The sequence below is a fragment of the Amphibalanus amphitrite genome, unplaced genomic scaffold, assembly GCF_019059575.1.
Source record: "Amphibalanus amphitrite isolate SeventyFive unplaced genomic scaffold, NRLGWU_Aamphi_draft 000407F_arrow, whole genome shotgun sequence".
NCBI classification, from domain to species: domain Eukaryota; kingdom Metazoa; phylum Arthropoda; class Thecostraca; order Balanomorpha; family Balanidae; genus Amphibalanus; species Amphibalanus amphitrite.
The window spans coordinates 462,553-573,222 of NW_024881901.1; the positions used below are offsets into that span (position 1 = coordinate 462,553).

Here is a 110,670-nt window from a genome sequence, read left to right on the forward strand (position 1 = left end):
AGTCCCCCCGCTCACAAACCCAACCTCGGGGCCCACACAACGCCCACGAGCGATGGCTCAGGCTTTTGGATCGGAAGGACCACCAGGGGTTATGGAACGCCATTAACTGGAAAGGAGGACTCGTTTATAGATCTTCTCAGCCGTCGGCCACCCCCTCAGAGCGTGATTTTGTTGTACACTACAGGGCGCTTCTGAACAGCGATTTCACGGAGAGTGACGAACTAGTCTGCCCCGATGAGGGAACTTACTGTCCCGTCCTGGATGACCAGATCACTGAGACCGAAGTCTGTCGGAGCATCAGTAGACTGCGCACAGATAAAGCTCCGGGTCCGGACGGGATCCCTCCGGGCATCCTGAAGTTCGTCCCCCCTGCCTGGGTACCCCTGTTGGTTTGCCTCTTCAACGTGATCTTCAGTGGCTCCTACCCGGCTCAGTGGCACCTGGCCAAGCTGTGTAATATCTTCAAAAAGGGAGACTCTCGCAACCCAGCCAATTACAGAGGCATATCAATTCTTGATGTGGTGTCGCGAGCTGCTCCCCCCCTGCCCCGGGGCCTGGCGACGCCAGTTGCTCCCCCCTGCCCGGGGGCCTGGCGACGCCATTGGCGGCGCCGGCGCGCAGACGCGGGGTTCGAGACGCATATTTACGTCTGGACAACGAGTTGCGTTGGAGAGGCCGGAAATAGTGGCGATTTCAGGACCGCAAGAATGGACCGTCATTGGAATGATTCTTTTTTAAACCGTGCACTGTTTTCGGCCGGAATGTAATAGCTACTACAAAATATTTTGTAATTACGTTTCCACCAAGAATGAATGCCATCAGGGCTAAATCTTTAATACTATTGCATTTTGTCAAGAAGCATATAGTGCTGTTATATTGCAGTTTTAGCGCGTTTGTTACAAAATATGAAGCGAATAAGCGTCAGTGTAATTTTCATCAACAGTGCCAGAAGTTAACTTGAGGGAAAGCTATGCTAATTGCTCTTGTCCATCCACTAAAATTTATTAAATATTTTGCTTAGTGTATTCGAAAAGGAGAGGGAACTATTTCATTTGTGCCTTCATGTCAGAATTGAAGGTGGATCATTAAATTTTCAACGCAGTTTACAAACAAGCATTTGGTCTTTCTCGTTTATAAGCAGTGGCTAAGAAAAGGTTGATCAATCCTGAAATTCAGTCATCGTACCTCAACTTGGCAGCAAGATCCCCCAAGGACAGAGGATATATTGTATACATGTCCTGTAAATCAAAACAAGCATTTAGTCCTTCTCGTATATAGGCAGTGGCTAAGAAAATGTTGATCAATCCTGAAGTTCAGTCATCATACCTCAACTTGGCAGCAAGATCCCCCAAGGACAGAGGATATATTGTAAACCTGTCCTGTTAATCAAAACATTTTTGTGCCTTTAAAGGCTTAAGTTATCTGTGGTGTGTTCGGAGTTAGGCTATATGGCCGTTTTTGTTGTATGTTTATGTGGAGATTGAATATAACTGTGACCCTGTGCTTGTTTGTATACTTACGGTCAAACAGGGAACAGCACATTCACATAACATACTCACCTAGCACCTAACTCATAGCTGTACCCTGCAGGATCTGTACTTGTTCATGTCTCGAACATTAACAAAGCTCTAAAGTAGCTTAGTAATCATTTCCCACATTTTCTGAGCATCTAACATGACATACAGCAGTGCAGAGCAGCTTCAGAGAAGAAACACTTTACATGCAGACTCACACCAGCCACCCAATGAGCCAGTTCCTCAGTGGACTGTTTCCCTGGACACAGCTTGGCAATGTGAGCTAACTTTTGGCAAGTTGAAGGTTAGCAGGTAAGATTGAGTTAGGGTGAGTACCTACCTATAACTGGGTGCTACTGCCATGCAGGTCTTGGGTAGGCTGCAAATATGTGTGATGATTGAGGTTAGGTCAGCTGTCAGGTTAGTCAGGTTCAGGTATGCTCATTGCTCAGGTCACATTTTTATGGACATTTGGCAAATTAAAAAACTAACAATCTGATCTAAGCTAACCTGACTAAACATACACAACTACTGACTATAGGAACTGAGCACCTACCTACTTGTGCCTACATCTCATACCATGTCAAAGTAGAGTTCCTTGGTGGAAGATTACCCTCAGTACTTTTTATCCCAGCCCTGTGAAGAAAACTAATACTTCTAACTAGCTCTGAGTCACTGCTGGCCATCCACAGGAAGAAACACTGAGACTGAGAGCTTTGCCATTGTATATTGGACCAATAATGACTATCACGAATGACTATGAACACATAGTCATACAGTGATGATGATTAACATCAAAATCAACATAAAGTGGATTTAGTGATCCAAGCATTCTCCTCCAGTAGCAATGGAATGATCGCATGTTTCATTTGCCAGACACTGAGTACCTGATGCACATTACAATCTGCATAGCATCTAAGCATAGTAAAACTGCCCAAGTCCATTCATTCTAGATTTTAACTTGATAGTTAGCACTAATTTATTTTGCTGTTGTAAGTTATCATTCAATATTCATACCAATACATCAATATGCGCTCATCAGTCAACATTTTCTGGCATGATCCTGCTCAGCGTGCTCTTCAGTATTGCTCCAAGTCCAAGGTCTGCAATATTATAGCTTGTTTTTGGACAATAAGCTCTTTTAATTTTACTTTTTCTTGCTGATATATGAGCCCGATCAACTTGCGTTTATCAACCAAAATTTCATAACTTGTTCAACTTGATATTGATATTGCTCAGTAGTCAGGACCTCTGTCAGCCTCCTGGATACTTCAGATTGTTTTCAGTCAACATGCTCCTTAAATATGATATAAGTCAATCTTAAGGGATTCAAAACATCCAACAAAACGACGTACAAGAGCAAGAAAACCACCAGATAAACTAAAAAATGGCCTTGGAACAGAGCCAAGTGGTGCTTCATTTGTTTGTTTACAATTATTGTAGTGCTGATGTATTTTTAGGACTCTGAACGTCGGCTTATAAAAAAATGAAACGTTTTTACAAAAGTTGTAAGGCAAGTAATATTTATCTGAAAGAACTAAAATATTCAAAAGCCAAACACTATGAAATACATGAATCGGAACGAAAAAGTAACCCAAAAATCCAGCCTAATAACCGGCTCCTAAAACTGCAACACAATCAGCACTTTTCCCCGCAACTCGTTGTCCAGACGTAAATATGCGTTCGAGACAGGGTATATTGACTTACAGGGTATGGTCATTTGGCAGCCCGGGATTTGTGATGGATAAAGCGCAGCAAAGACATCTCTGGCGCATTATTTTCAGCATGAGAAATCTTTTTGGAATATATGACGTTTTAATAATATTTATTTTGTATTACATTTGTTTTTGTTGTTTTTCAAAAGTTATTTTACCTTAAAGTGATAAAAAATCTGTTTAATTGATTATTCATGTCTTTTATGGGTGAATAAGCTAAAAAACACAAAAATAGGATGAATTGACGTCATCAATGGTTGAGGTGTAACATTTTACAAGTTTTACGGCTTCTTGAGTTTGTTTGGAACGGTTTTCTGCTGCGCAACGGCTCGCAAATTTAATTCCGGAGAGTTCAGTGGTTTCGGAGATACTGAATGTCGATATTTTACATGCGTTAGGCAAGGCATTTGATCTTTTTTACTATCTGATAATTTTTTATACTCTGGTTGTGTTCTAAAGTGTATGATGGGCTACTGTGCCGTGCCATTATGTCGCAATGGCACGGGCAAGGGTAACAAGTTGCCTGCAGGTGTCAGAATGCACCGATTTCCAAATGAAGAGAACCGAGCTAGGCTTTGGTGGCAAAAGATAAAGCGAGGTGAAAGTTTCCCGAAAAATTTCTCATCCCATTATGTGTGCTCTATCCACTTTTCTGATGGTGATTACAAGAGGGATCTCCAGCATGAGCTGCTGAGTGCGGCTTCCTCAACATCCGAGACAGAGACTGGATCCAGGCAGCTGGTGCCCAAGAAACTTATCCTTCTGCCCGATGCCGTCCCCTCCTGTCACCTGAGTCGTCCTGTGAGGTTAGAAATCCACACATTGTCTATTTGATATTCCTGGTCCTAAAGTCCTGATAGGTATAAGGTAACGGGAAAATGTAATGTAAAGGTACATATTCAGTCTGATAGTCTCTTTGCTAATGTTGATTTGCAATAAAAGCTAGTTATTTCATTGAATTGTAGTTGAGTTTCTGATTCAGCATGATATATATTAATCCTTAGTTCATGATAAAATTAATATTTACTCTTTGGATTGGAGAAAGCAACAACACCTCCGATTTGACACCATTCTTCATGTGTATTCTTCCACCTGGTTAAAAAAAGATGCTAAGATTTTTCATAGGTATTGTTTTGCTCCAGTAACCATACACCACGGACTGGAGCTGCTACAAAAAGAGGGTGTGCGTCCCAGCCAGAGCAGCTCTGCGCACCAAGGTCCTGTGCCTGCGGTGAGCAACTTGCCTCACCAGAGGCAGACTCTGGCGTTGGACGCCAAGATGCCAGCTCTCAAACACCAGGTCCCAGAACCAACGAGTAAGTATGTGTATGTGCAGTTACCTTGCCAGTTGCCAGACTTAGCTCAGCCTCAATAATGCTGTGGTTTTGGCTGGAAGACCAATAAGTCATCAACATCAACAACTGGTGGCTGGTGCCATGTGTTTATACAAACTGGGTCATTAGGCAGACCAGACACACATATATATTTCTTTGCCTATCCCAGACATTTTGTTACAAGATTTTTAAAAACAATATTGCTAAAAATAGCTTTATTAAAAATGGCTGCTAAATCACCAAATTTCATATCATTGTCCCATCATATTTTCTGTTATTATATTGATGTAGCATCAATCACTGTTCTCATTGCCAGATGTTACACTACCATTGAAAACATCTTCCTGGATACACAATTAGTTCTTACTTTCTATGCTATATGTTCCTGGGATTATCCTTGTTAGTTCTATGATTGTTCTATTGCTCCTTAATCAGAGTAGTTCCTATAAAAGTTCATTTCATTATTTGTTGACAGTGAATTGGTAGATCTATCTTTATAAATATCCCTTTCCCAGGTGTGCAAACTGCAGCCTTCTGGAGGTGGAGGTGGCTACCCTGAAGCAGCAGATGCTGGAGCTTCAGAAGCACTGTGTTCATGGTGTGTCGTTTCGGGAACTAGCGAATGAAGTTTAGTACCGCCGTTCACCGGTGGATGGCGCTAGCTGGTAGTTTCGGCGAAAACTCCGTCTGAGATGTTTGAAGGCTTCCCTTAATCCTTTGTTCAAACATGTACCCCGTCAGCCCCGGCAGAGGTATTTGTCCAGTGTACACCGCACCTGAGGATGGGTCAGCTGAGGGAGGGGAGTCACTATTGTGGCCTGAGGAATGCCGCACCGGTCGGGGGACGGGGTCGGGAGGAGGGGGGGGGGGAGGCAGCGCCGTTCTTGCGGTGACGGGCTGGCTTGTCGCCTGGCTACGCTCAGCCGGCGAGCGCTGCGCATGACCCGGGAGCAGCTGAGAGTCCATATAGACAATTGGCCCGTTTGTAAGCACGAACACTTGGAATATTGCTGGTGCAGAATTTCAGCATAGGTACGTTTTTTTGTGCTAAATTTTGTGTAGGTAGGTACATGTAGGGAATTGATAGAAGTTTATTGTGACAAAGTTTCCAAAAAAATCGGTCCAATTTTCTTAGATATCGAGGTTTTAGTGACGTCATGATTTGAGTTTTCGACAAAAAACGACACGTTAAAAAAAATCATAGGTGTAAAATCACAGAATAGACATACAGACATGCCGTAAACATCATTGGACTGCCAATAGGTACCATGAACAATCAAATTGCCATCTTCGATTTCTGATTACCTATCGCTCTACGGTTTCCAAACTATTGAACGGAATCTTGGCAATTTCTCGTGACTACTTCACGAGTTCACGACGCATGATGCATGCATTTCATATTATTATCATTTTTCGTTATGTTTATCAATGCTGCGGCATTTGTGTTGTGCTCACTATGTATGATGTGATGACGCCACTGTTTTTCGCTGTTACCGACCTTTTGGAACTGTAATAGCCCCAAGTCGATTGGGGAAAGTTCCGAAACAATGTGAATACAATGAATACAATGTGAATACAACCTGCACCCCGCTGGGGGTCCTGGAATTACACGCCCTGCTGGTGGGCGGGGGTGTTTGAACACCCCCTTTGAACTCGGCTCCTGGGCCATGTAGCGATACGGGGAAAGCGACGTTCGAAAAAGCGTAAGGAATAATGGCGAAATTACTTAGGTCACTTTTCGGTCAGGTCAAAGGTCAGGTCCTGGTCACCAGAGGTGTTTTGGACCTATGCTGCTGAAAGCCCAATTTCATGTGGTTGACCTGACCTTGACCCGACCTGTGACCTTGAAATTCAACTTTCATGTACTCATCGGAAGTGTCTCGTCGCGTTCTTCGTTTGCCTCTCGTCCGTTTTGCTGCGTCTATTGGTTTTTGAGTTATCGGCTGGGTAGCTGTATTGGTTCCCGAGTTGTGCGCCGCTTTTTGAAGAAAAAACGTTGACCTAGGCAAAATTTGACCTTTGGCGACCTGACCTTTCACCTGACTTAACCCGCGCCCCACTGGGGTCTGTGTATAACACGCCCTACTGGGGGGGGCTATTCATAGCCCCCCCTCCTAACTCCGAAACTACTGGGCCGATCGTCAAAATTCAAACGGCGTCTGATAGCCCCGGAAAAAACTGTCGAGCGAAACCTAATTTCATTGACCTCGAGGTCACCGATGACGTCACAGGTTAGGTCAAAGTAAAAATTATTACATTTTGGCTTGTACACATTTTCGGCTCTGGCCGCCGTCTTACAAGTCAGATCAGGCTCATTTTTGGTTTCCACACTCGTGAACAGATGCTCTAGATACCTTGAGGGTACCAAACTTGTACTTTGATTTTCAGGTCAGGGTCAGGTCATCACAGGTCACGAAAATATTATATCATGCGTCGGTCACGTGACACATGTTTTATGGTCCATTTAGGCCATAGATTTCGAATTTGATGTCGTCTGTGTCATTCGAGGTCATTTTGAGTCGAATTTAGCTTAGGTCAGGTCACTTTCAGGTCAAAAAAGGTCAAATTTTGAAGTTAAAATTTTTCAATAAAAAAGGTGTCTATTGGATGCAGTTTGAGCTCAGGAACACGATGGTGCCATTTATATTGGTGTACGATGTCAAATACGTACTAAAAATTTGATTTGAAAAATTAATAATTGTGAATTTTTTGCAATAATGCGTATAACTTGGCCATTTTTGAAGATATTTAGCTAAAACTTGCTAGAGATAGTCATAATCATGCGTTCTGTCACATATATTCCGGTTTTTTCGAAAAGTCAAAAACTTTTTGAAAAAAAATATAAAAATATAAATTTTGAATATTATTATATAAAATTTTCGAAATTTTCAAAATTTTGAAAATCCGAGATAGCAGTTTGATAGCGCGGTCAATTCTGAGTCCTTTCATGCAAAGAAATTGGATCTAGCTTAAAAACTGAGCTCTTGGGAGTGATTGCCGTGGTTCAATGTTTTGCGTCGAAATCGGACGAACATGACGTCACTCTGACGTCATTTCCGGCCGATCTATGGTAGCTACGAAGTTCAAATTTTGACACAAGGTGTCAAATTGATGCAGCCGAAGGTACTGAAAGTTTGGCGTCGATCCGTCAAGCGGTTTGGAAGTTATTGCAGAAAAACGGGAGGGGGGCTATAAATAGCCCCCCCCCCAGTGGGGCGCGGGTTAAAAAACGATTAACTATTTTCTTCATTATTTTGACGCTGTTTTGAATGCCACTTACCGCGTGTCACCACGTGGCCCAGGAGCCGAGTTAGACGTGTGAAAAAGCCCCCTCCCCCTCAGCACGACACGGAAAACTATGACCATCAGCACGGCGCGGGTTAACTTGACAGTTGAGCTTATCCGCCCCCTTCTAGCCAAACGCTCATCCACTGTTTTAGCCTACGTCAAGGGAGCTGAGGACGCCGAGACCCCGGACCTGGTGGCTGCCCTGGCCCCTGAGGCAGATTGATGCCAAGTTGCATGCTATCGAGTAGAGATGTCAATCGGATACCAACTTTTTGGTATACCGATACCAAACCGATACCAACTTAGTATTTGGTATTTCAATCCTAATGTGTTTGGTATTTTGTTGGTATCATGAATCCTCACTAATGCATAAGAGGCTAAGAAATCGGTAAAAAGTTGGTATTTCTCTCATGTTCCCAAGCTGGTTTGGTTTCGGTATTTCCCCATGGTTTTGGTTGGTATTTGGTTTGGTATCGGTATTCCGATTTTCTGTAATTGACATCACTACTATCGAGGACATCAACGATGTACCGGGTCAATTTTATTTCGCCGCCGACCTGAATATTACATGGATGGTGTTGGTCTGGAAGGGGGTTTCAGTGACTTTCTCTGTGGCCATACTGTACTGTTCGCCCGAGAGCTACAGTGGCGTCACAGAGGGCAATATTTTTATTATTACCCCTTCCCACACAGTATTCATTTTATTACATTGCCGGTGATGGCCCACCCCAACACGCTGATAAATATCGTTAAATATGTCGACGCTCAGAAGAAAAATGACCAAAGATTCAGACGCGCGGATTGCTATTGGCAGTTGTCATGGACTAACAAAAATATGGTAATCCCTCAGAATGAATAATATATTGATGAGAAACCGTCAAGTGCCCCAAGGCACGGTTCCCTTTTTGGTGAATAACTTCGCAAAAAACGGCCGCAGAGCCGCGATGTTGGCACTTAGCAGCATCGTGTTTGCCTCGCTCAGGCGCGTCGAATGGTATACTTTTTGTTTGGATTGTACGGAACTAGATAATATTGCTCTTGGAACCGTTGATCACCCCCAGGAATGGCGCTATAATGTCGGAATTCGTTTACAGCCCAACTACTACATGAAATACAACTTTTTAAACGGAAATAAAGTTTACCATTTTCTAATGAAATCCGGCCACGTTTTATAAACCTTTGCCCGAGTGGCGGGGGCGGAGGGAGGAGGCGTTTTGGCCATACCTGCCAGTTTTTTTTGCGCGTGCAACGAAACTTTGTATAGCTTATCATACATCAATTCCTCATCGTGTGTGAAGATGTTGACCCCAAGCCACGTAAGGTCAGGTCACCAGGTCAACTTAAGTAACCATACCTCTAAAAAGCTTCGTGGTTCTGTCATTCCTATACAGTGTACATCCCAGAGGTTTAAAACTCGTTTCAAACTTTCAAACCTTTACATGAGGAAATCAGTATGAACAATTCGTATATCTCGGAAGTTTCATATCGGTGACCTAAGGTCAGCTAAATTTTGCGACCTCTCCATTATAAGTCAATGGGGAAAATTGAAATGTTCTTTGTTTGGCCGAAAACAACCTCTAAAGGCCGCCCCACACTAGAACTCGCATGCGGGTTGCGAGTTTTTGGATTTTCGGGTTTCTTCAAAATCAAATAATACAATCTAAGCTGAGTGACCCACACTATCATCTAACAAGCGAGTCTGCATGTTTTTAGCTTGCGAGCGACCTTGCATTGCATTCCAAAAGTTGATTTTGAGTCAACTTTCGATTTTCCTCGCTGCGAGGTCTGCGAGTTCTGCGAGGCTTGCGGGTTTTTCGTTGGAGTCGAATTTTGGTTCGTTGCGCTGGTATTGCGACTATATGCAATTTTCTGAAGGTGTACCGGCTTCACTGCATTCATGATGTTACCATAAGGGAACGGTCTAATCATTCTATGAATTGGTATTATGCCCGCAAACTCAAAACCCGCAAACCCGCAACCCGCATGCGAGTTCCAGTGTGGGGCGGCCTTAACATCGTGACATAGGTAAGCATGACACACTGAACCGGAACATTGTACCTGTGACCACTTTTATGCCCGTGAGGTCATCTCAGATCATGAAACGTTACTAACAGCTTTTTGCCGAAGCGTCATTATTCTTTTCCTCAGGTTAATAGATCTCTAAAAGTTAATTGTTTTCAAAACGGGCTTCGCTGAGTAAAACTAATTATTACCTATAACCAAATATTTCGGCTTTATTGATCAGCCTTGTTCACTGGTTTGAAATACATTTTTCTAAAAAAACATGACCTAAAAATTCAAATATTCATATCGTGCCGTCAGTGATGACGATCCTCTAGCTTACGAAAAACCGAACAAATGAATCGTGGTGAAACACATTTCAAGGCACACTGTAACAGGCAAACGCACACATGTTCCTATCTCAACTCAATGTCCCAAATAGGGCTGATGGTGACCTTTCCGACCCCCTGTTCATTGACGAATTGTGCACCTTAATCTCCAGTGCCTCACGGATTGTCCTACGCTTTTTTAACAGCTTTTTGACAATAACTTTAGATAGAAACATGCTAGAGCGCTGAAAACACCAAAAATGTGTTCAGTTCAGCAATAGAAGTCGAATGACATGCAAACATGACCTTTTCAGTGATTTGACCTGAGATCAAATTTTCAAGTTGACCTTTTCAGGTCAAGTTATAGTTCATTCGACGCGTCTCGACGAGAAAAAACGCGATGCCGGTAAAATCAGCGTCATGCAAGCTTGGAGTTAAAAGTTATGACACGAAAACCTTTTTCGAAAAACGTCCTATTTTGATAGTTTTTGCTCTCTGGAGGCAAAACCGTTGACCTTAGGTCAAATCCGAGGGATTAATCAGAACGGCTTTTGAAAGAGCTATCTAATGCGTTCTTCCTTAGCTCCCGACTTATGCGCCGATTTGTGAGAAGTTGTCAAGATCGGGTGCAACAATCGTGAAAATTTTATCTTTAGTGACCTCCAGTGACTTCAGCGATAACCTGATCAAAAAATGACCTAAGTGATTCTGAAAGATCTTGTAGCGAGCTATCTATTGCTTTTACTGTGTCTTTCTAGCTTGCTTACTTTCGAGGTAATCTGGTGCGGCCAAAAAGGCCATGGTGCGGCCCCACCCCCACCATGGCAAAGTTGGCATGAGAGACCCACCCGGGCGCGGGTTAATAGTGAATAAAGCTACCAGGGGGAAAAATTTTGACATTTGTCCTCGAGTTAATTCTACCCATGACGAATGAATACAGACTAGAGTTATTTCATTCACTTTTATCAGATATCCAGTTGGGGGCGGCCAATTTACACCACCAGCCAAATTACCCCATTCTCCCCTACTCAGTATTTTATTTTATAATAACACGGAACAAAAATGATAGACGAACGCGTTTCGGCTAAATCGCCGTCATCAGCGTCTTAAAGGAGAACAAGAGGCACACATCAAGCAAATATCACAGTTCAATCGTTTTGATTTTTACATACGCTTTTAAACAAGCATGTGACAATGTGGCTACATTTCCTTTGGTAAAGACAAAGCATCCTAAACGAATAGCCACATTGTACAGTGTACACAGGTGTTGCATAAATCATATGTGCGGAAGTTTAAAATGCTTAACGACGCCGCTGCTTTTGCCCACTTCATGAAACCAACCCTTACATTAATGGTATCACTCGTAGCAATAAACGCCGCTTCAGTAGCTTTTCTGTTGTCACGATTACTGCATGACGTGAGGACCCTTGCCCCGTCCCAGTATGAGAGATGATTTGAGTTCTGATTGCATGTGATTTGTGCAACACCTGTGTAAACTGTATACAATGTGGCTATTCTTTTAGGATGTTTTTTTTTGTCTTAACCAAAGGAAATGTAACCACATTGTCACATGCTTGTTTAAAAGCGTATGTAAAAATCAAAACGATTGAACTGTGATTGTGATATTTGCTCGATGTGTGCCCCCAGGGTATGTGTGCCCCTTGTTCTCCTTTTAGACCCTGATGACGGCGATTTAGCCGAAACGCGTTCGTCTATCATTTTTGTTCCGTGTTATTATACTTGTCTCAACTGAAATACAACTTTATTTGATGTTACGCTGTTTCTCCATTTACTGATTTTAAGCCCGACTTCGCCTGTACCTAAGTGGAGATAGCTTTGTTGGCGATTATGCAAATAAATAAGTGAACAAATGAATAAATGAATAAATAAATAAAACAGATTGTAGTAAACTAAATTGGTGCAAAAGCATAAATTCGGGACCTGCTAGAAATTCATAAAGTGGAGCTGTTATGGAGTTTTTGGGGTGCCGATCACGTATTTCATGTTAGTTTTGATCACAGATTATGAGTTCATGCATTTAGGCTAGCTCGGGTCAGTTCAGGTCAGGTCAACCAGTAGGCGTCCTGCCCGCTATCCATAGTAGGTGTCAACTACCACTGACGGCGTCGTAACATGTTACGAAGGCTCTAAAACTACTTAGTAAATGTTCAAACGGATGCCAGTAACATCATGCGAGGGTTAAAACACTAAAATAAAGTCATGATATGAACATGTTTGCTGCAAAAGAGATTTTTTGTAGATTTAGTCCATATAACAGTGTTCGCCACGGGCCGCAAAATCCCAGTCCAGCCCGGCCCAGGCCCATGGGTTGACAGCCCGGCCCAGCGCGAACACATGCAATAGTAAAATTGTTAAAGCTCAGCCCGGTCTAGCCCGTCCAGCCCGGACCAGCCCGTCAAAAATGAATGGATTAAAAGTCATGGACACCAAACAGGTATTACATACGCGGGGTGAATGAAAAGTTTTGAGCCTAACACAGTTACAGGTGACGCAGGTTAATGAAAATTTGGTCACACATTTTGCAATTATTTTTAGGTGTGTACACCAAGTTTTGAAGTACTAGTCCTTTTCGTTTCGTTTTTAGAGCCCGTTAAAGTGAAGAAGATTACGCGTTCGGTGAAAAGGGAGAAAATCGAGAACCGAACTTTTATAAAGTATTGCGATTTCAAAGCCATGCCTTCATCTGAAATTAAAAAGGACCTGAAATTAAACTTGTTGGTTGTGGCCCATCATATGTCACTGTTAAGGTTTGAGCTGCTAATTTCAAGCAGGGCAGGAACAGCGTCCAAAATGAACAAATATCAAAAACTCCGTAGAATGTGACAAAATCCGAAAACATTGACCCTGCTCTAGGGGTGTGGATGCTGGATCCAAGACTGTGAGCTCATCAGATAGCGGTAAGAATGGACATCTCCCAGGAGCAAGCTGGCGACATCCTTACCAATGGGCATGACATAAGAAAGGTCTCTGCTCATTGGGCCTCTCGGCTTTTTGCTGCAGAGCACGACGAGAGATGTGTAATGACATTTGGAGCTAGTTGAAGCAGATTCTGACGATTCAAAGTCACTTTTCGCTACCGATGATTAACTGTGGGTGTTTCACTTCAATCCAGCATGGGAAGAACAGTGGAGTCAGTGAAAGAACGTCTCTACTCTAATCTGAAAAATTAAATGTCAGAGTCACAACAAGGAGGAAAGTGTTCCGTAATTCGGAAAATAAATGAGATGTCTTGCAAGTGTACTTTTTCAAAGGGTCTTACTGTAATTGAGCATTACTAGGATGAACCACTGATACACCTTTGTTAGAAAATCAGGAAGATCAGAAGGGCAATCCTGACAAAATTGGTCGTGTTTCACCAGGACAATAAATCAGGGTATTTTTCACTGGTCGCAGTGTAAACAATCAATTACTGAGCCTTCCAAAGTATCCCAAATTTAATCTTTTAAACAGCATTGGCATCCTTAGGGTGTCTTTTTCTGTCTAAACTTAAAGAAAAAACTGACTGGATGACGCTTCACAAAAAAATAATGACGTCATTGACAGTTGACACCGCGAGCACTTACCCAAAATAGCATGATTCAAGGCGCTATAAAAGTGAGGAAAAAAGTGCTAGGACTTCACAATTTTGTGTCAATTCATATCAATAGTGGCAAAATGTGTGACCAAAGTTTCATTGATCTGCGTCACCTGTAACTATGTTAGGCTCAAAACTTTTCATTCACCCTACGTATGTCACCCATAGGTGCAAAGAAACAATCTTTCGGGAGCAGCATGCTGCATGCACAATGCACATTGCATATATATATGCTTTCATTCGTTTTTTTAGTCTCGCACAGTAATAAGCTAGTTGTGGTTTTTAGCTCAGTCGCGAACCTCTGAGTCCACTTTACAGTCATTGGCCCAGCCCATCCACAGCCCATCGATTATTTATATTTGAGGGCCCAGCCCAGCCCGTGACCCAGCCCAGCCCATGACCCATTGGGCTGGCCCGGCCCATGGCGAACACTGCCATATAAGTCCACTCGCCAAAAAGCCCGTCGTGAAAAAGGCTATTTTTCGGCAGACTGGCTTCCGCCTCGGGTATGATTTTTAACCCATTCAGTTAGCGATGTCGATTCTACTCCGGAGTCGGAGTTAGTAAGATTTTGGTGACTCTGGGTCCAACTCCGATTCTACTGTCCTGACTCAGACCCATTCTAATCTTGCTCCACCCCATCATTCAGATCGCAAATTCTAAGATCGATGGAGATCCTATATCGATAAAAACACGCATCGATCTAATGCGAAAAGGCTCCAGACCGGTCACACGTGGAAGAAATTATATCATGGAGCAGAATGTTTTTCCCTGACGGCGTTTCAAGCTAACAGTCCGGTTACCTTAGTGTTCGCGCAAGTATCTCTAGGGGACGGATTGTTGACGACACGTGCGAAACGTCAGAAATTAGTGGAAAAGCCTGTGTGAATACCACCGTCACTTATTTTCCTTCTCAGTAGCAGTAACATTGGCAGTAACAGCGGGAGGTCTGGGAGACGGTCAAAGCGTCCAACCCTTCCGGCGCCTGTGTCTTCGCTATCGCTTCCAGGAACACGCGCTCGGCCGCTATTGTGCGCCCGTCAAACCCAGCCCGCCCTTTGACAGCGGGCGGGTCATCAGCGGTCCGCCCGCGTCCCTTCCTGTGACGTCACTATGGTCCTGGAACGCAAGCTTAGCGAAGCGTAGCCCAGCGCCAGCGGTGCATTGTTGTCATTGTTGTGGGTACATAGGCATTAAAAACAATCAGTTCTGCTAGCATCATGTCTCTCTCGTCCAATGGTGTAGAATGGTGTGTAATTTGACCTCCAAAGATGAACATTTTTTAAGGTCGAGCTCATGACCTGACCGGTAAAAATCATGTTGCATCCCAATCGATTGCCTATTGTAAAACTGAACGCATTGCAGCTGTTTTTACTGCTCTTCCACGTCTCATCACATGTCAATTGTCCAAAAGTGTTTTTTTTTCGACTGCTTAACCCTCGCCGGCACGGGGGAGGATGGGGGGGTATCCATTTCCAACCATCCCCTAAGGTTTTTCGCGAATAACTCGCGTAAAAAGCGGCCGATCGCGACGAAACTTTCAGTCCCTCGCATTGATCAATTTTACACCTACCCTGAAAATTTCATGACCTTGACCCAAATGACCTTTGACCTGTGACCTACTTTCCGAGACCATGTTTGGCCGGGATCGCGATTCGGCGTATGTCGGCTCGCATAAGCCGCGCGTTTGCAAGCTTTTTGTGGTTTCAAGTGCTCAAAAATGTGATTTGATGTTGCTCCCATGCATTTGGGTGGATGTGAAGGTCACCTCAAGGTCAGGTCAGGTCATTTACCTTTGGTGACCTCGGACCACTTTTTCGAGTTTTACATGTTTCTAGGCTAGTTTTGGAGCTGAATTCGAATTTAGCAACCATTTGAACATTTACGAAGTAGTGTTAGTGCCTTCGTAACACGTTACAAAGCTGTTAGAGGCGGTTGACACGTATTACGAATACCCGTCACAACCCCTACTGGTTGACCTGACCTGACCTGACCTGACCTGGTCTAAATGCTCAATGACATCATCTGTGATCAAAACTAACACGATATTCGTGATCGGCACCCCGGGAAAACCCCATAGCAGCCACACTTCACGACTTTCTAACAGGTCCCGATTTTTCCGACTTCTGGGTCATTGACCTGACCTAGAAGGTCAATCGATGACCTAGGACCTTAACATTGGGCATCATCGGCTTCCTCTCGTGACGGGCAACATCGTGACGAGCTCGTTTTTTCCGCGAAACTCTAGCTCTCAGAGGAGTGCAAGATAGAAATATCCCTGCACTGCAGACCCGTTGGCTAAAACCTCTACTAGAAAGGTTTAGGTCTTTCAAAAGTGTTACTTCAACAAAACAGCTTTCGCGTGACACGTGCCACCATGGGTGGAGCTTTTCAGAGGAAGTTGGTGGGGCAAAAAGGCATCAAACCTACAGTCTACACTGTCCGACTGTGAAGTTGATTAAAAATGAACACTGAATCAATTCCTGTCGTTGCAAATGTAACATTTTGTATAGCACAGACATTCCAAAGCTCCTCAATGATTGATTTGAAAAGCAACAAAGTCCTGCAAATCAGCTTAATTCGGTGGGGCAAAACACTTATTGGTGGGGCAAAATGGCAAGTTGGTGGGGCAGCCGCCCCACCAACTGTACAGGAAGCTCCACCCCTGCGTGCCACGACGATCACCTATATGTATGTAGATGTATTAAGAGCAATTAATCACATGGTAGAAGAAATAGGCTTCCCAACAAAAAGGGTGGCAGGTCGATCAGCCCAACCACTGCAACGGATACTGACTACTGAGGCATGAAATATATGCCTCTCAAAAGCGTTACAGGCTGGGCCGGGCCGTTAGGTATATGTAAATGCTGATAACTTTCCGTTATCTTAAAAATATTTCGCCGTTCGCTTGCGCGGTCCGTTCGCTCGTAATAATATTTCTCCTGCGTTTTAACCCTCGCCCGTATTCGTGTTTGCCAGCGTCTAACGTATGGGGGGGGGGGGGTCCGTTGGACCCACCTTGCCGTTTGGCCTCTGATGGAGCTAGAGCTTCGCAGAAAAAACGAGCGTGTTGCCCGCGACGAGAGTAAGCCGATGATACCCAATTTTATGGTCTTATTTATGTCATTGGTTGACCTTCCAGGTCAGGTCAATGACCCAAAAATCGGAAAAATCGGGACTTGCTGGATGCTCGTAAAGTGATGTTGAAAAAGGAATTTTGCGGGGTGCTGAACACGTAGTTCATGTTAGTTTTGATCACATACTTATGATGTCTTAATGTATTTAGGCCAGGTCGGGTCAGGTCAGGTCAGGTCAACCAGTAGGAGACCTGCCGGCCATCCATAGCAGGTGTTGACCCCCACTGACAGCTTCGTAGCGTGTTACGATAGCACCAAAACTACTTCATAAATCTTCAAATGGGAATTCGAAATCAGCTCCAGAAACTGCCCTAGAAATATGTAAAACTCGAAAAAGTGAAGCAAGGTCATCAAAGGTCAATGACCTTGACCTGACCTTCACGTGACCTTGAAACCCACACCACAAAAAGATTGGAAATTACGCGGATAATGTGAGCCGACATACGCCAATTCGCGATTCCGGTCGAACATGGTCTCGAGAATCAGACCACGGGTCAAAGGTCATTGGGGTCAGGGTCAATGATTTTAAAAATATGTGTAAAATTGATTAACTTGAGGGTACTGAAAGTTTCGTCTGGATCGGCCGCTTTTTGCGCGAATTATTCGCGAAACCCAGGAGGGGGGTCCGTTCGACCCCGCTGTAAGTGCGAGTGCTAAGTCACTAACAATCTGTCGTTAAAGTAAAAAAAAAAAGGTTATGCCTCGGGCTGAGAGGGCAAAGTTGTACAGTTGGGGTACTTAAGCACATCATGCAGGAAAGACCAGGGAGGTATGGACGGTTTTGTGAAAGGGCAATTTTCTTCCAGTGGGAAGTGGCTAGACCCGGTTTTTCACTCTGTGTACGTGAAATTGCCCTTCGCCTGCAAAGTGTGCCTGATATTAGGCATCTGGGGTCAACTATTTTGTCTCGAGATAACTTTCAATAAATCATGCGCTTTTTCAATCCATCAAAAAAACACCGGGAGGTACGGGCCATGGCCCGGGAGGTATGGGCCGGTGCCATGTTTCATATTCTTTTCTCGATAATGAGAACATACTCGTAGCTGGTATCTACCTTGATCTCTCTTAGAGCTCAGGAACCGTACAAGCGGCCAACAGCTTACTTCATGGGGGTCACGTGGGCACATATGTATTTTGGTAAACTCAATCATGCTCCATGAAAGAAGATAAATAATATTTTTCTGTTCGAATGAAATTTGTAGTTAAATTTTCGACCTTACGCGACAACAATAAAACTAATTGAAAATGAAGAGGACATTCAATGAAGGCATCATTTTATTGATTTAGGATCAACGGGGGTGGGTGGCCCGAACCTCTCGGTTTATAGGACGCCAGAATGTGCGTAGCACCTCAGCTCATAATCTTGCAAGAAAGCTTCATATTGTCTATCCAGTCTTAATTTGCATGCTTTAAACTTTATATCACCGATGGTCTGACATCATAAAACGAGCCTGGTTCAAATTTATCGCGAATTTTCTATAGGAATGTACCGTATTTTACTCGAAGAGAGCAAAACACTATTTATGGCCTTGGCAAAAACGCTTTATCACCCCACCGCTCATTGCAAAAGAAGATTGAGGAAAATTTTGGAAATCACGTGGGTTGTATAGGGGAATGGCTGCTACCAGTTTACGCGATCAAATGTGTAAAAATACGCAACACTTCTTCAAAACTGCGATGGCCCATACCTCCAGGGGGCCCATACCTCCCGGTCCCGGGTCTCCTCTAGGTATGTACTTACATGCATACCTACATTCTCGAATTAAACATCAATAATACCTACCTACTAGGTATACGCATATTGCTCTTTGGAACGTCGCTTTCGGTATGGGGACAGGGGAAATCATGGGTCTGAGCCAGCTGACACGGGTGACACCCCTTCAGTGGGGTTCTGGCATGGTCTGCGTTGGATCACCCACTACCACAATGAGCGGTTCCTCAAAACCAGCGTAATTGACCGGTGTGAGGCGGCGACGTGAGGCACGCGAGTGCGGGATCGTCCCCACGCCGTGGCGGTCCGGGTCAGGGGAGCAGCCCCCTCCCCGCGCGGCGGGCGGTCGCCCATTCATCCGCGACCCCAGCCCCATGACTGAGGGGTTGACAGAGGGCAAACATCACGTATTTAAACTAGGCACACAGACGGTGTTCTACGCTAGGGACATCTCGCGGCTGTGATTCACGATACTGCTTCGCCAAACTGCCTTTAGATGGTGGGTCAGTCGGTGTCCGTCTGCTGCTGTGCGCCGAGAATTAGCACTATAAATTACGATGAATTACACATTCTAGTGTGACGATACCGTCACATTATCATAAAGGTCGCGTTAAGATGCAAATGAAGAAACGACTGCGTTGAAAAAAATATGTCATTTCATCGAACGCTGAAATGCTCGAAGTGCTCGCTAAAAAATAAACTCGCTAACTGAGCCCTGAAGGTCGGCTGCCGTGTTGCATTGCAGTTAAGCCAAAAACGCGGGCTGGGTGTAAGTTGTCGAGAAACAATTTTTGGCCTGAAGTGTTCTCTAAAGTATTATCTACATAGATCCAGGGAACATATTTGCTATCTATGATGGCTTAGGAGATATTGAATCTTAAGTCCTCCGGTGTACCCTGTTTTGCGGCGGCCCACGTGTTAAAAGCTGCTGAACATTTTTACTTTGACCAAAAAACGCGGGCACAGTTTTGTCTGTACGAAAATGACTCTTGCCCTATCGCATTCCACGTGAACTGAAAATTCAGAAACCAGGGAACATATTTGCTACGACCAGTACTTCTCGCGATTCAGACCGAAACGTGAAAAAATAGCCCCAAAACCCTATGGTGGGCACCTCTTCGCGGCGCCCGGCCGCGGGTCGCTAGTTCCCCAAACGACACACCATGTCCTGGAGGTGGGCTCAAGCTTGGCTTCTTCACCAACCAGCAGGTATGCTTCAATAAAACCTAGTATCTTAAATTCTGCCTCTTTGTCAATTTATCCGCGGGTCACTGGGTTATTTTTCCCTAATGTGAGTACCTGGGATGGGGCAATATATATTGTATTCACCCCACTTATATGAATTGTCTTCCAGGCATTGTGTTGAAAACTGAAAGCGGTATATAGAAAGAGCACAACAAATATATCACAAAAGTATTTCAAATAATAGTTTCTTTAGGTAAAAAATATTCTCACTAATTGCTTTAAAATGTAATTTGTGGACAATTTCTTGGTTTCTACTTCTCTGTGTAACGGATGAAGTATAATCAATAGAACCGATCCTCTAATAAAGTTTTGATGGCTCTGAAACTCCTATTCTGCAAATATGCTCATAATAGGCCTCAGGAACGGAAAGAGTTGTTGGCACATGAGCATTATATTAGTCCTCTGTCCGTCTCACTGTCATCTGGTATCAACATCTACTAATATTATTTCTTCCCTTGCCCCAGGCGGCCTACCTCGCGTCCGGCAAGAAGCCATATCCCTGGGACGACGAGTCAATGCACAAGGCGCTGCAGGTGCGGCTGAAGACGTCCAGGGCGCAGTACGACTGGCTTCGAGACAACTGCATCCCGCTGCCCAGCCTTTCGACTCTTCGGAGGTGGCTCTCGGAGTTCGTCATCGCTCCTGGATCAGCAGAGGTCCCGTGCTCACTGCTTCGGAAACTGCTGGCCCCGATGAGCGAGAGGGATCGGTGCTGCGTTCTGATGCTGGACGAAATGGACATAATGGGGATCGCGACCTACGACAACCAACTAGACCAAGTGCTCGGGCCCTTCAAGCACCTCCAACTGTTCCTTCTCGGCGGCATCTTTAAGGCGTGGAAATTCCCCGTCTACTACGCGTTCAACGAGACTGCCACTAAAGACATCCTATGCGGAGTGATCAAGGCGGTGGAGGCGGCTGGAGGTCAGGTGCTTTGCACAGTCAACGACATGGGCTCCGGCAACCTCGGCCTCTGGAGGAGCCTCGGCGTCGGCTACGATGGGCCAATCTTCCGCGGAGCCTCTTTCACAAATCCGGCAGATCCTTCCAGGTATGGCATCAAAACACTCTTGGGCTGTGACTTCAAAACTTTTCGATAGAACAGCCAACCTATTTTTAGGTATCCTCAGCCTTAATAGTTAAGGAATTCGCATTATCTAATGCGGGGGTGGTGGTTAAGACCAATAAATTGTAAAACATGATAAGAGCAGTAATCAAGTAAACACATTTTATCACAACATCACACACGGTGAACAGTACGTGTAAATGGCTGACGGAAAGGGTTAGAAATCCCCTAGAACTGTTCATATCATAATTCTGAAGGACGGGGCTAGCATTAATTATTCTTCTTGCAATAGTAAATATTGCTATTTTTGCAGCAACATGTTTTTTGTTTATCTTTATCGTTTTATCGAACTCCAATCAAACCGACCTACCATTAAAATTAGCCACACAACCTGGGGAAGAATGGCTTGATGTATTTTTCTAACTTTTGCAGTTTGTCTGAAGAATATTTTGGTTTTCTGCAATCATTATCGACGATGGTTGATATCCTAGAACGTCGCTTGTAAATATCGGCCTGGGATGTTACGTTTTACCTAGCATGTCCGTCGTCATTTGCGTTTTGGTACAAATTTACATCACATACATTTTTCAATTGTTTCAGGAAGATCTGGACGCTGGCTGACCCACCACACGTGATGAAACGTCTCCGAAACCATATCCTGGACAGGACGGTGCACACCAGGCTGGGCGGCCGCCTCAACCGCGCTCTGATGGAGGACATCGTCAAGATCGATGGAGGCGCGGAGCTGAAGCTGCTCTTCAAGCTGCAGCTTCCATCCCACGTGATGGTGAGTACCTCGAATCATCATCGTGGTCAGACTAAGCATCATCTTCAGAATTCAGTGTATGCTGCTTAACGTTATTCATGTTTCGCCAATTGTTTTTTTTTGTCCTTGCGATCATTTTATACCTGGTATTGAATGTGAACTTTGTTTGCACATTAAGCATATTAAGTTACCACTCGTTGACCACCTTGTTGTCTTTCCGTCGAGCCATGCCTTATCAGGTTAAACGCTGTTAATTACCGTACGCTACAGAGAGTACATTGACGTACATGTTTTATTCATAGTGCTCTTGCTTAAAATTAAGTGTGGTGATTCCTGTATAATCCGCAATCGCTTGGTCTTCGCGGCACGACACGACATGACACGCTCCATCACATGCGCGATCGCAGAATATGCCTGTGCGGCATATTCTGCGTGGCTATCGCACAGGTGATTAGTGCAGATGTTACGCGGCTGAAACTCGACTGCGCGGAGTGTGCCCTGTCGTGCCGCGCCGCATAAAAACGCATTAGTGTGATGCCGTCCTAATTGTCTCGCAACGTATCCTTTAAAGACAGTATGTAATGTAAGTGTGAATGGAAAGTGAAAGGCCACGAAATCGAGAAAATCCAACACATTGTTTCCCTATTTGTTGTCAGGTCTCCGGGATGGCGCGACAGAAAGTCCGGCCCGCCTACGAGCTGCTGTCTGCTTCGTGCGGTCTGGCTGTGCAGAGGTACATACCCGGAAAGGAGAAGGAGGCAGCCTTTCTCTTCACCATTGACAGCGGCATGGACGTCCTCAACAGCGGCCATCCGAGGGACGCCAAGCCACTGCGGAGAGGATACTCAGGCACTCCCGAGCAGGAGGACGCCCTCTCTAAGCTGGTGGAAGAGGTGGAGGGACTGCGCGTCGGCTCAGCTGGTCACCTCCTCCCGTTCCAGAAGGGCCTGGTAGTGACAGTGAAGGCGGTGCGGGGTCTGCTCGCTGACGTGCAGCAGCGTTTTGGCCCTGACTGCTACCTGCTGCTCCGCCACGTCACCCAAGACCGGCTGGAGGGCTCGTTCAGCCACATCCGCGGCTCTGGCGGCGGGAGCCTCAACCCCACACCGACAGAGGTGAAGGCGCGCCTCCGCCTGTTCCTTCTGATCCAGCTGGCGCGTCACGGCGTGCAGATCAAGAGTCGCTACCCCGCGGCGCTCCCGGTATCAGCAGGGGAGGCGGAGGCGGGGGCAGAGCCGGAGGCAGATGAGGACCAAGCCGACCAGGCGCAGATGGAGGTGCTGGAGGCGGTATGCCCTGAGCCGCCCCAAGAAGTTCCTGAGGGGACGGAGAGCCTGGAGCCCGTCCCTGAAGAGCCAGATCCGGACGCAGAGGAGGAGGCGGAGCAGGAGGAGATGGCGCAGCTGCTGCGGGAGGCCGAGACAGCGCATATACCGCCTGCGCCCTCAGCGGCGCTGGACGTTGAGACTGGTGTGCCGGCCACCGACAGTGCAGTGGCGCATCTGGCCGGCTACATCGCCAGAAAGCGCGGCCCCAGCTTCGGCGTGCTGGCGATGGCATCTGAGGACGCGCCGGTTCAGACGCTTTGGACTCGGCTGCGCAGCGCGACCGGCGGACTCACGATCCCCTCCCAGTCCTGCTTAGACCTGTTTAACCAGCTCGATACGGCGTTCTGCACCTACCACGCCTTTCACGGAGACGGACTTAGCAGGGAGAGAGGTGTGATCGCGAAAGTGACGGGGCTGCTACTGTCAAAGCATGGTGGGAGGGCGGAGACGGAGCAGTTTATCAAAACGTTCGTTCGCGTCAGAACATTCATTCGCCTCCGCGCCCTCAACGCCGCCCGCCGTGCTGAGTCCGCTCAGAAGCGGAAGGTGCGGAAACTGCGGGCACACGCTCAGTGAGGCTCAGAGTGTACTCCATCGTATCACTGATATTCAAATGTAAGGCTGTGCTCTTGCCTGATGCTGCTTTCATCCATTCAGTCAGTTTGGAACGGTAATTGAGCAAACCAGATTCATAGATGCCTTTATTTAAAAGGGATTGTTTACGTATGTAAAGCATGGGAAATACAAACAAAATAGAATTACTTGATGATCGGCTATGCAATCGCAAATCAGCTGCATCGAATCTATGTATAGCATTGTTCGCACTTCTACAGCCGGTGACCCGACGAAACACCAGCGACCATCAGCTGCACAATATAAGTTATATGTTCTGAAACCATATATGTTTGCTAATTCGCTGCACTTGAATACCGCGACTTTTCATGGAAATCAACAGCTATTATCAACGGTAACCAAGAACGATATTGTCAGACATTCATTTCAATGATAGCAACACAGTAACCCTAGTCAATGGGAGGTAGACCTTCTTTCGGTGGCATAATTTGCATACTTCTCTACTTTTCTTCTGTAAAACTGACCCGGGATGCACAAGGTAATCGATTTAGCTTTCAAATGCTACCAAAAGTTTTATTTTGGGTTTTATAGTTCCGGAGATAATGCGGCTAGAAAAAATGGGTAAAATAAGGAATTTTCCCATAGCTTAACATTAGTGAAGGAAAAACTTCAAGCTCTGGTGACGTCACGTGAGGAGGAAGCTGCCAATGACAATGACCGGGGGCCGGTTCGAGACAGTGCTGCCAGATTTGGAGGATTTCCGCAAATCTGGAGGATTTTGAACTCTATTTGCGGACAAATTTCGCGTTTGGAGGATTTTTGATTCTGGAGGAAAATCTGGAGGATTTGTCACCCGATTAATATATTCAATTTCATGAAAAAATACAACGCGTTCAAGACTCAAAAGACATTTTCCTGCCCAGCTTCACCCTACCCGTTAGGATATATCACTGCCCTTTATCACCGTGAGACTGGAATGTCTCAGTCTGTAGCTATATCCACGAATATCATGGTGACTATTTGTTCCTATTTCGTGTACGATTGTACCATATGTTTTTGAAGGTACCGAACTACTGGCGGATCAAAGGGGGATATTTGGCGCAAATTCCCCCCCCCCCTCCTGCAGCGTCCAAAATCGAAGAAAATTTTCGTTTTTTTTTTTCAAGGATAAAACGAAAACTAAACAACTTTTATTATAAAAAAGCATCTTTTAAACTACACAGCAGTGCGAAAGGAATCGAAATCCGATGAGTTTTTAGAATTTGGAGAAACCTTTTCGGAGATATGCCCTCCCGCAGCGTCCAAGACCGCCTATCTGGATCCGCCAATGGGATTTGGAGGAATCTGGAGGATTTTTGTAACTGATCTGGAGGATTACAGCCTTCTCCATCTGGCAGCACTGGTTCGAGAGCAGTCGGCCGCCGGCCCGCGCGGAGCGCGGTTGTGGTAGTAGCGATCGGTGTTTGGCGCTCTAGGAGGTTTAACGCAATGCGGCTTTGGTTGTGAATAAAGAGCTCACGTTATAACATCCTGGCGACGAGGATCAGATCAAGGTGAAGCCTTGGAGCTGTGATTGCGAGTGATGGCGAAACGGGCCAGTGATCAGTGCGCGGTGGTCAGCGAGGGCGGACAGGCCACGGACGGTGAGGGCGCAAACGTTGCTTAGTACGAATGCTTAGTGCTTAGTATTGCTTAGTATTTTTATTTTCGCGCTGCTGCTGGTAGTGTGCCTGTCGCGCGGCGGCCGTTGTCCTGGCAGGGTTTCCCATGTGATCGCCGAAATTCGTGGCGGCCATGATGCCTCGGCAGTGTGGTGTGCGTGGCGCATGCGTCGGCGTCCTGCACGCTGATTGGTCGGCCGGGGGTGACGCGCAGCTGTGGTAGCGCGTGTGATTGGCCGATCGGTGCGGCGGAGAGGGCCTCAATGCGGTTTGAGGCGCCTGGTCCCCGAAGCGGGTAATTTCGGCGGGAAGCTGGCGCGCGGCCGGGCGGTGTGGGGCGAGTGCGCATGCGCGCGCGGTGACGTGCGTGTGACGTCACTACCACGTGACGCCCCCGTCGAGAAAAGCGCGGGAAACCGCAGCTGCAGCGCCAAGTACAGGCGCAGGGCGGCGCGGTGAGCGGTGACCGGTCGGCGTGAGCGGTGGCCGACCGGCGTGTGCGGTGACCGACCGGCGTGTGCGGTGACCGGCCGGTGTGAGCGGTGACCGGCCGGTGTGAGCGGTGACGCCCGGCTGCGGGCCGACCGGTGGAGCGGCTGCGGGCCGCCGGTGGAGCGGCTGCGGGCCGACGGTGGAGCGGCCGCGGGCCGACGGTGGAGCGGCTGCGGGCCGACGGTGGAGCGGCGGCGAGCCGACCGGAGAAACGACGTGCTGGTGAGAGGGCGGCGGCACGATGGATCCAACGGGGATGCAGATAGTGTCTGCGGTGCCGTACCGTCCAGGCACGGACTTTGAAAAGTGGCTCCGGGCATTGGAGCGGTATATGATCGCTGTTGACATTCAAGGGCCTGCGAGACGGTGTGCAGTCCTGTTGCACCTGGTGGGCCCGGACCTCGCCGATGTCAGCGATTCACTGCCTGAGGAGGACGCCGAGAGACAGGGAGAAGACGAGTTTGCTCGCCTGAAAAGGAAGCTAACACGGTATCTGGTGCCGAAGAATAATGTGGTGGCGGAAAGAGGAAAGTTTCAAGGGATGAAAATGGAGCAGGAAGAGAGTCTGGAGGAGTTCCTGGGCAGACTACGGACGCAAATCCTGCGCTGCGGCTACGAGCCGGCGCAGGTGGACCGTGAGTTGAGAGACCGATGCGTCCTGGGCAGCCGAGGTGAGCTACAGAGGAAGCTGGTCCGGGAGGCGGCGCTAAAGGGTGACGACCTCTCTCTGGAGGACGTCCGGCGGACGGCACGGGCGCACAGGGACGTGATGGATCTGACGACGCGGCTGTCAGGGGCGCCGGCGCCGGCCGAGACGGACGGGGAGGCAGTTCACCTGGTGCGACGCCCGCAGCGGACGGAGAGGGTCAGGCCGACCGAGCCCCCGGGGCCAGGCACGTGCTTCCGCTGTGGCGGCCGGGGCCACTGGCGGCGCCACTGTCCCAGCGCGCAGTCGCGGCAGGCCGGCGCGCGGCCCCGGCAGGACGGTGCGCAGCCGCGGCAGGACAGCGGGCAGCCACGGCAGGACAGCGGGCAGCCGCGGCAGGCCGGCGCGCGGCCATGGCGGGCCGGCGCGCCGCGCTGCTATCGGTGCGGAGAGCGTGGGCATCTGCAGCGTGACTGCGGCAAACAGCGAACTGGCGTGAAGCTGGTTCAGGACGGCGACCAGGCTGACTGGCAAGTCAGCGCCGTGCAGCCAGCCGCAGCTGAGTGGGCGACGGTCAGGGTGAACGGCCAGGAGTTCACCATGCTGATCGACACTGGCTCACCGGTGACGATAATCAGCGCGGAGACTCACATCCCCGGTCTGACGCTGCGGCCGAGTGAGCTGCACCTCACGTCATTCACCGGCCAGCAAATCCGTCTGCGAGGCGAGGCCGACGTCAACGTGGAGACGGACGGCCGAGCGACACGGCTGCGACTCGTCGTGTCCGACATGGGCTCTCACCGACCTCTCATGGGACGAGAGTGGATCAAGGCGCTGAGGACGGCGTCGGGTCTGGAGACGCTGAACGTGTGCCCGGTGGCGACTCAGCCGACGCTGAAGGAGGTGATGGACAAACACCGTGAGGTGTTCAAAGAAGAACTGGGCAGAATCCCGGTGAAGGTGGCGCTCAGACTGAAGGAAGGCGCCAAACCGGTCTATCGACGCGCCAGACCGGTGCCGTTTGCGCTACAGCAAGATATCGAGCGGGAGCTCGACAAGTGGCTGGATCAAGGGATCGCCGAGAAGGTGCCTCCTGGACACTTCTCCGGATGGGGTACGCCGCTCGTACCCATCCCCAAGAAGGACGGCGTGCGGCTGTGCGCGGACTATCGGATCACGGTGAACCCGCAGCTGCAGCCTCTGAAGTATCCGATGCGCACGCCGGAGGAGCTATTCGCCAGCATACGAGGGAAAAAGTTCTGCAAGCTGGACTGCAGGAACGCCTATCTCCAGTGTGAGCTGGACGAAGAGAGCCGAGAGATGACCACCGTGACCACACACCGTGGTGCGATGCGGATGAACCGTCTCCCGTACGGGATCAGCACCTGTGGAGCGCAGTTCCAGGCGATCATGGACCAGGTGCTGGATGGTCTTCCAGGAGTCGTCTGTTACCTGGACGACGTGCTGATCGGCGCCGACAGTGACCGTGAGCTGATGGACAGGCTGGACCGGGTGCTGGAGCGGCTGAAGGACAACGGCGTCCGCCTCAAGAAAGAGAAGTGCCAGTTCGGAGTCCGAGAAGTGGTGTATCTCGGTTGGCGACTGTCTGAGGCGGGTCTGCGCCCGGTGCAAGAGAAGACGGCGGCCGTCACAGCAGCACCTGACCCTCGGAACGTGCAGGAGCTGCGATCTCTGATCGGGTCAGTCAGCTATTATCAGCGGCTGCTGCCCAACCTGTCTACCGTGCTAGCGCCGCTCTACGCGCTACTGAAGACGGGCGTCAAATGGGCATGGACGGCGGAGTGCGCCGCGGCAGTGCGCCGTGTGAAGGACATGCTGTCCACGGCGCCGGTCCTGATGCGGTACGACCCCGTGCTGCCGCTGCGGCTCGTCACGGACGCCAGTGCGACAGGAGTCGGAGCGGCTCTGATGCAAGTGACGCCCGAGGGGCTCGAGAGGCCGGTACAGTACGCCTCCCGAACGCTCACTCCGACGGAGAGGAAGTACGCCCAAGTGGAGAGGGAAGCCGCAGCCGTCTCGTTCGGAGTGCGGCGGTTCCACCAGTTCCTGTTTGGTCGGCCGTTCACCCTGGTGGTCGACAACAGGACGCTCTCCAGGATCCTAAACCCGGACCGTGAGCTGCCATCTCTGGCGGCGGCTCGCATGCAAAGGTATGCGCTGCAGCTCGCGGCGTATCAGTACAAGATCGAGCTGCGCCGGACGGAGGACATGAGGCTGGCGGACACGATGTCCCGTCTGTCGGTGCCGGACGAGGCGGAGAACCGGCTGTCGGCAGAAGAGGAGGCGGCGTACGGCGGAGGCGGCGTAATGTTCATCGCCGAGCAGGGGCCGTGTCTGACCGCGCAGCAGATAGCAGTGGCCACGCGCCGAGACCCGGCGCTCGCCCGCGCTCTGGCGGCGGTGCGATCGGGCTGGCCGGCGGTGGTGGACCCGGACCTGGCTCCCTTCAAGAATCGCCGAGAGGAGCTGACGACTGAGGCCGACTGTCTGCTCTGGGGCGGCCGAGTCGTCATCCCGAGCAGCCTGCGCGACACCGTCAAGCGGGAGCTGCATGAGGGTCACTTCGGCTGCACTCGCATGAAGCAGCTGGCGAGGCGCTTTGTGTGGTGGCCGGGACTCGATGCTGAGCTGGAGGCGCTGGCTCGCGGGTGTCAGGCGTGCGTCTCAAAGCGAGCTGAGCCGCCGCAGGCGACACGGCACCCGTGGGAGCCGACGGACGGCCCGTGGCAGCGGGTGCATGCCGATTTTGCCGGACCTCTGAAGGGCACCTGGTTCCTGGTGATGGTGGATAGTTTCTCCAAGTGGGCTGAAATGATCCCAATGAAGACGACCACGTCCGAGCGGACCGTAGCGGTGATGAGGACGGTTTTTGCTCGTCTCGGACTACCACTGGTGCTGGTAACGGACAATGGCCCACAGTTCACGAGCCAGGAATTCGCCCAGTTCGCCAGCTCTAACGGGATCCGACATGTCAGAGTGGCGCCCCATCACCCATCGTCTAATGGGATGGCGGAGCGAGCGGTCGGCTCGCTAAAAAACTCACTGAAGGCGACTCTGGCAGCAGACGACAGCGGAGGCATGGAACTGGCGCTCGCCCGAGTTCTGATGGCGTACAGAGTGACGCCCCACGCCGCGACCGCACGGACTCCCGCTGAGATGCTGTTCGGGCGGAACCTCCGCACTCGTATGAACCTCATGGTCCCGAGCGCCGAGACAGCTCTGCAGGCGGCTCGGGACCGGCAGCGTGAGACGGCCGGCGGACGGAGCAGGGAATTCGCCGTGGGAGCTACAGTGTGGGCCCGCTCGTATGACGGTCGTCAGAAGTGGGTCCGCGGCACGGTGGTCGCCCGCCCCGGTCCCGTGTCGTATGAAGTGGACGTGGGACACGTGATCTGGTCGCGCCACGTTGACCAGCTGTTGGCGGCGGCGGCGGACCCAGGGAACAGCGCCGGCGGTAACGTCAGAGCGACGACCGGCGGTGACGTCAGAGCGACGACCGGCGGTGACGTCAGAGCGACGACCGGCGGTGACGTCAGAGCGACGACCGGCGGTGACGTCAGAGCGACGACCGGCGGTGACCGGGCTGGTGGCGCCGGCGGCAGCGCCGGGCGCCCTGTCGGAGACGATCGCGCCAATGGCCTCGGTGACGGCAGCCGCGCCGGCGTCGCCGGTCAGGCCTGTGACCGGGGAGCAGTCGGCCTCGGCCGTGCCGGTGATCTCGGCGGCGGCGGGGATGCCGGTGACCCCGGTGGCTACGGCCGTGCTGGTGACCCCGGCGGCGGCGGTAGTGCCGGTGACCTCAGCGGCGGCGGTGATGCCGTCAGCAGCGGCGGTAGTGCCGGTGACCTCGGCGGCGGCGGTGATACCGGTGACCTCAGCGGCTACAGTCACACCGGCGGTGGCGGTGACGGCGGCGGCAGGGGCGGCGGGGACACTGAGGGCCCCTCGCAACGCCGTTCCGCTCGGCGCCGGAGGTGCCCGAGGCGACTGATCGCCGAGGTTTAAAATGTGTTTGTTTCCACGTTCCGACGCGTAATGTGTTTGTTTCCACGTTCCGACGCGTAATGTGTTTGTTTCCACGTTCCGACGCGTAATGTGTTTGTTTCCACGTTCCGGTTTAAAATGTGTTCCGTTTTAAGGGCGGCAGGTCAAAGTGAATGTGTTCCGTTTTAAGGGCGGCAGGGTGTGGTGTCGCGAGCTGCTCCCCCCCTGCCCCGGGGCCTGGCGACGCCAGTTGCTCCCCCCTGCCCGGGGGCCTGGCGACGCCATTGGCGGCGCCGGCGCGCAGACGCGGGGTTCGAGAGCAGTCGGCCGCCGGCCCGCGCGGAGCGCGGTTGTGGTAGTAGCGATCGGTGTTTGGCGCTCTAGGAGGTTTAACGCAATGCGGCTTTGGTTGTGAATAAAGAGCTCACGTTATAACACTTGACGCCATGTATAAAGTGTACGACGGCATTCTCTCAGAGCGTTTTAACTTATGGTTTAAACCGGATGTAGAGCAGGCGGGGGCGCAGGCGGGAAGAGGCTGCCAAGAGCAGCTTCTGACCCTTCGCCTTTTGATCGACATCGCAAGAAAATCCAAACAAACCTTGTATATTGTGTTCGTAGACTACCGCACCGCTTACGATAAGGTGAACAGACAGTTGCTGGTCGATAAACTTGCAGCGGCCGGTTGCGGTCTCAGATATCTTCGAGCAATCACACAGACTCTTAACCAGACCATAAACATGATAGGGGATGATAGTTTCCGAGCCACTACGGGTGTTAGACAGGGTGGTCTGACTAGCTGCTCCCTGTTCACGTTTTATATTAACGATTCGATCAGAAAATTGAAAGAGCTGGGTCCCGATGGATTCTTAGGAAACCTCCACTCTCTGCTACTGATGGATGACACTGTAATTTTTGCGACCTCCCGCTGCAACATGCTACGTAAATTAGACATTCTCATCAGCACTTGTAACGAGCTGAACATGCAGCTACATCCAGATAAGTCCAAATTCATGACGGTACACACTAGAGACACAGAGCCACTCGTGGTTCACAACATTGCCATCCAGCATACCAAATCATACGTGTACCTCGGCTCTCCGATTTCGAACGCCTCGATTCACAAACAGGTCAGCGAGCAGATGGAGCTAAAGCAGTGTCAGGTTAGGAAGTTCCGCAGTTTTCTCCGGAAGAACAATGAGGCCCCGTTCACCGTAAAGAAGGCCGTGTGGGACAGCGCTCTTAACGCCAGCATTCTGTACAGCTGCGAGACGTGGATGACGGACTCCCTTAAGCCGGTGGATCAGATGTACCAGCACACGCTGAAGGATCTGGTCGGGGTACGGTATCAGACCCCGTCTGATCTGATTTATGTCGAGACCGGCATCCCACCTCTCTCTGCTAGGGTAGGCCAGATGCAGCGAAACTTTCTGATGAAGCTCCAAGCCAGCACACACTTTGAGGGTAGCCCTGTGCAGAAGGCCATCGAGCTCGCGCGCGTGCATGCCTGCCCCATGGGCCAGTATATTGAGAAGCTTCTGGGCTCCCCGCACCTGAGCTCACCCGTGGCCGCTCTATCCGAGGTGAAGGCGCGCATCAGGGGTGCGACAAACTCCAGAGCAGTCGCGTACAAATCGATAAATCCCTCACTAGATGCGCAAATTATCTACCAAACAAAAACGTCTTCACACTCGCACACATTCGAACCACACCGGCTGGCGTTCTCTCGCCTCAGGCTGGGCTCACACCGCCTCCGGGTCGAGACGGGGAGATGGTCTCACACGCCGAGAGACCTACGCCTATGTTCGTGTGGTCCGTTCGTACAGGATGAGGATCATGTCATACGACAATGTAGGCTGACACGCAACGTCTCAAGCTTTAACGAGGCCGATTCCCTCCCCGACGTTCTATCAATGTGCACGAATGTTAATGCCCCGAAACTCTGTTACGACGTCCTTAGAGCCTTCAAGTAGTGTCCGCCGTTTGCCGAACGTTTCGTCTGTACTCATCGATTGCCGATTGCGCGTTATATGTTGCTTACAAATATCTAGGCCCGGAGTCGAGATGGTTCCGACTTCCGAGGTCCCACGGGCGGTTAGCCCGCGCCGCGCCGAATCGCTAGAGATCATTGATGGACTGAGGGTTGTTTTTAATGTATTTTATCCTGTCTTGCTTGCATCGTTTTAATGTGCCATGTTCGCGTTTGTGTCTCTCCCCCCCCCCCCCGATACCCAAGGTCAATAAACGAATGAATGAATGAATGGATAAAAAAATCGATTTTATGGCAGTAGCCCCATGCAAAGTGAAGTGGGTTTTGTGACGATAAAATCCAAGCCGCGTGAAACTATTTGAGTAAGATTGCGCCACTTTAGTCTCAATATAAGGAAATATTGCGTGAATAGTTTTACGAGTTTCACGTTAATTTTGCGCAATTTTTATCACTTTTCAGTGTTTAAGTTGTCAATTATTTCATTCAATTTCAATTTGTATTAGGTACCGAGGTAAGCTGTAGATCATTTGCTTGATTTTCAAGGCTCATAGTGTTGAACACAATATAGAACCTAGAACCTTTAAAACCAATAATAAATCAGATGGGAAGGTAGCAACGAATATATTGTAATGTTATAAATCTTTCGACTATTGTGGCATGTAAATCTACAACAAGTAGTGTCTAAATTGAGATGCTGATGGCACACATCAGTGACGTCAGAACTCATGCTACGACCAGGCTGGAAAAAATACACGCTGTGCTGTGCAGAGTGTTCGGCGTAGTGGCGGGTATGTGCCAAAAATTTAAGTGCTTGTCCAGCATAACTTCATATGCACCAAATTCAGCGCATGCTGGCCGCTGAATTTTTCATTGTGCGCCTGCGGCCTCACGTCAATGGCATGACAACTGGTCCGAGTCATTATTTAAGCCACTCTTCGGGAGCACGCTGCCACTCCCCATCCCTGGGGAGGACCAAGAGGACGCCATTTCGGTGCACAAGATGACAGTGGGCCACTGGGGCTGCTCGTTCCAGTGCGTGCACCGAATCCGGAATTGGCCGTCTCCCCTCCACGGCGTGCTAGCAGTGCCCAGACAAGCGGTGCCCCGCGGTGCTCTGCACTGTGTACCGAAAAGAGGCTGATGTGCTGAAACACGTGCTGCTACGCTGCCCGGCCCTCGCTGACGCCTGCTAACGCTGACGCCTGCTAGCCTCGAACACACCGCTCCGCAGATTTCTGTGGCCAGGAAACTTCCGACCTTTTCACGGTACGACTCTACAATGTGCTGCACATATTGTGGCATTGTTTTTTTCCATGGAAACATCAACTTGTTCGGATGCTCAAACATGGGAGAGCGTCCAAGACCCCAGAACACTGTCTGGATGATATAGGTCATCCATGATATAGGTATAGAGGATTCTTCATGGCTCCGAGTGGAAGATAAGGATATTTTTTCCAAGCGGGTTACTGAAGAACCGAGCGACGAAGGAGGGAGCGAGGTTTTTCTGAAACACGCGAAGAAAAGATATCCGATCTTCCACGAGTGAGTCATGAGGAATCATATATCTTTCTACGTTGAGGTTTATTATTATTATAATTCAACATTATTATTATATTTTAAATGTTCTCATCTATGGAAAAATAGATTTAGAGTACTTTGTTTTAATATTTCATAAGTTTCACACACAAACAACCGTTAAAAAATGGTTCGATTATTGACCCATCATCACTTGAACTCTTGATTTTTAGCTATGAACCCTCGAGACCTTATCTTTGCATCTCAGTGGAGTGCGAGATAGAAATATTCCTGCACTGTAGACCCAATGGCAAATAACCCTCAACTAGAAAGATAGCCGGACTCGGAGTGGGACTCGCCCGGAGTCGTGGTAACGAGCCAGAAGTTGTTCAAGCTGCTTCAACTCCAACTCCAGGAATGTGCATTGGAATATGAGCCGTAGCTACTAGCTTGCCCGTGATAGTGGTAATAGCTCAAACGCGTGCCGGACGTAAATAATTATTTTAACGTATATTTTGCGTTGGTTTGATTTGGCATTGATAAAATAAGAATGCGACCTTACCTCATAATTTGGTCCCAGTCCTAGAGACCAAGTGTAATTTGGCCCCTTCGAACCGAGCAACTTTTCTCCGCATCGAAGCTTCTGGCCTTCGATTTGTGGTCTCGGCTCAAGCAGGGTGCCGTTATTCCCATTGAAGCGACGGGGCAGCTAAAAAAAAAAAAAGAACAATAGCAAATCGTTCTAGTCTCTGACTCTCTATCTCAGATGAGCAGACTTTACCCTCAGGTCGTCATCGTCACCAATAGTTTGGATATCGGTCTTTCGCCTCGCCTTCTTTTTTTTTTTGCCGGTCTTCGAATGTCGTTTCATGCGCCGATGTCCTCACATGACCCGTTGATGTTGTCACCAGAACATATGCGAAAATGCTTAGGGAAGAACCGTGTAAAACGCCCAGGGTAGGTAAAACGCTCATCCCCTTATTTATGACACAATTGTTTCCTTCCTTTTATAAACATCACAGGTGAAACATGGTGCTGTGCCCTGTGGAGGCAAAATGCTGATGAAGTTTGGTGGGCGCCATTATCATTGGGCTGATTTTATTGCCAAAAACATGATTTTACGAGATTCCTTAAAAATATCTGTCATAAAACGACATTAATTCGCTGTTCAGTTGTCACTTTGATCTGAGATGCTTCGGTAAGCAAGACTAGTTCATTGTCTTCCAAAGGTAGTGCGAAATGACTGTTCCATGTTTGCTGCTTTATCAGATATGTCGCCACACAGAGGCAGCGCAAAACGCCCCGGCACCTGGTTTCTAAAACGCCCGCCCATACCATTTTTACATGTAAAAATGTCTTACATTCCAAAAGTGGCATTCGCAATGCATTGCGATGCATTGTTGCTGTCGCGTAAAGAGGTGACAAAAATATTGGAAACGGTGTTTTTTTTTTTGCAATGGGTCAGTTTATTGAGCGAGATAGGTAACTTTGCTTGTAAATGCTGAAGTATCGTTTGTTTTCGAAACGGTACTCCATCTAACTATATTTTCCGAAGGCCATGCTACTGACCTTAATACGATTCTACTTACATACCTAAACAGTAGAATAGTACGGTTAAAAACGAAGTATTAGGTAAATGCAATATTAAATGCAATATTAAACGCAGGTAAGTCATATGTAAACTGTGTGTAACCTCAGCAAAACACTTAGATTTATTAAACAGTACACAGTATATGCCGCCGCGCCGGTCCCGTAGCTCAGTCGGTAGAGCGTTGGACTCCGCGTGGTGAGAGCACGCGTTCCCGGTTACATCAGTACGGGTATGAAGCGCGACGGGCGCTTGACGTTTATGGGCCTCCTGACAGGTATGGTTGCGGTAGATGGCAGGCCATAGCCAGGCGAAGTCAGTGAGGGGACCGGCCGTGCGCGGCTATGTGCGCACGTTAAAATTTGGACTCCAGATTCTGCCATAGAACCGGCATTGCGCGATCGGAGGGTAGAGGGCAGGGTCAACGCAACAAGCTTCGTTTAACGTGGGCTCTGTCCTTGTGAATCCTTCCATTCAATAGGTTCGGACTAATGTATTAAAAAAATATTTGTGCAAACGAAAGTCATCAACAGGTGACAGCCAAAGTGGGGCGTTTTACAATACCTGTAATGTACAAAAAAGGCCCCGTTTGCAGAGGTCTTGCAAAAGCTCATTCTTGCCGGAATGCAACATCCGAGTGCCTTGCGCATTATTTTGCTCAATAGTCGAAAGATAAGACCTAAAATACCTGATGACGCATGGTGAAATAACCAGTGTAGCGGTGACACACAGTGTTAAGGGGGCGTTTTGGACGGTTCTCCCCTATAGAATGCTGAAATTTTAGCGGGCTCGTACAACCCGTGCGGCATTCAGCTCAGAAACGCAGAGGAAGCAGTGCATCAATTTATCCCTCTTTACCGGCGTGGTTACAAGTAACCCAGGATTGCGCCCATAGGCCATGTCAGTGCATTGACAGCTGTCGGTGTCGGAGACAGAGACCCCGACTCCGATTAATGTCAATGACTCTTTTTTGTATCACCCCTAATAAGCGTTTTTTATGATATCATAATCTATATTTTTCACGCATCAGCTTGGTACGCCGTACGCCACCTTTCTGCGTCTGCAACCTTTCTGTATGCAGCCCTCCCCTCCATTGGTCCGAGCTAGCATCCAATCGGTGTCGGCGACTGTGCGACGGTTACATAACCGGTGGCTAGTTCCAGGCCCCAGCCCCGTCCCGCTCCTCTGTCCGGTCCGCTCCAGCCGCCGCACTATGGTTGGAAACGGCCTCACGGATGGCCGGGGGTCAACGCGAAAAAATGTTTTGCCCATAACTTGTTAATGCGTAGACCGACTGCGATGAAACTTTGCATAGGTATACCAGTGTCTTTCGTGCATCATACAGTAACTCAGAAATGACGAGGTCACGTCACGTCACGCGTGTGTGACGTCATCATTGCAAGTATGTTATAAGTCGCCTATGTCTTTCGTTATGTTATCGATATCGCGAGGCATTTTGAACATGTTTTGAATACTGCTTTTACTGAATGGATATTGTTGTTATGCTTTAGGGCGAGAAATATCAACGTAGTGACGCACAGTGTCTTACTATTGGTCATAAAGGGTCAAAAATTTGGAGAAAGAGTATTTATGATTTTTTTAGATTGGGCAAAAAAGTAAGAAATAAAATGACGATCAAATGACAAAACATGCGTCAGATTAACCCGGTAGTTGCTGGGGTATTTCCCCATCCGCCGTTTGCCGGGGGGGGGGGGGCGTTCAACGCCCCCAGCCGATAACTCGCGAACAAATAGGCGCAGCGAAACGCACGAGGCGCGGCAAACGAAAGAAGAACGCGACGAGACGATTCACATGAATACTTTAAAGTTGAATTTCGAGGTCACAGGTCGGGTCAAGGTCAGGTCAAACACTTGAAATCGGGCTTTCAGTAGCATGGACTTTAGAACCTCGCAATCGGTGCCTCGCGTTTCGCGTTTCGATTACATCGTCATCAGTTGGTCCTAAATAAATTCAGTCATCAGTTGGTCCTAAACAATCTGTCACAGCTGTCACAACTGTCACAACCCTTCATATAAGTGCTAAAAGAGTGTCAGATCAATGTAGGGGTCAGTCAAACATAGGCCACTGGCCAGGGTCAAAGTCAGGTCAATCAGGTAAGCACATAACCCCGAAAATTAAAACTGGTACCTATTCGCAGCCCATGCATGACACATGTTTTATGGGTACTTTTGGGCGTAGAACACGATGGTGACATTCATTTTATCATACGAGTACGTGGCTGGTTGAAAAAAGATCAATTTCAGAAATGCATGCATCATGGTCGTGAAGTACCTAACCACGAGAAATTGCCAACATTCAGTTCAAGATTTTGGAAAATGTAGAACGATGATCAAAAACCATAGATAGCCATTTGATTTGCCATGGTATTGGCAGTGTAATGGCGTTTACAGCATGTCTGTATGTCTGCTCTGTCGGTGGATATCCATATCCATACTCCAGGATATCCATACACGTTTGCACGATATCCATACTCCAGGTGCAGGGGCGAGCAGTTACTTCTTACGAGGGGTGCGGAGTCGAAGTCAGAGTCGGAGTCAGAGTCGGAGTCGGAGTCAGAGTCGCCCAGAGTCGTGGCAACGAGCCAGGAGTCGGAGTCGGGGTCGGTCAGGAGCCCGCAGTGGAAGTCGGAGTCGGTCCGAATCGGAACAGCTCCATCACGACTCCGAAACACTGGCAGGGGTCCGGAGTCGGAGACAGAGTTGGCTGGAGTCATGGCAACGAGTCAGGAGTCGGAGTCGTAGTCGGAGTCGGATTTGGCGCCACCACGACTCCGCAACCCTGCTTCTTACCATCATTTATAAGGATAAGCGATTGCAAGACTGACGAGCCGACCTGGTGCTAACGAAGCGACGGGTAGGTACGCCTCGGGAGATGAAGCTTCACGGACGATTTTGCGCACAAGTGCGCAGTCTGCTTTTACGTTCCCCTTACGCAGAATTGAACAGAGATTTATTCTGCCAAAAAGCTCAATGGAGGTCGATGGAGAACTTTTTGTATGTCCAATGAAACATAAACGTAATTTTGCAAATATTGCTGTGGTGACACTGCAAACAGAATGCAATGCCGTTCCTGATTTTGAACACGCATGGGAAAAAGAGTCACTCCACTCGATAGCCAACATAACAAGGATTATTTTGATACATAATAATCCAGTTTTACAACGTCATGGAGGTACTCCACATGCTATCACCAGCGCGGTTGTTTAAACCTTTGACGGCGCACCAAAAAAGCCACTATCAGAAACTCCCGATTCCACGTACAATAATGGAGACTAAATGTGCAACTAAATAAATTTTTTTGCCCTATTCAAAACATTTCATCAATTTCCAACAGAATGACACCCCAAATATACATATATTCCGAAATTGCCCACGGCCATCCGTGAGGCCGTTTCCAACCATAGTGCGCCGGTCCAGTCGCCGCCGGGACCTTGGTGGCGCTGGAGCGGGCACGGCGGCAGCACCGCGCCGGCCGCCGCCGTCGGCCTCCCTGTGTGCGCCCCTGACCGCCGCCGCCATGCTGACCGCCGAGGACAGTGTTTACATGTTGGCGGCCGCCGGTGCCAGCGCCACTGTGCTGCAGCTGCCGTCGCTGCGAGCCGATCCGCCGGAGGAAGCCGTGCCCCGGGGCAGAGAGATGGGTGACGCCGCCGAGTTTCGCCACGAGCCGGCGCAGGGCGCCGACCAGAAGGCGCTCAGCCTGGCCTACCGGGATCTGCGCGACGTATCAAATTACGTGGCCGACCAGCATGGCGCCACCATCAATTACCTGGACCTCAGTCACAACAAGATCAGGTGAGTCCTGCTGCCCCCTTATCTAACAGTTATAACACGTCATGATACCAGTCTTCAGAGGTCCATATGACGGCAATTACAACGTGGTTATATTGTCGTTCCCGAGCTCAATGGTTTGTTTAACTTTTCAGATGAATGATGCTGCGTATTTGGTCAACAGTTTGACTTTGAAGAGAACCATAAGCTTGTGCATAGGTCCATTAGTTCGATAACGGGTATGCCATTACCCAGGGGCGGATCCAGAAAATCTCCAAGGAGGGGCCATTAGAAACCAGGAGGCCCCCCCCCCATAATCCCACCTGTTGGAGGCCCCATCTTCCCACTTGTTGGCCCCCCCAAAAAAACTGCGTCTATTGAGCTTATCTAGCTGTTCAGGCAACATCTCAACATCTGTGCAGGCTTGGAGGCCCTCTGTGCAGGTTAGGAGGCCCTGTAAAAGTGGTCATCTCTGTGAGTATAAGAGACCTCCAAGTTATGAAAAGCTTTACCAATCTTCTAACAAAGAAGTCTTCTCAGCTAGTCTTCTAAGAAATAACTAAGTGGGTAGGTTAAAAAAAAACTCATCGGATTTCGGCCACTTTATTTTCAGGAGGCCCCCTTTTCAGCTTTTTAACTTTTTAACTTTTTATTTTATTTTTGAAAAAAATCGGCCAAGGGGGGGGGGGCCATGGCCCCCATGCCCCCCCCTTGTATCCGCGCCTGCCATTACCGTATTCTGTGCATAGGTGTCTTCTCCCTGTAGCCGCCGTCGGCCATACATTAGCATATTTTATCATAGCAAACGCTGCGTGGCTTGCGCTCGATCCTACCTCACGGCCCGGCACATGATTGGGACATTGGGAGATCAATCAAACCAAGGGGCATGTTGTGAAATCTGCCATTACGCCTGAGGCGGAGGGGAGAGCCCAACGCCAGCTTGTTTGTGTCCGTCGGGCAGAACCTTTTCGAGAAGTCGTTTGGATGCGTCGCCTGGAAGCCGTTTGGTGTTATCAATAGCCTCATCACATATCGACGTCCCCTTAGGGTTGTTGTTCCCATGATCTGCCTCATTAACAGATTCCTTCAGTTTGTAGGGAGTAGAAAGCTGAGCGACAGCCGATCCCCATCTCCGTATTGGCTCCCCCCCCCCCCCCCCCAGTCCCATATCGCTGCAGTTGACCTGTAGTGCAATGACGACATGGCTGATGTGCCGCGTGCTCTCTCTCCTCACCTCTCCTCTTCTCTGGTACGCCGTTTTGCAGCAATCCCCTGCGTCGTGTGACCTCTACCGGTTTACGAGGTTAGGTGTCCGCGCCGCACCGTTGCTGGCGTTTTGAACCCACCTGCATTGAAAACTGAGAGGAAAGTCATGTCGGCGAGTGTATGCGACAGGGCTAGCTCTCCGACAGCAGTCGTTTCTTAATGGCTATGAGTGCGACTGTTATCTTGCACTCATCTAATCCGGACGGACATTGGCGCCCTAGGGGATGGGTTTCGAATAAACCGAAGCGGCCCACATTCCTGGTGTGGATGGTTTTAGTGGAGGCCGAAGTCGGGTCCCCGGAGGCCGGAGCTGGGTTCCCGGAGGCCGGGACTGGGTGGGATTAGGTGAGTCACGGGGGGGGGGGCTGGATAAGGCTTCTGTAGCTCGACTAATGTGAGAGTTCTGGCACCGCTTGACAGCACAGTCTTGATGGTTCGGTCATTTTCCGCCTGTTACGCTGATGTTACGGTGCCAGTGGGCCTGGCCATGAATACGTCTTGGATGCATTCTTTTTCCTTCTTTAACTTAAATAACGACCTAAGTTTGACACTTTACCTCCGACAGTGCAGAAACGCGCTGAAATGCATTGTTTAACTCCCTCTGACCTCTCCCACCGAAACATATGGGCTGGATCCGCCATTGTGTTTCAATGATTACCCGGCTTGACATCGCTGCGACACCGGTCCAGCCGGTTTCAGCCCCGCTGCGGATGGCATTTGATATCGCTCACCAATGCCACCTTACATACACCCACTGAATGTATTTCGGAACCATCCTGCTTATGCAGTATTAGGTACTGTGCCAAAGAAGAGTGTACAGTTTCTATCCTTGCCCTACACATTTGATTCCTATTTTAAATGTTTCTGGTATCCTAAATGCTTCCAGTATTGTGATTGTGAATGTATCCTATATTCTGTATCTGTATCTGTATCTGTATTTTCGAAAGTACATCCAGTCCATATGTATACACTGGTTTTTCATGACTCGAGTCACATTGGGCTGATGGTAGGTTCACACAATCGCAACCAAGCTTCCCATCCACTCTGACCCTAATCCACCATCACTCGACAACAGATCTGTTGCCTCCAGGCTCCAGTACCCACTAAATGGCCACGAAGGCGTCTTTTGAAGGCTCCGATGCGACAGATGGTAACAGAGGCAGGGAGTCGGTTAAACGCGTCGGCCGTTCGGTAAAAGAAGCGGCGCCTTCCGTACTCAGTCTTGATGTACGGAAGGCGTATTCTACAAATACTAAGAACGTTTTCCGCAGACGCAGTCTGAAAATCAGAGACATGCGGTTCACAAAGACAGATCGGCATCGAGCGCCCATTTGTATGTACATAGGACCGCGTGCCATTCGCTCGGCACAGCCCGTACCCGGGGCGGATGTTATTCGGATAAACACTCGGTCGAGTATCGGCTGTCGTCTTACATCGTGTCTGTCGCTCTGTTTGCAGTAATCTGCAGTTTCTGGTGCGGTTCGAGCGCCTGGCCACACTGGTACTGGACCACAACCGTCTGATTTCGCATAGCCTGCCGCCTCCAATGCCGCATCTCACCACGCTCTGGATCAACCACAACAAGATCAAGGGTCAGTCTGATACGGGGCTCTGTGACGCGCGATAGGGGGTCGACAAATGTCACGAACGAATGCTACCTGCAGTCTGACTGAGGAGAAAGTGAGGCTGGAGGTTGTGGTATAGTGTTGATAGCATGTCTTTCTTTTCTTTTCTGAGCGATAGCTTTGTGTTTACGTATCTGCTTCCTATCGCGTTCCACGTGGACGTTGTTTAAACAAAAGCTTTAGGTTTCGCCGGTCCCGTAGCTCAGTTGGTTAGAGCGTTGGACTCCGCGTGGTGAGAGCACGCGTTCCCGGTTATAACAGTCCGGGTTCGAAGCGCGACGGGCGCTCGACATTTATGGGCCTCCTGACAGGTATGGTTGCGGTTGGTGGCAGGCCGTAGCCAGGCGAAGTCAGCGAGGGGACCGGCCGTGCGCGGCTTTGTGCGCACGTTAAACTTTGGACTCTAAATTCTGCCATAGAATCGGAATTGCGCGATCGGAGGGTAGAGGGCAGGGTCATCGCAACAAGCTTCGCTTAGCGGTGGTTCTGTCCTTGTGAATCCTTCCCATCAAAAGGTTCGGACAAAATTTATAAAAAAAGGTTGATTGTCTTCGTTTGTAAGTAGGACGCAGGCCACAAAAGTACCAGACACACAAAGCTAATTCAATGGCCACTGGCCAGGGAGAACCACTTTAAACAAGCACATGATAGTTGAACATTGTCTTCCTACCAGGCACCTGAGAACTGAACAGCTATTTGTCTGCGTAAATGTTTGAGTTAAACTGTCGTTTATCATCGCCTGGCTAGCGACACTCCCACGTGGTCATTTAGTGCGGCACCGACTGACATTACCTCCCCTTTTCCCTGACCGCAGATCTACAGCCGTTCCTGCGGGCGCTGCGCTACAACTGCCCGAACATCCGGCACCTGAGTATGATCGGCAACCCGAGCGTACCGTCGCTGGTGGGCGGATCGTCGCGGGGTGACCTCTATCGGTACAGGTCAGTGATCGCCGTACCCAAAGGCCCAGCCTTACCTCGTGTGATAAGTGATGAGCAGATGAGCAATAGCGGCGCCGACTGTTGTGGAGTGGCGGGGGGGGGGGGGGCGGCTTTTTATAGTGGAAGGACGGCTATTATGTGTGGACGGCTATTTGTCGCGAGTGTGTAGTTTCCTTTTGTATTTTTTCACAAACTTCCTGCTCAGTGTAGCTATATTTAAACAGCTGGACTGGTTTCCATTCCACGCAAACACACCTGCACACTGCACACGCTGAAGGTAAGTTAACCTTTTAGGGATTCGCTGTCCTTGACTAGTCCGTGTCTGCGTTCGCTCGGCGCAGCAGTCGCCTGCCGATGCGTGCCGCGCTGTGTTTACGTGCGCCTGCGGGTGGCCGCGACTGCAGCAGAATTTACTAGCCATTTAGCCGGACCTGAGCCTGTTGTTTGACCTTGTGGCTGACAGTAGTCAACGAGTACCCCGCTTGAAGCATACCAATACGTCCGTCCCCGACTCCGAATTACGCAACGACGGAACAGTCGCCCCACCCGGCCTTGCTGACCCCAGGTGTTGGGTTTAACCTCGCTCTGTGCTGAGGCTTCTCCGCGGTATTCTTATTGCTGTGTGCGCGCTGTCAGCTCGTAGGTACCGGCGACCCTTTGCGCGGCATTCGCATCACCTGACCGGCCTTCACTTGCTCTGTCAGTCTTCTGGATGATCGCTCAACCGGTTTTATGAGACAAAAAAAAAAAATGGTCCTAGCCCGGCGCCTGACAGGTTTGTAAAGAATGATCATTGGTTAGATTCCTAGCCCTTTCTCGGATAATGATTTATTTATTAGTTAAGTTAGTTCGCTCAGAGACCTCTTGCACCAAACTACCTAGCTAGGTAAAATCGGAAAACCGGTTACAGAATAAGCTAATCTAACGGTGGTAAATTTGTTTGCAATAGCCCACTACATAGTCCTACATGTGCTTGCTAAATTTTGCACACAAATTGTTACATTTGAGACTTGGACTGGGTATACGATGCAAAATAATCCAAGCATTGGTGCAAGAGGATTTTGGTGCAAGAGGCCTCAGCACTGTTAACCCGCGAGTTGCTGGGGGGGGGGGGGGGGGCGTTAAACGCCCCCACTTTTTTCGCCGGGCCATAGCATAAAAGCGCCGCAGGCGCGCCAAATTTTGGGTACCTGTAGGGAATTGATTGAAGGTTATTGTGACAAAGTTTAAAAAAAAATCGGTCGGAAAATTTTTGAGATATCGAGTTTTAAGTGACGTCATGATTTCTGAGTTTTCGACCAAAAACGGTATATGTTCAAAAAATCATATAAAATCACAGAATAGACATACAGACATGCCGTAAACGCCATTAGACTGCCAATACCATGATCAATCAAATGGCTATCTTCGATTATTGATTATCGTTCCGCATTTTCCATAATCTTGAACTGAATCTTGGCAATTTTTCGTGACTACTTCACGACCATGATACATGCATTTCTTAAATTCAACTTTTTGAGCCAAACACGTACACATATGATAAAATGAATGTCACCATCGTGTTCTACGCCCCAAATTACCTATAAAACATGTGTCACAGGTTGCGAATATCAGTTTTGATTTTCGGGGATATGTGCCTACCCGTTTGACCTGACCTTGACCCTGACCTATGCTTGACTGACCCCTACATGGAGCTGACACTCTTGTAGGCCTTATATGATGGATTGTGCACCGTTTTGACAGAGTTTGTGACGAGAGGCGCCCATTGCGAAGTCCTGAAGTCCATGCTACTGAAAGCCCGATTTCAGGTGTTTGACCTGACCTTGACCCGACCTGTGACCTCACAATTCAACTTTTAAGTACTCATCTGAAGCGTCTCGTCGCGCTCCTTCGTTTGCCGCCTCGTGCGTTTCGCTGCGCCTATTGGTTCTCGAGTTATCGGCTGGGGGCGTTTAACGCCCCCCCCCCCCCCAGCAAATGGTGGGTGGCGAAATACCCCAGCAACTGCCGGGTTAAGCATTCAAGATATGCCGTTTTTTAACGGGTTTATATATTTATCATCGTGGTAGATTGTTTCGTGCCCAACGTGGATAATGCTGTCCTTACCCAACACGCTTCCTGATAACAGGTGGTAACAGGTGGCAACAGGTCACTGATAACAGGTGGCGGCATGTCCCAGTGGTACGACTCTCCGTTTTGATGTTTTACACGGAGGTGGCCTCATTTTTGTGTCCGGATAATAGTGCTACCGTGTCTCTTTTTGGTAAAATACAGGCGTGCTGTTGTTCCCGATGCCTGCGATTTTACAAGCGTTTGCGTGTTTCACGTATGCTCAATGCACATGACAGCTAGCCCAACTATTTGAACTATTATGAACTATACATACTCAAGGCTGTTTCGGTGACCGGCTGCCTGTTATACCCATCATAGAGAGTCCTTGCTAGCACATCAGAGTACAGCGTTTTCGCTGTCTGCGTTCTGGCGCAGGAAATCTTCAGTCGGTCTGACCGATGACGGTGCGTTCGGCAGGATCATGGTGCTGACGTACTTCCCGCGGCTGGCCAGCCTGGACCAGCAGCGCGTCGAGGCCTGGGAGCGACCCGACTCGGACACGCTGTGGGCCAAGGTCACCTCCCCGGAAAACTGGCGCGAGGTGCAGCGGAAGGTGAGAGAAGCAGACCACCGCAGGATGTGGATACCGCGCTCTCCCGCCCACAGGCTCGGTCTAATTGCCGTTAGGTAACGCAGCGCCTCAGAGTAACCAATGGCTTTCGGCTTTCACCAAAGACGGGTAATTGTCATGGGCTGTTGGACGCCATAATTATCTCACATGGAGTGCCCGCGGGGCTTGGAGGGGTTGGTGGCTCCACCTGCCGTCTAAATGTGACGTCCGATTACCCGGTGCTGGTAATCAGCGTTTCCACTGTTCACTAAGACGTTCGCGGAGACTGGGCTGGTGTATGGTTAGAAGTCTTTGTGGGCCTAGCAGATCAGCTGCCGTAATCTTTTATCTAACCGAGTCTACGCCTTCCGTGTGATGAGTGGTCACACATTACATCAGATACCACTCACCTCCATGATCCCACCTGCGGCTCCGTAAGTATCTATCCATGTCATTTTGGTTGGTGCCTCGGCCGCACCCACACTCATCACAAAGACATAAACCATTGCTTGTCAAACCTGGAGCAGTCCCTCACCTCCCCTGTGACCCTCGTGTCCCCGCAGGTATCCGTGACCGCCTCGGACGTGGCGGACAAGGTCTCCAGCACCGTCGGCCAGGGCTTCGACCGGGTGGCCACTTGGTGGGAGTCGCAGCGGACCGAGCGCGACACGCGGCAGCACGTGCCGCGAAACGTGATGGTGTGAGACGGGACGTGATTCAGCGGACGTCGTCTGAAACGGCATGTGACCGAGCGCCCTAGGCCTGAGACATCCCGAGGCAGCCCTCCCATGCGAGGCTCCCTGCAGCCGAGTACCACGACTAAGCTGCTTCTATCAGGCTGAGACTCCTGCCGGCATCTGATCGAGATGTTCTCCCTCCGTCCCGAATGACTCTCGTCCAGTCAGAGTGAATTACGGACGTTGCCAGTGTCCGTTTCGACCGGCCTGCGCCACGACGAAGGCTGTACAAAAGCGCGCCTTCGTAATGTGTTACGAGCGTATGTCAATGCGGAGTTGGAAACTCCTTAAAGCAAGCAGCTCTTGCAGTCTGATGTGCTGTCGTGCGTGAAGGTCTGACAAAGGACCCCCGTGGATCAAATGGTGGATAAATGGGTATATCTCGTGCGTCAGTGCGTGCCTTGAATCCGTGCTGCCATCTGTGCTGTGTGATGTCTTGATCTTGATATATCTTAGCCGAGAACCTATTGTCCCATATTGAGCGTGTGTAATCTAATTGCAATATCTGTATGTCAGTCATGTATATTTGCCTCCTAGCGCTTATGGTGTATTTTATATCCCCTGAAGTACTTACTGGTGTCATATCCTTGCATGCTAACATTAGTGTATAGGCTCGCATTTCATCCCAGTTTATCTATTGAGTAGTGTATTGTGATTGTGTATGTGATGGGCTGAACTGGTCTAAGTCCGATAGTAGTCCGTGTCAGAGTAGCTAGTTATCATATATATCGAGTATGGCAGTGCCTTTTGCGTACTAACAATCAGCTACTGCGTCTTCCACATTCCAGTCAGCCAGTGATCATGTTTATCCCGTCGGCCGTTCACAATACAAACATAATAACAACACGTCGCGGTTTCACTGGCTCCGCCGCCCTGGCGCGGGGCTGGCGCGCCCCTGGTGGCGGTAGAAAGGTCACAGCCGGCCGGCCGGTGTTCCGGAGCCCCCGACCGGTCACCGGCGGGGACGGGAGGACGGCGCGGCGGAGTGTAGGTCCGTGCCTCCGGAGACGGGCGGACTCAGGGCGGACAGCTGTAGACGTGGACGCTGCGGTCGTCCGAGACGGAGACGATGCGCTCCGAGGCGGGGCTGTACCGGGAGCACCACACCTGGCGGGGCCGGGGTGGACCGTCAAACGGTGGCGGGCGGTCACAGGGGACTGCGGGCGAGCAGCGAGAGGGGGAGGTAGTCATTTCATTCGGCACAAACACATTCACATACACTTGATCACATGTCACCCATAACTATCCTCTGCAGTTGAGCGGTACAGTCACTATTCCAGGATTATCTCATCCATATCATCCCTATATAACCACTGACCTGGTCCGAGTGCTCCTGGAATGTGTGCAAACAGTTCTTGCTGGCCGTCTCCCACACCTTGACCGTGCTGTCGGCGCTGCTAGACACAAAGTGTTTGTGGTCGTCGGCGAAATGCACCGACAACACCCACGACGAGTGGCCAGACAGCGCGCCCGCCAGCGCAGCGTTGTTCCTGTGGAAAAGGGAGGTGTTAATGGGAAAATGAAGCTATCCCATGGACGCGACAATTGCTAAAAATAACTGGTAGAAGAGACAATCGTCAGACCGAACGAAAACACGATGAATATTGAATGAATATTGTAGTTATGTCGCTACTTGGCGACCACAGGTCGATGCAAGTAGGCTGTTACGTTCACGAAACAAAATATCTATCGTAAATTACCCACCACATAATGTACCAAGACCCCTTCCTCCCCCCGACGCCGACGGAAAACTCACTAAACACTTAATACCACACCGCTTCACACTTACACGTCATACATCTTGATGTGACCGTCATCAGATGCTGTGAGGAGCAGTTTGGAGTCGGGTGAGAACGCCAGTGACCGGATAGGCATAGCGTGTCCCTCGAGCGTGTGCAGTCGTCGGCCCGTCTCGATGTCGAAGATGTTGATGATGCCGTCAATGGCGCCACTGGCTAGGTACTTGCCGTCGGGGCTCTGCGGCCAGGGGAAGAGAGTGATTGACCTTGTGGACCAGTTAAGGCGCTGATAACGAAATAAAACAATCGATGCCCGTACGATGTGACCGTGCTCTAAGCTTATTAAGTAGGTCGTAGCATGACTCATGCTATCTACGACCGTAACCGTATTGCTAAGATAGGTGAGTCTATTTTGGGTGCTTAGCCGTAACTTTCCGTAATAAACCGAAAGATCAGTATTGTGTATGTAAAACACCCACTTTATGTGTAACCAATCGCCAAATATTGCACAAGAACAGCAAGCTGCAGCTGAGCAGCGTCTAAAGCAGTATCATTGGTGAAATAATACGACTTCTATATCATCTGAAAGTCGCATACCACTCGTCCTGGCAGCTAACGGCTCCGCAGCCCGCGCATCACTCACGTAGGCTATGCTGAATGCGAACTTTCCGCGAGTGTCGAAGCTCTGGTCCTGTTTGCCCGACTCGACGCCGTAAACCACAATCTTGCCCTGGTGGGAGCCGGTGGCCACCATTTTCGAGTCGGGCGAGAAGCAGACCGACCACGACTCGACCGGACCGGCGTCGATCGTTTTCAGCAGACCGCCGGTGCCGAGGTCCCACAGCCGAATGGTCGAGTCCAGGGAGCTGGACGCGGCCACTGGACGGACGCAGAACAGAGGTGTTAAGTTACATTGGTGATATTCAACGATACCGGCACAGCGAGCTTTTTTTTTTCCCTCACGTTTATTGATCGGAACACCCATCCATCAGCACACATCAACCCAGCAGCACGGTAGCAGCTCACACTCGAGCATGCTACACACATTCTAAACATCACCAGGCACTCTCCCATAGCAGACATCTGTCACCCCCGTGATCCGTCAATAAATTTAGCGTCCGGCGCACCGCTCGCTGCCTGTCGCCAGTGTGTTTACTACCTATTCACGAGCCAGGCGGCGCCACGACGCCCCACGACGGCGGCCCCCGGCCCGGCGGACCGGCAGAGGACGGCGAGGCACAGCGAGCTTCGTCGTCGCTAAGTATGATACAAGTATGATACGTAAAATATAGTGCAAGCTCATTCATGGCGCCTGCTACAATTTCGTTAAATGGTGAAACTAAATGCATTAGCTTCTACGTTCCCTGAACGAAGTACCAACAGAACCGAGAAATACCTACAGAAGTGTGCAAACAACCATTCAACCACAGATAATCATAGCCACGCTTAACCCCTGCTCTGCCATGACCCAACCCAGCAGCCTAGCCTCCGCATTCGTCGCGAGCTCTCACCGTTGCCATCAGCGGCGATATCCACGGAGACGACGCCGAGGGCATGACCTTCGAGCGTGTGCCGCAGGGCCAGCTGGCCCTCGTTCCACTCCCACACCTTGACCGTGTCGTCCAGCGACCCGGTCAGGATGTAGTCGGCAGGCAGGAGGCGGGGTTTGGGCGCCGGCGGTGCGTCACCATCCGCTGCTGTCTCCCTGGACAAGACAGTAGGAGGTAAAACATGAGTGGTGATGGTAGCTTTTGAACTGACAGTTTGAGAAGCATGATAGACTGATATTGTGTCTGTGGACATTTGGCTGAACTTCACAGTAACTAGAAGATGCTGATTTCATAAATATCAGCTGGGCTGTGGGCGAATGGCTTTCTTATTCTAAAATACTAAATGTGATTTGCCAAGCTCTGAAAAGATCATATGAAATAAAATAGAAAGGTAATTAACCAGTCTCATTTATTTCCACTTACAAAGATGAGACAATCTCAACAACAAATATTCAAGAGGAATCAAACAGTTGTACAAATCAACTTCTTCAGAAACAGGAGGCATTTCAGGGCTGAATGACTTAGCTTTGAAATGGACTCACTCTGCTGGTGGCTGCTCATCTGCTGGCTTGGGCTTGTAGCGTCCCCAGGCACAGCTCCAGATGCAGTCATCATGAGCATTCTCCTTTTTGTATTGCAGGGAATACTGAAAACCAAACACACTTCAGTTGATTTTGGATGTTGACCACAGCACTCATCAGTAACACACTACACACTACACTACAACACACTGTACACTGCAAGTGCAGGTAAATCATATGCAAATTGTGTGTGACCTGAGCAAAACACTTACCCCGCATTCAATGTCTCCCTGACGACAAATATTCTACGTCGTCTGGCCAATCCCGTTAAAGATCAGTGGAGACTCGGCTGAGGTTATGGAACATGACTGGCCAGACGATATAGAATCTTCATCATCTGAGAGACATCAAACGCGGTGTCAATTTATTACAGGTTCTTCCAATGTTGATGTTTGGTTGATATGATATCTGGCTGCATTGTAATACAATGGATGATGGTGAGTAATGAGACACCAAGTGTAAACTAATGCATTCCTAGGAAAAAGGGTAGGGGTTTAAGTGGCAAAACTTGTAGATCTTGTTTATAAAATGAAAGCTAGTGTCAGCCCCACCGGCGTCCCCCTGAAGTGCAGCAGCAGAGGTAGGTAGTTATGATGGTCACACACTGATGCCACTTAGGAGGCAATAATTTTTTGCCATGTGTCCAAATGTTAAATAACTCACCATATCTTAAAAAAAGGACTTCAGCCTCAAATGGAAGCAGGAAAATCGAAAAATGTACCTATCTCAGATCACGCTTCTTGTTCTAGCTTCTAGTTTCAGCTAGGCAGGCATCAGCTCATGTTTTGCCGTTACTAAAAAAAGTGAATGCCTCCTTATATTTCACTAAGTAAATAACACAAGTGATAACACTAGACAAACTAATAAAATATCATAAATTGAAATTGAAATCACTATGCATGAAACGAAAACACGCGAGGGGGGCTGTTGTTGTTGTTGTTGAAGAGTTAGGGCGCGCAGCAGGCGAGGGGGGCGGCCAGGCGCGGCTTTCTCCAAGAGCGCCAGTTTCAGCACGCAGCTCCGGCAATGCGCCTGATTTGAAAACAATCACTTGTGCCATATGAAGTAATTTTTGCCTTTCCTTCTGCGAACTTGAAAAGGCTTTTGGCTTTCTAAAGTGAATCTATTTGATGTAGGTATTGAAATAAAGATTCAATTGCATTGTAGCTACAATCCAACTCCATCATATTCGTTCACTGTGTGTCAATAACATTTTTGTCTCACATCCTCAGCGAAGTTACTACGGCAAATGATTTACTTCTTACGCACGAACGAAAACTTCAACTGAACAGAGTCAGACAATTCATTGAAATTCAGCTATGTCTTCCCTTTATTAAGTAGAATGACAGCTGATGAGATAAAAATTAATTCTTTTAACAGAATTAGGTCAAGGTTTGTGCCGTAAATTAGGTAGAAAAATGCAAATCACATTCTTGTGTACAAGAGAGTGAAGTTTTCTTTTTTGATGAGGTAAGGGTTATTTGCTACCATATCACGTCAAAGGTCACAAACTGCGACAATTTGTTGCGCGAGTTTCCGCCCTGGGTGAATTTCCGATAATTGTAATCGGTGTCGAATTTATAGATTTCTGTTGTTGTTTTATTGCAAGCTCAGGCAGGAACAATTTTTAAGAACTGGAAATTCAAGGAAACTTTTTGTATGCTGGAAAGTTAACAAAGGAAGCCGTGGTAAGTGTTTGATGAGGTGTGGAAAGCTGACTAATGGTTTAGCGTTTTCCCCATATATTATTAACATATTTATGCCTTTGTATTGGTATCGGGAGTTTTATCAATGATTCTTTGAGTTTCATCCCAAATGAAAATAAGATGATCACTTGAAACCTGAATAAATGTTAGTCATTTGACATTTTGCGGTTGGACGCAACTATTGTACCTACTGGCCGCTGTCATTCCTGGGAAGTTCAGAGGGCTGTTCACGGACCCTGTGTGCGGTCGGACCGCACACAGCCTCGAAGCTCCGCCCACTGCGTCCCTACGTCAGCCTTCCGTCACCGCACACAGCGATCGCTGTGGCCGGTCGGGACTGGCCCCGTCCACCGCACGCAGCCGTGACGTCAGAGCCGCCTACCCATCCCCTACCCCCACGCCTGCTGGACGCACCGCACACACCGCACGCAGCAGTGTGCGGTGCCCGTGAACACCCCTCAGGTTTGTCTAATGATCAGGGTTTTAGCATGCTGTTTTTTATACAACTGTTTCAGAGTGGTGTATTCTGACTGTGTACCATAGTATTGTTTAAGTACACTTTGACCTCTTAGTTGTATACTTCCTTATAGTTTTAAAATGCATGCTTCAATCCTGAGTGCATAAATTACTGAATTAATGTTCCTTTGAATGTCTACTGGATACTGTGCTACTAACTGAAATGATATTGCTGTTTGTATTTTTATGTGTTTCTTGGTTCATCTGTTGATACTTGGTGACTTGCAGGCTATATTTCTCAAGTGATTTGGTTGTCATCCACTGGTCAAGCTCTTTCCATGCAGGTTCCTAACCTTCTCTCTATTCCTCTGTTTATTGGATAGGTACTCTCAGACCAAGGAAACCCCAAACAGGGTAGTTGAACAAGTGAGAATGGAAGACAACCAATGCCTGACTGGAAAGATCTATCCATATGAAGCTCCCTGCATATGGATCTGTCTCAGTCATTAAAGGGACCCTCCCACCTTCAAAAAAGTTTATGAATTGGCATGAAAGGGATGTCGCTCGGTTCAGAAAGAGCAAAAACGAATATCTACCAAATTTCACCGAAAAATATTCACCGGTTTTCAAGATATTAGACCTTTACTTTTGTTTACTTTTTGGGATCTCCGCTGTTCCTAGCGACTTTATTTGGAAGCAATAGTTTGGCAGCTGAAAGTGCGGCACTTCTTGCGTGCAAAGCAGCATATACCACCGCGTGCTACAAAATGTTTTAGTCAAACATTTAAAAATCATTAGATATCTGCGCTGACGTCACACATTCAGAGGGGTATTCCTATGCATTAGCCCCTCTGAATCAAAATGCTGCAATTTTGAAATTCAATATTTCCGATTTAAGGCATTTCTCGATGTTGTGAGTGCCGAAACCGGTAATTGTGAGCCAGGGACCCCATTTTGGCTATCTCAACTCAAATCTAATGTTAAGGTGGGAGGGCCCCTTTAATGTAAAAGAAGCATTTGGGCAAGATCCATTCCACCCTACCTAATCCTGTCCTCTTGTGGAAATCCTATCTAAAAAAAAAAACAATGGAAAGTAATGCAACCGAACAGTAAAAGTAAAAGTAAAATTTGAACAAAACCAGGTGGTACTGATGCAAAGGGTACACCTTCACCTACATCTACCATTGCAGCACATTGTATCACAGGATTCTGTGCTGCTTGTGGGCGAGGTTGATAGGCAGTGGGCCTTCTGATTATAAGGCAAATACATATGAATGGCAAAGAACTTGCTTTCACCTTTGATCTTAGTTTTGGGTACCAGATGTAGGTAGGTACCGTAAAATGGGGTGTTAATGGACAGTGGGGTGTTAAGGGACAGTTGCATGGGAAAAACTTTGAGTCATATTAACTTCCTAATTTGAGAAGGTTCAATAAAAACTTCAGTGTGGTAGTTGACACTGTTTTGCTCTTGACCATAGGAGAAAATGGTATGGTTTTTCATGCAAGTGATTTGGTTCAAAAATGGATTTGAAAATCATGCTACATTTTCACAAAATTGAAACATCTCCAAAACTCTGTGTGTACCACATAAACTAGTGGGTGTACAGGGAAAATGAATGCATAGGTGTATTGTCACATGTATTGCACATGTTTCCTGAAAAACTTGTGCAAATTCACCCATTCATTCATCATCCTCTTCCTCTTTTCCGGATACATGCATATTTTGAGGTGGATGTGGGGTGCTAAGGGACAGGGAAGAAAAAATAAAAAATATTATATTAATATAATTTGATTAAGTAGGCATGGAAAACACCAAATTCCACATAAAATGCTGGCAAGTTCATGCTTTTATCTCTAACACATCTTAAGTTATGTAACAAAACATCTCAACATTCTCTTTTACAATGATGGGTCAATGGAGACTGATGTAGGTAAATGTAATGTCATCATAAAAAGGCTAAAACAAAGAGGGCAACATAATGACAAGTGACTAGCTTCAACATGGGTTTTTATTGATGACAGAAGATTACTTTTTGGTCCTGTTTACCTTATAATTAGCACATTTTCCACAAGCGTAAACTGCATTACACATAATTGGCTAAAAAGGTCATTAGTGGTGAATGAACCTGACTTGTTTTGTGACAGAATATGCAAAACATTTCAATAAATAAATTGTGTGCCCTTCCACACCCCAATTGTGGGCAATTGATGACCATTTCTTGGAATAATATAGGTGTCCCTTAACACCCCACATTGGGGTGCTAAGAGACAGTGATGAAAAATAATAAAAAATAATATGCAGGTATAAATCATAAAAACTTTAATGTGGCAGGCATGTAAAGCACCAAATTCCACATAAAATGCTGACAATTTGATGCTTCTATCTCCAACCCTTCTTGAGTTATATAACAAAACACCTCAAAACTGTCCCTTAAAACGCAGTTCACACTTGCCCGTAAGGTCTGCCGGTGACGGGCCCGACACCGTCAAAACGGCCGAATCTGACGGAGCGACGGCCGTCAGGTCGACGGGCATGTGTGAACCGGCAGCGTTTGACGGTCGGCAACAGCTGACTGCGCCGGCGCCGGACCTGACGGCCGTCGCTTTGGAAAGTTCAGCAATGTTCAACTTTTGACGGTGACGGGCCCGTCGGTTTGAATATCTGCGTGTTGGAGGAAGAGGAAAAGGAACGTTCTCATGCAGCATTAAGCTTATATGCATTTTTAAGAGTATTAATACCAATTTCCATCCATTTTTTAGATGAAAGTGTTTATTACGGCACGATATTTTGAGATTCGATCCCTGATTTAAATCAGCGAACCTATGTGTCTTTCATTTAAATAAAATTTCAGCAATATTTGACATAAAAATGTAAATGCGTGGTATTTTATTTCTGTAATTCAAATAATATTTTAACCTCTCGGCCTCCCCATCCCCTTCCCCCATCTGCGTCAATCTCGAAAATGGTGCGCCATTTCTGTCACAATATATGGCAGCCAATGGGAGCTACCAAATCTCAACTTTCGTTCGACGGGCTGCAGGCCGTCAGGTCGACGGTGACGGGCCCGACACCGACAGACTGACGGTCAAGTGTGAACTGCGTTTAACACCCCGTTTTACGGTACCCATACATTAATATATTTCTTTTTCATCCCACATTGCCAACATTTCTGGCCAGTTTATAGTACTAGTAGATTATGAGCTGATTATGATATGAAATGTGGGAAAAAACATAATTGAAAGTTTTGAAATGTTTGAGTAAACCCATAAAAATAACTAGCATTCTGTTAGCAGGAACAGTCAATTGCAAGTGGCTTTTGTATGGTTTTGGAAGCACATGCAGTTAACTTTATCTAGCCATTACCTAATAATTGAAAATTTCTGTATATATTCTGGTTAGCTGTAGTTATTCAGCTAGGACTTAGATAGAGTCCATAGGCAATGATTCATAATCATCAATTTCTTTCATTTCAGATAAGTAACTTTGTTACTATAAATCCCATTTCAAGCGCTAAGTCATTTAGCTGTGATTGGAATCACTTTCATATTTAAGACATCAGTGACTGTTCGTTCTCTCAACCCATTACACCATGACTGGTCTATCTATCCAGTAGCAGACTGCAGACCTGTCCACAAATTTGGCCATGGATATTGAATACATCAACAGTGAGCTCAAGGCTAATCGCATGAACTGTTTCCTTCCCACAGCATGCCATCCACAAGTCCCCCTGCACTTCTTTCTTGTCTCAGCGCTCTCAGAATTACGAGCAGCAGCGGCACAGGGTTGCGGTGATGCCAGTCAGATTCTTTGCGGGATATTGCGGGGAACGGGGAGAGAGCGAGCCGAGACGATCGGGGACCAGTCACTGTCGGCACGGACGTCCCCCGTTACGCAATTCCCGTGGCGACCGGGCTGAGTGTGACGTGACGCGGGCTTTTCGCTGGTCGCGTCACGCCGGCCGGCCGCGCCGCGTAACGGCCGTGACTGGGTGAGGAGTCCCCGTGACGTCACGCCGTCCGGCTGGGCCACCGGACCGGGGCTTCTGGTCTTGTTTGGCCGCCGGCCGAGGGGGGCGGGGGGGGGGGGGGGCGGCGGAGTACCGGAAGCCAGTCCAGCGTCGGCCGCCGCTCGTCTGTCGGCGTAACCGCCCCCTTCTGCTTTGAACTGCGGCGGCGGCCGCCCGGCTGGCTGGAACGTGATATATTTTGGCATCGGCTTTGTTTGGCCCGGTGATAGTCGGTCTTATGGATGGTTAAATATCAGATGAAAGCTTCCTATATTCTTTGAAGGCATGGTGTCCCTTTTGCTTTTTATGTGTCGATAGTGATGAGATGGTTTCGTGGAATGATTTATCGATTTTGCTAAATTTCGTCCAATCGAACCTGGTGTTAACGAAACCTATACCTACTACTGTTCTCTCCCAACGGGCTATAGGCATGTTCTGTCTGTCCCCATCTGTTACGTTATCACTGCATATTTCGTGGACCGATACTGTACAATGCCCTCCCAGTGGAAATGCGTACGATGACAGTCGCCAATTTTAATCACGCTCTCAAGCGGGTTATCAGCACGAAGGAAACATAGGAATGCGTGTTTTACTGCTAGTTAATTGCTGTCGTCGTCATTTTTGTCTTAGTTTAGTTTTTATGCCCGTTTTAGTTTATGTGCATATGGAAAGTGTGAATGTCTTTATATCACTGCATTTCACAACTTGACTGATGGCAAGGAATGGCCACTATGAGTGGATTTGCCTGAATAAATTGGTATTTGGTATTTGCCCACGAATATGTGCCGACAATATGTGCTGACCTAACTGATCGTACGCGTGTGTGTGCGTGTTCTCCAGAGCGGCCGATGGCGGAGCAGAATGGTGCTGCCGAGGTTCCGGCGGCCGGAGGAGCCATCGGCGACTCCGCCGCTCCGCGAGACAGTCGCGGCAACCTCAACAAGGCGCCGCCCGCGCTCGATGTGAGTCCCGCCCGCGTCAGCAGCCCCGCCCCGATCCTAAAGAGCGGCGGGACCGCCCCTAGGAGCGGCACCATTAGGGCACCGTCGCCGAGCAGCATTCGCCAGCCTTACCCCCCCCCCCCCCCGTCAGCAGCCCCCTCCCTCTGTAGTCTGTGGAGAGCCCCTCGTTTTGTCTAACCGTCCCTGTTTCGTCCCCTCGGGCCAGCCCCGATTGACCGGTAGACAAATTGGTGGATATGAATAGGATTACCGCGGTCAGCGACGGTGACCACCGCACTGCATGGCACTGCGCGGCCCCATGGTGCCCTTGCACAACTGTTTGGTCCTTGCTCCTGTTGAATGTTATCAAACGTTGTGTAACACAGGGCGTGTCCTTGCTAGGCTTTGTTTATCAAGCTCACAAAACTGATGAGTCAAGGCCATCCCACTTATCAAGAGTGCGTATTAGCATGGGCCGCGTCGCGACTCGCGTGAATATGTGCCTGCTCGCTGAAGTGATGATGTATAGACTTAGCTTTTGCTCGTCAAATAGTGTTTAGTATACAATGTGTCCTCCTTGACTTTACTTACGTGGTCGTCTCACATAAGTACAGTCATGCCGTCCATCTCTTTTGTTGTCCTTCCCGCTAGCTATACCTATTTTTAGGTCCCTCTGCAGTGCTCTGACTCCCGTGTCTCTGTCGCACAGATCACAGCGGCCCAGCTGGCCGGCCAGACAGCCATGGCTGTGGCGCTGTCGGCCGCCTCGGCACCGGAGGGCGATGGTCCGCCCAGTCCCGGCTCGCCCTCCGACGCCAGACGCCAGTCCACACGGAATAAGGCCGACAAACAGAAGCTGGGCCACCGACGCGTGCGAGAGGGAGAGGTCACGTATAAAAAGGTACGGCCCAGGAGCGGCTGGAGAGTGACGGGACCGCCAGGCTGCAGCAGGCAGCGGCGAAAGACAGATGACAGATGACACACCTGTATCGTGATGGCGAACGGAACATGAGGATAACCTTTTTTGGAAATATGGATGGAGAAGTACTCCGCTTGAAATTGGAAAGCTGTATGGTTGCTAACTTTGATGTCAGCATTAGCCTGAATTTTTCTTAAATTTTCGTTTCCAAGGCTATGTTGGTTGATATTCGTTCGTCCACAATTTTACGATGTTTTAAATTGTAAGCTCATTCGCCACCGACTTTATCTCACCAGAATCGATTACCCTTCCCCATGTACCCACGCATTCTCGCGTATCGTTTCCCTGACGCCCCGACCTGCGCCGCCGTCAGATTCAAACCACCACCATCATGGGGGCGATCCAGTTGGGCATCTCGTACGCGCTCGGCTCCGAGGCGTCCCGGCCGCGCCGAGACGTCCTCCTGAACGACTTCTACACGATAGAGACGGTCACCTTTCCCAGTCAGGGCAGCCAGCACACGCCGGCCCACCACTACACGGATTTCCGGTTCAAAATATACGCCACTATCGGCTTCAAGTACTTCCGAACTCTGTTCGGAATCAGGCCCGACGACTTTCTGGTGAGATTGCGCGAAGCGGACAGGAAAAAAGATCCTTACATGTCAACTGTGTGGTTGTTCATGAAGGTATCATAAACACTTATATCGGCTATCTGTTGAGGTCATTTGCTTAGGGTATTTGCTTGCTATCTCATATTTGAGATGCAAATTGACCATGCCGGTAAATTTTAAGCTTATTTGCGTAGATCATATGCTTACCTGTCCCTGTTTGATTGGTAGATAGGGTAATGGTAGAGTTCTAGAGGTTATTTGGTGCACATTAAGTATCAGTGATCTTTATTATGATGCATGATCTTAGGCTAGGTGACTTGCTACGAAACCAGACCATTAAAACGTTACAGTCTTAACCTAAGCCGGTTTGTGACTGGTGCCGTCCGTTTCACAGGTTTCAATGTGCAACGAACCCCTGCGCGAGCTGGCCAACGCCGGCGCGTCGGGCAGCATCTTCTACCTGACACTGGACGACGAGTTCATTGTGAAGACGGTGCAGCACAAGGAGGGCGAGCTGCTGCTCAAGCTGCTGCCCGCCTACTTCATGGTCAGTCGCTGCCGGCGTCGTCCTTTCCCCCTTCGACTCCGCGCGGGTCCCTGCTCTCGATTCTCGACCGGGTGTTACCCTTGCATTGGTCGTTGCTTACACTTTTATTAGTCTTAGTTCATGTGTACGGCGTGCTAGCGTTGCTGATAACCCGATAAGATTCATTGCAGCGAGGCAACTCTGTGCGTATCGCGGGGCTATGACTAGGATTATTTCACGACGAATTATGTGCTTGACAGTCGTAGGGTAGAGCTAACACCGATATTTTTGTTTACAGAACCTCAACCAGAACCCGCGAACGTTGCTACCAAAGTTCTTCGGCCTGTACTGCTATCAGTGCAACTCGAAGAACATTCGCCTGGTGGTCATGAACAACTTGCTGCCGTCATCTATCAAAATGCACCAGCGCTATGACTTGAAGGGCTCCACATACAAACGAAAGGTGCGAAACCGTGCACACTATTTGTCGATGAATTTACCCGATTGATGTCTGGAATGAAACTAAGTACTGTTTGGCAGGCTGTGGCTGTGTTGACTTTGCACACCCATACCACGATCATCACTGACCATAATCTCTTATCCCCATGCAGGCCAACAAACATGAGCGAGCCAAGAGCTCTCCGACGTTCAAGGACTTGGACTTTATGGAGCACCATCCCGAGGGTCTGATGCTGGAGGCAACCACGTACACTGCGCTGATGCACACCATGCAGAACGACGTCCGGGTGAGTCTACGGACAGCTCCGAGTTTCCTGTTTTGTCCTGCTGGTAACTGTTTAGCGAATATCATAATGTTAATAGTTGGCCTACATTTGTGTCACATAAGTCTGTGTTTTGCAGGGAGATGGAGCTCGGCTGTGTGAGCAGTTTCGTGTTGTGTTGGAGCGTATTTTTCTTCCCTGATTAAGCCCTTCCTTCTCTCTCCCCCGTCTAGGTGCTGGAGAGTTTCCAGATCATGGACTACAGTTTGCTGGTGGGCGTTCACAACCTGGATATCGCTGCCAAAGAGCGGACAGTAAGTAGACGCTTCGTGCAGGCTGAATCGTATATCTGGATTAGCGCATCGCATATGCATTGGCGCCTAGTTACGTAACTACGCTTGAAAGGTCGATGTTAAATTCCCGTGAATCTAATTCATGATCAATGCCCAATGGCAAACTCATAAGCAAACCAACCCTTGACAGCTGCTGTGAACGCATTTCATTCGCATTAGGTACTTAACAATGCCGGCCGTATTTCGTGTCACTGAACGTAAAACAAACGTCAAAACAAACCCGGGCGTTTTCGAGCCAATTGCACCGAAAGCAACAGGCGAACGATATTGACCGGCTAGTCAACCCTATGTGGCTAGCGTTACACTGTCGGAATTTGCAGCGACCGACCGCTATCCGACATCAGCTGACCCGAACTGGTCTGTTGGCGAGTGTATGTGCGTGTGAGTGCGTGGTTTCCTCTTCGTTTAACGTTTGTGCGAGTGTGTTAACGCGCATTTGCGTGCGTCTGTTAGCAGGCTGAGTCTGCGGAGCCGGACGGTGACGCGGCCGACGGCCCGAGCCTGAGTCGGTCGCGGAGTATCAACCGCCACCGTCTGGTGGCTCACAGCACGGCGATGGAGAGCATCCAGGCCGAGTCTGAGCCGATCGACGACCAGCAGGACGTGCCGTGAGTCAGCGGGGGAGAGGGTATGGTTACAGGGAGAGGGGGAGGCCAGGCCGGGTGGCGCTGGACATGCGACGGGAGGGGGATGGGGAGGGGCGGACCGCGCCGCGGCGGCGACCCTTCGTGATGGTCAGAGGCTGGGAGGGGCTCGGCTGTATGTCAATGTCGGTGAGTCAGCTGATAGGGCAGAGGCCGGGAGTGGACAGAGCAGCTGAGCGGGCCGTTTGGAGTGGGCTCTCCTCGCCTCCCCCGCGCGGTGTTGATTTCCGTATCGGCCTGTGTTTTCCTCCGGCCGACTGAGCCCCGTGCAGTCTCGCGGCGCTCCTGCCGCCGCTGCTGACACATTACTCACGCACGGATGCCATATTGTGCTGACCGTCGGTAGGCCGTGTTTCTGGGACTGGCACGAATACAGCGCACGGCTCGGGATGATTCACAGCCCACGGACACGATGTTTGGGGCACATAATGCACGATGTTTGGGACACATAATGCACGATGTTTGGGACACATAATGCACGCGTCCCGATCCTACGGAAAGTTTATGGCGGATGATGACGGAACAGATCAATGAAATGGAAATGAAATGGATTTTCGTGGAGAGAACATAACCTGGCTTGGAGTTCAGGTTGGGTGGAGCTTGAATTTTCCGGTCGACGTTTTGCCTAATAATACATAATTAATGCATTTACTCCTCTTCACTTGTCTGCCGCGAAATGACGTCAGCTTGTTTTGTTCGTTGGGTGTGTTTGTTCTGTCGATTCGCCGTTCTACTGGGTTAATAGAGCACTATTTCAGGCCATATATGTATTGTCTGGACGTGCCATTTTACAGCGGTCATTGTATTGGCCGATGCCATAAATCAAGACCAGCTAAGATTTCCAGATCCGCAGCCCCGCCCCCCCCCCCCCACACTCGACACTCCTCCATCAAATGGCTGATGGCTGACCCTGTGTCTAACCCGACAGACCGGGAGGCATCCCTGCGCGAAACTCGCGCGGCGAGCGGCTGCTGCTCTTCCTGGGAATCATAGACATCCTGCAGTCGTACCGGATGAAGAAGCGGCTCGAGCACACGTTCAAGTCGATGGTGCACGACGGTAACACCATCTCCGTCCACCGACCCGACTTCTACGCCAAACGCTTCACCGACTTCATGGGCAAGACGGTGTTCCAGAAGATACCCTCGCGTGAGTATGCCACTTGTGTTTGTGACCGCAGTCCCCGCGTCTTCGGCACCGCAGTCTCGCTTCGGCACACCGCGGCCGCGGCCGTCTCTTGCTGAACCCGCAGTGTCTCTCGCTGTACGGGCGCCGCCCCTCTCTCCGGCCTCCGCTTCTCTCCTCCGTGAGAGCGCAGAGGACCGGGTGGCGGCGCAGCGCAGACTTCACTGTTCTGTCGTTTCCGCAGTTTTTACCGTACGGTCTGACTGTGTCTGTGTGTGACGTGGGTGGCGGGAGGGAGGCGGGGTGTTGCCGTAACTCCCGTGTGTGACTGGGGGCGGGCGCGGCCGGCGCCGTGCCCGCCCCGCCCCGTCTGTGAGTGATCCGCGCGGCTCGGGTAGTGGAGAGCCGCCGCCAGCCGTAGCGCCCCGCCCCGCCCCGTCCCCGGCGCCCCAACACAGAGCGTCCGCACTAACACGACCCGTTTGGCGCCCCGTTTGTCTTCTCTCTGTCGCCCGCTGTCTTCTGCGGACGCAGTGGACGGCATTCAGGGCAACCACCGCAAGTTCCGCACTCTCGTGTCCAGTTACATGGGTACGGACGCGCCGGGCGCTCCCTCTCTCTTCCCTCACTCACTCTTTCTCTGTCGCTCTTCCTGCTCTGCCCCGCTAGCCGTTTAGTGACTCGGTGTTAGCTGTAGTGTGCACTGCCCCCGTGGCTGAATGTCGGGCTTCTGGCCGTGCCTGCTACCCTGACAGACTCGTCTTTCGGCACTACGCAGGTCTCTGGGAGGGCGACACCAGAGGGTAGATCACAGTAGGGTGCGACTGCCGGAATGGTAGGGACAGCGGAGAGAATGCGTTTAGGTGGGATGCTCTACCAGCTGTCCGGCCAGTGCCGGCACGGCGCGGCCCGTGGCGCCTGGGCTCCGCTGCTGGCCGCCAGCCAGCCAGCGGGACCGCCGAACAGCTCAATTGCCTGCCCGATCGGGGCCCGGTCTCAGGGACCGTGGCTCGCAGCGCGCGCCGGCTCACAGTGCCGGCCAAATGCATGGCTTCCGCCGGCGCAGGCCGGAGGTGGCAGCATGTCGCCTGGCGTCCGCGGCCGGCGTCAGAGTGCCGCGGATATAGAGGGTAGCCGTCCCGTGCCTGTGTCCCCACCGCCCTGCCTGCCGACCCCGGGACTGGCTGAGTCTCATAGCTGAGCTCGGCCGGTCTGCGGGGATGCAAACTGCAGATTGCTGCCTAAAGATGCCCGTCAGTGAAGTGGTGATTATTTGTTGTATGGTGGTACGTAACAGTTGTGATTGTTGTCCTGCTGCTTGGACTGCTGCTCCGCCTCATTATGATGTTACGATCGGTTATAAATATGTCGAACGATGTTTTTTGCCCTGGCTCTTCCGCAGATTTTTGTCGAGCATTTGCAACTGCTCTCGATGCGTTCTGATGTGTCAATTATTGCTGATCGTCCCCCTCTTACGCCCCTCTGAGCCACCTACCCTATACCGTGTCCCTCCGCCCCTTCCGCCGCGTGCTCCGCGCTGACCGCTGTTCACCACGCCCGCAGCGCTGCGGCACTCGCCTTCCAAGCGGAAAGGTCAGTCGCTGCGGATGCGAGCACTAGACAACGAGCGCAAAGAGTCGTCAGAAGTTCCGGCCGAGGGACGGGCCCGGCAGCCCGGCAGGCCAGCCGTCGGCAGTAAGTGCTGTCTAATCGGGGCAGATAACCGCTACGGGGACTAACGCTTCTTCGGTGGTGGGTGTGATGTGGTGTTGGGTTTTCTGACTGTCCAAAGCGGCGTGGCCTCAGTTTCACTAACGCTTCTTCGGTGGTGGGGGTGCTGTTCTGTCGGGTTTTCCGACTGTGCTGTAGTCCGGGTTTCTGCGTGTGTGTTTGTGTGGTCGGGACGGTGCTAGTGCGGTCTGTGCCGTAGGGAGCGTCTCACTAACGCTGCCGCTGCCCTTGCAGGACAGCCCTCGACGACCACCAGCGACGCAAAGCCAGGTGGGTAGCTAATCGGCTGTCACCCTCCCCCGGCCTCTGCCTCTGCCTCTGTCCCCTCCCGAGGCATGTGGCTGGCTCCGCCGCGCGCGCCGCGTTCCTGTCTGAGATGTGGTCTGTGGCATCCGCGAGCGGCTGGCTCTGTCGCACAGTTGGTGTTGTGAGCTGACTATCGAGCTCGCTCTCTCATCTTTCACTCTATTTCCTGGAATCATTCATGTCTGGCATCCAGTAATTGTATCCTGGCATTTTCTGTAAAGATTATTTTCGGTTAAAATCGCCACTTTCCCAACTTGTGTAGTCAAATCAGTTATCGAATCACTACATTTCCTGCTCACTCACCATGTTCTTTTTCCTCTCTGGCTTTCTTCTGTCGTTTTTCTCACTGTCTGTCTGGCTGAATTTCTATCGACAGTCTGTCGGCGGTGCCGGTGGTGGTCTGCCTAGATAGCGGGCGCTGACGCGGTGCGGACGTGTGTGTGTGTCGTGTTTCAGGAGCTGCTCCCAGCACCCCTCCCGCGTCGTGCCCCGCGCCCGCCCCCAGCGCGGCCGGCGCCGCCCAGGTGTCGCTGCCGGCCGTGCTGCAGGATCGGCCGCGGCCGTCGCCGCCGTCAGGCCGGCGCCGGCAGCCGCCGCCCGTGCCGCCGCGCTCGCCGCAGTCGCTGCCGCTGGTCGGCGCTCGCAGCAGAGGTAGTGCGCCGCCGCCGCCGCCGGTCGACGCCCGCTGCTGTCTGGCCGGCCTGCCGCGTCCCTACCGCCCGCCCCGCCCGGTGGCCGAGCTCCGGCCCGTGCGGCCGCCGGGCGCCGCTCCTGAACCGCTCCTGTCCCCGCGACACCGCGGAGAAGACCTGCACACGACCTGGAGCGACCAGCGGCGACTAGGTCCGACCCCGTCCCGCTCCGGCTCCCGTGATCGGTCCTTCACAGAGTTGTAAGACCTCAGATCAAAAACAGTCATAGCATCCCACCTCCATGAACTCAAATTGCTTCAATCAATATAATGTATTACTCATTTCATGCGACTGATATCTCAAATCCTATTTGGTGTCCTTGTTGGAGCCGTTTTATGTCTTTATGCCATTTTGATATATCCTATAATCTTGTCTTATCCTCATCTTCCTTCTCAAACTCATATCTTCCTTCAATCACCGATGTCATCTCTCATATCCTCTCCTCTCATCCTTTGTTCCCTGCTCTCCTCTCGTCAGACCTGCGGTGGCGGCCGGACCCGGAGAGCAGCGGCGCGTCGTCACCAGAGTCCGGTCCCGTCCCGTCTCCGCCGCGGCCTCTTGCCGGCTGGCCGCCGTCCGGGCGCGCATGGCATGCCGGGCCGGCCGGCGTGCTGCTTTGCGTGTCGTCCACGGCCTCTCTACCGGCCGTCTGTCCCGTCTGCGCACGGCACGGTACTGACCTCCCCGCCCCGCCCCGGCCCGGCCCGCCCCGTCACTCGCCGCCGCCGTGTCTCGCCGGCCGAGGGCGAGGAGCGGCCGACTGCATGCGGCAGAGTCTCGGCTCTGGTGGTCCGGCGGCGGACCGACGACACCTCTGGTCCGTCCGGTCTGTCTGCTCAGTACAGCGCCGGCCGCCGCGGCCCGCATGTCGCCTGCCCGTTCAGTTCACACCCGGCCGGCCGCCGGTCAGTCGGTCTAGGTGTACCGGTCACAGGCCGGGGCCTTCTGACTGAGTTTGTACATGAGCGATGAATTCGGATTGGTTATTCTCGTTTGCTTTTTCAGTTCTGCTGCTGCCTGCATCGTGTTCCACTGCTGTCCACTTCCACGCCCTCGGAATTAGTGAAAATAGTGATTTGTGAATAGAAACACGAAGCTGATGAGTTGTACACCTTTTTCATTGAGTTGTATATTCTCATCACTTGAGTTATCAAGTCTTCTGTTCTTTACTTTGCTGATAGATCCTGCAGAATTTTTGAACTTAGACATAGTTTATAGGGTTTTTGTGTTTATAAATCATGTGATGTAAATAGTCTCAGACTGCTCCTCAGTCCGAGTATTATAAAGCCGTCTGGCGCCGTTAGCTGTGCTCGCTACATCAGCCTTGATATATGATCGGCCGTCACACCCCACAGTGATGTATTTCATAACGTCGTCGCAGCCGAGGGGCGGATGTTTTTCTTTGGAGGCTCTTCATCCTAGGCACGACAGTCTGATAAATGTGAACATGGGCAAAAGAGCAATTCTTGATCTGCCCCCTAACTCTTGCAAACCCTTTCGCCTAACGTGGTATGGTTTACTAAACCATAGTGTTCATTTTTGGTTCATCCGCTTCCGTGTCATACAATCTTGTATCTTTCCGCAGTGTCCTGTTAGTAAAACACCCCTGGTCCCTCTAGCCAGCTGTCGGTCACTCCCCTGTGCGCTGTCCGTACTGACCTGCCTCTGACTCCTGCCCCTCCCTGCAGTGTCCGGCGGTGGGGTGCCGCTGCAGCAGCAGCTGAGTGTGGCCAGCAGCGTCAGCCAGCCGGAGACCACCTCGTCTCGACACGTCACCCAGGTCACCATCAGTGGCTCGACCGCAGACGGAGACAAGGGAGACTCCATCAGGTGAGATTCAGATACGTGGGTCGGTCGTGATGATCGTGCACACCCGGCGCGCACTGGGTTCTGTTAGTGTCGCTGTCATCGGCGCCAGAGCTGATCCTTACAAAACTGACGGGCGGCCCGCAGCGGCCGGCCGTCTACACTCTCCTCTACTGTCTTCGCTACAATCGCCGTCAGTGTCACTGTGCCACCCTCACCATCACTGTCAGTGTTACCGTCACAAGCACCGTCACCTTCACCGTCCACCAACCATAGAGCTCATAGCACCAGGAATCCTTCCTTTGATCTAGCGTGCCTAACGTGGTCGTGCGTCTTATCCGCCCGGTAGGCTGGTCGGCTATAAGCGCCATCTGGCTCGGTTTCCTTCTGTTCTGCGAACCCCGGAGCTAAGTGCCCCCAATATGCGCCGGCGCGCAGAGGAGGCGGTCCGTGCGGGTACCAGGTACTGGTCGAGTGCTGTGTGCCGTGACGTGAACTAACCGACTTAGAACAGCAGCTCGGCGTGAATTGAGGCTAACAGGAACGCTGATTGATGTTTCAGACGACACTCGTGGTTCGAGAGGTTTTTGTTTTGATTTAAATAACCGATTTTGTTTTGGTTTTGAGTCGGTGTAGGTGCGAATGTGATGCCCGAGTTTGCAGATAACACAGCTAATGCCAGCTGATGGAGTGAACCGAATGCGGTGCTGGTCAGCGTCCTGTGCACGTTTGCCATTTGCGTTTTCATTGTTACATTGCCCCTGTATTTTTGTAACCGATAAGGGCGGCATTTTATTGCTGAGTACGGTCAAGTGGTGGCGAGGGCACGAGATGTTCGGGTGGATTTGCAAGTGTACGGGGCTGGTGTATAAGTGTACTGGGAAGGTGTGCACAAGTGTACCGCTGCAGCAGCGCGTGCCTGTGGTACCGTACCGTACCGTACCACAGCCAGCTCAGCAGTCTGTGTCGCCGTGTGGCCGACAGCGGGCGGCGGCCGGCGGTGGTGACTGCCGTGCAGCGATCAGAGCGATACCAGCGCTCGGAACAGTACCAGCGCTCGGTCCATCACCTGAGTGTGTCGGTGGTGGCGGTGCGCCGCACTGAGAACAGGACTGTGAGGTACCCGGCGGTCTGACCTGAGCTGACCCCAAGCTGACCTGACCTGACCCCGACCTGACCCCGTACCGCACCGACTGTCGAACGCAGGAGGCACAACCCGTCACAGAGAGGAGTGTCGGACTCACAGCACCGAACCGACAAGACAGTGCAATCTATTGCGCCAGATCACTGGCTCATATTACATAATACATATATCATAGAATATAACAGTTTAAAGGATATTGCACCTCATGTCAACTTCAAAAGCTACTCAAAATTCCCACTTTTATGTACTGGTTCGCCGGTTCTGCGTTTTGAGCCTGATCCGCTCCCGTAGCCTTTTCAGTAGGTGTAAATAGAGAAGCGATCTCCCCGTCCAGTCATGGAAAACCTACAGTACCCACTACCTCTAGTGAGTCAAGGAGGTGGCGTCATCTAGGCGAAGCTGACCTTCCAGTCGCGTGTTTTGAGTGATTTGTTTGTTTACAGGACAACTCTGCAATGTTTGGCCAGCCGCATCGTACATTTGTCATAACATCAGGTCCATGTACTAACAAAGCCTGCCGGAGATTGTTCTGTCGAATTTGTGTCCGTCCTGTGTGCGTCCGTTTGATTTGTACTCGTCAGCATACTAGCCGCACGTGTTTCTTACCTCCAAGTTATGCAGGGACGCATTCAATCGCGCTTGTCCAAGCATAGTTCGTAGTTAGCGCTTCGACATCAGTAACACATATAGATCAGTTAATCCCTTCGAATGAGTACCATCCTTCCTTCATGTGAAGTCCAATCATGAGGTTTTTCATACTCGATACTATAGTAGGCTGTCATACCCAGCGTTCAACATTTTGATATCATATTAGACTAAACCACCGATGCTGTTGCACCCGATTCCTCCCCATCGCTTTCCTCGTTATTTACCGCTAGACCACTTCTCCTTTTCACATATGCTCGTCTTCTATCTCGTAAATGGTAACCCTCGGTCAGCATTCAGCTTCCCATTTACCCTCCCGCTATCCCACTTTTCACCTATTCTTTTCGCCCCACCTCTCTACCCCCCGCGTCTCTACACTACAACCACCAACTTATACCGTCTCCCCACCCGCATCTCGACCCACAGCGTCTCCGACATCCACCTGGACGCGCGGAACGACTCACGTTCGTCTCTGAGCGTGGACTCGGGTCCGGCGGCCGGCGGCGGCGGCGGCGCGGCCGGCGGCCCGCTGCGGCACGTCACCTGGACACCGCCCATGTCTGTGGAAGGCAGCACTCCCACCTGGACAGAGGGCACGCCGAGCTTCACCGAGAGCTCCAGCAGCGGAGATATTGGTGAGAACGAGAGGGGGAGGGGGATGGAGGTGGAGGGGGAGATGAGAGGGCACAGATCTCGCTGATGTGTTGGTCCCGGACTAAGAGTATCTGAGTCCATGGTGCGATTTTTAGTTTTTGGAGACTGTGGAACTGAGGTCTGTTGGTTCTTGGTATTTTCGTAATAGTTTGATTGTTACTGCCGTAGCTCAGTGGTTCATTAGTTTCGTATACGTAGTTCAGCCTTGTGGTTTTTGACGAACACGGCACCACGTGCCGATATACACAGTAGGCAGTTACGACAGTAGACAGTAGATCAGTCGTCTTCTTACCTCTCTCGCGCTGCATACCTATGTTCCCTTTATGCCTTCCCTGACGCGCCCACCGCCGTTACCGTTGGCAGGCTGTCCGACGACGCCGGTGAAGAGCCTGCACGCCAGTCGTGACAGCGGCGTCAACACCATGCCGTACACAAAGCTGAACAACGCTGAGAGCGGCCGGCCGGCCGGCGGCGGCTACACAGAAACGGAGATGGTGAGTCCCGGACAGAGAGTCTCGTCCGACCCGGCCCGCCACGGTAGGAGGGTGGTGTGGGGGTGGGCGGACACTGGCCAGGCTCTGGTACAGCCCTGCCAGCCAGCCGGTCTGAGGGAACGGGCAGTTTTGGCATGCTCACGGCTTGTGAATGTGTGGGTGTCCTGTGATGAGCACATACACTGTCCGCTTTTCTGTGTGTTTCAGTTGTTCAGACACTTTATTTTACACTATGTGTTTACCCTCGTAATGTTTTTTTTTTTTTATATATATAAGTACGTTATGCCCACCGCAACACCACGAGTCACGACCGCTGCCACCTGATTATATTGTTTCAATAATGCACTTTGCTCAGTTTCATTTTCCCTTCCGAATGCCTACCGAATTCCCATGGCCTTGCCTCATCTGAGTTCTAGTGCCCCGCGTTAGCATGCCTTAGTTTGCGTAATGATTCGTCCTGTATGTTTTGTCGAGATGTTATAAGTCGGTACATTTATGTTTTTTTTTTTTGCAACAGCGTACCGATGCCGCAGTCTTGGAATAACACCGAGACATTGTTCCATGCCTCTATTAGTAGATGTTTATTCTTGGTGAGTTTTTCTCATTTTGTTAGATGACTGCATTTTCGTATTTATTCTTTCGTTAGTATTTCTTATCATTTATTTTGTTTTCCTGGTTTGAGAGAGCCGGTCGGCCGATAGGTAATATGTTGCTCCGTTATTGTTTCGTCGTACCCAGCACGTCGATTGATTTATAATGCTTCGATTGTCACCGCGGCAACGCTATCACTGTGTTGGCATGTTGCCACAACTATTTTAGAAGCCACTTTATGCTACGGAAAATGATTTATTTAAAATACCGGAGGTGGGCTGCCTTCCGGGGAAATTAAACGACATCCCTGCTTAGTTGTGTGCCATCTAAATGCGCGTATGACGACGCTGAATAAATCCTGTTCTCATACCTCGTTCATAACAGCTGTAGCTGCATGATGAATTACTTTAATGTGTCTCAGCATGCTAATTGCGGCGTCATTCCTGGCATGATGTGTCGCGATGTTGAGTTCTTCGTCGTATATTGCCCATGTAGTAGCACGTAGTATATTGCTCTACGTAGCACGTTGCCTTCGTAGAGACATGAGACATGTGTGCGGACGTATCGCTATTTGTATTGATATGTATTCCTAGCTCTGTTGAATTTAGTTACCTATGTTTACTGCATGTAATTTTTCAGCATTTATGCTGTCATCGTCATTGAAATGCTACGGCCGTTATTATTATTTTGTGCCTGCTATGAACTTCTGGTCCTATTACATTCTAAGCGGCTTTACGCCTGAATACGGCTTTCTATGCAGCTGCGGTTTTCCCGTGCAGCATTTTTGTCTACTGCCAATGTAAAATAATAGGATGGTAAACGACTTGCCAATCAATTGCGATCGGATGTTAGCCATGTATTGGCATCTTGCGCCAGGGCTCACGTAGTGCTGTACTCATTCGCGAAATACCGAGTACCGACGAAATATCCGTCTTCACTGCTCGTCGGTCGGCTGTGTTCATTAGCCCTAAGCTGGCTCATTCATCATGAGTGTGTGTCTGTCTGCGTGTGCCGGGGCCGGCGGTGACGAGCGCCCGTTTGCAGTGAAACCGGCCGGGGCCGGGCGGCGCCAGCGGTGTCCGACTGGGCGTCGGCCGACCGGCTGTGTCGGGCCGCCGCCGCTGCCGTCCGCCGGACTCGGCCCCTCCGCCTCCCCTGCGCCGCCAGCCGCCGCCGCCGGAGACCGGGGCGGACCGCCCGGCTCGCTGACCTGCCGTCACCGGCCGGCCGGTCACCGCTGCGCTCCGCACTGAGACACTCTGAACGAACGGCGGCGCGGACGGCGCCAGCTAGCTTCCATCGCGTCTCTATCTCTGTATCTGTCGGTCTCATGTCTCTCGGTGTATCCTGACCCTCCGGCCGTTCCGTGCGGCCGTCAGTCTCTGGCGGTCCGCCCGCTCTCTCCCTCTCTCTGTCGTTCATGTGCTCTGTCTGCGTGCCCCTCGTCTGTGACTGCGGCTGCCGGGTGCCGTCTGCCCCGCGCCGGTGATATCTCCCCGCCCGCCCGCTCTGTGTGCATGTCTGTCTGTCTGTCTGTCTCGGCCTGTTCTACTCGATCCCGTAGTCTCTCCCCCCCCCCCCGTCCCCCCTGTGACTCGGTGCGTCTGGGGGGCCGCACCCGGCCCTGTGGCCGCCGGGCCGGCCCGCCCGCCGGCCGACTCTCGCTCGGGGACTGATCTCTCTCCGTACTGCTCGAGCTTAGACTGGCGCACTCGCCGGCGCCTGAGCGGCGAATTCAGCGCGCCCGGCCGATCGGCCGTCACACGGGTGAAGTGACCGTGTGAGTGGGCGTGTGTGTTAGTGTGTGTGACAGCGCGTGCGAGCGTGTCCGTTGTAGGGCCTCAGACGGTGATACGTGGGTTGTTAGCGGGTGCTACTGTCGTTCAGATGATGACGTTGTATTCCGTGATTCGCACGCGTCTCGTGTATCCAGGTAGTCAATGTGAATACACTAATGCTGTATCGAACCAGGAGGCTGTTTGGACGTAGCTTGACAATTCCTGGGGTTCTTCGTTCCCATCTCCGAATGAAGTCCTCGTTTCCATTGAGTCTACACTTGATAATCGGTAACAACATCTCACACATTCATGTGCTTAGGTCACAACTATCCACGTCTACAAATGCAGCATTGGCACTCATACGTCATAGTCATTTCAACGTAGGAAAAGGTTTGTATTGCTGGGTTTTGTGTTATCGCTCATTTTGTTTTGTCGCTTTCGGGTACTGTTACCATGGGTTTTTGTTCTTTTTGTTGTGTTGTCTTTTGTCGGGCCTCAATTCAGTGTTATGTTGGGCGTTTATTAGAGCTTGGGTTCGTGTTGTGTTACCGGGTGCCGCCTGGGGGCTTTGTTTCGTGTTGTTTGGGTTCCGACGGACAGCGCTGCTGTCGGGTCGCCGGTGACGCGGGCCGGCTGTATACTGTTCCAGGGCCCGGTGACGGCGGCGACCGACTCGGTCTGTATCCACGTGAGCGGCCCGGACGGACGGTCCTGAGCGGCGCTCAGTTCACCGGCACCAGAGCGACAGCACAGCGCCGCGCGGCGGCCCGTCTTCCACACACGAGCACACGTACCGAAGGGGCTTCGCTGGGATCGGGTTCGGAGCGTCCGACCTGCCGATCGACCGGTCCTGTGGTAATATCGAGCGGACTCCACAGGCCGGTCAGACGGAGATTGGCCAAAGAGAATGTTCGAACTTCCCAATCGGACGGAGTCGCAATCTCGGTACCAGAGATGGCAACTCTGACATATGACAGCGCAGCGAAGGGTGGTGTGTGTGCTGTACGTGATTTCATGCATTTTACCGGAGCCGTCGTATCCCGTGATAGAACCGCGCAGTCCTGCTTTGTTGGTGGTGTTGGACGAAGGGATTCCACGCTAGCTAACGTGGTTTGCAGTGGGTCCTGTCCCGACAGCTATGCCGTAACATACGACTCATTGACTGAGCCCATCCCCTCACACCCCCTGAGCATACTTCTAACGAAGCTCTCTCCGAGTGGAGCGGTGCTGAACCCCTGAACGGTCCCAGTAGCGAGAACCGCAGGCATAGGAGCTTAAGGACCGATAAGACATAAGTCGGCATCATCCGGCCGGCTATGGGTATCGCTCCCGTCCCAGTCCCGGCTGTAGCTGCCGATAGGGCGACGTTGGCCGAGCGATGAGCCTAGGAAAGGTACCTGTGATGTGACGAGTGTGGGCGGGGCAGTACTGGAAGCCCCCAGTGTTAGACGGAGACGACTTCCGCTGTATAAATGTATGTATTGGTTGGTGTGTGAGCGAGGCCGCACTTTGTTATTCCAATAGACTGTCGGTTGCCCAGTTCTGGCCGGCCGGGAGCTGACGCGATGTTAGTGATCACAGACATACAGAGGGGGGAGACTTGTGCACATATAGAGAGATCGATTTAGCGTCGTGGCCCAGACGCCGAGTGTGCTGTTTACAGTGACCGTATTTATACTTTGGGGCGGGCTGTCGCCGCTGGGACGAACCGCTGGGCGGAGGTCCTGCCCGCACACCCAGGGGAGTGTTGTAGCGTTAGCCGTCTGCGGGACCTGACGCCTCGAGACCCGAGAGAAGTCTGGAAAATTCCGGAGATGAGCCGGATACTGGCGTCCCGAATCGACTTGCTTGGGGCTCGTATGTATAGCTTACGCATAATAAAGCTAACGCGCTCTGTGGCCGGCTGTGTGTGGGTGTGTTAAAGTTCCGTGGGGATGTTTTTACTAAGAAGAAGGGTACGGACAGACAGACGGACTGACAGACAGACAGACGGGTGAGCCGGAGTCGCTGACCGGGTCCGGCTCCGTTCTAGGCGGCCGACCGGCGGCGCCGGGGCCGAAGTCCCGCCTATAGCTGCTGTCCGGCGCCATGGCTGGTCTACTCTCCCGACGCCCGGATCGTCTGCCTTCGCTGCTCAGCCATGTTCGTGTAGCGAGGAGAGCGCAGGTACACGCGCCGGCACGGGACACTCTGGCCGGTACTGCTGTGTGCTGGTGTACACAAGAAGGGACTACTATCCGATATCTACCCGTTTTAGCATGGATAAACAGACGTTGGGGTGTGGCCGATCACCAGTGGCTGGACTTCTGGCATTCCGGCTGCTGCTGTGACCTGTGGTGTGTTTCTGACGCTGGAGCTCCGCGGTCTATTCTTTCCTGTGTGACTGGAAGACTGGCGGCTAAATGCCTCGCCTTGTCATCCCATTTCCAATGGAGTGGTGAATTGTGATTGTCGTTCTCTGGCTGACCCGTTTTTATAAACCTTTACAGTGGTGCTCATACAAAACAGAAACAACTTCATGAAACTGCTATTTTTCATCTGATTTTTCTACCTATTGTCTTAAACATACCTGGTGCTTGCGAATGTAGTGAGGGTATCATTTGTTATTTTTATCATTTCGCCTGTTTGAAAGCTTGCACTCGTTTCAATCATCTGGGCTCAAGCGTGTGACTTTGGATATCTCGTTTGTTTTTGTTTTTACTTTTCTACTTTTGTCATTAAAGTTAATTGGAAAGAATGTCGAGTATATAAACTAATATTTCCCGATCAAAGTCACTAATGCATGAACTTCTTTCGCTCGGTACTGTAATGATTGTATGCTTAGTCGGTCTCCTAACCGCTGGCCGTTGCCCTGGTTTCGTCACTTAGATGTAAATATGTAAATAAATCAGCTGAAGTAGCCCGGTCTGGATGCCTTTTTCGCGTAGCGTCGCAACATTGATACAGAGCGTCGCAGTGCAGTATTATTGTTTAATCAATACATTCATTCGCAACTGTTGCACGACTTCTGCGACGTGATGACCTTTACAGATATCTGGTTTAATATAACTATTGCTACCAGCTGATTGATTGTAGATAGAGATACGGGTTGGGTTAATTTGGGATTGTGTGTGTTTGGTTGTTTGGGATGCCCGTCTGCTTGCTCGTCTCCGGCCTGTCTGGGGTGTGTTCTGTTTGCTGTTGGGTTGTCCGTTTTGCTGGTAACCCGGGATGAAGAGCAGGTATACGCCGCATGGAATCATCGTACAGGAAATCCAGGGAGATGGGACAGATCGCGCCAGGTTTCCTGGTTCGCTGCGTCGACTCCCTGTTCGACCAAACGACGGTAGGTGTCAGCGCATCAATGGCATGCATGCGACGCTAATCTCCGCTGTTACGTTGTACCACAGTAGTCAGTTAGTGTACAATTAGTGCAAGTAGTGAGTGTAACCTAGGTGACGTTTTTTTAGACTAGCCTTAGATATTCCTCCTTTTATTGTAGTCAAACTAATTAAGAGTGGGAACCACTACATTTGATGACACTTGAGCCTCTTGTCATCCGTTCCATACTAGCACTATCCCCGCTTTGTCTCCACAGTGACGGTCCCCGCGTGCCTGCCTGATGATCAGTGCCGCAGGTCTCTGTTTCAGACACACCTCTGAGCGCGGTCTGGCGCGGCTACGGGACCAACGAGCGATCATCCCGCGGTGCCGCGGGACGTGTATGGCCGGGCCTCGCCTCCGGCCGTCTCCGCTCTCCGGCCGGTGCTACTCTAACGTCAGTGGTGACCGCCAGCTATCGGATGACGTCACTGGTGGGCTACAGCGGCGGACTCTCGCCCGTAGTGGAGCTGGAGGAAGTCACGCCGCCACGCTGGCCGCTGGCGGGGTCCTGCCTCGAGAGTGCTCCATTGGGGACGGGCAGACGGCGTTTCAGCTCACCACCACTAGCAGAGCCAGACCTATCGACAATCGCATCGGCGGAGCCAGAAACGCCGACTATGGCCGTGCCGGGAGCTTCGTCATCTGCATCAACAGAGCCAAAACTCGCGGCGATCGCAGAGGCGGAGCCGGAACCTCCGCCGGACCCAGCGTTGGATCAGAAGCGGGACAGGCTCACGGCAGAGCGAGCGGGGAGCGGCCGGATGACATTGGCAGAGCGTGAGGGTTGCATGACTGGTCACAGTGACGCACAGAGTGAAGAGAGTGAGGGGAGTGTTCTGATCAAAGGAGCAGAGGCTCGGAGGAACAGTCGTAAGACAGAGTGCGAGAGAGGATGTGTGGGTGCGAGTGAGAGCGTCCATGACGATAAATGTAGTGGCGAAGTTGATGGTACCGCTCGTAGTTCAACTGATGGGATGGGCGCTGGCGCTGATGGTGCTGTTCCTGATAATAAGGGCGAGTCCGTTGACGGTTGGATCCTACCATCACTTAGTGACAATCATCTGGAGAATTCTCCTGTTTCTGATCACAGTTCGTTCACAGTTATTGACTCTGTCATCCCTACTAGCTCACCCAGTGACGTTTCTGTCATTGGTAGCGGCTCATCCTCTAGTTTTCTCCACGTGTCTAAGGATATCCCTGTCGCTAATGACAATCCCACCTCTGGTGACACCCCGCCCGCTGGTAACACCGGGACTCTAGACCCCAGAGAGGATAGCGGAGGAGGAACGACAGGCTCTCCGTTTGTCCGTTTTTGGGCCCGCGTGTCGGAACGACTGTCGGGACGGTCACGACGACACGGAGGCTCAGGTCGCCGCCGAGCTGACCTCCAGGGCGCAGAGTCACAGTCGAGCGAGTGTTGACCTCACAGGGGTGTCATCCTAACCTCAGCTGTCTAAGGCAGTTTTTAATGGCTGTATAGGTCACAAAATGGGACTGGTGTTACGGCTTGCCGGACAGGTGATAATTAGCTGGGTTGCACTGATTTGATTTTGCCGGTTGTTACAGATAACGGAAAGTGATAGACGCGTATTGCACATATGTTCATCGTGTGTGTGTCTCTTCGTATATGGGCAGCGGCCAGCGACAGCGATTTGCGTGTAATGTGTAGGCCAGACTACTGTGTAGATGTTACAGTTAGTATGCGAAATCCGTTAGTTTGCAACGCAACTAGTTTCGTTGCAAACTACCTGACCAGCCAGGTAGTTTGCAACAAAACTAGTTCCGTTGCAAACTAACTGATCGTCCAGTTAGTTTGCAAACTAACTAGTTAGGATGCAAACTACCTAGTTACTTTACAACGGAACTAGGTGTGTTGCAACGGAACTAGTTGTAATGCGAAATCGACGAGGCAGTGGCTCTATTTGTCGGTTATATTAAACTTTTATGTAAATTTTAGCAACGGTTGTTAAAACAAAGCTGTGCTTTTCTGACGGGTGACACTAGACATAAGACGGGTGGTCACATTTAGGATAGAAACAGTGAATTAACCGGATTCGACTACATAACGTTACGATCACTGGCGGATCCAGAGGGGGGGGGGGGCAAAATCGCTCCGCCATCCACGCAGCGCCCGAAAGCGACAAATATTTACTTATTTTGATAACTAAACGAAAACTGAACAACTTTTATAATCAAATACTTGTGTTAGATTGCATAGCCGTGTGAAAGGATTGGAATCAAAATCCGAAAGGTTTTTGGAAAACTTTTTTGGGATTATGTCTCCCGCAACGTTTAAGACCATCTTTCTGGAACCGCCAGTGATCACCATAAATGTGTAGACATAACCCGCGCCCCACTGGGGGGGGGGGGCTATTCATAGCCCCCCCGTTTTTCTGCAATAACTTCTAAACCGCTTGACGTATCGCCGCCAAACTTTCAGTAGGTACCTTCGGCTGCATCAATTTGACACCCTGTGTCAAAATTTGAACTTCGTATCTATCATAGGTCGGCCGGAAATGACGTCAGAGTGACGTCATGTTCGATTTTCAAAATTTTCAAAATTTTGTTAGCTTTGAAAATTATACATATTAAAATCTAAAATTTGTTTTTATCTTTTTTTCAAAAACTTTTGGACTTTTCGAAAAAAAACGGAATAAATATGATAGAACACATGCTTATGACTTACTCTAGCAAGTTTTAGCCAGATATCTTCAAAAATGGCGAAGTTATACGCATTATAGCAAAAATTTCACAATTTTAAATTTTCAAATCAATTTTTCTGTATCAATTTGACATCGTACACCAATATAAACAGCACCATCCTGTTCCTGAGCTCAAACTGCATCCGATAGACATGTTTTTGTTGAAAAATTTCAACTTTAAAATTTGACCTTTTTTGACCTGAAAGTGACCTGACCTCAGCTAAATTCAGATGAAAATGGCCTCAACTGACACAGGCGACACCGAATTCGAAATCTATGGCCTAAACGGATCATAAAACATGTGTCACGTGACCGACTTATGACATAAGATTTCCGTGACCTATGATGACCTGACCCTGACCTGAAAATCAAAGTACAAGTTTGGTACCTTCAGAGTATCTAAAGCATCTGTTCACGAGTGTGTAAACCAAAAATCAGCCTGATCTGACTTGTAAGACGGCAGTCACAGACAGTGGCGCGGGAACTTCTTCCAGACTGGGGGGGCTGAACCATAATAGAAATCAACCTAGGGTACCCTCAAATCTAGTTTTCTCACCGGTTTTAGGCCACTTATTTTTCAGACCTTGGCCTTTTCAACAACAAAAAAAAAACGAAAATATTTTCAAAAAGTGAGGTATTCCGTCTCAGATGAGTGAAGAAACTACCGTTTTGGCAACCTGGAGTAAAGGTTTTAATCTACCAAATGAGTTGCCGAGCCAGTGAAATAGGTGGATTTTTCACTTACATGCTTTCTTCCTTTGTGACCCACAACCCCTAATTTGGGGAGGACAAGCTGCCCGACGGTTCCTGGCCTCATGAAACGTTGTGGGGCACCGCCCCCACGGCCGCAGAGTTGTGGGGGCAAGCTTCCCCCACTGCCCCCTCCCCCGGTTCCCACGCCTATGTATGAATCTATGAAATTACGTTGGCAGATTTCTGATTTCGATTCCTCCAGCTGGGGGGGGGGGGGGGCTCAAATACATTACGAGCCCCCCCAGCCGAAAAGCTGGGGGGGCTCAGCCCCCCCTAGCCCCCCCGGTTCCCGCGCCACTGGTCACAGAGCCCAAAAGGTGAACAAGCCAAATATCGATAATTTTTTCTTTGACCTGACCTGTGACGATATCGGTGACCTCGAGGTCAATGAAATTTTGTTTCACTCAACAGTTTTTCCGGGGCTATTAGATGCCATTTGAATTTTGACGATCGGCCTAGTAGTTTCGGAGTAAGGAGTTACCGAATGACCCCCCCCCCCCCCCCCAGTATGGCGTGTTATACACAGACCCCAGTGGGGCGCGGGATAAGCGGAAAGTAAAGGTTCTGCTGCTTTCGGAATATTCCATAACCGAGTCGCTGACGAGCTCCTACCTCCACAACCGATCAGTCTGTGACGCAACCTGCCCTTTGATCATTGGCTGTTGCCGAATGACCCGGCACCGCTAGGTCACCTGGCTAGGCAAGTCGCAGTAGGAGTCGGCCGGTGAGACAGATTCTTGATCGCACGCTTACCCCGGATCACGGGACAATATGGGACAATACAATTCAGTTCTGTTCTGTGCGGCGGCGGTGGTGACTGGTGTTACTGGGTGTCTAAAAAAAAATAATAATAAAAAAATCGTAAAATGTCCTCCGGAACTGCCCCTCCTCTGGATCCGCCAGTGATCGTCACATTATGTAGTCGAAACTGTTTCAATTTTCATCCATAAATGTGACCACCCGTCCTACTCGTATGTCTAGTGTCACCCATTAGAAAAACACAGCTTTGTTTTAACAACCGCTGCTAAAATTTACGTAAACGATGAATATAAACGACAGATAGAGCCACTGCCTCGTCAATTTCGCATTACAACTAGTTCCGTTGCAACACACCTAGTTCCGTTGCAAAGTAACTAGGGAGTTTGCATCCTAACTAGTTAGTTTGCAAACTAACTGGACGGTCAGTTAGTTTGTAACGGAACTAGTTTCGTTGCAAACTACCTGGCCGGTCAGGTAGTTTGCAACGAAACTAGTTGCGTTGCAAACTAACGGATTTCGCATACTAACTGTAACATAGATATGAATATTGAATGGGCAAGAAGTCGAACCGGGAACGTAAATCCATGACATGAGTGGTGGACCGCTCGACCTGCTACTTAAGTTGTTTGTTTCGAGTAGATTCATAGATTGCATCTATACTATTGGAACTGTATATTGGACAAGTGATGCATGCATAGTTATGTGCCAGTGGTGGAACATCGAGTGATGTAGCTTTATACCTGGTTAGTGCCGTTGAATTAAGAGTTGTAGTTTGTACCACCGTCACTGAATTCAATACATATTGGAACTCTGTTTTATGGCATCATGGTTCACCATTCTGCAACAGACTATCGAAAATCTAGTTGACTAGGATCCCATTATACACCCATGCCACCACTCTGCACGGAATGCCTAGGCCATCCCGACATTGGTCCGAGGTTGAGCCCGGAGTATAGAAGTCGAACGCCACTGAATAGTTACGTCAAACCTAAAAGCATGAGCAGACTGCTTTTACTGTATGCCTGGCCTATTCAAATACATTAGCCAGAGGGGTGTGGTAATAACTGGTGTAAGCAAATTGACCACGGTCAAAAATGCATTACCAGAATGCACTTAAGCCAACATTTTGGGATGGTCTCGTTCCTAAGTCGGCTAAGAGCTTCGGTCCAGAAAATAAATTTATCGTTGGCATACAGTAAAATGCATACCAAACTCGGCCGGTGATAAATTTTCAAGACCTCAGTCCTTACTGATTTTTGAACTCGGCCTTCGGCCTCGTTCAAAAATCCAGTAAGGACCTCGGTCTTGAAAATTTATTTACACCGGCCTCGTTCAGTATTATATAACACCACGGTCTGCAATTTTGAATAATTGTGTAATGCATTTAGTATAGACGATGGCCTCCTAATGTGTGCGCCGATGGAGCCAGCTCAGCTGCTTTCTTTCCTGACGCTAGATGTCACTAGTAATAAGCGCCTGAAGACGTAGACTGTGCCGCAAGACGTGAATCGGTGGAGCGCCTGAACGTAGACTGTGCCGCATGGCTGAAGTACGCAGTGAAGCTGAGCGCAGTTACAAATACTGATCTCATTGAGCCGTGAAAGGTAAGTAAAGTAGGTATACATTTATATTTGAATGGGGACGGCTAGTGCAATGTTGAGCTGATGAAATAGGATGATCAGTGAACAGGTGATTCGACATTTACATTACCAAAATAGCCAAGCATTGAACTCATGCGAAATCTATGTTGATATTATGCGTACCTATTCTGTTTAGTGTTAGCTTGCAACTCATAATTAATGATTTATTCTATCTTATGACCGAGAAAGCATATTTTCAACACAATACCGTTACACTCCGTCCGGTAAATCTCCTTCGCGATGTTATGCTATGAGCCATGAACCTCCAAATTCAGCCTAGTTCCCGCTTCGATCCTGTCATCATCCACCTACTGAACTTCGACCTGTCTTCAAAACGAAATGTAGACGACGGTCTACCACCGTCGGTGGCGCCCCCCGTCCCTCCCCTCCCCCCATCTCACTCAGGAGTGAGCAGCGGCACCACAGCGCCTCTGGCGGAAGCCCACGGCAACTGACCGCCGACGGCCGTCTAAATCGATATCAACATGGCGCCGACGGCGGGACCGTGCCGTGCTCGTGGCGGTGAACGACGGTATCGCTCATGAACCGCCCTGAGACCGAGCGCTGACCGGAGTCTGTGTTCGTCGCCCCGGGGCCCGTGCTAGCCGCCATGCCGACCCGGGTCATCCACAAGACGCTGGACGAGTGTCTGGCTCCGCGCCAGACCATGGAGCACGGCCTCTTCCTGACCAGGTGGGTGGTATGGACCGGTGGGCGGCTCACCGGCCGAGGGATGTTGCCGCCTGGCTGTCAGACTGAAACTGGGACTGGCATTGCCACTTCACCGTTAGGAGATGTCAGTTGCCCATACATAGAGAATCAGTTGCCCGACGTCTTAGCTGTGTCACGCAACTTGAAACGGCGTAAAGCCGGCATCGAGTGCATGCTCGATAGCGGCGGGCGCGCTGCTGCCCATGGAACCGTTTCACTTTTGGGACGCGACTGAGTGATAGGGCTGACATTGAAATAAAATGACATCAGATGCAACATTTTCTATTCCATCCACGGTGCCGGTAACACCCCGTTCTCCTCGCTCCCTCAGGAAGATAATCGGCAGCCAGCAGCTGAGCGCGTGTGACCCGTTCATCCTGGCCGACCATGTGGGTCCGATCCGATACGGAGCCGGAGAGGCGCTCGGAGTGCCCGACCACCCTCACCGGGGTCTCGTAGTGGTCACCTATGTGGTGGAGGGCGGCATGCGCCACCAGGATTCACTGGGACACAACGGTGAGGAGCAGGGTCGGAAGCCCATGCAGGCTCGATGCAGCGATACCTATCTATGTCTTATTTTTGAACTTATTTAGTTTTCATTGTTATTGCGCTGGTTTTGGAGTAAAAAGTGCTGCGAATGTATTGTTACGTTCATTCCATAGGCGTGTAACTTTAGAGCTGCAAGCGTCCCACAACGAAGTGTACTGCGATATCCTAGAAGCGGTACAATAGTCTATTCTATTCTACAATAGTCTATTCCATGAATCATTTTGATACCACAACTTGTCAAACGTCTACAATTAGGTATGTGAAAAAAACCGTTTGCACTCACTGCAGCGCGACCCTTAAACACCATGAGGCCCTGACAAGTGACAGGGGAGTTGTGTTGTGCCGTTTCTTTGTGACGTCACGTGCAGCCGACAGCTATGTGCGTCACGGCCTGCCACAGGGCCTGTCAGCGCCGACCGGGGGCTGTCCTGTCAGCCGGACCGGCGCTGGACGAGATAGTGACCCGCTCCCGGACGCTGCTTGTTAGCGATGGTGGACTGTTTCCGTCCGTAATATCAGCTGCCCCTCCCCACCCCTTCCGCCGGAAAACGCTTATTTCCGCCGAAAACCAGGCCACTTTCTGTGAGATAATCGTATCGCATGCGTGACCACCTTTTAACAGACCGATCTACCGACTGGAGCCTCATCAGTCATCAGCTCTCTAAAATGTAATACATGCAACAGGCCGCTTGTCTCTTTATCAAAAACGTCTAACGTTTGAAGCAGACTTCATCCCTTCTTTGACGGACAACGCAGTCAGTCAACAAATCAGCTAGAACTGCTTTAGCGACATCGCAGCGGGCCGATGCGTTATAAGTTACCGTCTAAAATGGCTATTTCATCCCGGTTTAGCTGAAGTAGCGATCGTTACTTACACGATAGACGGTAAAATGTTACGCATACCAAAGTCTGCATCAAAATGTATACCGAGCTGCTGTGTTACTGTATAGTGTGTAGGTACTACACTTTTTACGCCCAATTTAGGCGGCAGTGCACATATTTCAGTAACAGTGTAGGCAATTTCGTCAGTACGGCACGGTCTGTCTATGGCGAACTGACGAAATCGGTTGCACTGCACTATATATTTGGCCGTAAAAAGGTGTATCTGTCTGCATTCCGAACTTCCAGACTCTAACGACACTCGCATGTCTAGGTGAGCTCCTGGCGGGCAGCGTGCAGTGGCTCACCACCGGGCGAGGGCTGGTGCACAGAGAACTGCCCAACGACAGCCTCCTGGCCAACGGGGGCACCTGGGAGGGCTTCCAGCTCTGGGTCAACCTTCCAGCCAAGGTACGCTATAACCCGGCAGTTGCTGGGGTATTCCGCCACCCACCGTTTGCTGGGGGGGGGGGGCGTTAAACGCCCCCAGCCGATAACTCGAGAACCGATACGCGCAGCGAAACGCACGAGGCGGCAAACAAAAGAACGCAACGAGACGCTTCAGATGAGTACTTTAAAATTGAATTTTGAGGTCACAGGTCGGGTCAAGGTCAGGTCAAACACCTGAAGTCGAGCTTTCAGTCGCATGGACTTCAGGACTTCGCAATGGGCGCCTCTCGTCATAAACTCTGTCAAAACGGTGCACAATCCATCATATAAGGCCTACAAGAGTGTCAGCTCCATGTAGGGGTCAGTCAAGCATAGGTCAGGGTCAAGGTCAGGTCAACCGGGTAAGCACATATCCCGAAAATCGAAACTGATATTCGCAGCCTGTGACACATGTTTTATGGGTAATTTTAGGCGTAGAACACGATGGTGAAATTCATTTTATCATATGTGTACGTGTTTGGCTCAAAAAGTTCAATTTAAGAAATGCACGTACCATGGTCGTGAAGTAGTAACGAGAAATTGCCCAGATTCAGTTCAAGATTTTGGAAAATGCGGAACGATAATCAATAATCGAAGATAGCCATTTGATTGTTCATGGTATTTGTAGTCTAATTGCCTTTACGGCATGTCTGTATGTCTATCCTGTGATTTTATATGATTCTTAGAACATATGCCGTTTTTGGTCGAAAATTCAGAAATCATGACGTCACTAAAACCTCGATATCTCAAAAATTTTCCGACCGATTTTTTTTTGAAACTTTGTCACAATAAACTTCAATCAATTCCCTACAGGTACCCAAAATTTGGCGCGCTTACGGCGCGCCGTTTTTATGCTATGGCCCGGCGAAAAAAGTGGGGGCGTTTAACGCCCCCCCCCCCCCCCAGCAACTCGCGGGATAAGGGAGCCCATATAGCTGCTCAGGTAAATTTCTTAAGCTATATGTATTGCGCCGATTTATTTCTGTGAACACTGTTCAGTGGCTTTATTTTACTTCCAGGGAGTTACGTGATATTCACCTTTTTATCCATTTTACAGGCCGTTTACTCGTATTACGCTTATGGCTCGACGGTCAGTGCATGCTACCTTACAATGATTAAGAACCATAACTGGCGTAATGAGTCGAGCTGATCAACCACGCTGTTTTTCAGGACAAGATGATGTGCCCCGAGATGCAAGAGGTTCGTCCCGAAGACGTGCCAGAGCACATAGATGAGCAGCATCGGTTTGCCGTCAAAGTGCTCGTCGGACAGTACAAAGGTGGGCGCATGCTTGCAGTCGGATCAACGTGATAAGTGATGAGCGGCGATAAGAGACAATATTTTGTTTTCACATGTCTCAACCGGTAATATGGATAGATATTTGTGTATTATCGCAGTTATTATTGGGGGAAGGGAAGCAATATGTAATCTATTAAACATATTTAATGATGTGTTCTCAGGTAAAACCGTAGGAAACCCCAGTTTATTTATGAGTGTGTCAATATTATATGGTTTTGTAGTTATATTTTCATTAGAGGGCCTCACCTCTTATATAAGATCAGCTGACTGCGACGTTCCTCGTAACTGAAATAAGATACACTAAAATACCAGGTACGCAATTAGCAATAAGGCTCATTTTTTACACATACCTGTCGACTATTGTGGACGTTTTAGCCGCAGGCACGCATCAAAGCAGCTGCACTGCGTCTCGTTAGGGGCAGGTCTCCGTCCCTTCCGGCGCCTCGGGTGTTCTGTTTCCTCTGCCCGTCTACGCTCATTAGCATTAACTGCTCCGAAAACTGCCGTCGGGGTCGACTGGGAACGGCAGCGGGAACCCGACCCGGTCTGACCTGCCGGCCGGAGCCCACCGCCGCCGCCGGGGTACAGCGCTCCGCCAGTGTGGGAACACGGAACTGCGCCAGACTGCCCACGCAGTGCTGATGTAACGCATCCGTGAGTCTGAGACTAGCTCCTACCACTCCCCGCGGGCGCTCAGACGTTACCTAACGCCCTGCGACCACCCTACCGCCTTGATTCACGTCTGACGCCACCGCTCCGCCCTGCAGAGCTGCGCTCGCCGATCCGGACGCACACCCCGGTGACGCTGCTGGACGTGCGGGTGTCGGCCGGCGGCGCGTTCAGCCTGGAGCTGGCCGCCGGCCACACGTGCTGGCTGTACGTGTGGCGGGGCGCCGGACAGCTGGGGCACGCCGAGCAGCGACCCGTCACCGCCGGACACGTGGCGCGACTCAGCGACGAGGGACACGCCTTCCGCGCCGAGGCCGACCGCGATCAGGGTCAGTGGGGCGGGATACGATTGGGGAAGAAGATCTGTAAGAGAGAATAGACAAGAAATAAGGACTGTGGAAAGTAGGAGGGTGGGATCGATGGGGAGAATAAAATAGTTCGAGGGAACAGGAAAGAACGAACACACAAGATCGTATGATGGAGCCATGACGTGCGGTACATCATTTTTTATAGCCTAGTCCTCTTTTTTGTCTTATGCCAGCCGAAGCCGCCCGCTGCACTGCACGACAAGCAAAGTTGTATCGTTATAATGTAGCCTACTGTAACTTAAAGCATACGGAATGATTTATAGCTTAATATTAACAGCGACCCTCTAATTTCAGAAATGCGGCTTCTCATCGGTTCTGGGGTACCTTTGAAGGAATCAGTCTTCAAGTTCGGTACATTTGTCATGAGCTCCGTATCTGAAATTGAGCAGGTAAGTCGATACCAAGGCATTCGTAACTCGTGAATTAAAGGAAAAGGGCCACCTTCGTGAAATATGAAGATATCGTTGTTTTTCATTTTGACATTATTATTTTTCATTTTCTTTTTAAAACTGGTGCCAGAAGTGCACAATTCGCGAAAAAGTATTTAAAACTATTTAACATATTGGTACTATGTTGATACTCTCTACGGCACCTACTGTATGATGGCATAGCGATGACGTCACACTCAAGCCAATCAGCGTTCAGAAGACAGACTCGTCGGATTGTGTCAGATAAGCTGATTGGTTAAAGCTGAGCTGGTTGGAGCTGATTGGTAAAAAACCAAAGCCTCGCCGCGGGTGGCTGTATTGTCGGATAAGAACGCATTCCTGGGATAAGGACGCATTCCTGGCGTATTTTCTTTTAAAATTGCCGATAACTACGAATGGAGGCCGAAATCGGCCGTAAGGAGGTAGACAGATAGGTTTTCGGACACGGGCTACAAGATGGCTATCTCAGTTTCAATCCCCATGTTAAAGGTGGCCCTTTTCCTTTAATGAGATTGACGAAGTGCCAACGTTTTGTTTATGCCCGATGAGATCAAATCGCATAGAGAAGAAACTTCGTTCAGAGATAACGACACACATCGGTTGCGCTTGGCAATTGAGCTTAAGTTCTCAATTCTCATTCGCCGTGCCATTCACCGTTAAGTTCTCATTCATCACATTCATGCGCCCTGACCGTTTCCCTCCGTCCCCGATTTGCTGCAGGCTCTGGAGGACTACCGCAGCGGTCGGCTGGGTCAGATCACTGTGGGCGGCGGCCCGGCGCAGGCCGCCGGCTCGGCGGCGCTGCCCGGCGCCGCGCGAGGCCTTGATCTGCTCAACCCGTTCCAGGGCGAGATTGAACAGCTGGCGGTGGCCGAGGGCGAGGCACCGGCGCCGGGCCCGGCGGCCCTCTCTGACCCGGCTACGGCTCATCTCACCAACGGGCATCGCCACTGACCTATTGCCTCCGGTGGGTACAGTACAGCAGCGCGGCCACAAGAGTTTGTATTGATGTTTGAACTACCTATGTTTGTTGGTACTCAAAGATCGAGGCCCCGGGGCTAGCCTCCGCTGGCCGTAACTTCTAGTCCGGTAGAGCTGCAGATGGTGTTTCCGATCGAAGCCAAAGTTGTCTCCGTTATTCTTGCCGAATTTGGTATAACTTATGCCTTGTTATAAATAACGTTATGAATGGCAATAGTGCAGTCAGATAGGCTCAGTGACCCACTTCATAGATACTTGTTAAACACATCCGGACTCTTTCTCTGTACTGTACATAATTGTATTGTATGTGTAATTATGTCTTGCGAAGATACCGTCGAGCTTCGATTTGCCTCTTGTATGTATCTCTTACAAGTTACAACTTGCAAGCAGATGCATACTGATTATTCATAGTTTCACAGAAACCCACGCACTTTTGTCTCCTCTTCATTCACATAAATATCAACAAGCATCAGCACAGTATGCCCTTCACAGACCATTAACAAGACCGTTTGAACTGTTTCAGATTACCCAGCACGCTTTACGCCCCGGAGTGGTTATCGGCCTTATCTGAACCAGGCGAACTGTCTGTGTGCCCTGAAACCGACTCAACTACTGGTCTGAGCTGCTTCCCTCGACCATCCATTTGTCCGGTATGGGTACCAACACCGCCGGGAACAAGCACGTTTGAACAGAGCCGAGGCTCTCTCTCATGCTCTCCTGACCGAAGAGAACGAGTGCGGTTACAGTGCGTTAGCAAATGCGCAGTGAGCTTAGCTAGAACGGGACCGTGTCCAATGATAAACGGCTGGATGCTTTCAGGGTACGACACCCTCAGAAGCAGACCACAGTAAACGTTAACTACGGTCTACACAGTACGAGTATGGAGCCCAGGGACATGTTGTGAAAGTGCAGGGCAGCGTGAAAGTGCACTCATTGCTATATGTACGATACGGAGCGCGAGACGCGCTCGTCTGTTGGAAAGGAGCGGACCTCACCTGTTTCGCGTCGTTGGAAGGGCCGGCGGAGCCGAGCGAGCGTTACTTTCTGTCGTGATATGCAGCTGACGTGTGTGGTGTATAACGCTTCGATCCATGAATACACACCTTCAGCTGTCGTGCCGATCTAGTCATATAATACAAACTGATTGCTATGCACAGACCAGAAGATGGCTTTCGTTTCTGGCGCCGTTGTCAGCTCCCCAAGGGAAACCTGGGATCGAACTGCGGACCCATTTGAGAACTGATGAGACGTTCATATTCCAGCGACTGTGATCTATAGTCACGGGTTGGGAGATGTGACTACCTTCGGTTAGTTTTCTGTTTATGCAAATGCTGGATATCGCGGGAGAAGATCCTACGTTCCAGGGTGTGCTATGTGACAATCCAAACCACTCCACTCCCTACCAACATTGTTCCTGATGATCGAAGTGTTTCACGCCTTCCTGACCAGTGGTTCTGCTTCCGCCTGATCCCCTATCTACTCGTTCACCAGTACCAGACAAAGACCACCCTGCGGCGCACAAGATCCTACCGTATCATATTGCTCGGCCGGCCGAGACGACGGACGACGGCAGACTATGGCCGAGTGCCGACGCGGCGGTGGCTCTGGCACGTCATGAACCGCACGCACACAGCCGGTCCCGTAGCTCAGTTGGTTAGAGCGTTGGACTCCGCGTGGTGAGAGCACGCGTTCCCGGTTATGACAGTCCGGGTTCGAAGCGCGACGGGCGCTCGACATTTATGGGCCTCCTGACAGGTATGGTTGCGGTTGGTGGCAGGCCGTAGCCAGGCGAAGTCAGCGAGGGGACCGGCCGTGCGCGGCTTTGTGCGCACGTTAAACTTTGGACTCTAAATTCTGCCATAGAATCGGAATTGCGCGATCGGAGGGTAGAGGGCAGGGTCATCGCAACAAGCTTCGCTTAGCGGTGGCTCTGTCCTTGTGAATCCTTCCCATCAAAAGATTCGGACTAAATTTATAAAAAAAATACGTATAACCAAAAAGGGAATTGAAGCGAAAGTAATGGTTATTTGATGGAACTATTTAATTTCAATATAAATTTATAACTAATTTGAAAGTTCCTTTCACGGTGTGGCATAAAAGTATTGTGTTTTATTGAACTAATTTATTTGATATCGATTCTACGAGTTTCGTAAGCCATCTCGTTTTGTAATCCACAAAGCTCCAGATCCGTTCCTAATCTCTGCTGAGCTGGGCTGGTGATAAGCGTGATTAATCCATAATTGCGTCGGGCTACAGTTCACAATTTGACCATGCCACACAGAAGCAGTCAGAATGGGTTTGTGGGTCAAAGCTTTTTTGGCTCCTCATTTCGTCTTTTGCTTTTCACTTTCTGTTACACGTCATATCTTGGATGACCTTCTAAAATCAAGGAGCTGGTGCATTCATAGACTGATTTTAGGTTCTAGTCACCAGAAACAATATTTAGCAAAAAAAGTGCCCCAAAAATGAGTAACGGGTAAATGATATGGGCGGTACCTTGCTTAGGGATGTGATCGACATGCTCTTTTCCAAACTCTCTGTTAACATTTGAGCTGAGATATTGCGTTACGATAGCAAGTTCATTAAAGTAGCCATCCCACCTTAACATTAGTTTTGAGTTGAGATAGCCAAATTGGGGTCCCTAGCTTGCGCTTACCGATTTGGGCACTAACAACATCGAGCATTGCTTTCATGTGTAGATATTTAATTTCAAACTTGCAGTTTTCAGATTCTAAGAAGCTAATGCATTTTAATGCACCCTTGCTATTGGCGACGTCAGCGGAGGTCTCTGGTCTAACGATTTATAAATCTCAAACTAAAACCATCGTTAAAACGTGGTGATATATTATATACCGTCTTGCGCGCAACATCTGCCGCACTTTTATGATGTCAAAAAAGTATTGCTTTCAAATGACGGGAACAGCGACGATCCCAAAAAGTAAACAAAAGTAAAAGTCTAATATCTTGGAAACTAGTAAATATTTTTCGGTGAAATTTGGTAGGTATAAGGAAGATATTCATTTGTTATCTTTCTGAACCACGGGACATCGCTTTTATGTCAATTCATTAGCTTTTCTTGAAGGTGGGAGGGTCCTTTTAACACAAGCGACACACTGCTCTCTTTCAGTTCCTTTTTGTGCCAGCAGCTAATGGGCAAGAGACATCTTCCAGCTCCTTCTCGTCCCATTGCAATGGCTCTGGCAAAGTGACAAAGTTCGATACCTGATACTTGTCTTTTTTGCGGATTAAGCGCGTTATTGGTGTACGTTGTCAGTAACCTGTCAAATAAAAAGACGCTCAATGAAAAATAAACCTCGTCATTGTCGTTTAAAGTGTCATCGAGAAGCCGAGAAAGCACTCGGCCAAGGATGGTTCATCGGGAAACAGTTCGGTGCCGTTCACGAAAAACTGATTGGGGCGCGTTGCTTTAAGCTCGTTCCTCTCGTGGTCTCAGCCACAGCTCAGCAAATGTCGCTCTGTCAGCTCTGCTCTGTCGACACACACCTTGTTCTTTTGCATTAGTCTCTCGTCTCTTGTGTACTCCTCAAAGCACCTGCGATGTTGTCCTGTTTCCTATGCATGCGTCGTGAGAAAAGTTACCCAGTTTCTGACTCCATCTCTGCATTATTCCCGGAGCTATCGTAAGCCTGCGCGACAAATTGGCTTCTGGTACGAGTGTATTGTTTGCACCAGACCGTCGAGCCGTCGGCACAGAAATAGACAAGGGCCTCTGAATATGAACGTCGTGCCGGGGTCGGTGACAGGCTGCCGGAGACTCGGTGTGACCGTCACCTGTCTGTGGCAGCCCACCGACGGCAGCGTCACGGGAATACCACGGTAGATTCACGGTGATATCACGACAGAGTCACGGATATATCGCGACAGCCGGTACGGGGATATCACGGTGACGTCACGGGGATATCACGGCAGCGTCATGGTGGTATCACGGCAGCGTCACGGTAGTATCACGGCGGCGTCACGGGGATATCACAAAATGACACTGAGTTGGCGTCGTTACGTTGTCGTCACGGCGGCACTGTCACGTTGATGGTGTAAGTACGGCGTGACCGGCCGGCTCTGATTTCCTGCATCACTTCTGCAGCTCTTCTTCGCCTCCCTTGAACGGCCAACGGCTGACGGGCCCTAAAACAAAGAAACGAAATAACACTAAATTTCAATGACGGCTCCTGAAAAGCTAAAAAAGAAAATGACGCTATAATTGTCTTGACCTATCCGTTATTTTGAATCAGTTTCCTTTTCATGCTTCCTCATGGAATGTTTCAGTTTACTAAAATGAAATACATTTATGGCTGGAATAATAATTATCCTTTTTTTCGCAAAACAAGTTAACGTTTTGGTTTTAAACATGTGCACTGTGTAGTCTGAACTAACAAATCGACAATTGGTGGGGACATGGTGGTAATCAGAAGATCCGACGGACCTCGCGATGCCAGCGCGAACCGACTGACCTGGCGGATTTAGCGCGATCCGCCTGACCGGTGGCATCTGTACACGTTTCCCGGGTCGATGGCAACACAGGTGAACGAGAGGCCGTCGCTCAGCTCAACGGTCATCCCTTCTGATGGCCCGGATACAGCTGAAAAGTAGACAACTGATGAAACATTTTGCCTTTTAATCATCGTGCCTGCATAAAATGAGGTCAGGTTTTAGTTCTTACATGCTATCACACACTTTGAATCATGCATGAAGAATACGGAGCGATTTAAAAGCCGGCTTTATTGACAAACACAGATTTGAGGGTGGCAAAGAGTCCCCATCGTTCACCCTCGGCCTAGCTCACGAGTCCCTGATTCAGTACCTTGCCCTCAGTTTTTACTTTAAAGTATCGCTATAAAGTGTCTCTAAACTCTTTTTTTGTCTTCCTAGAAATGATGGCCAGACACTCACCTTTATCGCTATCTGTTGGCCTTTCTTGACTCCTTTTACCGAATCTGGGCCCCAAGAAGAATCTGTCTGACTTGGTCTCCATAGAAAGGACATCTGCCAAATCAGAACAAACAGGCACACGATGAGCTCATGCAAAGGAAGAGGAGATAGCCCATGTTATAATTCGGAGCTTTATCACACGATTTTTGTGAAAACAGTTTCGGATTTGATATCTAAAAGTAAGTACACGTGTGATTAAAGCGTTGCCATAGCGTTGACTGTATGGAGACGAAACGGTATCACATGTAGCCTATAGCTCGATATCGACCAGCGACGTATTTTTCCCAATGCCGGAACAGTTGCTAGTGTTTGTTAGGCTGACAGTCGGCACCAGCCTTTTGTGCCCACTGTTTGTAGTGTTCGACCAGCTTTTACAACAGCTTTGTTTGCATGAGCTGGTGAAAGGAGGTCCCCAATTGGGCATGTGACAGTAGTAAGCAGCGGATGAACGTGTTGTGCGTATTTCAGTCACGGGAGCTTCTCACCTTATGCTTTTTTCGTTTATGACAGCAAAAACACGCACTTCAATACCTAGCCAAAAGTCATCTTAAATTTTGGTCATGAATGACAGTTACGTGAGATAAAGCTACAAAACACCTTATTGCTTCATTCTATTGCGATGCTTTATTTGCATTGCTGGGTTAAGCCCTTTCAGTCCAATGCGACCATTGCAGAGCCGGGAGGATGATGTAAATTAGGGGAAGACATTGGTCTGGGCAGGCACCCTAGTGAGTCGCCGGGGCTGAGCCCGTCCTATTGGACAAGCCGACCAGCCCCCAAAGCACTCACTGCACCGGGCTACGGGTGTGCTCCCTTAGGAGCTGCGGTGCGCTCCAATGGGCCTGGGAGCCGCCCGCATGGGATGAAGCTGCCTGTCCAGCCCGGTTTGGGGGTTTCGGCGTGGAGGAGAAGGATGTGTCTGTCCTGAGGATGGAAATGATAGAACGGGTATGAATATTGCGATGCTTGTCCTCACCACTTGTATAGTCGGCACTGTAAGCGCGCGCCATGTGAGTGGTATGCTGTCCCGCAAAGCACCTGTGTATTGCGGAACATGCCAGCATCCGAGCGTTTCTGCCACTCCCTGTTCGACTTTACGGCCCCAGCCAGTCATGTGACAGCGATCTGTTCAGGTTACCTCGTTTGGAAGCGCCGTCCTCGTCTGGAATGGTATAGAAGCCGGGGAAGGCAGAGCTCCGACTGGCGAGCGTCAGCAGCATCAGCAGCCCCAGAAGAACACGGAGACAGGGCGATCGGACCATCGCAGTCGTCTACCGGCGAACCATGGAGTTACGCCGAGATGAGGGATGGGAACAGTTGTTATTGCTCTGTGTGTTAACTGCTTAAAAGTATAGGTTATGAGCGATAGGAAGTCATGACCGTTCTCAATAACCGACGGTTTGTTGTCAGCATAGCATAGTTAAAAATAACATGTAGTTAAAACACTATTCGTTAGAATTGTGTTTTTCTATTGAAAAACAAATCTGAGTTCCCTGACAATTTGAACAAAGTATGCTGAGGACTATCTATTAGACATTTTGTGTTAGTGTTCTCCGATAAAATAATTCAAGATATATATTTTGTAATAAAGTACGTGTAGTACTTCTACCTATATTACAGAAAATGCTTGACACTTGGGTTGAAGACTTTTTTTTACTGTGAATGAAAATCTGAAAAACATTAACAAGTGTAATAACAAGAAGTGTAATAATTTACATTAACAAGTGTAAAGCCGGCATAAGCCTAGCAAAAGTTTAATATCAAAAGGTGCCATGCATATTCACCTGTAAGTTGTAACAAACACATGCGAGAACAATGCCGGAGGGAGGAACAACGACATACATATAGGTACCTCGCCATCATGGGCTGTCGATAACTTGTCAAAGACATTCGAGTCACGATAGTCATTTATTCAACAACAGACACATAGTATCAACCAATCTATCATGCGACATCCTTATTTCGGACACATGAATATGTGTCCCGCTAACAATCAGACTAGCATCATAAGTTGCCTCAGTCATACATACGAACAATTACGAATAGTATTGAGCCGTATGCATAGAGCCATATTTTCGTTTCGTGACAGTGACTCGGCACAAAACGGCATTCAGCTATCAAATAGCACCTTCAGCCGCGGTTCCCAGGCCCCGGGGAAGGTACTCCACTTATGCGTACTAATAACCAGCTAATTAATGATGGAACATGTGTGTTTTTCACGGATAAACGGCGGACATTTGGATTTTTGTATCTGCGTATAGATACGAAAGGGCCAATGTAGGAAAGCTGCGCCGCGGTACAGATGTGTAATGCGGCACAGTCTACCATCGCATCAGTTGTAAGCATGCACACGTTGTAGGTATCATTGTTTCTGAAGATATGGCACTTGGCATCTAGCAGAAATTATTTCCCGAATTATTTCCTTCGCTGGAGAATCTTTCGGAGTATGATGTCATTTACCGCCAACCACAGTAGCATCACTTGAGAACGAGGGAAAATAATCAGACGCATGGAGCTGAGACAGCTACAAAGCTGGCGACCACTGTCATGGACTGTCATCGATGAAGGCGAAATTAAGATAAAGAATTATAGAAATAGCTGACCTATTGACCATAAAATATATTGCTTGGCGGCTAAATTCTAATCACTGAACGCAACAAACCGGCCACCCTGAGAGGGCTACCCTTATATGCAGACAACAGATGATGCTTTTGGTTTTCCGCTTCCTTCCTTCTTCTCTAAAATTTTCGTTTTTGTCCCCGATTGATCTCAATGTTAACTAAAACTCAGAGTTATTAACTACAGTGTCATAGTTGAACGTCTATTGGCCTGGAAAAACTTCTCATTTAATTAAGTAGGTACTGAAGGCTATTCCTGTCATCGTTCAACGTGCACACAATCATGTAATGGACATTTTAAGTATTGGAATAAGTTTTGTGTACACGTATCTGAATTTGCCGATAACTTGTGTCTTTTTATGTGAATGACCACTACCCATAGCGTGCCTATAGTGTCACCTTTTCAACTTCACGAGAAATGAATGAAAAAGCAAGTCAAGCACGTTATAATATGCACAAGCTGCGAACGAGATATTAAACGTCTAATGCATGTAAATGTTAGATCTTCGACACATTTTTGTGGCTTTGCGTCTTCAACATCAGCCTACCCCGTCAACTGCTTTGATATAGGTTATAGGCACAAGTGCAAAGTCGACGAACACATATATCAAAAGATGACGGCACATAATGATAAAAAAACATGCAGCAATGTACCTGACGTCCCTGCAAGCACCTTGGATAACATCATTACCCTATAAAGACAGCCATAATGCATCACACTGACCTGGTGTTCTTGCAGAGAGGTGACTTTCCCCCGCCAGTTCCGCCTTCTCCGTCGAGTCTGAACCGTCTCCGGCCCTGCCGCGCTTTCTGTCTCTCGCCCGCTCAGAAACCCGCCCACCAATCAGCGTCGAGAGGTTCGCCGTCACAGCCAATCAGCGCACAGCACGGAGCTGAGCTAGGTAGGTAAGAGCTAGGTAGGTAAGAGGTAGGTAGGTAAGACGTGGACAGCCGATGGATGCGGCTAAAATTGTGACATCCCTTGATTATATTACATGTATTCATGGCGATGATGACGAACCTGCAAAAAGTGCTGATGACTAAAGGTAGACCATAGGCAGAAAGAGGGCACTATATTACCAACCTTTTTTTCTCAGTACCTTACCATTAGCACAAAGCTTCGATACTTTTGACTTTGAGGCTTGAGCACGTTTTCAGTTCACTTCTCACGAAACTACATAAAAAGTGTGGTGCTCTGTGGAAGCAGCTAATAGTTGCTCTTTATCAAATAAGAAAACTACATCGTCATTTGCAATGCCGCTTATTATCATTGCAGGGCCTAATTTCATAGAGCGAGTCCGTACGTACCTTACGGCGGTTTTGGTCTTGTATTGCAAGCGCATGTGAAGCGATGACGATAGTTTGAATCGTTGAATTTATTCATCTTGCAAGCAAGAACAGAAAGGAGAAGGGGAAATAAATTTATCGCTTCACATGCGCTTGCAATACAAGCCCAAAAAACGGCGTGTGTAACGGACTCGCTTTATGAGACGAGGCCCAGATCGCTAAATTTCTGCAGCTTCTAAGGCGTGTGCCTTAAATCCTAACTCATTGCATAATGTCGAGCCACGGGACGGCTCGAGCCCGATCTCTCAAAACCAGGAGTCAACGCTCTGCCAATTGTGCCACGGCACAGACTCTAACCTCGAACGACCTCGCAAACGATAGGTACGAGACAAACGGTAAAACTAAACGGTTAGCAGTAAAAGGCATTGAATACAAGCGAACAAGGGCTACGATCTTTACTAATGTAATTTTCAGGTCAGGTCAAAAATGACGTCACGGGGGTTAACATAGCCAAAATGGCGACTTGGGAGGACAAGAGAGCTTTCCGTTATTAACTTTTATCTAACTATGTAATAAATCTCGAACAACATATTAGCACCATTCGGATCCACTCGTCTATGCACATCGAATATGTACATTTTGACCTCGAAAGGTTAAGGTGAAAACTTGGCCTCTGGGCAGGTGAAGGTCAAGTGTGGCTGGTAAAATGCATATCATTCGATGCGCTTGGAAAGCTGATCACAATGAGAGTTGAGACCGTACGCCATTCTCTTGTCTTTGAGAAGTTGCTAGCAAAAAGGCTTTTTGGTGGCCTTTGCTGACGTCACATGACGTTACAGATGTCAAATATAGCAAACAGTGGATCTAGTCAGTCGGTCATGACTCATAAATGGTGTCATTCATGACAAAATTGGCCATTACGACGCGTATTTGTGAAAAATTAGGCGTGTGACTCCCCCCCTCCCCCCATATCTACGAGTTATAATGGAGAGGTCAAGACATTGAACTAGTCTAGTCTAAGTTCATCAATAAAAACAATCCGAGACTTTAAAAGTGTAGGTGTCTATGACCTGATTACATCCTGCAATTTTCAAAAGGCTCGGTCATTGACTGCATGACCGAGACAAGGCTGTTTATTCTGACACGGTGACAAGGGTGTAAGAGGATGCGTTAAGATCGGGTCAGTCACAGTGATCTGGGGAGCTAACCCTAGAAAGTGGGAGATCTTTGCTTGCACCCAATATGTGAAACTGATGAGGAAGCTAGCATGCAAAATTCCGTGGTGCCACAATGGTGCCACATGCCGTGGTTTTCCCGCTATATCCGAAAATCCTCCCCCGAAAACCTCGTCGGCGCGCGGTTTACGCAAGAGAGAGAGAGAGAGAGAGAGAGAGAGAGAGAGAGAGAGAGAGAGAGAGAGAGAGAGAGAGAGAGAGAGAGAGAGAGAGAGAGAGAGAGAGAGAGAGAGAGAGAGCCATTCAGTGACTTTTCGCGTCATTTGATCAGTGATCTACAGAGGTCAACACAAAGGCTGCTTGCCTCTTAGCAATTTATCCTCACCGGGCCAGGGGGTTCATGCAAACCCCCTAAGGTTTTCGCAAATAGCGTAAAAATGGCTGCGCGTAGCGCCAACAAATTTGATATAACCTAATGAGGCATCCCTTTTGTCACCTTCCCTGAAAATTTCAGGTCTCAGTCAATTCAGGTCAGGTCACCAGGTCACCAAAACCGGTACAAAGTCAGGGTTAAGTTGGACTATTTTAGCGGTAACGGAATCATCGAGTTTTCGTTCCTAGCGTACAAACCGTGGGATTTAGCGCCACCAATTTTCAGGTACAACTTGGAGCAGATATTGGACACGTGTCCTGCGAGTTTTGTGTTCCCGTGACCTCAGGTCAGGTCACAAGGCCACAAATACCGGTACATTGTCAAAATGGCACTGAAAATACACTATTTTGTCAATGGATTATGGAATCTAGAATTGTCCATCGATTTAATGCAAACAACCAGGGTATACTAAGCTCACCGAGTTGTATAACCCACTTACGATGCGGGCGGTTTTCTTTTTTTTTTGCGTCGTTTGTGGTGTTAAATTTGTTTGCGGTTGGCGGCCGCTTTTTCGTTGTTCGTTTTTTTTTTCGGTGTTTGCTTTTGGCGGCGGGCGGGCGATTTTTAAGCGTTTTCGGTTGGCGGTTAGCGGGCGTGCGATTTTATTGTTTTGCGGCGTTTTTGCGTTTTTTTATTTGCGTTTTGCGGCGGGCGGGCGTTTGTTTATTTTTTCGCGACAACGTTTGCCTTGGCGGTTCGGGCGTGCGTTTTGCGCGTTAGTTGCGGTGTTTGCGTTTTGCGGCGGGCGGGCGTTTTTCACAATTCGAAGTCCAAACCTTCGGGCCACACTCCACAGCGCTCCTCGGAAAGCACTGCCCTCGAGTATAACCCACATACAGGTTTTCCAAATTCGGATGATCTGAAGTCATCTAGGGCCTAGGCCCTAGGGGTCACGACAAGTTCTAAGAAAATTTGTCCGAATAGCTCCAATAGTAAAAATATGTTCCATTTCAACATTTTTGTGTTGTAATCCCTCAGTTTAGATCTATTCAAGATGAATTTGGTGTTTTCTTACTTAAACAACACTTCTCTCGGGTCATCTGAGTTCAAATGAGGTCAAATTACGTTTTTGCTATAATAATAACTGGGCCCACAACGGGGCTAGAGCTTTATAAATAATGTCGTTGTGTCCTTTTGATCAGCCGAATCGAATGATTCAGTTTGGTTAAATTGAACTAAAATGATTAATTTAGCCCTCGCCGGCTGAGGGGGGGGGACATAAGTTTTTTTTTTGCAATAGCTCAAAGGGGGGCACGGTGTCCCGGTGCCCTCCCCGTTCCGCCGCCTATGGGAATACCAATCAAGTTGTAATTTTTGGATACTCTGATGTTATGAGATATATCAATCATCAAACTGTTCGTCAGTGACTGGAGAAAATCAGTCAGCGCTGACTTCGTCAGCATGACCGAGATTCGACAATTCCGTATAATTCAACGCTTTACAGTGCCGCTTAATCTCGCCTTTCAGATTAATAAAAGTACTCGGTGGTACGAAGCATCTCATTATTGGTTAACACTTATCTTTTTTTGCTGTTGTATTCGTAGGAATGTTGTGTGAAGTAAATATATTTTTCAACAAATAGCATCATGTTTCTTGCTTAAAATTCTGACATGATAGTTATCACACAATGCATTCGATGCACTGCCAGACTAACAAAGTAAGCAAAACTACACTGCACAGTACGACATTATCAATAGATACACTAATCTCGAGACTTCTCTCTATCAACAGTACGCGAAAAGAGTAAATTCAACGGGCACAACATATAAAGCACCTCTCCTAATGCGACGAGGATTGGCACCCAATAGGTGTAGACTTGCATACGGTACATTACATTTCTGCACAGTACGTCATTCCAGCACAAGACACAAGGTCGTTTACTAGGATTGTACCGTCCACGAGACGCCATATATTCGGGTGAAGAGATAAAACCAGCGAGGACGAGACGAGACGAGACAGGCGTGCCTACACCATTCGACTTAAGGACGCAGCAAAACGCGCACGTGGCAAGCCGCACGCTGCATAGTCCCAATCTTTTCTTACTCCGGAGTCCGGACTGGTCCCGCCGTCCGGCACGAATAAGATCTGAAGTGCGCTCACTTGCAAACACCACTCCAGCAGACACCGACAAAATTTAAAAATCGTTAAAGCATTGTGACGGCCACTGGGCGCCAATGCATCCGCACTATATTGCTGTATTCTGCATAACTGCTTAGCTCAGAGTTACTAGCCAACGAGAGAGACTGGCGTTGACTGTTACACAGTTCACCAACAGAGAGAGCCAGACCGCTAGAGGTCAGGTCGAGCGGGTCCATTTCCCTCTGGGCTCCCGTCTGTCGGCGTCAGTCCTGGCCAATGTCTGTAGCGACATCGAACACTCGACAGTTGGTGACAGCGACCGACACTCGCCGACCGAGGGTGGCCGCCGGGCTACATCAGCTGGCACTTCTCCTTCAGCCGCAGGGACCCCATGGCGGAGCGCGAGCGGCCGTCCAGGTGCACGGTCATGGTGCGCGTCTTGTCCAGACTGAGCAGCTCCTGGAACAGCTGGCTCACGTTGACGTTTTCCTTTGCAGAAGTTTCCAGGAAGTTACACCGCCACATCTTGGCCTGTGAAGACGGGAGAAGAGTCAGGTTGTCGCGTGAAAAGCCGTTCAGACGGGTTGATTTTCTTTGGCGATACCCTATTCCATATGCGCGAACGAATGGCTTGCAGCTGGCTTTATCGGTATGATATCCATATGTGCTTAGGGTGCGTATTATTTAGGCCAGGGTTCATAATGTCCAGGGCACAATGTGTCCAGTGCTCGAATTGGCCAGTGCCTTGAATTGGCCAGTGTTCACATTGTCCAGGGATTACATGGTCCAAAAGTGGCCAACTGGCTGCAGATAGGGTAAATTCAAAGAGGCCAGGGTTCATAATGTCCAGGGCACGATGTGTCCAGTGTTCAAAATGGCCAGGGTTCATAATGTCCAGGGCACGATGTGTCCAGTGTTCGAAATGGCCAGGGTTCATAATGTCCAGGGCACGATGTGTCCAGTGTTCAAAATGGCCAGTGCCTTGAATGGGCCAGAGTTCATAGTGTCCAGGGATTACATAGTCAACCCAACCCAACCAAACCTAACCTAACCTAACCTAACCTAACCTAACCTAACCTAACCTAACCTAACCTAACCTAACCTAACCTAACCTAACCTAACCTAACCTAACCTAACCTAACCTAACCTAACCTAACCTAACCTAACCTAACCTAACCTAACCTAACCTAACCTAACCTAACCTAACCTAAGGTAATGTTGTTTGCCTACCAGGGATAAGGAAATAGTTTCTCGCATGAATAGATTGCAAGCAATAGTAAATCAAATATTTTTAGGTTAGGCCTTCGGCCTGAAGCCAGATACATAACCACTTAACCTAAAAATATTTGATTTACTATTGCCTGTAATCTCTCCTAAGGCATTGCCTTCGGCACTGCACTGCTTCGCACTGAGCTGGTTCCGTGTTTTTTACATAATGACGTCACTTTCAGTGACTATATAATCCCTGGACACTATGAACTCTGGCCCATTCAAGGCACTGGCCATTTTGAACACTGGACACATCGTGCCCTGGACATTATGAACTCTGGCCATTTTGAACACTGGACACATCGTGCCCTGGACATTATGTACCCTGGCCATTTCGAACACTGGACACATCGTGCCCTGGACATTATGAACCCTGGCCTCTTTGAATATACCCTATCTGCAGCCAGTTGGCCGCATTTGGACCATGCAATCCCTGGACATTATGAACTCCTCTGGCCCATTTAAGGCACTGGCCATTTCGACACTGGGCATAACGTACCCTGGACATTATGAACCCTGGCCAGAATGAATGCTCCCCATGTGCTTAAGCGTGCACGTTTTTGTAGTATGAAATGTCATTAGTCACCGATGCCTTATCACTTACCGGGTACGAATTGCAACGGGTTTTTGTAATATTAGTCGTGCATACTTCCTTTAACAAACTAAACTTAAGGTAAAAGTCACTCCACTGATGTGATAGGTGTAGCATACGCCTCTTGTCGATCATGTCCTATACTTATACTAATCTTAATATAAGTAGGCATTTACGGGTATATTGATCAATGAAAGTCGAGCAAAAGATCACTTCAGGCTTAAAGTGCCTATTACAATTAGGCCTACAAGTTATATTTACCTACACCTTGCACAATGAAAACGTAATAATCGGCAGTCGAATATCATACCTGTGCCTCCCCTTCAGCTTGTGACACCTCTCGTTTGTCATTTTCGTCGCATTTGTTGCCGACCAGAATTATTGGAATATCTTGCAGATCACCCTTTACTTCTTTTATCATGTCGAATATTGATCTGTGAATTGATAGCGTAAGATATCAGCGGAACAAAGCGGAACATTTTCTCATCCAAGCGGTGCTTCATTTGTCATCGCTTTCGCAGAGCTACCCGGAGAAGGCTATCAATAACCCGTCAGAGATGGAAGCAGATCGATAGGCGTCTAAATCTGCTTAGCAAAATTACTTTATTTCTGCAGCACAAAGGCAAGTTAGCAAGCAAAAAGAAAAGAATAAGAGCACTGAAGCAACTTAGGCATGGTATTAATTTTGTGTTCTCACCCGAGCTCCTGCAGACTCTGCCGCGATGTGATGGAATAGACCAGCACGAACGCATGTCCCTTGGAGATGGAGAGACGCTGCATGGCCGGGAACTGGTGGCTGCCGGTCGTGTCAGTGATCTGCAGCGTGCAGATGTTCTTGTTGCAGCTGATCACCTGAACAGACAGAAGGATCTTTTTAACCTAAGCTTTTTAACATAACGATTTTTAACCTAAGATTAAACGTTTCAATGGACGGATTGACTAGACCCCACGTGAGGCAATGCTTGTTAGTGTGGGCCCCTGGCCCCGACTCCTACCGTCCCATCGCGCGATTTCGAGTGACGGGATGATTTAGATACACAATTTTGACGTGCCCATCAAAGTGTCACTCAACTGACTTAAACTGGCTTCGGTTACCCCCGGGAGCACAGCGCTGTACCAACTGAGCTACCGATAGTCATCAATATATTCGTTCTTTTTCGGAACAATTTCTTTTGGGAGTAGACTATAGATTTGACTTAGCCAGTAAGAGCTATGCTTACAACTTGAGCTGATGCAATATGATAAATTTTGTACCTATTTGATTTGTAATGGCAAGCTAAAGTGGTTACATACGTGACGCCGTCAGCTCCTTCTCTTTGTCACACCGATTTTCCGACAAACAAATATTCACCTGTCGATATGTATCTTCGATGGTGGGCACATAGTTGTCCTGAAAGGTGCCCTTGACGAATCGGAGGACCAGCGACGACTTTCCGACGGCGCCGGCCCCGAACACCACCACTCGGTAGTCGTCACTGGGCTCAGGCATCGTGAAACCTGCCGAACATCGCAATTTGACGTCATTGGACCACAATGCAGCGTCATTGCAGCGGAAAACCGCCGACGATCTCTTGTGAATATTGAGTGGTTACAGAAGCGAACGGCTCTGGAGTCGTCCCCGACACAGCATTACTCAGGAAAACATTGATCAGTCTGGCTATTTTTGTGGAAGCAAGGCTTCCAGTAACGAGGGATATTATTTTTCAAGATTTCATTGCTAGCATGCCATGCTATCCTCGAGCGACACGAGTTCTATGGTAATATGCGAGCATCTGCATAACGGTATGGAACTGATAACTTACCAGTATAGCGCCTTTTGGGGCGACTAACGGAGCGAGCGAGGGGGTGAGTCTTGCACGTGCGAAATTTCGAGGGGGTACCTCCAACTGACTTGTGCATGGCACCCTACTGACCGGTTTCTAGCGATGTGCCAAATTTGAGCACAATGGGCCCAGCCGTTCTCGAGATCTGGGAGCGGCACCCTGCACGTGCGCACGTGCAAAATGGGTCCCAACTGACTTGTGCACAGCACCCTACTAACTGGTCCCTAACCGTGTACCAAATTTGAGCGCCATCGGTCCAGCCGTTCTCGAGATCTGGAAACGACCCCTGCACGTGCGCACGTGCAGCAGCACCCCAACTCTGGCACATGGATATGCAGTGCCTAGTGGGTGTCTACCTACATGCCAACTTTCAGCTCAATCGGCCAAGTAGTTACTGAGATATTGCAACAATTGCAAAACTGACACCTTTGACACCTTTTCGTTTTGCACGTGGCACGTGCATAAGGGGTCACCCACATGCATCGGGAATAGTCCAATACTTGGTAGAAGGAATGAAGCTACCCTACAAAATTTACCGCATGTAAATCGGTCAAGTGGTTGCTGAGATATAAGCCTCGCAAAAGCGTCCGCACGGCCGGCCGGCCGGCCGGCCGGCCGCTCATACTCAGAAATTTCTGTTAATCTAAGGAAAGACTACGCTCGCTTCGCTCGCTCCGTAACCAGTATAACGCCTTTTGGGGCGAGTAACGGAGCGAGCGAAAGGGTGAGCCTTGCACGTGCGAAATTTCGAGGGGGTACCTCCAATTGACTTGTGCACGGCACCTTACTAACCGGTTTCTAGCGATGTGCCAAATTTGAGCACAATCGGCCCAGCCGTTCTCGAGATCTGGAAGCGGCACCCTGCACGTGCGCACGTGCAAAATGGGTCCCAACTGACTTGTGCACGGCACCCTACTAACTGGTCCCTAACCGTGTACCAAATTTGAGCGCCATCGGTCCAGCCGTTCTCGAGATCTGGAAACGACCCCTGCACGTGCGCACGTGCAGCAGCACCCCAACTCTGGCACATGGATATGCAGTGCCTAGTGGGTGTCTACCTACATGCCAACTTTCAGCTCAATCGGCCAAGTAGTTACTGAGATATTGCAACAATTGCAAAACTGACACCTTTTCGTTTTGCACGTGGCACGTGCATAAGGGGTCACCCACATGCATCGGGAATAGTCCAATACTTGGTAGAAGGAATGAAGCTACCCTACAAAATTTACCGCATGTAAATCGGTCAAGTGGTTGCTGAGATATAAGCCTCGCAAAAGCGTCCGCACGGCCGGCCGGCCGGCCGGCCGGCCGCTCATACTCAGAAATTTATGTTAATCTAAGGAAAGACTACGCTCGCTTCGCTCGCTCCGTAATCATATCGTGAACAGCAAAGCAACTGAACAAACGGTATGATGCAAATGCGTCGCCGTCCATCGCTCGAAGGAACGCATCATCAAACTTTCAGAACTTGAATTAGATAACACAAACACACGTTAGGGTACGGCAAGCCGTTGACTCACATCCAGTTCCGGGAGGTTTTTCGCTGTAAGCTCAGCGGCGCTGGGTGGTCCAGAGGCGGCAGAGGAGAGAGGTGAGGGGGGAGACGGCGGACCGTTCCCTGTCAGCCGGCACTGGCGCGGTGCGGCAGACAGCTCAGCGGTCCCATACCGACCGACGGCCACTCAGACACTGCCAGTGAAGGCCGCGGCGGCCGACAGACTGTCCCAGCGGCGCCGAGGGAGCGACGTCCGCCGGCCGAGCCGCCGCGCCGACCACATCGCCCCGCCGTCCGACCCGGCAGCAACAGCAGCGGAGGCGGCAGGAGTCAGCGCACCGGCCGACATCAGCCGCCACTGGAACACAGAACACCGTCAACCAGAACAGGAGGCGACTGGGCCGGACATACACGGCCAAAAACAACTACATTTAGCAGGGTCCTACGGTGTAACGGAGACGATGGGCTGCAAAGGTCCCTCAGGGTTGAAAAGAACATCATTTATGCATACAGCAAGCGACATGGCACAGAAAACGTCACAGGCGTCCTCAAATAAAAGCCGACATAGTTAAGCAGACAGGGAGCGTTGCAGCAAGAATAACTGGTTGGGCCTGAATTGCAATAAATCATCCACAGCTAGATACGAATCCATTAACTTGGCCTACTGTCCTCATGTAATCGTTCATTCGCTCGGTCGTTCGGTTGCTTGTTCGTGTGTCCAATGTCCATTTGTTCATTCATTCATTCATTCATTCATTCATTCATTCATTCATTAAATCATTCCATAGATTTTTCCCGTTCGTTTAAAAAGACACGCAAATTGTTATACATTGAGGTATTCATCACTTCTTTCTTGTTTGTATTCATTCACCTGCATCTATAGATATAACGTGCTGACCTTCTGCAGTCAGTTACTTTTTACTTCATTCATTCATTGACGTTTTCAGGTACAGTCTTTGTAGATGGATTTCAACATCTGATTAAACTTAGTTAAATCCACAAATAGCAACGTAACGAAACAACCTATGGTTTAACCCTCGCATGTGTGCGGCGTTTTCCAGCTTCTAATGTGTAGGGGGGGGGGGTCGGTTGGACCCCCCCCTTGCCGTTTGGCCCCTGATCGAGCTAGAGCTTCGCGGAAAAAACGAGCGTGTTGCCCGTGACGAGAGGAAGCCGATGATACCCAATTTTAAGGTCCTAGGTCATTGGTTGACCTTCCAGGTCAGGTCAATGACCCAAGGTCGGGAAAATCGGGACCTGTTAGAAAGTCGTAAAGTGTGGCTGCTAAGGGGTTTTTCGGGGTGCTGATCACGAATATCGTGTTAGTTTTGATCACAGATGATGTCTTTAAGCATTTAGACCAGGTCGGGTCAGGTCAGGTCAGGTCAACCAGTAGGCGTCGTGACGGGTATTAGTATTACGTGTCAACCGCCTCTGACAGCTTCGTAACATGTTACGAAGTCACCAAAACTACTTCGTAAATGTTCAAATGGTTGCTAAATTCGAATTCAGCTCCAAAAACTAGCCTAGAAACATGTAAAACTCGAAAAAGTGAACCGAGGTCACCAAAGGTCAATGACCTGACCTGACCTTCAGGTGACCTTGACACCCACCCTAATGCATGGGAGCAACATCAAATCACATGTTTGAACGTTTGAAACCGCGAAAAGCTTGCAAACGCGCGGCTAATGCGAGCCGACATACGCGGAATCGCGATTCCGGCCAAACATGGTCTCGGAAAAGAGGTCACAGGTCAAAGGTCATTGGGGTCAGGGTCATGAAATTTTCAGGGTAGGTGTAAAATTGATGAATGTGAGGGTACTGAAAGTTTCGTCGCGATCGGCCGCTTTTTACGCGAGTTATTCGCGAAAAACCATGGGGGGGGGGTCCATCCGACCCCCCCCCTACACATGCGAGGGTTAAAATATCTGAGTCATGCGTGCAAAGGCATAAAGCGCCAATCGCCATCCCAGTGATGTGCACATAATAACCAAAGTAAAAATATTCGCATTATGTTTATACGGCGGAGATAGAAAACTATGTACTAACTATAAAAGACGGTTCCAGCGATACAAGTATTACTGTGGATGGTCTTCCACTGGACGTATATTTACACTGAACAGTGTGCATATCTGCTCTGTTCTAGATAGACCTCGCAGTAGCGGTGGAAAGGGAGGGGGTGGGGCACTGCCGACTTTTGGTCCCATTCTTTCCGTGCAACGTCCATAGGGCTAAGGTCAAAATGCCAAAATCAAAGGGGGCACGGTGCCCCGGTGCCCTCCCGTTCCGCCGCCTATGAGACCTCGTTACTATCCGCACTTTAAACCCTCGCCCCGCTGGGGGGGACAATTTGCCCCCCCCCCTGTGGTTTTTCCTGAATAGAAAAAAACGGCGGTCCTGACATACCCAATACACAATCCGAGTCATTCGGTGGCACTCCCAGCCGTTTGACCTACAGAGGTCAGCAAAGGTCACGTGGCCCAAATTTGCACAGCAGATTGTGGCCCACCCAGTAGAGCTAAAGCACTAAAAATGGCACCAATCGACTCGCCAGCATCTAATCTTACTTACACAATACCCATTTCACCTCTCAAGGTCATGCGATGACCTAAGGTCATTTGTGGGCTACGTCGAAAATACACTTGCACAGCAGTTCTCGAGTAGAGGGATTGACCGAATTCTAAACCAAAGCTCATCATGGGCTCCACGGCCCATAGGCCGTGGAGCCCATGGATTGGGCTTGTCAGGACCTACATTGTGTGCGAGTTTCAGCTTCATCGGAGGTGTCCCGAATCTGGGCTGAATCCGGGCTGCGACGTATGGAGTGTCGTTTATTTGTACATTTTGTTCTGCCGAGGTCAAACGGGGTCACATATCGAGAAGCGGTTTTTAAGGAAAGTTACTAAGGCCTAGGGGCTACCCGATGATATGCTTTGATTTGTAATGCGGTCAATCCCTCTACTCGAGAACTGCTGTGCAAACCTTAGGTCATCGCATGACCTCAAGAGGTCAAATGGGTATTGGGAAAGTAAGATTAGATGCTGGCGAGTCGATTGGTGCTATTTTTAGCGCTCTAGCTCTACTGGGTGGGCCACAATCTGCTGTGAAAATTTGGGCCACGTGACCTTTGCTGACCTCTGTAAGTCAAACGGCTGGGAGTGCCACCGAATGACTCGGACTGTGGATTGGGCATGTCAGGACCTACATGGTGTGCGAGTTTCAGCTTGATCGGAGGTGTCCCGAATCTGGACTGAATCCGTGCTGAATCTGGGCTGAATGCTGTCTTGATGGACATCCCAACAGGGCGCGTTGCTCGGCAGACCCCAACGGGGCGCGGGTTAATATCCATAACTATGCGCAGGACAGGTAGATAAACGCAAGGCCCTATATACCGATCAACGGATCCTCGCCGCACGCACGCTCTGTTTTCTAACAAGATTTTGGGCTAACGCGAACCAGACCTTGAGCTTATCGATTCGGGGGTAGGTGCGGTCGCTACGAAGTGAGAATCGGCTGATTCGGCATTGAAAATGCATTTTATTGAAATCACTTTGGTTACTGCTACAAACAATATATTTTGAGGCGGGCCCTAACTCAAAACCATATGTTAGCACGGCCTTTCAGACAGCATTATCCCACAGCGCCAACTCCTTATTCGGATGAGGCAAGTACAGTTTGCGGTTGTATTTTAAGTAATCAGTTCCTATCACATGTGACGCACAAATAAAGCGTCTTTCGCCGTCTTTAGGGACCATAAAGACCTTAGCGCAACAAAAAATGCACGTTTTCCTCCGCATCCGCACCATGGGCCGTGATTCACTGTAGCAAGAATGGTCACCTCACGTCTGACCCTACAACAACTATCGCTTTTGACCCTCACCAGAACGACGGAGGATTAGGAGGCGGCAGGACAGCACCTGCTATCAGATGGATTCAGCCTCGTTGAGCCAGTCGTGGTCAGACTTACCCGCTCCGTGTGGCCACGCCGCGCTGGTGATCCGCACGGGAGCGGCGCGTCCCGTCCGTGCGACCTTCAGTCCTGGGGAGACATCAACTCGTCGGCTGCCGCCATTCGATAGGCGTCGGTATCGACTGGCCGCCGGTGACGTCACGTTGCCAGGGCGACCGGCGGGGAATCGTTGCTGATGACGTAATAATCTGCGTAGTGGGAGGAGCCTACCTACATCGTTGTCGCAGTGATCTGCTGCTGGGCGGATCTCGGTCTAGATAAGACTAAATTTATGCCTATCACGTCTAGACGGACAGCTGATAGCTGCCGATGCGATGCTGACATGAGCAAATATCCGAAAATATAGCTCTCTGATACGTGTATATTTAACATGTTACCCGGGACAGCTCACAGCGGCACCATAAGACAAGATCCACTCTTGCAATACTTATCAAACTGAAAAACAAACATTCAGAAGACAATCGAAAATTAGAATTTAAAACGTGTGATCACATATATCATGTTACCTACCTATAAAAAAACACATTTCAACACATGTTAAGTATGTCGTAAGTATGTCGTCGTGATTTGCTCAACGCCTCTTATTTAATGCCTTTTATAGACGGCCCAGAGTTTTACATTTACAGACACAACTGCAAACCCTTGGCATTTCACTACGCGAGCTTGTGCGGTGCCCGTGCACCTAAGGTTTTAACCGTTTCCGGACCTATCAGTTTTCTACGCATGTAGGTAGACAAGACAGAGAGGAAAGGGTTGGAGCGACCTTCTGTGGCCTATCGTTTGTAGAGTCCTTCTGATAGGTCTGATGGCCTGTCAATGTCGAAAAGGGACTTAATTGTAATGGAGAAGACTGGCTAAGCAAGTCCCTTTCACTTGTCGGGCCAAAAATGGAGCGCCTTGTTCGGGGCACCCTACAGAGTCCGCAAATATGCACAGTCATGCAAATGCATCACCGGGTGAATGTTCATCTATCGGGCAAGTGTCAGCGCAGTACGCCCTGTCAATGAAAAGTCATTGTAAGCGAAACAATTTGAGCATCCCTGACTTGGCACGTGGCATGTGCCAAATCTGCCCCCCATATGCATCAATTGTAGCTGAGTTCGTGATTGAAGAATGGATTTATCCAGGAATGTTTCCGATCGTTTGAGCGATTAATGAGTATACAGTCGTAAAGGCCTCACGGGTCGTAGCGGGCCAGGTTGAGCCGC

The 110,670-nt window shown here is 49.6% G+C and overlaps 6 protein-coding genes and 1 long non-coding RNA gene across 29 annotated transcripts; 4 read left to right on the forward strand and 3 right to left on the reverse strand.

The window, feature by feature from the left end:
• The first annotated feature begins 25,832 nt into the window (after positions 1-25,832).
• Positions 25,833-30,820, forward strand: LOC122390749 (uncharacterized protein K02A2.6-like). Its single transcript, XM_043383980.1, has 2 exons — positions 25,833-30,430; positions 30,518-30,820. Exon 1 carries the CDS (start codon positions 25,997-25,999, stop codon positions 30,425-30,427), a length of 4,431 nt encoding a protein of 1,476 aa, XP_043239915.1. The 5' UTR covers positions 25,833-25,996; the 3' UTR covers positions 30,428-30,430; positions 30,518-30,820.
• A 1,900-nt stretch (positions 30,821-32,720) lies between these two features.
• On the forward strand, positions 32,721-47,367 carry LOC122390750 (leucine-rich melanocyte differentiation-associated protein-like). 10 transcript variants are annotated; one of them, XM_043383986.1, is made up of 7 exons: positions 32,721-32,907; positions 33,430-33,662; positions 39,057-39,314; positions 42,015-42,148; positions 42,996-43,122; positions 45,652-45,787; positions 46,348-47,367. In XM_043383986.1, the coding sequence occupies exons 3-7, from the start codon at positions 39,064-39,066 to the stop codon at positions 46,486-46,488; spliced, it is 789 nt and encodes a 262-aa protein (XP_043239921.1). In that variant the 5' UTR covers positions 32,721-32,907; positions 33,430-33,662; positions 39,057-39,063; the 3' UTR covers positions 46,489-47,367. The 10 variants fall into 10 exon arrangements, with proteins under 10 accessions (XP_043239921.1, XP_043239922.1, XP_043239924.1 ...); XM_043383989.1 differs by having other exon boundaries at positions 32,750-32,907; positions 39,087-39,314; XM_043383988.1 differs by lacking the exon at positions 32,721-32,907 and adding an exon at positions 33,002-33,184.
• LOC122390751 (WD repeat-containing protein 61-like) lies at positions 47,310-51,359 on the reverse strand. Its single transcript, XM_043383992.1, has 7 exons — positions 51,055-51,359; positions 50,353-50,456; positions 49,772-49,965; positions 48,904-49,139; positions 48,311-48,498; positions 47,840-48,011; positions 47,310-47,628 (listed from the first exon to the last, which is right to left on the reverse strand). The coding sequence occupies exons 1-7, from the start codon at positions 51,055-51,057 to the stop codon at positions 47,539-47,541; spliced, it is 987 nt and encodes a 328-aa protein (XP_043239927.1). The 5' UTR covers positions 51,058-51,359; the 3' UTR covers positions 47,310-47,538.
• A 528-nt stretch (positions 51,360-51,887) lies between these two features.
• LOC122390752 (phosphatidylinositol 4-phosphate 5-kinase type-1 alpha-like) lies at positions 51,888-74,142 on the forward strand. Of its 14 annotated transcripts, none has more exons than XM_043383993.1 (18): positions 51,926-52,079; positions 57,401-57,522; positions 58,211-58,402; positions 58,794-59,042; positions 59,428-59,580; positions 59,858-60,022; positions 60,171-60,305; positions 60,515-60,595; positions 61,088-61,242; positions 62,207-62,427; positions 62,938-62,994; positions 63,967-64,098; positions 64,369-64,404; positions 66,821-66,962; positions 67,288-67,401; positions 69,154-69,362; positions 69,745-69,875; positions 72,894-74,142. In XM_043383993.1, exons 2-18 carry the CDS (start codon positions 57,409-57,411, stop codon positions 72,957-72,959), a joined length of 2,352 nt encoding a protein of 783 aa, XP_043239928.1. In that variant the 5' UTR covers positions 51,926-52,079; positions 57,401-57,408; the 3' UTR covers positions 72,960-74,142. The 14 variants fall into 14 exon arrangements, with proteins under 14 accessions (XP_043239940.1, XP_043239937.1, XP_043239936.1 ...); XM_043383994.1 differs by having other exon boundaries at positions 61,091-61,242; XM_043383997.1 differs by lacking the exon at positions 72,894-74,142 and adding an exon at positions 71,511-72,434.
• Positions 74,143-80,361: 6,219 nt separating this feature from the next.
• Positions 80,362-88,938, forward strand: LOC122390754 (putative quercetin 2,3-dioxygenase PA2418). Its single transcript, XM_043384008.1, has 8 exons — positions 80,362-82,154; positions 82,504-82,688; positions 83,875-84,011; positions 85,200-85,308; positions 86,096-86,326; positions 86,660-86,754; positions 87,514-87,760; positions 88,298-88,938. Exons 1-7 carry the CDS (start codon positions 82,072-82,074, stop codon positions 87,745-87,747), a joined length of 1,074 nt encoding a protein of 357 aa, XP_043239943.1. The 5' UTR covers positions 80,362-82,071; the 3' UTR covers positions 87,748-87,760; positions 88,298-88,938.
• A 2,522-nt stretch (positions 88,939-91,460) lies between these two features.
• On the reverse strand, positions 91,461-96,131 carry LOC122390759. Its single transcript, XR_006258217.1, has 5 exons — positions 96,064-96,131; positions 93,860-93,992; positions 92,683-92,775; positions 92,244-92,371; positions 91,461-91,917 (listed from the first exon to the last, which is right to left on the reverse strand). It is a non-coding gene; the product is annotated as an uncharacterized LOC122390759 (long non-coding RNA).
• A 3,650-nt stretch (positions 96,132-99,781) lies between these two features.
• On the reverse strand, positions 99,782-109,581 carry LOC122390732 (GTP-binding protein Di-Ras2-like). Its single transcript, XM_043383949.1, has 6 exons — positions 109,460-109,581; positions 105,518-105,850; positions 103,526-103,671; positions 102,872-103,026; positions 102,485-102,608; positions 99,782-100,844 (listed from the first exon to the last, which is right to left on the reverse strand). The coding sequence occupies exons 3-6, from the start codon at positions 103,661-103,663 to the stop codon at positions 100,665-100,667; spliced, it is 597 nt and encodes a 198-aa protein (XP_043239884.1). The 5' UTR covers positions 103,664-103,671; positions 105,518-105,850; positions 109,460-109,581; the 3' UTR covers positions 99,782-100,664.
• Between the last annotated feature and the right edge of the window lie 1,089 nt (positions 109,582-110,670).

Coding starts and splice junctions, on each gene's coding strand:
- LOC122390749 (XM_043383980.1), top strand. CDS start 25,997: ATGGATCCAACGGGGATGCAGATAGTGTCTGCGGTGCCGTACCGTCCA.
- LOC122390750 (XM_043383981.1), top strand. CDS start 36,575: ATGCAGCCCTCCCCTCCATTGGTCCGAGCTAGCATCCAATCGGTGTCG. Junction 42,149..42,995: donor CAACCACAACAAGATCAAGG/GTCAGTCTGATA, acceptor CCCTGACCGCAG/ATCTACAGCCGTTCCTGCGG. Junction 45,788..46,347: donor GGCGCGAGGTGCAGCGGAAG/GTGAGAGAAGCA, acceptor GTGTCCCCGCAG/GTATCCGTGACCGCCTCGGA.
- LOC122390751 (XM_043383992.1), bottom strand. Junction 48,499..48,903: donor TCGCATTCAGCATAGCCTAC/GTGAGTGATGCG, acceptor CCCTGGCCGCAG/AGCCCCGACGGCAAGTACCT. Junction 48,012..48,310: donor CACATCAAGATGTATGACGT/GTAAGTGTGAAG, acceptor CCTTTTCCACAG/GAACAACGCTGCGCTGGCGG.
- LOC122390752 (XM_043383993.1), top strand. CDS start 57,409: ATGGCGGAGCAGAATGGTGCTGCCGAGGTTCCGGCGGCCGGAGGAGCC. Junction 58,403..58,793: donor GAGAGGTCACGTATAAAAAG/GTACGGCCCAGG, acceptor CGCCGCCGTCAG/ATTCAAACCACCACCATCAT. Junction 64,099..64,368: donor CGGCAGGCCAGCCGTCGGCA/GTAAGTGCTGTC, acceptor CTGCCCTTGCAG/GACAGCCCTCGACGACCACC.
- LOC122390754 (XM_043384008.1), top strand. CDS start 82,072: ATGCCGACCCGGGTCATCCACAAGACGCTGGACGAGTGTCTGGCTCCG. Junction 84,012..85,199: donor GGGTCAACCTTCCAGCCAAG/GTACGCTATAAC, acceptor GCTGTTTTTCAG/GACAAGATGATGTGCCCCGA. Junction 85,309..86,095: donor GCTCGTCGGACAGTACAAAG/GTGGGCGCATGC, acceptor TCCGCCCTGCAG/AGCTGCGCTCGCCGATCCGG.
- LOC122390732 (XM_043383949.1), bottom strand. CDS start 103,663: ATGCCTGAGCCCAGTGACGACTACCGAGTGGTGGTGTTCGGGGCCGGC. Junction 102,609..102,871: donor CAGAGTCTGCAGGAGCTCGG/GTGAGAACACAA, acceptor ATCAATTCACAG/ATCAATATTCGACATGATAA. Junction 100,845..102,484: donor AAGCTGAAGGGGAGGCACAG/GTATGATATTCG, acceptor CCGTCTTCACAG/GCCAAGATGTGGCGGTGTAA.